Source organism: Peromyscus eremicus, chromosome 22 (assembly GCF_949786415.1).
Source record: "Peromyscus eremicus chromosome 22, PerEre_H2_v1, whole genome shotgun sequence".
Taxonomy (NCBI): domain Eukaryota; kingdom Metazoa; phylum Chordata; class Mammalia; order Rodentia; family Cricetidae; genus Peromyscus; species Peromyscus eremicus.
This window is the reverse complement of record NC_081437.1, coordinates 14,019,575-14,163,753: the sequence shown is the minus strand read 5'-3', so window position 1 is coordinate 14,163,753 and position 144,179 is coordinate 14,019,575. Positions and strand designations below refer to the sequence as shown.

Sequence of the window (144,179 nt, the reverse complement as noted above, 5' to 3'; positions counted from 1 at the left end):
CTGCCAACTTAATCTTTTAGCGAACCACTCATTTCTATCTTGGGAAACAATATTCTTTACGTACATATATGCCATCAGGTCCTATGGAAAGTCATTTATAGAAACAAACTCTTCTCAGATTCTCAATAACCCTGCTATTACTGGAGTTCCCATTTTTCAAATGATCAATTAAACCTCAGAGAGGATTAGTAACTAAGGTTACATAGAAAGGAGCAATAAGATTTTTACCCTAGGGTTGGGGATTTAGCTCAGTGGTAGAATGCTTGCCTAGCAAACGCAAGGCCCTGGGTTCGGTCCTCAGCTCCGGGGGGAAAAAAAAAGATTTTTACCCTAGATAGTCTAAGCCCAGAGCCTGCACCCTGATCACAGAAGCCATCTCTTCCTCTACTTACTCAAAGTTACTATCCCTATCTTTCTTCTTTAATGTATAACCCTTTTCTAAGTCTGAGACAAACACAAATCTTGTAGAGGACAGAACATTGTCTACGCCTGCCTGGCCGCTTACTAATTCTATCAAAGGATTTACTTATTTATGGAATTGCTGAGGAAAGAGCCAGGCGAACCACTCAGGATTTCTAGCAAATAGGAAAATGAACAAACCTCTTCAACTGATGACGGAACACAGAGGAGTTCAGATGCAATGGGAGGTAGACAGGAGGCAACTAAGATTTCAGAAAGAAACCTCTTTTGCTTGGGCGGATAGGCACAAAATTCAAGCTTCATCTAGGGGCTGGAGAGATGGCTCAGCGGTTAAGAGCACTGGCTGTGCTTTCAGAGGACCTGAGTTCAATCCCCAGCACCACATGGCAGCTCACGATTGTCTGTGACTCCAGTTCCAAAGAATCTGATACCGTCTTCTGGCCCCTTCCGGTACCAGGCATACAAATGGCGGCCAGACAGCCAGCAAAACAGCCATATGTTTAAGAAAAAGAGAACAACAAAAACTCATCTTCCTGGGGGGTTGGGGGAGGGGAAGCTGAGGCAGGAGGACTGCAGGGAGTCTGAGGCCAGCCTTGGCTGTATCAGCAAGAACGTGGTAATATTTGCTCTTAGAACAAGTGTCCTGCTTGTTCATACAAGTCTGTAGTTGGAATCTTTGCAATAAAACACTAATAACCCATATTAACAAGGGCCTGGAGAAAAAGAGAAATGAGGCAATCTGTGTTATGCTCAGACTCTAAAACTGTGCCTGGGTAAACAGCTCTTATATTTCTCCCCCCTCACCTTCAGCTAATTGTACCGTCGCTACAGGCTCTACACCAGCAGTTCTCAACCTATGGGTCACAACAGACATCCTGCATATCGAATGTTTACACTAGGATTCATAACGGTAGCAAAATCACAGTTAGGCAGTAGCAATGAAAATGATTCTCTGGTTGGGGGTCGGCACAACCTGAGGAACTGAATGAAAGGGTCGCAGCATTAGGAAGGCTGAGAACCCCTGCACTACACTGATTCAGTACCCAACGCCGACAGGCGTCTGCACTGGCGTCAATGTGTTCTCAATATGAAATGTACTCAAATAAGATACTTTACTCGGATCCCGCGTCCGCACCCTGTTCCTGCAGGTCTCTCAGAAGGGCTTTCACTTTCTCCTGGTTCTCTGACGTCATGTGCAGCGTCTGAAGGGGCACTTTGGTTCTGGGCTTCCATTTGGGCCGTGTCTCTTCTTTGTTTTTGTTACTGTCGCTGGGCCTGAATTAAAAAGCACATGCTCAGGCGCAAAACTTTGATACTGTCATCAGAGTTCCCACGCACCACACACACGGACAGCAGGAGGCATCAAACTGGAGAGAATGCATTTTCTACAGTATCTACTGGATTTCCCTAGCCACCAGCTAGGATTTTTCCCAAACTCCTTTAATTTGAAAAATTCCCAGCCGATTCTCTGACAGTGACATTTTTGAAGAGTGCAGTCCACTATCTTACAGAAATTCTCACAACCTCAAATTTGTCTCATCATTTCTTCAAAATTTGTTTGGGGGGGAGGGAATCTCACATGCTCCTATCTGACAGACCTCTTATCTATATATCCCTATACCTATACTTTACCTTTCTTCCTGATTTTTTTTTTTTTTTAAGACAGGTCTCATGGCATAGGCTGGGGTCAACTAGCTATTTAGCCATGGATCACCTAAGTTGATCCTCTGACCTGCTTCCACCTCCCAAGTGTGGTCCACCGTGTTCTCTCTCCATTCTGGATCTTAAAGTCCACCCCTCTCTTTGGACACGATGTCCCAACCTCTTATTTCCCCTAGTGAGTCATTCAGCAGTTACCCTCATTCAGTCCTCAATTCAGTCCTCATTTATCTTACCTTACCTGACATGGGGCTAAAACGGCCCAAAGAAAAAGGTCCACTCTCCCTACTGTCAGAAAGGCATACATTCAAGAGTAATGGCCTGGCATTTGTGGTGCGCGCCTTTAATCCCAGCACTCGGAAGGCAGAGGCAGGCGGATCTCTGTGAGTTTGAGGCCAGCCTGGGCTACAGAGTGAGTTCCAGGAAAGGTGCCAAAGCTATACAGAGAAACCCTGTCTTGAAAAACCAAAAAAAGAAAAAAAAAAAAAGAAAAAGAAAAGATGCATTACATTCATTTATGTCGTGGAATGTTTGTTTAATGATGCAAAAATGTGTTGCATTCTTTTATGTTGCATTTGTTTAACTCTGTGAAACTGCATTACTTTGCCTGTCTAAAACACCTAATTGGTCTAATAAAGAGCTGAATGGCCAATAGCTAGGCAGGAGAAAGGATAGGCGGGGCTGACAGGCAGAGAGAATAAATAGGAGGAGAAATCTAGACTCCAGAAGAGAACAAAAGAGAAGAGCTAAGTGACAATAGGAGAAAGAGAGGAGGGTGCCAGGGGCCAGCCACCCAGCCACCCAGCCACCCAGCCACCCAGCCAGCCACAGAGTAAGAAAGAAAGAAAGATATATAGACTAAAGAAAGGTAAAAAGCACAGAGACAAAATGTAGTTAAAGAGAAATGGGATAATTTAAGTTAGAAAAGCTGGCTAGAAACAAGCCAAGCTAATGCCGGGCATTTATAAGTAAGAATAAGTCTCTGTGTATCTATTTGGGAGCTGGGTGGTGGACCCCATAGAGTAGAAAAACCAACTACGTTACTCCACACATTACACTCCTTCATTTTTCTTCATTGCACTTACTGCCTCTGTGATAGATACACTTATGGTCCTTCTATCTCAAAATTCTTTTTTTTTTTTTTAAGACTTATTTATTTATTATGTACACAGTGTTCTGCCTGCGTGCCAGATCTCATTACAGATGATTGTGAGCCACCATGTGGTTGCTGGGAATTGAACTCAGGTCCTCTGCAGGAGCAGCCAGTGATCTTAACCAATGAGCCATCTCTGCAGCCCTCAAAATTCTTTTATGGAGATAACTACAATGTTTTACTTATTGCTACAATTCTAGTCTGTGCAACATTACCCAGAACATAGAAGGCACTCAGCAAATAGGTAGTGAACAGTTGAACATTTAATACTCTAGGACCTATCATGTATGTACTTTGAAAAAAAAAAGATCTGCATTTAACTCAGATGTTAGGTTTTAAGCTAGGAGGTAGGATGAAAACACACTTTGAAATTACTCTGAAAAAGCCGAGTGTGGTGCATGCTGGGATTCAAGGTGTGCACCACCACTCCACTACCTGGCTCTTTTTTTTTTTTTTTTTTTTTTTTGAGAATGGAAAAACTTGTAGATTCTTTGGTGGGACACCTGACAACTGGGCAATTTTAGTGATCATATATGAAGAACATATGTTTAAATCCTACAATCACAGACTCATTACAGCAATTAATTTGGTAGCTAGTTTAAGAAACTTATCTTCAGGACTGGAGAGATGGCTCAGCAGTTAAGAGCACTGGCTGCTCTTCCAGAGGTCCTGTGTTCAATTCCCAGCACCTACATGAGAACTCACAACTGTCTACAATGGGATCTGATGCCAACTTCTGGTGTGCAGATGTACATGTAGACAAAACTCTCATAATAAATAAATAAATCTTAAAAACAAAAAGAAACTTATCTCCTATTTGTTTCTCTTTTTCTTCTTTCTGAATGCATACAGTTGAATTCACTTAGGCTAAAAGTACGTATGATCTATGATATCATCAAACCTTGAATCCACTTATATTCCTTACTTACTAATATTCAGATGAGTAATTCCCATGAATACATTTATGTATGTGATGGTTCTAATGAAGTCTGTCCATCTCAAAGAATCCCATATACAACTTAGTACAGTTTAGGAGTCAATGGGAATTTTATATTTATACAGTATAACATGTACTAGGTATACTTACTTTGTTCCTTGGTTTTCTTAGACACGGTTTCTCTGTGTAACCCTGGCTGTCCTGGAACTCACTTTGTAGACCAGGCTAATCTTGAACTAACAGAGATCTGCCTGCCTCAGCCTCCCGAGTGCTGGGATTAAAGGTGTGCACTACCACAGCCTGGCTATATTTACTTTTTATCACCCATTAGACTTACTAGAATTCTGTCTCTTCATTAATTAAAAGCTGGATATGAGAGAAGATTGGCTATGTCATCTGTTACCAGCCACCACATGAAATACCATCAGATAATGACTGATCTAGTTGGGGAGTATGAAACTCATTAACTAGAAAGACACAGTCAGATTGATTGCATTTTGGGCTGTTTAATTTTAACACCGACCCACGAAGTCTACAGAATACTTAAGATTTTAAACTTTGTTGTACTTTATCTCTTCAAGTATTGACTCTCCTATAAACATTTAACTCAATAGTAACATAATATTCAGTTCAGTGTTACAACGTAATTAAGGTCAGAGTTCAACCTACTTAAAAAAAGTTGTCATTTACCATCGTGCTTTAAAAAGGTTAAAAAGAGAGAGACTGCCAGAAATTTAGAAGAGAACAATTAACTGGAAAAGAATTACTCATTCACACCCGCTTCTTGGCCATACCACATATTAGGGATTGAAACTGTTTCCATATCCAAACATTCAAAAAGTAGAACAAAGGTCTGGTAACAAGGCCCTCTGGGTAAAGGTGCCTGAGACCAAGCCTGATGAGCTAAGTTTGGTCCCTGGGACCCACATGGTAGAAGGAGAAATCCAACTCCCACATGCTGTCCTTTGAGCTCCACACGCACCCCACAGCACCCACATACAAACACACACACAAATAAGATGTAGGGAAATGCATAATGACCTGGGTGAGCGCTTTGATGCAGTGAAGACACAAAAGTCATCGCCATCATCCCAAATTCTATTCGATGCCTTTCTACCGCCACCACCGCCGCCACCGCCGCTGCCACAGCTGCCCCCGTGAGATTTATTCGTGTGACCCCTGCCTCCTTTTCCTCCTCTAGAAGACCCCTTTCCGTCCCCTTTGCCTGGCTTGCCTTTCCTTCTTACAGAAGAACTCATTTTCACCTGAAAGACAAAAAATTAATATAGAAACCGTAAACCACATAAAAATAGTAGTCCTTTTTTGATCATATAAGTGGATAAAGCCTGCTTTAAATAAATAAAGAAAAATACACATTTTAAATGGGTGAGGTTGGGGGCAGATTGGCTAAATTGCTTCACATAATTTTTTTTTTGTTGTTACAAATACATATACCTTAGGACTAACATTTAGTAAATTTCTCTGACATAGCTTTCCTAACCCAGAATGTACATCAGAGACACATGGAGGAAGTTAAACACACACACACACACATGCCTTTAATCTCAACATTTAAGAGGAAGAGGCAAGTGGATCTCTGAGTCTGAGGCTAGCCTGGTTTACATAGTGAGTTCCAGGACAACCAGGGTTACACTGAGAAATCTTGTCTCAAAAAACAAAACAAAACAAAAAGATGTATACAATAGACTCTAGAGAAATCATTAAAAATACACTAGAAATATTTAATGACTAATTCAAATAGAAAGCAGGACAGAGTAAACGAGAAACAAAGGAACAGACACAAGATATAGTTAACAACAACTAGAATGTTATGATAGTCATAACTCTCACTATATTAATTATAACAATAAATGTGAATGGAATAAATAATCCAGTCAAAAGATTGTCAGGCTCATCCCTTTTTTATTTTTAAAGGAAAGAACTATAAATTCAAATATACAAACAAAAGGATGGAAAAATGAATTAAATATCTGATAATTTATGTTCCAGATATATTATGTGCCAATAAGAAATTACAGGAAAGGTAGAACAGCTATGTGAATATCAGACAGAATAGACTATATAGAACAAAAAAATGTTACTTGAGATAAGAAAGGTACATTGTAATTATAAAAGGGTCAACTAAGAAGAAAGATATAATTATAAGCATATATGTACCTAACAATAAAGCAGCCAAATTCACAAACAGACATGTGGTAACGACAAGGAAAGAAGCCTTTTTTTTTTTTTTTTTTTTTTTTTTTTTGGAGACAGGGTTTCTCTGTATAGCTCTGGCTGTCCTGGAACTCACTCTGCAGATGAGACTGGCCTCAAACTCAAACTCAGGGATCCGCCTGCCTCTGCCTCTGCGAGCTGGGATTAAAGGCAGGCGCCACCATGCCCAGCTACCTCAATAACTTTTAGAAGACAGAAATAAGACAAAACATGCTCTGCCACTAAAATAAAATGAAATTAGAAATTAAAAGCAGGCACAAATTGATCAACTCACAAATATATGGATATTAAAACGATCTCTTGGTCTTTTTTCTTCAAGATTCTTCCTGGTTTTATATATGTATGTATGTATGTATTGAGTGTTATTTTGTCTTCCTCTCCTACACCTGGAAAGCTCTTTGGAGGCAGTAACTATGTCTATTTTGATCACGAGTGTACCTCTAGGATATGTTACATCTGGCAGAAAGCAGGAATTAAACATGTGCTGGGGTGTGAATGACTGACAGTTAATGAATAATTTCTGTGAGAATGAAGATTCATTCGTGAATTTGTCTATTCTACAAATATGTATTGAACATTTATGTAGTGGATCTTGGGAATTTAACAGCTGAGACAAAAGTCATGCTTTTTGAGGCTTCCTTTCTAGAGGGTCTGGTGGATAATAAACACAGGTACTATCAATCAAGACTTAGTCTGTTTTCCTCTGCTATACCAGAATACTTAAGACTGGGTAATTTACAAAGACCGAAGGTTTATTTGGGCTTACAGTTCTGAGCATTAGGAAGTTCAAAGTACACTGCATCTGAGCAGATGACAGTCAGAGCCTTGCACTAGGTCGGTCTTGGCAGGGCAGAAGAGAATAGGGTCAAGAAGGCTTAAGGAAGAGGCAAAGCACAAGGGACGGCCTTGCTTTATAATCACTATCTTGTGAGACTGATTTCTCTCCCTTGAGGTATTAATCTCTTCTAATTACCTAATCACCCTTAAAGAATCCAACTCCTAATACTGGTTAATCAATATCAAAATAATATTTTTTGTTTGCTTTGCTTTTTTTTTTTGGAGACAGGGTTCCTCTGTGTAACTTCCCTGGCTGGCCTTGAACTCACAGAGATCCACCAGCCTCTGCCTCCTGAGTGCTGGGATTAAAGACATGTACCATCACTGGCTCAATACAAGTTTTTGAGGGGACAGATAATATCCGAACTACAGCAACAGAGAACTGGTTGCTCCCCAGAGGTGGAAGGTGTCCCTCTGCTGAAGACACCATGAACTTCAGACATAGCGCCCAGAGGAGCTGAGCTGGATCTGACGTGAAAGCCTCCTCCCTGAGGAGTAGCTTTCATGGTACCAGAAAGCACCATGCAAGCTTCCATGAGAGAGAAGCAAATCGTCTTGCCCAGCTTCAATATCTATGAAACACAACAACCAGCCAGGCACAATAACAAACCCTAAGGGGGTAATAGTGGCATGCACACCTTGGTAGCAACCAACGGCTGGTAACTCTCTGCCTTCTTTCTCTTTACTCTGAGCTCTGAAATCTGACAGTTCTCACCCCTCATCAAAGAAACCTCTTTTTGCAACAGACAAAGCCGTTACAGAAAATTACAATCGATCCAAATGCAGAGAACGAGAGATGGTGTGGTGCATCATCTGATACACCAATAACAACTCCTGCACCTTAGGTTCAGGGATCACTGCTGAAGGGACAGAAGGAGTGTAAGAGCAAGAGGAACAGGAACTCTGTTGTGAGATTGCGTCTCCTAGAAGTGCCAGAAAGGCTACACCCATGATGTTTCCTCAACACGGCTGCCCGGATAAGACCCGAACAAGGGCACCAATGGAAATGCTAACACAGAAGGGGGAGAAAGCGTTTTCCTCAGGAAAGAGCCCCCCAATTGGTTATTCAAAACCAAGTGGTCAGCTCTGAGGTCATAAACATGCAAGTAACATTATATGGACTGAGCAGGTTGTATTTATTCATATGTGTGTGTGTGTGTCTACATATACATATACACATACACACATATGTACATATGTAACAACAATAAAAGAAAAAGAAGCTATGAATTTAAGGGAAAGCAAGGGAGGCATGAGGGAGAGGTTAGAAGGAGGAAAAGGATGCAGGGTGATGAAATTATAATTTCAAAAACCCTAAAAATTATTAGAGCCGGGCGGTGGTGGCACATACCTTTACTCCCAGCGCTTGAGAGGCAGAGGCAGAGGCAGGCGGATCTTTGTGAGTTCAAGGCCAGCCTGGTCTACAGAGCAAGTTCCAGGACAGCCAGGGCTGTTACACAGAGAAACCCTGTCTTGAAAAACAACAACAACAAAAAAAACCCAAACCAAAACAACAAAAACTTATTAGAAAAACAACAACAACAAAACCAAAAAAACCAACTGAGGCTATCACAGAGTCGTTGATGAATGCCTCTCCAGAGAACCTCTGAGGGGATACATGAACAAATGTTGAGAGTGCGCCATGAAACATTAGTGAAAAGAATACTTTGAGTAGCAACAATGGCAGATGCAAAGGTTTCAAGTCCAGAACATCAACCAGAGGCCCCGGGACTGGATGTCGGGATGGATGTCGGGATAAGACCAGAGTGTGTATGAAGAGAAACCAGTACCTCAATTAGGAAACTAGTATACTTGTTCCGGTTAGAGAAAAACAAAACAAAAACAAACCCCCACAATGGCTTAAAAATTTGGGGGTGAGACATAAGTTGTTTACACTGAAACTCCATTGGCTGTAGACAGGAGGGGCGCGATGAGCAAAAGTATCTGAGGCAGGGAGACTTTGTAGCAGGATAGGATGCTAACTCCTAAGAAGTAAGTGTTGTTTCTGGTTTGGGTTAATAGTGCAGAAAATATATACGTATCAGGGCAATCTGGCCTCGGTGGAATGCTCGCTCTCTCTCTCTCTCTCTCTCTCTCTCTCTCTCTCTCTCTCTCTCTCTCTCTCTCTGTGTGTGTGTGTGTATAAGACAATCTTCTTGATAACTGATTAGTTTAGCTCCCCTACTACATCCTCTCACCTTAGCTGTGGTACCTGACTTCAGGTTGACTTAGGTTATTGATAGGGATTAGCTGGAGTGTAAAAGTCAGATAAAAGTAGTGGTTTGGGATTTGAACCCAAGATTGGTTAGTTTTTATATGAACAGCACCTTCACTGGTGAGTTGTTCATTAGCTAGCTCTGAAAGGACAGTTTCTCCATAGCAGGTAGGACCCCCCCCCCCCAAATGCCCAAACACCATAAATACAGAAACAAAACACAAATGATACCCTCTTTTAATTTAAAATTTAAAACTCGCTGGGCAGTGGTGGCACACGCCTTTAGTCCCAGCACTCCGGAGGCAGAGGCAGATGGATCTTTGAGTTCCAGGCTCGCCTGGTCTACAGAATGAGTTCTAGGACAGCCAGGGCTACATAGAGAAACATTGTTGGGGGGGGGGGTGGTGGTTTAAAATTCAAGTATTTTAATTTCCCTCTAATTCCAGATCCCCCCTAGGTAAGAACATCATAAGTCCAAACTACAAGTTCTCTAAGACAGCAGTAGATTCACATACACTCACACACACACACACACACACACACACACACACACACAAAAGAAATAAATAAAAAAAAAATAAGGGCGTTAAACGCTTAACAGGTGAGTAAAGGAATGACATAAATTGAATTCTCTAATGCTGGACATCAATAATTGCATATCTTTTTTTTTTTTAATTTAGGAAGAAAGGAAAAGATACACACATCAAACATCTCATTACTCAAAACCACCCAGTTCGGGTTAACTCATACACTAAGAAAGGGTCAGAAAAAGGCAAAAGGATTCCGTACCGATTTAAAACAAGTTGCCTCACACCAACACACAAAAGGTTACATTTCCAACTTGCGCTGTGATTTTTTTTTTCACACAAAAATCTGAACCAAGATTTAATGGTTATAGTGGCATCCAATACGACTACATTACCAGATGTTTCCTATAGAATAATACAAATCAGGTTGCATAATCCACTATCTATCGGGTCTGGGAAGATTTCGTCTTTCTTTTTACCATAGACACTGAATCTAAGTTTGGCTCTAAAAGGATCCTTTGTTTCACACCCGAGTTTGGCTCCCACGTTACAGCATCCCCAAGCTGGGGTGATGAAAACCGAACCCACTCCACTCGCCTCCCAGGCAAATCTCTGATTACTTTGCATCGCCGAGCTCCATTCGGACCCCGAGCCATGCAAGCTTCCTTTCTTCAACCTACATCTTTCTCCAACCCCCTTTCCCCCCCAACAGTCCCTCGGGTCGCCACGGAGCCACAGACAGGAAATGGGGCTGGAGCCCCTCCAATCCAACCCTGTTCGGAGCCTCGTGCGTGGACAACCTCGGCTGCAGGTCCCGGGGTCTGCAGGTCCCGGGGTGGGGGCGGGGGTCTCGGGGATCCTGCAGGTCCTGGGTTCACTGGCCCGGGGGCTGACAGGCAGGGACACACTGGGGCAGGACGGTCCTGGGATGTGATCACTGGAGAGGGGAGGCGGGGAGGCGAGCCTGGCAACCCCGGCCCCGCACGGCCCCGCACGGCCCCGCACACGCCACGTCAGGCCGTACCTGGCTTGCAGCGTCGCCGGCCGCGGCACTCAGGAGGCGGCACCCAGGGTCGGGGTCCGAGCTGGGCTCGGCCTCCCTCTCGGACCTCACCCGCAGCCGCCGCCCCGCCCAAGCGTCTTCCGATTGGTTCCCGGCGTGTCCGCTTCCGGGGGAGAGGTCGCCCGGTCGCCCCAGCAACCGAGCCCCGCTCCGTCCTAGCGCCCAGCTCCCTTGCCAGGCCGCAGAGCTGGCGAGCCAGGGGGAATCGCAGAGTCGCGACAGTCTGTCCAACCCGTCTCCGTCAAGTGAGTGCGGCTTCCTCCCAGGCCGCGGGGGGGAAGGGCGCCTTTCCCTGCAGCGGATGGCCCCGGAGCCCCTGGGCTGGAGGGGCTCGACAGCTCCCCCCCGGCCTCCGGGAGTCCGGAGAGATGGCGTGGGCCTCCGAGTCTGTCCCTGGTTCGCTGTGTGTCTGTCTCTCCGGATTTGTTTCCTTTACGGTGCCCGATCCGTAGCAATCACAGAGGTTCCTGCTAGCTCACCTCATCCAGGGAATGTGGAAACGTCATCCCTGTAATTTAGAGAATATTTCATTAGTTTCTGCAATCCAGCGCACATAGATAAAGCCTTCCATATTTAATACACTGAAGTTACCCCCGTACAAGTGGAGAAGAAATTAAGCTCAATGTTTCTAGACTAATATGGCTGCTGATTTCTGCTCATTGCCCACGCAACATGGTAAAAAACGGGGTACTTTTCCCTCCCCCAAAGTTGGTAGCACAGCTAAAGTTTTCAAAAATTCGAATTATACCTGTATATATCTTTATATAAATCTATTTATAAGTATATATAAAGACCAATAATAGCAGAATGTTATGTATCGATAATAACAACAGCTTTTCCAGGTCCCGCAGCCATCTGAACAAAATTGTAGACGTCCAGCATCACCTTAAAAACAGAACAAAACAAACAAAACACCACCAAACAACCAGAAAACAGATTTGTGACGGTTAGGGTACCGGCACCCTATTTTTATTCTTTTATTAGCTTCTCAATCATCATCTGGAAAGAAAACATTCTAAGTAAGATCATCAAAACCACCTTTGACAAAGCTACAGTTGCATATCATAAAGAAGGAATAAGGTATTTCACATTCACAAAATGTGATACCTCGTCGCTGCCTCACCTTTGTGACACTAGAGGACACAAAAGGCATGGGAGACTTGATTCCACTTTTCCAGCAGAGGGCCTAAAAGCAATGTGCTCTCTTAGATGGGATTCCCTTTCAGTGGTGGCCTGGTACAAAGCATTGCTTCCTCACGAATATCAGCCAAAAACCATCATTAAAAGCAAACAAACAAAAAAAAAAAAAAGGAAAATTTCCCCCAAAATAAAAGTGCACAAGACGTGGAAATTTGAAGAGCAGCTGAGGACTGCTTGTTCAGTTTCCTGTATGACTGATTGTGTTTAATAGTGTCCTTCTTAATAGGTGCTTGATGGTTGTGTCCCAAAGGCCATTCATCCCCTAAATAGGCATTTTTTGTTAGTACTCGATATGGAGCGAGGTGGCGGGATGAGAAAAGAGATTTAACTGATCCGTGATCACTGTTTTAGTTGAGATGAGTGTGATAGAGGACCAAGCACAAAAGCGTTGTTTTAGTAGGACCCCGAGTTCTGAGACTAGAGGAGTTTAGGGGTGAAAAGAAAAAATAAAGACTTTGGAGAGAGGCCTTATCTGAGCCAGGGCTACAGAATAACAATAGATAGTGTCTTCAGAATTAGACACTAGCCTTCATGGCTTGTATAGGTTCATCCATTTAGTTAACGTGAGGATGACGAAATTGAGGGGGTAAGCCATTTGCCTTAGGCCAGAGAAAATGAGGGCGTCTAGGTAGCCTGAGGCCAGAGTGTGGAATACTGTATTCTGTTTCCAGCTCCAGAATGAGAGGTAGTTTCTCAGCCAAAGAAGACAGGCGTGTTTCAGGGAGAATACAGCATGAGTCCCATGGGCGCTGCAAGCAGATTTGGTAATCTGATAAGCATTGTTAAACACTTACAAAGCAGTTTTGTGTCTCTGTCCCTTCACAACCTCATATTTTGAAAGTATCTCTGTTTCCAGTTGAGAGCTGGGCTGACCCAAGGCTCTCCCTGAGGCCCTGATGTATACAGACAGAGGACAGCTCCAGGAATATGCTTGGAAGAGCCTGTAATAGCCTGGGGTCAGGGCCTCGGGGGAGCTGTGGCTTTGGAGCAAGAACCCAGCTCTTTCCATCCTAAGGGGCTATGGTCATCAGTCCCAAGGCCATGTTCCTAACAATACCAAAATAATAGTATTTGGGGCTGGAGAGATGGCTCGGTAGTTAAGAGCATTTGTTGCTCTTGCAGAGGACCTGGGTTCAATTCCCAGCACCTACATGGTGGCTCACAACCATCTGTAACTCCAGTTCCAGGAGTTTTTATGCCCTTTTCTGAGTTCTGAGGAACCAGGCATGCCTGTGGTGCATATACATGCATGCAAACAGTATACCCATACACATGAAATAAATAAATCTTTAAGCTGGGCTGTGGTGGTGCACGCCTTTAATCCCAGCACTTGGGAGGCAGAAGCAGGCAGATCTCTGTGAGTTCGAGGCCAGCCTGGTCTACTAAGTGAGTTCTAGGACAGGCTCCAAAGCTACACAGAGAAACCCTGTCTTGAAAAACAAAAAAACAAACAAAACAAAACAAAATGTCTGTACTGCTTTTGCAGAGGATGTGGGTTCAATTCCCAGCACCTACATGGTGACTTCACAACCATCTGTCATCCCAGTTCTAGGAGATCTTTTGCTCTCTTCTGACTTCTGGGGATGCCAGGCATAGATGTGATACACACACATACATTCAGGCAAAACACCCATACACACAAAACAAAACAAATTTTTCTTTCTTTTTTTTTTTTTTTAAAGACAAGGTCTACTTAATGAGTTCCAAGCCAGTTAGGGCTACATTAGTGAGATCCTGTCCTGACCAAAAAGTGAATTTTATACTAATAAAATTTTAAGAAGTAAATAAAAATAGATCATCTAGCGAAATTACTTATTTTTTCAGGACCCTACACCAGACAATGGAAATGCTAGTCAGGAGGTGCTTGCCTGTGTGAAGAGAATTTACCTGAATAGTGCTGAAAAAACATTTATTGTAGGTTTTGTGACATTAAAATATTCAGACTTACCTTTATTTTCTTCACTCTCTTAAAGCATCTTCAGAAGTGTATAAGATAAAGTTTATATTTCCAAATGGCGACAAGTACGGTAAGCATGCATTTTAATTACCCTTTCATACAGAAAATTCAATAGTTTAGGATTTTAAAAACAAGACTAACTCATTTTTTTTTTTTTTTTGGTTTTTCGAGACAGGGTTTCTCTGAGTAGCTTTGCGCCTTTTTCCTGGAACTCACTTGGTAGCCCAGGCTGGCCTCGAACTCACAGAGATCCGCCTGGCTCTGCCTCCCGAGTGCTGGGATTAAAGGCGTGCGCCACCACCGCCCGGCGACTAACTCATTTTATAAAACTGTTATTGGTATATTATCTCACTTAAACGAAATAACAGACATCCTAATAGATGCATAGACCTTTCAATCAAAGCTGTTACATCTAGACAGGATGCCTTAGAAACCCGAGGAATCTGTCTTCCATTCTGGCCCTTAGTCCCAGGGAGCCGGAAAACAAAAGCCCAAGCAAAACCCACACACGGGGTGGGGGTGGGGGCGGTTGTGAATAGGCTTCTACATAACGGTTACATCGACCTAGTCCACGTTGCCCATCTCAAAGCTCCAGGCCCCCTTCCTCGTTAGATGGTGACTGCACCAGAACAGCTTCTGGGATCTACGAGAGGAATGGGACAGGCGTCCACACCACTCCTAACGGAATTGTCTACACGGGAAGCTGGAAAGATGACAAGGTATTGTTCTCGTCGTCGTTCATTCTGCTAGTGGATAAATAATCCTGTGGGTTAAATGAGTAAGCATTTCAGTTATAGTCAGAACTACACTTACTAAGGCTAGTTTAGCAACTCATAGCTGTAATGGTGTTATGTAGGAGGCCAAGGCATGAGGGTCTCGGGTTCCTGGGCTACGTAGCGAGACCTGTGTTTAAACTAGCCTCTATAATGAAGATAAATGGTTTTACTTAGCTTCTGTTTTCTGTACATAATATTAAGCTCATGACGAGAGCTAATATTATTAATATTTTTCCCAGTTCCCATTTAAGCCAAACACATTATTTATTTCCCATTTAATCTTGATGACCTCATGAGATAGCTCCTATTAATACGCCTTTTTTAGAGATGAGACAGATGAGACTCAGGTTTCTTATACAGATGGTAAGTGATAAAGTAGGAATGTGTACCCAGCTCTACTTGAATACAGATTCACATTTGAAAAATCATTACATCTATTTATCTACGTGTGAGTGCCGGCGTACGTGAGATGGTTCTCTCTGTCCACCACGCGAGTGCCTGGGATCAAGTTGGGTTGTCAGGCTTGAGCACCCATGTTAACTCACTGAGCCTTCTCGTCAGCCTCATGCCCAACTTCCCACTCTAGACTCAGGTCCTCATGTTATGTGGTAGGTACCTCTTCCACTGAGCCATGACTCTACCCCAAATTCACGTTATTATTATCATCACCATTTTATTATTATTATTATCATTATTATCATTATCATTATTATTATTATTATTATTATTATTATTATTTTCCAAGACAGGGTTTCTTTTTGTGTAGTCTTGGCTTTCCTGGAACTCGCTCTGTAGACCAGGCTGGCCTCGAACTAACAGAGATCCGTTTACCTCTGCTTCTCTAGTGATGGTATTAAAGGCATGCCTCACCACCACCATCACCACCATCACCACCACCACCACCACCACCACCACTTAGCCAAATTCACATTCTTAACAACTGCTGTGTACTATTTCTCTGAAGTGACGACACCAGGTGCTCTTTAAGACTTCTGAGGTACTTGGGTATCTTGAGGATCCTGTTTATCATCACCATGTGTTCAGATACCCCAGATCCAGAACATTTGAGTTAGCAGGCTTCACAGAAAGACACAGGGGAAGAGTAATGGTAAAAAGGTCTACTTTTGTAGAAACAAGGGGCGATAAAAAGATGACGAAGATAATGTTACTGATAGGCTTGTGTGTAGAGTGAAGGCTGGTTTCTGAGCATTTCTTTTCTTACACACAGATGAATGGCTTTGGAAGACTTGAGCATTTTTCAGGAGCCGTGTATGAAGGACAATTTAAGAACAATATGTTTCATGGACTGGGGACTTACACATTCCCAACTGGGGCAAAGTACACTGGAAATTTCAATGAAAATAGGTAACCTTAAATTTTAAGAACAATTATAGTTCTAAAAGATTCTCTTTAGTTGTGCTTGTTAAATAGTGTATTTAATTAATACTAAATAATCTTTTTTGTTTGTTTGTTTGTTTTTTTTTTTTTGAGACAGGGTTTCTCTGTGTAGCTTTGGTGCCTGTCCTGGAACTCACTCTGTAGCCCAGGCTGGCCTCAAACTCACAGAGATCCGCCTGCCTCTGCCTCCCTAGTGCTGGGATTAAAGGTGTGCACCACCACCACCACCACCACCACCACCACCACCACCACCACCTCCACCGCCCAGCACTAAACAATCTTTGTGGCATATCTGATCTCCACAAAAGGCTGAGTTATTTTAGTGGTTGGGGAATGTAAGAAGGGAAGCTATGACCATATAACCTTCCAAAATGGAACATCATTTTTGTAAAGATTATTAGCCACCCTATGCCCACCCCACCACCCCCACCAGACAGGGTTTCTCTGTATAACCCTGACTGTCCCAGAACTCCCTCTGTAGACCAGGCCGGCCTCAAGCTGAGATCTACCTGCCTCTGCCTCCCAAGTGCTAGGTTTAAAGTAGGATCAAAGGCATGCGCCACCACACCTGGCTGATTATTAGACTTTTTTCTTTTCTTTCTTTTTTCTTTTTCTTTTTCTTTTCTTTTCTTTTTTTTCTTTCTTTCTTTCTTTTTTTTTTTTTTTTTTTTTTTTTTTTTTTTTTTTTTTTTTTTGAGACAGGGTTTCTCTGTGTATCCCTGGCTGTCCTGGAACTCTCTATATAGACCAGGCTGGCCTCAAACTCACAGACATTTTCCTGCCTCTTCCTCCTGAGTGCTGGAATTAAAGGCATGAGTCACTGCCGTCCAGTTTTGATTATTAGACTTTTAACGCAGCCTCTGTGGTCTCTGTTAGTGCCAAGCGAGTGGACAATGTGTGATTCTTGAGCCAATTTAGAAGAATAATTTTCACTTAAAGTATCTCAATTTGCGTTTGTAAAAAAGCAGGCCTGTGGTTAATTTCATGATGATTTATTTCATTCTAACCTGATGTGTGTGAGCATTTTTATTATGCTCATTTAAAGTTTAAGAAAAATTAGACAATGTTAAAACTAGAACTGCACCTACTCTTGTCATTTCTGAGCATATGATTGCAGGGAAAAAGTGAAATAAAGCAGGAGTATAGCTTTATAAGCTTAATGTCACTTAATACCATGCCACCAGAAAGTTCATTATTGGGTGGGGATGCAGCTTGGTGATAGAGTGCTTGTCTAGCGTGTATGAAGCATTAGGTTCAAACCGTAGCACCCCATAAAATCAGGCAAGCAGCCCATGCCGGTAATCCTAGCACCCGAGAACCCCATAAAATCAGGCAACCAATGCCGGTAATCCTAGCACCTGAGAACCCCATAAAATCAGGCAAGCAGCCCATGCCGGTAATCCTAGCACCCGAGCGCTGAAGGTAGAAGCTCAGAAGCTCAGTGAGGCCAACCTGGGCTACATGAGACCCTGTCTCAAAAGAAAATAAAGTTCATTTATAAATATCCCTTTCATATATCTAGAAATGGAAAGCTACCTAATCGTTATGAAGTCAATGTGGATCCGTTTCTAAAAGGACAGAACAGTATTCACCTTGTTGACTCCAGGTTTATAACGAGGACATAAACTGCTTCCTTTGATATTAATAAAGGGAGAAAAAGCCAGTGTGTGGAATGAAGCCTGTTTGCATATATGAGTGTATTTTCACCACTCCAGTGTGGCCAAAAGAACGCCACCCATGTACAGCACTTCGAACATTGCTGAAGATGCAGAAATATTTGTTTAGACCAGGCGGTGATGGCGCATGCGTTTAATCCCAGCACTCGGGAGGCAGAGGCAGGTGGATCTCTGTGAGTTCGAGGCCAGCCTGGGCTACAGAGTGAGTTCCAGGAAAGGCGCAAAGCTACACAGAGAAACCCTGTCTCGAAAAACCAAAAAAACCAAAAAAAAAACAAAAAACAAAAAAAATTGTTAGATAAATGAATATTTGGGTTATTGAGCCAAATAACCAATGCACAATTTTCAAGTTTGAGTCGACTGTTTGGTTTTGTGTAAAGTTAGTTTATCTGACCCTGAAACCATGAGCACCGAAGTGTGCACACAGACAGTGTTTGTTTGAAGTAGTGTGTTTTCCTGGTGTATGGACACAGGGTGCTGGTTCTTGATAGAAATCGGAAGCAGAGAGGTAAAATGCCTTAACAGGTGTGTAGTATGGGAGGCCAGATAGCGTGTGTCTGGACTGTAAATGTCCCGTCCTAATTAATGAGCGAGCTCACTTGTCACTTTTACAGGGTGGAAGGTGAGGGGGAGTACACTGATATCCAAGGCCTGCAGTGGAGTGGCAACTTCCACTTCACAGCGGCTCCCGGCCTGAGACTAAAGCTCTACATGTAGACCTGCTGCCTTAATGCCGCCATGCGGCCACCGCAACTCCCCTGCAGGCAAACGACTAAACCTTCAACTGAAATGCCTCGCACCCTCTGTAAGTTCACCAATAAAACTGTCATTCACTTATGCTTTTCTGAATTTGTGTGTGCATGTGTGTGTGCTCATGTGTGTGTTCCTGTGCATGTGTGTGAATATGTGCATGAGCGCTTGTGTGTGTGTGTGTGTATGTATGTATGTATGTATGTATGTGTGTGTATGTGTGTGTATGTGTGTATGTATGTGTGTGTGTATGTATGTGTGTGTATGTGTGTATGTGTGTGTGTGTGTGTGTGTGTGTGTGTGTGCATTTGTCCATGCAGTTGCATGTGGAAGCCAGAAGTTGATGTCAAAATATACTTTTCAATCACTTCTCACCTAAGGAAAAAAATTATTTTGGAGACAAATTCTCACTATATAACCCTGGCTGGTCTAGAACTCACTATGTAGACCAGGCTGGCCTCAAACTCACAGAGATCCATTGCTTCTTCCTCCTTGAGCTCTGGGATTAAAGGTGTTTGCCACTACACTCAATGTTTTTCACTTCATTTTTGAGACAGTGTCTCACTGAACCTGGAACTCACAGTTTCTGCTGGATTGGCTGGCCAGTGATCCCCAGGATCCTCCTGTCTCTGTACACACCCCCAACTGAGCACTGGTGTTACAGGCGCATGCCACCGTGCCTGGACAGTGAATTCGGGGTCCTCAGGTTTGCAAGGACACCGAATTTTTATTAGCAAATAACTTTAAATAAATTGTGTGAATCAGTTCAAAGTTTATGCATTTTTTTAAAAATGGAGCAGTACTGTTCAGATCATGGCTAAGTCAATTTCTAACTCTGTACTTCAATTTTTGTCAACTCTCCCTCAGTTTGTGCTTTCGGGTTTCTTTTGGAAGAAAAACATTTTTCATGAGTTATACAACCAGTTGGTCCCCACCAAATTGATTTACTGTTGTGGCAAAGCTTAACATGAAATCTGTCTTTTTTTTATTTAAAAATTTTAAAATTCATTTTACATACCAACCACAGATCCCCCTCTCATCCCTCCTTCCGCTCCCTCCCAGAAATCTGTCTTTTAAGCAAGAACCTAGCACAGTGCATTGTTGCTGACGATAACTGCCATGTTGTCCAGCATGTCCCCGGAGCTTGTGCCTGACTGACACTTTATCCCGTAGATGGTCACTCCTGTTTCCTCTTCCTCAGCCCCCAGCAGCCAGCCACATTCTATTCTTTGGTTCTGTGAACTTGAATATCTTACATACCTTATTCGAATGGAGTCATGCAACATTTGACTGGCCGTTATGCTACCCCGAGGAGTCAGCTGTGTTATCACATAATACAAAATCCTCTTCCTCATGAAAATCTGAGCAGTATTCCATTCTCTGTACAGACAGTTCCTTCATCTCTTCCAGAACATTCAAGGTGTTTCTAAGCTTGGCTGTTGTGAATAGTGCTGCAGTGAACGCAGGCGTGGTACCTCCTCTTTGAGATGCTGATTTCAGCTCTTGTGATGAGTACCCAGCAGGATTGCTGGATCGCACAGTAGTTCTCGTTTCTGTCTTTGAGGGATCTCCATGCTGTTTTCTACAGGGGTCACACCATTTTGTGTTCCTACTCACAGTATGTGAGGGTTCAACTTTTTCCATACCCTTAACCGCATTGTCTTTCTTGGTGGTGGTGGTGGTGGCAGTTGGTTGCATTTTTTAAGAGAGGATTTAAAAAAAAATAATTTATTAATTTTTATTTTATGTGCATTGGTATTTGCCTCAATATATGTCTGTATGAGGGTGTGGGAACCCCTGGAACTGGAGTTACAGTTTTGAGCTACCATGTGGGTGCTGGGATTTGAACCTAGGCCCTCTGGAAGAGCAGCCGGTGCTCTTAACCACTAAGCCATCTCTCCAGCCCAAGAGAGGATTTTGTTATATTGTCTAAGATGGCTTGGCACTTACCTCTATAGCCCAGGCTCTCCTCAACTCACGATTGTCCTGCCTCTACCTCCTGCCTGCCAGCTTTACAGGCAGCCCTGCATGTTAGGTTTGCTTTTCATTTTGTTAGCATACAGAAGAGCTTTGTGGTTTCGGTGTCAGCCATCCTGACATGTACGAGGTGGTACCACATTGTGGTTTCGGTGTCAGTCATCCTGACATGTACGAGGTGGTACCACATTGTGGTTTCGGTGTCAGCCATCCTGACATGTACGAGGTGGTACTACATTGTGGTTTCGGTGTCAGCCATCCTGACATGTACGAGGTGGTACCACATTGTGGTTTTGTTGTTAGCCATCCTGACATGTACGAGGTGGTACCACATTATGGTTTCGGTGTCAGCCATCCTGACATGTACGAGGTGGTACTACATTGTGGTTTCGGTGTCAGCCATCCTGACATGTACGAGGTGGTACCACATTGTGGTTTCGGTGTCAGCCATCCTGACATGTACGAGGTGGTACTACATTGTGGTTTCGGTGTCAGCCATCCTGACATGTACGAGGTGGTACCACATTGTGGTTTTGTTGTTAGCCATCCTGACATGTACAAGGTGGTACCACATTGTGGTTTCGGTGTCAGCCATCCTGACATGTACAAGGTGGTACCACATTGTGGTTTTGGTGTCAGCCATCCTGACATGTACAAGGTGGTACCACATTGTGGTTGTGGTCTGAGTCCCCAGTGATCTGTGAACTGAGCATTTTGCATGCTCACAGGACTGTTTGTATCGTGTTTGGAAAAACATCTACTTCAGGTTCCTAGTCCAAGTTTTCATTGAATTATATATTTTTTCTTATTTCTTTCCTTCCCTTACTTTCTCTGCCTTCCTTCTTTATTTTTCTTTTCTTTTTGAGACCAGACATCACATGTAGCCCTGGCTGAACTGGAACTTTCTTCTTTTTCTAAAATTTTTATTATTTTATGTGTATGGATATCTTACCTGTATGTACCTCTGTGCACTATGTGCATGCAGTGCCTGTGGGGGCCAGAAGAGGGCGCTGGATTTCCTGGGACTGGAGTTAAAGATGATGAACCTGAGTCTTCCGGAAGAGCAACCTGTGCTTTTAATCTCTGAACCATCTTTCCATCTACATCTATCATGTAGTCCAGGCTGGCCTCCAGCTCACAGAAATCCACTGCCTGAAGACATATGCCTAGACCCTTGTTTTCTCTTTTACCTCTATTTACTTATGTGTGTGTGCATGAATGTGTGTACTCAAGGTGTGTGTGTGTGTGTGTGTGTGTGTGTGTGTGTGTCCCAGGTCAGCTTGTGGACAATGCCCTGATTTTCTCCTTACCTGCTGGGTCATCTCCTTCCCCTTCTTTCCTTCTGTTTTGTCTTTCTGAGACAGATACTTACTCTTCGGCTTAGGCTGGACTGGAATTTATATAGCTCAGGCTAGTTTCAAACTCACAATCCTTCTACCTCTGTCTTCTGAGTTCTGGGGTTACAGGTAGGCACTGTCTCATCCAGCTTGGTTTTCTTTTTCAGTTCTCAAATTATTAAGAGTTCCCTATATATTTTTCAGATTAACTTTTGTTTGTTTTGAGACAGGGTTTCTCTGTGTAACAGCCCTTACTGCTCTGTAGATCAGGCTGGTCTTGAACTCACAGAGATGCACCTGCCTCTGTCTCCTGAGTGCTGAGATTAAAGGCGTGCACCACCACTGACTGGCTTCAGATGAGCTATTTTTAAGAAAAGACATTCCATTTATTTGTCTGTCTGTCTATCTATCTATCTATCTATCTATCTATCTATCTATCTATCTATCATCTATCATCTATCATCTATCATCTATCTATCATCTATCATCTATCTGGTGTGCGTGTGTGCGTGTGTGTGTGTGTGTGTGTGTGTGTGTGTGTGTGCATGTGTGCATGCAGGTCCCCACCGAGGCCAGAAGAGGAGTCGGATGTGTGGAGTTGGAGTCACAGGCTTTTGTGAGCCCACTGATGTGGTCTGAACTTGGTCTTCATGACTGAGTGCCAAGTGCTCTTTGTTGATGAGACGTCTCTCCAGCCCCAGATTACCTTTTTGAAATATGACCAGTCTGTTGTTTGCTTTGCTGTTCAGAGATTCTGGTTTAGCATATGCTTCTTGTCTAGTTTTATATTGGTTCCCTATGACTTTTGGTGTTGTACATAGGAGATCATCACCAAGACCAAGGTCATCCCATATACCACATGGGATATACCCCTGAGGTGCAAAGATGTTTCAACATATGAAAGTCAGCAGTATGATAGAACGTATGAATGTAACAAAGGATTAAAAAACACAGGCTCGGGGCTGGAGAGATGGCTCAGCAGTTAAGAGCACTGGCTGCTCTTTGAGAGGACCCAGGTTCAAGTCCCAGCACTCACATGACAGTTCACAGCAGTCTGATTCCTGCATACATACTTGCAGGCAAAACACCAATGTGTATAAAACAAAACAAAACAACAACAACAACAAAAAAACAAACCCAAAAAACCCCACATGCTCGGGGCTGGGGAGATGGCTCGGCCTTCAGTGATTCCTTGTCTTGCAGAAGACCCAATTTTGGTTCCCAGCACCCACACTAAGCAGCTCAAAACTGCCTGAAACTCCAGCACCAGAGCTAACGTCTTCTTCTGGCCTCCATGGGAATCTCTCCACACAAACCCCCATAAGATTAAATGTATATATTTTAAAATCACATAATTGTCCGGGCGGTGGTGGCGCACGCCTTTAATCCCAGCACTTGGGAGATAGAGGCAGGTGGGTCTCTGTGAGTTTGAGGCCAGCCTGGGCTACATAGAAAGTTTCAGGCCATCCAGGGCTGGGGACATAGCCCCGTTGGTAAAGTGTTTGCCACACAGGAATGAGAACTAAGCTGCATTCCCAGAAATCACGTTTTAAAAAAAGCCACACGCAGCACTGATGGGACTCAGTAGTGCAGTAGGATTTTTGTTTTTAAAGACATGAAGCTGAGAGGGGTTTTGTTGGGGTGGGGGACGATGGAGGAGGAAAACGGGCATGGGATGGGGGTGGATATGCTCAAAATACAGTGTACATGCACATGGAATTCTTAAGCAATACATTTTAAAGTATTAAAAAAAAAAAAGAGCCAGGCATGATGGAGTGCTCCAGCGCTAGGTGTTGGTCATGCTTACACCGTCTGGTAAGGCAGATGTCTTTAATCCCAACATTTTGGGGGTAGAGGTAGGAGAACCAGGAGTTCAAAGTCATTTTTGGCCAGACTTGGCTACATAAATACCTGTCAAAAATAAAAAAAGTAAAAAATCCCAGCATGGGTTGAGGAGGGGTTCCTGAAGCCCCACCCCTAACTGTGAAGCTATTAGCAATTGGTGGCTCTGTGGACTCAGCTCGCTTCTCCTCAGGGATGCAGCCCCCCCCCCCCCCCCAAAGAGGCCCATTCTCCAGTAGATGGTCCTACACTCAGGCACATCCATGGATTTGGTAGGCTTGAAATAAAAGCACATGAGGGAAAAGTTACAGTGGGAGTCAGTAGGGGAGGAATCGGAGGGGAGGGAACGAGGGGTGAATTTGAGCAAAACACATATGCATGCATGAAAGTCTTAAAGAATAAAATAATCAGGCCGGGCGGTGGTGGCACACGCCTTTAATCCCAGCACTCGGGAGGCAGAGGCAGGCAGATCTCTGTGAGTTCGAGGTCAGCCTGGTTTACAGAGTGAGATCCAGGACAGGCACGAAAACTACACAGAGAAACCCTGTCTCGAAAAACCAAAAAAAAAAAAAAACCCCAATAAAATAATCTTGTCAATATACTAAGATACACTGAATTATTCACTTCCAAGGGACAATTTTATGTACAGTATATGAATTATACCTCAATTTCTAAAATGTAAATCTGTAGTTATATAGCCAATGCCCAGAAATCTTAACTAAGCTACATCCCCAGGACACCAGAAAGCTACTTTTTCCAGATAAAATATGTTTAAAAGCATAAACATTACTGAATTATTTTCACTGTACCTATAAATATGTACAATTAAAAAATGAAATAATTTGAATGGAAAAATTACCAAAATAGTATAAGTCATTCTATAGTTTTAAAATTACATTAAAGGCCGGGTGGTGGTGGTGGCGGCGGCGGCGGCGGTGGTGGCGCACGCCTTTAATCCCAGCACTCGGGAGGCAGAGCCAGGCGGATCTCTGTGAGTTCGAGGCCAGCCTGGGCTACCAAGTGAGTTCCAGGAAAGGCGCAAAGCTACACAGAGAAACCCTGTCTCAAAAAACAAAAAACAAAAAACAAAACAAAACAAAAATTACATTAAAGATTTGATTTATTTATTTATTTTTTGCTGAAACTATTCCAAAACTGACCCAAAAGAAAAAAAGTGTTGAAATGAGCAACTTCTGTGTCATATTTCATTTAAAGTATTGTAAATGTATTTCTCAATGTCACTGACATAAAAATATTTTTTAATTTTTAGTGTACTATTATAAATTTGAGTTAAAATATCTTTTGAAGTGTTAAAAATGATATTTTTATTTTCTCATAATAGCTTTGTTATTCGTTGCAGGAGACTTTAGTGTTCAACATAGAGTAAAAAAAATGAGACATTTTTGGACGTGTTGCTCAGCATTAGCCAGGATTGCTTTCAATTAAATACTGTGACTATTGTACCGTGGTTTGTACGGAGCTGAATGCCGGACAGTTAAGTGAGGTGAGAGGAAGTTGTCAGGGGCCAGGGCACACAATTCCAGTTCAGAACATCTGGGGATACGCTGTAGAAAAGCACGTGCTTTGCAGTGAGCTAAATTTCTCCTTATCCTTTTCTTCAATGTGTTTAAGGTATCAAACTCTCTATCTTACTTTTCAAATACCTAACTTAGTTGTGCGAGCCTTGGGTTTCTGAGGTGCCCAGGTCGTCCCTGAAGCAATGCTCTTCCTCTCGCCCCTGGAAAGCAGACTCGGTTCAGTTATTTGATTAGCTGACCTGGAGCTTATGTAAGTAGAAGAGACACCCGGTCCCCTCATTTAAAAGCCTGTTAGCATATGACAGTCTCCTTTGAAGGGAAGGCGATCCTCTCCACAGCTTCTTTCTGTAATCTTTAAGTTCTCTCAGACTCCAGATAAGCCTTGATCTGAGGAGGAGCTAAGAACAGCAAGCACCATGGGGTAAGTGCGAGCCTCCAGAGCTGTGGACAGGGAAAATATTTTTATAAGAGAACAAAAGATGTCTGTCTTTATCTATGGTGTACTAATTCAAATTCAAAATATAGTAACATTTATTTAAAGCAGACATTCAAATAAGTAGCTTTTACTTCAGGAGTTACAATTTGTAAAACAGTCGTTCATTTCTTGATTAGTGTTTATATTATGTCTTAATCTACTTTTGCAGCCTGTCAGCTCATGAAATGTCTGGGGACTGAAGTGGTTCTGCACATTTACATATTTAGTTGAAGCCGGATTAAATTTTAAGAACAGTTTTAAAGAAAGGATGATAGAATTCTAGATTTACAAGGCAACTTTAAGCCAACACATGCATGCCTCTTTGGGATTAAGAATAATAAAAGCATGAGAAAGATCAGGGGATGGTGGATGGTTACTTTACGCCTCTCTGACAAAGAAGGGTAGAGGAGTTTTTGGTCAGAGCTCAGTATTGTACGTACAGTAACAGATTGAGCATTTATACAGATGAGTCCATTACACAGTGGCAGTTACCTGTGACACATTTCCAAACAGTTCATGGGGGTTTGGGTATGATTTAAAAAAAAAAAAAACCCAAACAAACTAGATTTCACTCAAAAGCTTATTAGCTTTGAAAGCTTGTGCCTTTTATTTTGATTCCATAATTAGATTAGTCCTGCGGTTCCATGCGTTTTAGATGATGAGGGAGTAGCAGCATCTGGATGCACAGACTCGTCTTTGTGTCTTATCTTCCTCGGGTATCTCCTTTCAGTACAGAATCATGTTATGCAGAATACTGATATTTCAGTGAAGGTTGCTTTGGAAGGGTTCAACATAAATGAACAGAAATTTCTATTAGAGAGAAAGGGTTTTGAGACCTTTATCCCAAAACGGTTTCCACTAACTCTAATTAGGATTCGTATTGTGTTGGTACCATGACTCTGAAAATGCTAAACCTGTTTGAAAACTCAGGCTTTTGAAGGGAAGATCATACTGTTGTTAATTGTTTTCAGTGCTGGGGATTAAATTTAGGATGTTATACATGCTGGGCAAACACTCTACCACTGAGCTATATCCCAGCCCCTGTCATCAACTTGGTAAAACATTACTTACTTATTTTTATTTTATGTGCATTGGTGTTCTGCCTGCATATATATGAGGGTGTCGGATCCTGGAGTTACAGACAGGTGTGAGCTGCCATGTGGGTGCTGGGAATTGAACCCGGGTCCCCTGGAAGAGCTGTCAGTGCTCTTAACCGGTGAGCTCTTAACTCTCGAGCCCTGCTATTAACTTTTAAATACAAATAGAAATGAAATATTTTCAAGCTAAGCATTAACAGAGAAGTTCCAAACCAAGACTTCACATTTTTGTGAAGCATTACTTGATTTCTCTGGAGCACAAGTGAGTGCTAAGACTCCTGTGTTCTCGTTCTTCTCTCCTTCTCCACCTCTCCAGAGTCCTGCACCTCAGTGAGGCCAGCCGCTAGGAAATCCTAGACAAAGTCAGGGTCCTCCCTTGCTCATCTCCTTCTGCTGCTTCCTCTAACAACCCCTAACATTTCCTTTAATAACAGTAATTCTTAGCTTTTAAGGGAGCAAAGGGGGGTTTTTAAGGATCTTTGAAAGTAGTCTTCCTACCTTTAAAAAAAACAAGGAAAAATAAAATAAAATATTTTTGTGTGCAATTTCATATTTGTAGGTAGTTTGAAATCCAATTAATAACACACACACACAGACATACGTGCGTACACAAACAGCGAGATGAAGAACATTTGGAATTTCATTTGTTTTTGAGACAGGGTCTCATGTGTTCCAGGCTGGAATACCTCAAGCTGTATAGGTAGCCAGGGTGATCTTGAACTTCTGCCCCTCCTGCACACACCACCTCCCAGTGCTGGGATACAGGTGGAGGATGCCTTGTTCCTTTAAAAGGAACATTTGACTTTGATTTTAGGACAGGCGTATGATTTTCCTAATGTCTTTCTTAGTTTCTGGATTTCTATAAAATGTAAAAATCATTAAGGTAATGATTCTTTCTAGTTTTCTCTCAGGGACAGGGTCGAACTGGGGCTTCTGTCCTCTTTCAGCCCCTCCCCCAGCCACCCAGTGTGCTTAAGACAGAAAGGCGGGTCAACCAGCATCTGGTGCCTTCCTGTGGTCAGGCACCTAGGACTTGATTAATCACTTATGGCTCTCAAGAAAGCGCCAGAATCCACTTTACTGTCACTGAAGAAAAAGAAAACCTTCCTTTTATTTTTAAGGTATGTTCAGTGCCCCAAATAAGATATGCTAAACAGGGCACGCACTGCTCAGTAGCAGAGGGGACTTTCCTCTGCTCAGTAGCTTGGGGAGTTCAGTCTTGCTGGTTCCTGCCGTGTTGATGAAGAGGTGATCTTCCTAGAATAATCAGACAGTAGAGCAGAAAGTGACTGCTGGGCGGTGTTGGAGTCTGTCCATCTGGAGACATCTATGGCATTTCCCCTAAGATGAGGGAGTGCCCGTCTTGAACTTGTCTTCGGGACCTACTTAACCTGAAGCTACTGAAGGGTTCATGCCAAGTCCTTTCCACGGTGCCCCAGGCTCTGCCGGCATGGTTGGAGTGAGCAATACAGAAGCAGCCATTACAAACTGTTCGTGCTCTTTAAAAAGTCCCCTCCCCTGGAATTTCTTACAGAGTGTGAGGTGATTAGTGATGGTCCATAAAGATGTGCACAGGGATAACGTGTGAGATGGAGGAGGAAGGAGGAACTAAAGCAGCATGGTGGTACATGCTTGTAGTCCCAGAACTGAGGGAACCACTGAGGCAGGATTATCATATGCTAAGGCCAGCCTACGCTACACGGTGACTTCTGTTCAGGCCAGCTTGGACTACATAGTAAGACTCTGTTGTGGGGGCGGGAAGTGAGAGGAATCCTGCTGTGTAGAATGTCCTGCCACTATTAAGCTGATGGCCATATTTCTTGGGACCCCCCCCCCCCCAACACCTTTTCCAGTGCTCAAGAATAAACCCAGGGCCCTGCACACACACGGTCAACATTTCACCACTGAGCTATGCCTCCAGCCCTGCTGTATTTCTTTCTTTTGTTCGGGGAAGGTAAGAAAGGCTTTTCCTATGTAGCCCAGGCTGGCCTCTAACTTGTGTAGATCCTCCTGCCTCAGCCTCTTGAGCACCAGAATTTTAGCAGCCCACCCGGCAGTGTTGGTCTTCCTGAAGGTCGTTTGCGGCCACCTTTCCTAAATCCCAGCGTGGTCAGTGCATTTCCAAGTGACATTAGGCAACAATAACGCTACGGCTCTATTAATATTGTGCACACAAGAAGTTTATGATTACAGTCTGTCCAACGAGCTTTAGTTCCTCAGTTCCAGCAGTTTACTTTTGTAAAAATCTGTTACTGTTGTTATGTTTTCTACTGCTGAATCTGTGCTGGAGTCCAACTCAGTTTCTTAAGCAAAGCAGCCGTTCAACAGTCACTTCCATCCGTGCCCTCCTTTTTTAACAGTAGCTTTCAAAATTCAGGCCAGCAGTGTCTTTTCCCTGAGTTATTAAAGGGGCCTCCTCGCTGGCCTCTTTGCTGCTGGCTTCCCCGGGTAGAACTCCCGTCATCCTCCTACCCAAAGCCTGACCTGTTGCTCCTCTGCTTAGAAACCTCAGCGACTCTTTCTTCTCTTCCGCGGCACGCCAGCCTCCAAACAGACATTCCTGGCCCCCCATCGGCCCCCAGTCTGCCCGTCCACACTTACCTCCCACACTACTTCCTGCCCCCCCAGGGTTTCCACAGCTACCCGTGCTCTGCACAGTGGTCTCTTGTGATCCTGGTTTTTTTGTTTTGCATTTTTTTTTACCATTTCCTGCCAAGCTCCGCTCCAAGCCCGTCTTCCTGAAGGTGGAGCGCTCCTTCTCTGTCCTCTGAACTTACTCCGTTTTCCACACTGCATTGTGGGCCCTGGTTATTTGCGTGGCTCATCCTTCCCGTTAGACCGCAGGGTCCTTGGAGCAGGAGGGTCATTTTAAAAAACTTCTCTCACCACCAAGCACACACCTTCTACGCTACATGTGCTTAATAAATACTGTCGAATTCAAGGAACTCTGTTTTTCTATAACCCACAAAGAAACGGAATTTATTTGCTTGTTTGTTTGTTTGTTTAATGGTTTTTCGAGACAAGGTTTCTCTGTGTTGCCCTAGCTGTCCTGGAACTCTGCTTTGTAGACCGGGGTGGCCTTGAACTCACAGAGATCCACCTGCCTCTGCAACCACCTGTCTGGTAGAGGTAGAAATCTTAATTTTGGTCAAGCTTTCTTTCTTTTCCTCAAAGAGTGGCGGAAGTTCCTGGCTGAAGAGCTCAAATGAGTGAGTGGTAAACCATGAGCAATGAACAGGGAAGGGATAAAATGACAGCTGGAGGGACGCACTAGAGTACTGAAGAGTAGATCGCTATCGTCAGTAAGTAGAAATCACAGTCTCAGAGGACGGTGAAAGAATGCTCCAGAATTAAAAATAGCTCCTTTCTAGATAGTAACCTAGGGGACTAGCATATCAGGGAGGATTGGGTTCATCTGCATATGATGGGAAAAGCCAAGATAACAGGGCTTTAAACAAGATATTTCTTTATCATATTACTAAAAACATAAGCAGGCAAAATGGAGACTTAGCCAGTCCAGAGCCGTTGGATCAGTTAGTCCAATGAGGGACTCAGGTCCTTTGTGTCCCTCATGCTTGGCACACTGCTTCCCAGTCCAAAAGATCACCAGGGCTCCACTCAGCCCAACACTCACCAGGTACTCAATCAGGGGGAAGGAGACACGCACGGGAAGAAAAGGTGTGTTTTCTCTCCTAAGAGGAAGCCACACTGCTGCTTCTTCTCCCCGTGGATAAAATCTGGACTGGAGGTTAACACTAACATGAGGGAGCAGGGGAATATAACCATTTAATGGGGTTGTTGACGGGGAACCGGGGCTTGGAGGAAGATGTATCAGTCCTGGGATGGATGCAGTATCCGGCTTGGCACTGCCACTTTCAAGCCTTTAGAATGAAGGACAACACCCTGTATGAAGCCAACATTGTAAGAGAGATTTATAGTAAGGTTAAAGGAAAAATTAAAACAGAGCCAGCCGAGCTGGCAGTAAACACAGGTTCACTCAGAGTGAAGGATGCGAATCTTGACCAAGTGATGACTGTGACTTGTCAGTCACAGTGTCCCTGTCCCCATTTTTCTCCCTCCCTCCAGCCTCTGTGAAGAGGTGAGTGTGGCTGTTCTCCTGCCAACTATTCCCATGGGGGTGGAATAAGCAGTTAAATTGTCCCACAGCTTCAGAGAATAAAATCTTTAAAAAATCTGTTGACTTGGAATCTGCCACACTGCTAACAGAAACATACAAATCACGGAGTGTTTTCCAACTTAATCTGAACTTCATTTTTATGGCAGGTCACCTCAATTAGTCCTCTATGGAAAAACTACTTACATTTCACTTGCCGCTATAAGTAGCTTTTTGAGACTTTAGTCAGTGTCGGATACTGAGGAAGCAACCCTGGATTTGTGACTTTCAGTGTTTTAGGGTCGGACCAACTGCTCTGAACACTTGATGGAGCAAAGCCCCTAATTCATTCTGTGGTAGTCTAGCTAGAGTCATAAGTGCATGGGAATTTATTTGCTTTGCTTATTTACTTCAAAGGGATTAAACTCTGAAGGGAAGGGACACAAGAACTTGATTTTTTTTTTAACTTGACATGAGTTTGAATAATTAGAGAATTTTAACAATGAAATACAGATAGAATAAGATTTCATTACATGGTTATATGGGGCAAGGATGGTATAGACTATAAGGTAGCTGTCATTGTCAACGGCATTTTGTCTTTTATAGACCTTCTAGAGTAATCAGGAAGAAGACTTCCAAAACCTGATGTGATGTCTCCTCCTGGAGACGACGCACGAGGTGAGTGAAAACCGCCAAGACCTTGTTTCTAGTGGGAACACAGATAAATAGACAGTGTGGCGCTGGGCAGCGATCCTTCTGGAAATAGAAGCATGCTATAAAAAATGGAGTGGGGGAAGTTTGTAAGCCTCTGTTTGAAAACCGTCAGCTAAACAAACCACAATTTCCTTAGGTGGCAGCCAGAAATATTAGCCACCCTGTAAACTAGCCATGTTACTTCAGACTCTTACTGTATATGTGAATGCTTGTCTGTAATATTGACAAGGAATGAACTGTTTTAATAGAGTTCTGTTTGGGGTGTCATTGGGGACTGCAGAAACCCCCTGGAGAGATGACACTGAGCTAATATGTTCTGAGCCCCTAATTTATTCTGACTTTGTCACATAATAACCATATGGACTAGACAGCTCATATAATGCACATTTATTGTTGAGGAAGCAGGCTTACCAAAATTAGGGAACTTGCGTTTTGAGTTTTTATTTTGTGTGTGGGGTGTGTGGGTGCACGTGTGCGAGCACGTGAATATGCAGGAGCAGTTGCCTATGTGTAGGACAGAAGTCGACTTTGGACATCTTCCCTGTTGCTCTCCACCTTATTTTTTAAGACAGGGTCTCTCACTGAACCCGGCACTCATGGTTTCAGTTAGGTTGACTGGCCAGCAAACTCCCAGAATCTGCCTGTCTCCATCCCCTTCTTGGTGATAGATGGCTTGTGGGGAGGCAGTCCTGGGCATTTGATGTGCATCATCAGGTTCTCATGCTTAACTAGTGAGTACTGACCTATCTGCCCAGTCCAAAGACTTCTTACCTTTCTCAGGATCACAAACCTAAATAAATAGAAGAGCTAAGATTTGAAGCTAAATGTTGACATACTTAGAAGAAAAGTCCTGCGCGGGTGTAAGCCCAGCAGCACTAAGGAGACTGAGGCAGGAGGATTGCTAAGAGTTCAAGGCTAGACTGGACTACATAGTGAATTCTAGGTCAGCCTGAGCAGTAGAGTAAGGACTTGTCTTAAAAAGTAAGTGGACATAGAACTGGAGAGATGGCTCAGCAGTTAAGAGCACTGGCTGCTTTTCCAGAGGACCCAGGTTTGAGTTCCCAGAACCCACACGCCAGCTCAGAACCATCTGTAACCTAGTTCCAGGAGATCCGACACCCTTTTCTGACCTCTGTGGGCACTGCACACACATGGTGGACAACATATGCAGACAAAACACACATGCACATAAAATAATAAAGTAATTTAAAGTTGGGCGGTGGTGGCGCATGCCTTTAATCCCAGCACTCGGGAGACAGAGGCAGGTGGATCTCTGTGAGTTCCAGGCCAGCCTGGTCTATAGAGCGAGATCCAGGATAGGCACCAAAACTACACAGAGAAACCCTGTCTCGAAAAACAAACAAACAAACAAAAAACCTAAAGTAATTTAAGATAAATAAATAGTTGGAAAAAAAACAGTTTAAAAGCTCATTTTAAAAATTCAAAACTACCAAGTGTCTATTATAAGATAAACAGACTTGTGTCTGTGAGATGCTCGCTGGGTGGAGGCACTTGCCACCAAGTCTGATGACCTGAGTTCAGTCTCCGTGACCCGTGTGGTGGAAGGAGAGAGCCAGTGCCCACAAGCTGCCCTCTGACCTCCATGTGTGTACAGTGGTGTGTACAGTGGTGTGTTTGCACCGCCCCATTAATTAAAAAACGTAGAAGTGAAAACATTTTGAAAAGCAAATAAAGAGACTTAATGAAAAGAGGAGTAACTAAGGCTTGAGGGTCCATCCCACCTCTCACCCCATCTTCTAACACTGTCAGTATTTCCCATAAATCCTTGCCTGTCTTTGCTTTCAGCCAGTGTGGTGGAAACACATGTTGTAATCACAGCGATGGGAATCGAAGGCAGGGGGATTACCATGAGATTGAGGAAAAAGAAAGCCAGGAGTAGAGGAAGTTGATTTACTATGTTTCTTTACTGGAAGAAATGATAAACATTAAACATTTCTCACTCAGCACACATGGGCATCTTCAGACAGAATCTCTGAGAATGGAACACACTGGTTTCCAGGGACCATAATCCATTGCAGGGGATTTTTGAAGGAGTAATTATGGACTCCTCTGAGAGACAGGTATGAGCTCTAAATCCTTTCCCCAGAAGAAATGAATCTACTTACAATTTAACCTATAATTCAGAAGATTTATGGGCACCCTGATTTATATGAAGTCCTGATCTCCTATAAGTGAGGCATTTAAATTAATTATTTGATATAAGCGTCATCCTAAGAATGTGGGCAGATGCCATAACAACAGAAAAGCAGAACTTCCAGGTGTGGTGTTGCCCACCTGTCATCCTGGTACCTGGGAAACGGAAGCAGGAGGCCCAGGAGTTCAAGGCTAGCCTGAGCTACATAAGAGCCTGTCTCAACAACACAAAACAAACAATAAGAGCAACTGTAAAAGTAGGGCTCAGGTCCTTGGGGACAGGTCATGAAAACCAGGGAAGAGTGACACCCGGAATCCTGAAGGACTCCAGAAGCTGGAGAGCTAGCCCAGTCTCAGGGTGCGGGGGTGGGGGGGGTGGGGAGATATCCAGTGTGGAGGAGGCCGAGAGGGGTGTAGCCTCAACAAAGCCCAGAGACCAGAGAAGACAGGGAGCCGAGACACCTGTGCTTTTTAAGAATTACATTTTTGGTGTGTGCACCAAGGTGTATGTGAGGTCAGAGGACAACCTAGTGGAAGCCAGTTCTCCCCGTCTACCATATGAGTCCCGCATCAGACTTGATGGCAAGCATCTTTATCTGCTGAGCCACCTCACTGGCCCTGCCTTTGGGCTTTTGAGATAAGGTCTTAGATATCCCAAACCAGTCTCAAATTTGCGTAGCCAGGAATGACTTTGATCTTCCAATCCTCCTGCCTCCATCTCCAAAGGGCTGGGGTCATAGACATGAGTCACCATGCCTGGCTCTGACTGTCTTTGTTGTAGGGTCCCAGCAGGAGACTGGGAGGACTGAGGCTGTAACTCAGTGGTAGAGTGCTTATCTAGCATGCACAAGACCCTGGGTTCAATCCCCAGCACTATAAAAGATGAAAATAATAAAAATTAAAAGAAGATAAATTTTCTTGGCTCAGGCTGGGAATAATCTGTTCCTTAAAAGACATCACCCAAATCATGTAAGACTAGTTGAAAGGCTCATGCTTTACAAGGGAAACCAAGGTAAGTTCAGAAACCACCTGTAAAAGACTTAAATTTCAGATGACACGTTTTTCTGCGGGCTGCAGGGAGTCTGCGCACAATCAGGTTGGGGTCAGCCCTTCAGGGTGGGTAGCTCACTCCCAAGTCTGCTCCTTCCCTCCTTCTGTATCCAGTAGCTCCCGACGAGTCATTTGCAACCAGCAGGAAAGAGGGTACAGTGGGTCAGGGCCTCAACACTTCAGCGTGAGCTGTGGTCCTTGGGTAATTCTTTCTGTAATTTACTGTGCAGAGCAAGGTTTATGTATAATGGCGTACCTGGTTCGTTTCTGTTTGCCTGTACTTAACCTTACATACCTAATTAAAAACCTAAATGTTGCTTTCATCCTCTACTTCTTTCTGCTGGCTTCATAAGGTCTCAAGGACATTTCACTGGATAAATATTAAAATATTATTATTAAGTTAATTTTTTCTTAGGTGCCATAAAGTCTTCAAGGAGTAAACTTGTATATATTGCACGTTAATATGTGTATATCATGTCTTCCTCCTCTTTTGTTGGGCTTTGTTTGTTGAAGACAGCTTTCATGTTGCCTAGGATGACCTAGAACCCCTGATCCTCTTGCTTCGGCCTCCTGAGGACTAGGATTACAGATGTGTACCCCACACCTGGCTCTACATAATGTGTTTATAATTGTTTTAATACAAAGAAGCATTTGGTCTCTAGCAAACCATAGTTCTATGCAAGATTTCCAGTCTACATATTTGGATAGTGAACATTTTTTTTAAAAACAAAATGTACAATTTCAGTAAAAAGCCATTGATTCCGCCCCCCCCCCAAGTTTTCTCTTTTCCAACTCATTAATTATGAAATAAAAAGAACAGGTCTCCTTGCTATTAATATGAACAAATGAAACTCTGTGTGGCGTTCTTTAGGGAATTAACCATAAGGGTGACATCCATTGAGAGGCGTGCCCAGTGACAGAGGAACATGAATAAAGGGCATGAAGGCATTTATTTTCCACACACAAGTGAATTTTGTATTCTATAGAATGTCTGAACATCCCAGGGTAGGGAGATGGCTCGGTAGGTAGGTAAGGTGCTTGCTGAACAAGCATGAGAGTATGAATTTAGATTCCCAGAAGCCATGGAAAAAGCCAGACAAAACAGTGTTCACCTGTAATCTGGGAGCTGGAGAGTGAACACGGGAGGATCCCCGGGGCTCACTGGCCAGACACTCTTAGCAATCAGTGAGCTCCCGGGTCAGTGATTCCAAAAGTAAAGTGGAAAGCAGCTGAAGTTGACCCGATGTCAACTTTTGCTCTCTATAGGCATATACATATATGTGTGCACACATCCATGTACACATACTCATGTATAACTATGTGCACACACACACACACACACACACACACACACACACACCCCAAATACCAAAGCACCCAAAGTATACGATAATTTAAAACTTTTCTTGAAATTGAGTAAATTGTCTTGAAGGAGATGATTTATCCTCAGGCTTTAAATCTAACACACTAGGATAGTAAGGTGTTGAGTTTTGTGAAATGTGCAAGATTCAGAAAGGTATCTCTTAGGATTGGGATCTAAAAAGTCAAAGTCACAGGACAATGGTCACCAGAGCCTAGGGATGGGTGGTGCGGAGGGAGAATGGGGAGGTGTTGGTGACGTGTACAGGATTCTGACAGGAGGACCAGATGGCTTGTGTGTTGTTGTTGTTTGTCTGTTTGTTTTGTTTTTTAGAAAGATCTATTTCACAGGAAAGTGACCACAGTAAATAATATACTGTGTGTACCAAAATTGTTAAGGATTCATTTCAAACGTTCCCACCATAAACAATAATAGATATAGGAGATGATGAACATGTTAGCTAGCTTGATTTAATCAACCCACATTGTATGCAAATATAACATTACATTGAACCTAAAAGCATATGCAATTATAATACAATTGTAACTGGCCAAATTAAAAATTTTTGAAGGGTAAGAGAGAGTAATGAGGTGAAATAATAAAAAAAATTATAGACATGTATGAGATTGTCAAAGAATAAATAAAAATATTTTAAAAATAAGTAAAAGAAAACATTAAAAGTTTAAGTTCTGTGGTAGCAGGTACCTATAACTAAGAGGCTGAGGAAGGAGCATGTGAGTTCATGGCCAGTAATGGTCACAGCCAGACCTAGTTTCAAAATCAAAACCAAAAGAACCAAGTACCTGATAGGTACAATGGGTGCGTAAAGATTGGTCCTGCCAGCAAGACTGACTTTACTGTACCCATTCTCAGCCTTTCTGACACTGCGACCCTTCAATACAGTTCCTCATGTTATGGTGACTCCAACCACAGAATTATCTCCCTGTTACTTCATAACTGTAATTTTGCTACTGTTATGAATCATAATGTACATATCTGATATGTGACCCCTGTGAAAGGGTCCTTCGACTCCCCAAATGGGTCTCGACTCACAGGTTGAGAAATGCCAACTTACAGTATGGTGACGATTCCCAGCAGGAAGAGACACTAACACCGTAGCATGAGAACACAATGGAAGCCAGCTTGGCTGCTTATGCCTTGGAGGATCAGGCAGGCTTCCCTGAGAAAGAACCGGGTATCTGAGTTGAGCCTGCAAGGATAAGAAGCATCCTTCTGAAGCTGGGCAGTGGTGGCACACACCTTTAATCCCAGCACTCAAGAGGCAGATCTCTGTGAGTTCAAGGCTAGCCTGGTCTACAGAGTGAGATCCAGGACAGCCAAGGCTACACAGAGAAACCCTGTCTTCAAAAACAAAAACAAAAACAAATCCTTTTGTAAAAAAACATATTTGGGCTGGAGAGATGACAGTTAAGAGCACTTGCCATACTTGCCAAGGGCCCAGGTTCAGTTCCCAGCACCCACGTGGTGGCTCACCCTCTGTGATTCCTGTTCCTGGTAAGCTGACACCCTCTTCTGGCCTCCACAGGGAACAGGTGTGCACATTGTGCACATACATGTGTAGGAAAAACACTCATACACATAAAGTAAAAATAGTAACAGTAACAAAATAAAAAAGAACACATGGGGGGGGGGGGAGACAATGGGAGGAGCATCGGTGCCGAGACATGAACGTGTGTGGTGAAACACAAGACGTGAACGTGTGTGGTGAAACGCATGAACTATGATCATTTACACATCTCTATCACATATACCAATAACTATAAAGTTCAGTTTGGATTTCTGTGAACTAGGCAAGTGAAGACATTCAGCTAGTCCCATTACTATCAGAAGCAGTAAGATTGTATCAACTAATGCATGGCTGGCAGCAGTGACGACATGGAGCCTTCCCAGCAGCCTTGGGGGGGGGGACTCTGACTAGAAGAGGGAGTGGCCCCAGAGGGCACAGGGAGCTACTACAGGTCATAGGAGCTGATATCATCATAGGAGCTGATGAGCTGGTAGAAGAGTCCCTGGGCTGGCTAAACGGGGCTCCAGAGACAGCTGGATCACACCACCTAAGGACAAGGAAGGACCTTCCACCACCACAGCCATTGGCAGAGCTCAGCTCCCTTCCTAGGAGCAACTCTCGTTCAGCCCCGGCTTCCCACTGCCTGTACCACAGCACATAACCAAAGTCCTTAGGAAACCGGACTCAGCCTTAGAAGCCTTTTGGTGTCTACCTGTTTCTTTTCAAGCCTATATCTAGTACACCCCTCCAGATCATACTAAACCCTGTCAATCATCCATCTCCCTCATCCCTCAGCCTCCTTCAAGGGATATTTCAGTACCCCTGAGGGGTTGGTACCCAGGCAGTCCCAAGCCAGCCCCAATCTCTTGTGTCGGCCAGTGGTTGCCAAGTACCTGGGTGCTGGTGGCTTCCTGTCCAGTGTCCACTAAACCTTCCCATTCTTGCCTTTGCCGTGGTGACCAGCACCTGAGCGAGACTCATTTCTAAGCTAGGTGCTTTGGACCACAGAAGTATAGTGTCTGATCTTTAGCCCTGAAGGCATCTGTATGTAGTGCCTCAGGAGAATCCAACCTTTACTATCTGCTTTACCTCTGTGGCCTGGGGCTGACATTCAGCCTTGCTCTAGGCAAAATTGCAAAGTCCAGTGATCACCACTGCTGGAGATGTGCACCAAAGCCTGAGCCCACCAGGCCCTTAGAGGGGGTAAACAATTGCCTCAAGGTTGGCCAGCTTTTTAAATCATGGACCTCTGATTTGAAATGATGGAGGACCTGGGATTTTAATCCAGATCTTCTGTATTTGAAGCCTCAGATTCCCCAACCTCACCGAGACTGAAGCAAGGGCATTAGATCCTCTAATTGAAATTGTAGAAGAAATTGGCACTCTGAAATATTTTTTTCTATCAAAACAGGACCTTAGGATTTGGTGAAATCATTTGAACCTTTTTTTTTTTAATTTGGGTTGATCTTTCTGAGTTCATTCATTACCAATTTATTCAGAGTATGTGTAGCAGAATATTATTTTAAGCTGTGTTACTTTTGCTTAAGTTGCATTTGTTTAACTCTGTGAAGCTGTGTTACTGTGCTTGTGTAAAACACCTGATGGTCTAATAAAGAACTGGCCAATAGCAAGGCAAGAGAGAGGATAGGTCGGACTGGCAAGCAGAAAGAATATATAGAGGGAGGAATCTGGGAGGAGAGATCGATCAGCAGAGAAGGAGGAAGATATCGGGGACCAGTCACCCAGCTACACAACCAGCAATGGAGTAAGAGTAAGATTTACAGAGTAGAGCCGGGCGGTGGTGGCGCACGCCTTTATTCCCAACACTCGGGAGGCAGAGGCAGGCAGATCTCTGTGAGTTTGAGGCCAGCCTGGTCTACAGAGCAAGTTCCAGGAAAGGTGCCAAAGCTACACAGAGAAACCCTGTCTCGAAGAAGAAAAAAAGATTTACAGAGTAAGGGAACAGGAAAAGGCCAGAGGCAAAAGGTAGATGTGATAAGTTAAGGAAAACGGGCAAGAAATTAAGCCAAGCTAAGGCCAGGCACTCATAATTAAGTATAAGCTTCTGTGTGTGATTTACTTGGGAGCTGGGTGGCACCTCCCCCGCAAAAGAGAGTAAAAACAACCAACAACAACTGTGTGCTAGATTCTGATTGAAATCTTGCAGAATGCTGAGGAAACAAAATGTTGGAGCCCTCCTGAGGTGGAGCTGGGGGCCAGGGGCCAAGGCGGTCAGCGAGAAGTAGAGGCCATAGGGGAAAGGTTAGTGCAGAAGAGGAGCTATTTCAAATAAAGCGACTTTTAAGCAGAAACTTTTTTTTTTTTATCTTTAATATGTAATGGTTTGGGAACATTCTAAAGTTGTCAAGCGAGGGCACAGCTTTATTGGAGGTGAAGCAGGGCCAGAGCTCACCTTTCCTGATCCTTCGTGCTCCTGAATTGGCAAAGAACATGCTCCTTGTTTCTACAAATGCAAATACTCTTTTTGTTTGTTCGTTTTTGTTTTTTGAGACAGGGTTACTTTGTGAAGCTCTGGCTGTCCTGGACCTGGCTTTGTAGACCAGGCTGGCCTCATACTCATAGAGATCCATCTGTCTCTGCCTCTCGAAGGCTGGGATTAAAAGCATGCACCACCACCGCTCAGTTAAATCCAAATACTCTTTAGCACTGCATGTGTTGCACCTATATGTTTCATTTAATTTTTTTTTTTTTTAATTTAGGGGCTTGGGGAAAGGTTGCAGAGGTCCCCGCTTCTGCTGTTCTCCTCAGGGCAGATCTTGGAGATCTACCCGTTGCTAAGAGTGTGTTTATGAATAGGAATTGCCACACACTTCATAGGTTTCAAAGAGGCAGGTGTGGTGGGCCATACCTGCAATCCCAGGACCAGGTGGTGTGAAAAGGAAGGGCAGGAGTCAAGGGCATCCTGGGCTACCCAGAGAGTTCAGGGCCAGCCTGATCCACAGGAGACCATGCCTCAAAAAAATAGCATTAAAAACCATGATAACCAAATTCACAAGATTTTAGCAAGTAGGAATCTATTTCATGTGACTATCACATCCAAGTTAACCAATAATTCCATCTCTACATAGCAGGGCAGGGGAAGGTCCTAAGCCAAACTATATGCAGGAAGGATTAGAGGATAAAGAAGAGGTAGCTTTCAAATGGCTGGAGTGATTTGGCTTTGTGTGTTTAGTTTACCATGAGACTTTTGGCTTATTCACTGCTTAGAATAGACTTTATTTTGGAGACCAGGAATGGGCCAGAAGCATGGATCCCGCAAGCAGATGGCCAGTAGACACTAGGGGGTCAAAAATAAGTTATCCAGCTGTTAAGAGGAAAGAAATGAGCAAGCACAGTGAGATTTCTAGAGTGCATTCCAGAGAGGCTGAAGGAAGGAAAAGACTGATTGACTTGAAACACTGGACGTTTCTGTATGTACCTAAGAGCTGAACCTTTGCACGTCACCATCACCCTGTTTTATGACTCCATAACTCTGGAAATGGTCTTTGAGGCCAGACAGAATATTACGGCCTTTGTTCTACTGAGCTAATCTGGCCAATTGTTTTTCCTTTAGTTTCTACACCCATGATTGTTGATTACCAGATTTTTAGAGGAAGGGTCACTGAATTAATTGTTAGCAATGAATTAAATTGAAGCAATTGAGTGATAAATACTGTTGACAGTGTTTGGGCAGATTCATTGTCAATACACTTTTATTGAGCTTCTAGTCTGTGTAAGAGCATGGAATGGAGGCTGTGGGAAGTAGGGCGAGGGAAAACAGCCTCTTTATCCAAGAAGTTTATGAGCAACTTAGAAAATGAAATCGTTCCATCAGACAAGGGCAGAAAATCATGCTCTTGATTACAATTGAGTCCCACACCGCTTCAAAAAAGGAAGGATCGGATCCTACTGGATTGAAGGAGAAAGTTCTAGTGTTATGAATGTGGCTTTGGAGAGAGAGTACAGAAATGAGAACTGGAGATAGGTGAGGAGGAGAGACCAGGTAATAGGAAAAGGGAGAGAGAAAATCGGAATGCTGGTGTAAACAGACTGAGGAGGCCTCTGACTAGACTGAGGTGGCCAGGGGTCTCATCCACACTAGAACTGAGATTGGAGATTAGGGGCTGTCTCAGTTACTGTTCTATTGCTGTGAAGAGACACCATGGCTGAGGCAACTTATGAGAGAAAGCACTTAATTTGAGGCTCATGGTTCAAGAGGGTAGTTGAGACTATGACCATCGTGGCAGGGAACATGGCAGCAGGCAAGCAGGTGTGGTGATTAGGTAGTAACTGAGAGCTTACATGTTGAGACAGCAGCTATGAGGCTGAGGGAGAGCCAACTGGAATGGTGTGGGCTTTTGAAAACTCAAAGCCCACCCCAAGAGACACACTCCCTCCAACAAGGCCACACCTCCTAAACCTTCCCAAACAGTTCCAGCAACTGGGGACCAAGCATTCAAATACAATGAGCCTAGAGGGGACATTCTCATTTAAACCACTACAGGAGTGTTGTGTGGGAACTTGGAAGTTTGTGTTTTATAAGTAAGAAAAGACATAGTGAAATGTTTAAGCAGGAGTAAGGGATGATCAAAAGATATTTACACAATGCTAGTAGCAGTAAAGAGAGTGACAGATCCATTAGGATGCTCCAATAGGTAATGGACAGATCCATTAGGATGCTCTAATAGGTAATGGACAGATCCATTAGGATGCTCTAATAGGTAATGGGCAGGTCCATTAGGATGCTCCAATAGATAATGGACAGATCCATTAGGATGCTCTAATAGATAATGGACAGATCCATTAGGATGCTCTAATAGATGCTGGACAGATCCATTAGGATGCTCCAATAGATGCTGGACAGATCCATTAGGATGCTCCAATAGATGCTGGACAGATCCATTAGGATGCTCCAACAGATATTTGGAGTCAGGGCTGAATCCAAGAGGGAACAACAAATGGGAATGGAGATTTTTTTTTTTAAGTCACCAAGGAAGACTTACAAAGATTTCATAACTGGTGGATCGTAAGGTAAGAGGAAGATCATTTCATTGCACTGAGCCTGGGTTTGGTGGCAGTGTTAGTGTCAGAGCTGGAAAGTTCAAAGGTGAAGAGGCTAAAGATGATGAGTCTAATGCCAAGAGGTTGAGTGTGAGGTGACCACAGAAGAGTAAAAACATTCATTGCAAAGAAGTCTAGATATACCTAGGCTATTCAGTTATGGGGGGCGGGGGAGAAGAAAACGGTTTCTCCTTCTTCTTTTATCCGAATGCTAAAAACAAAACAAAGCAGAAACAGCACCAACTAAAAGCAAAACAAAAGAAGAGCAAGAAAAGAGGAACTGTGACCTGCTTGGCGTCACCAGCTCGATACAGTGTCGACAGGAGAGAGAGGAGCCATGGGAGGCATGGGCTGGATGTCACTGGTAGTGCATCACAGAGCGCCATGCCACTGAGGAATGGTTGGAGGTGGCCTGCTCAGTGAGGCTCACCTCAGGATTTTAGAGTCACAGGGGCTGCGAGCATCTCCTCACGTCACAGATGTGGATGTGGAAGACCAGAGAAGGCACTTGGCCTCTCACTGTGCCTCAGGGAGTCAGAAGTCAGGGTCCCACTTCAATCTAGTGCCCTCCCCGTCCCTGACGTCGGGAGTGGGCCATCCATACAACCTTCTGTCGCTCTATTTTGTGAGGCAAGGTCTCCCTGTGTAGCTCACCAGGAACTTACTGTGTAGACCAGGCTGGCCTCGAACTTGCAGCAATCTCTGCCTCTTGAAGTGTTGGTATTACGGGTATGATGCCCACTTCTGTCCCTTTGGGGCACATTTTTCGAAGTCTTCTCAAAAGCAAAGCGTACCCAGCATGAAAGGCAGGAAGTGACGTGGGCAGCCCTGTTAGATTGCGTGCTTTCAGACAAAGGGATCACTTCCAGTGATGTTAAGAACAGGATGAATGAGTACAGTCTCTGAAGGGAGTGATTTCCCTGAGGCGTGTTTGGGCAGCCCTAAGGACACATTCCAAGTGCAGTTGTTCTGCATTTTTCAACATTCTGAAAAGTTATGAAGAATAGGATTTCTACCCAACTATCCGAGAGGCAAGAAATACGTAATTCGGTGTGGAGGAACAGGATGGAACAGTTTATTTTTAAGAGTCAGGGTCTCACTATGTTGCCCAGGCTGGCCTTGAATTCCTGGACTTCGGTAATCCAACAGGTGTGTGCCATCATGCCCAGCTATCCTATTGTTTTGTTAATTTATTTGTGTTCCAAATAAGGAAATCAAAACGAGAGGTTTAGGAATGTGAACATATAGACACAATGTATTATGGCTTTATTTGAGAAAAAGTCTCACTACATAACCTAGGGTAGCCTTGAACTTTCACTTAGCCTCAGCCTCCCAATGTTGAGCTTACAGGCGAGCACTATCACACCTGGTTTAGTATAGTTCTGGACCGCTTTCAGATTTCTTCAATACATTGATTACTTACTTCTGTGGGGCAAGGAGTGAACAGGGCACACACGTGGAGGTCAGAGGACAATCTGTAAGAGTTTTTCTCCTGGTTCTGGACTCTTGATAGAAGGTCCGTCCCTTTCTCTTTGTTCCAAAACCAACCAACTATAAGATACATACATATCAGTTATAGTTTGGTGTGGAGCGCCACATATTCTCACTTATATTCTCAGTACTCAGGAGGCTCAGGCAGTATTCTTTTTTTGTTTTTTGTTTTTTTTCGGTTTTTCGAGACAGGGTTTCTCTGTGTAGCTTTGCGCCTTTCCTGGAACTCACTTGGTAGCCCAGGCTGGCCTCGAACTCACAGAGATCCGCCTGGCTCTGCATCCCGAGTGCTGGGATTAAAGGCGTGCGCCACCACCGCCCAGCTTCAGGCAGTATTCTTGACAGATCAAGACCACCCTGGACTACAGAGTAAGACCTATTCTCTATAAAGGAAAAGGGTGGATCCAGTATGCCTTAGTTTGGGGAGATCATATGTGAAGTAAGGTGATAATATAAAGAAACTAATGAAGAGTGTACACACTGGTCATTGATGAAGAGAAGTTTGTAATCTGGGTGTGGTGGTGCACACCTATAATCTCAGCACTCAGGAAGTGGAGGCAGGAAAACCAGAAGCTCAAGGACATTCTTGGTTAAATAACAAGTTGGAGATTAGACTATGTTAGCTGAGGCTGTCCAAGACAGTGGTTCTCAACCTTCCTAGTGCTGTGACCCTTTAACATAGTTCCTCATGTTGTGCTGACCCCCGACCATAACATTATTCTTGTTGCTTTTTCATAACTGTAATTTTGCTGTTATGAGTCATAATGTAAATATATGTTTTCTTTCTTTTTTTGGTTTTGTTTGCTTTTGTTTTTTGAGACAAGGTTTCTCTGTGTAACAGTCCTGGCTGTCCTGGAACTCTTTTTTTGTAGACCAGGCATGCCTGAAACTCACAGAGATCCACCTGCCTCTGCCTCCCCAGTGCTGGGATTAAAGGTGTGCGCCACCAGCCAATATCTGTGTTTTCTGATGGTCTTAGGTGACCCCTGTGAAAGTCATTTGATTCCCAAAGAGGTCTCAACCCACAGGTTGAGAACCGTGGCTCTAAGATAATAAATAGGACATTTTTCATATTGAAGTTTGTACTGCTGGATTCTAATTATGAGTTAGAAGATGGTCCTTGACTTCGTGAGGAGAGAAAACAGTTAAAAACTGCCAAGACAGGGTTAGGGTCTGATGCCCAGCACTGCCTAAAAAGAGGTGGTAGTGTGTGCCTGTCATCCCAGCACTTAGAAATCAGAGGCAGGAAGATCCGGAGTTCGAGGTCATCTGCAACTGCACAGAGATCTTGGGCTACTGGAGACCCTGTTTCAAAAAACAAACAGAAATAGGCAAGGTACACTTCCTGGAGACCATGAGGCATAACTGTCCTTTGAAGGTAAAGAGGACTTGGGTTGGCAGAGGCTGGAGGTTTCCGGGAGGGACCCGTAAGGACTGAGATCCTCAGGTTGCCCTGCACATGGCTTGTAGATGATTTTGAAGGAGGAGGTTGTAGTATTAGTGACCAGAGAATATCATTGACCCCTCAGGGCACACTGACTCTGTGTGTGTGTGTGTGTGTGTGTGTGTGTGTGTGTGTGTGCACGCGCGCGTGTGTGTGCGCGCGGACACCATATTTCCAAAGTCATAGATCTTCAGAACTTTGTCTGTGACTTCCAACTTCTGGAACCTGCTCACTGGGCAGTGGTGGGAAATGACGATCATGCCGAAGACTGGATTTTACTCTGTTCTTCCTAGCCGTCCTAAAAGTGCCAAAGGCAGATCCAAATTGGATGTCATTTTATCTGAATGATGACAAACATTCTCCCGGGAGAGGCGGCAGTAACCTGGTTTTCCCTCTCACCTAAAATAGACCCTGGTGACTGGCGATCTATTTTACGAGGTGCACTGACTCGGCCACCTCATTTGGGACCTGTGAGTCCTGCAGGTCCTCTGCTCCAGCAGATGGAGTATTTCCCCAGGACCACTAAGTGTCTTCCAAATCGATTCCCACCCGATGGAGGGAACTTTCACTGGAGGCCAGGACTCTCCCTCTGCATATCTCCAGGGGACCTCAGCCATCCCTCTTCCCCTCCGGGTGGCCTCGCCAAGGTGCGGTGAAGTCATTTTTGTTTTCTGTTTAAGTTGATATTTACCTGTCTCACTTCCACTTTGATGAATCCACCTGGACAGCATGTTTGAAAGACAGAGACTGAGGAAAGTCAAGCCAGGGCGGGAAGAGACAGAGAACACCTTCCTTGGGAAACATTCAGACTCCCAAAAGCCACTTTGAAGATGGCAGGGAGCATAGGCCTTTAATCCCAGCACTCAGGGGTAGGATGGGGTGGGGGTGAGTTCAAGGCCAGCCTGTTCTACAGTGTGAGTTCCAGGACAGCCAGGGCTCACAGAGAAACTTGTCTTGAACCCCCGCCCTCCCAAAAAAGCCACATTGACACATTCAAGTCTAGCCATAAACAATAAGAAGCAGAGGAGGCCTTGGAAGTAGAATGTCCTGAATTTTGATAAGTTACGGTATCTCACACGAGGCTTAAACAGGTACTTAAACTCAGTTGCTTCAAGGCAGGCACTGACTGCATGAGAGAGCAGGACACCATGCTTTTCTTCCTGCCCGATTTTGACACGCATTGACTCAACCAAATTACTCCATCTCAACTAAACAAAATAATAATGTATCGGGCGGGCGGTGGTGGCGCACGCCTTTACTCCCAGCACTGGGAGGCAGAGGCAGGCGGATCTCTGTGAGTTCAAGGCCAGCCTGGTCTACAGAGTGAGTTCCATGACAGGCACCAAAACTACACAGAGACACCCTGTCTCGAAATGCACCCCCTCCCCCCACAAAAAAAAAGTATCAATGGAGTAGGATTGGAGGATCAGTGATCTTCCACCTCCCGATGTAAAGAACGTTCTCTGTGTTTCAGAATGAAGGAGCTGTCTGCTCTGTGCACTTGTGTTATTTCCCACTCTCCCCGGACACACCGGGGCTGTGGGCAATGGCAGAGTGTCAAAGATGGTTTGAAACAGAGTATTGCTTAGGAGTCCTGCCAGCTCTTGGTTCTTCAAGGCTGCTACTGGGCACAGGCTTTCTGTTAGGGGAACTTCGCTCTGCTGGATGGAATAAAATAGTTTTGTTTTTCTCATCAATTGACCTGCTAATTTCTTTCCCCTTTCTGGTATTGGGAAATGAACCCAGGATCTGTACTTGACTGCTGAGGGACTCTTTTTTTTTTTTTAATTTTCTGAGACAGGGTTTCTTTGTGTACCTTTGGAGCCTGTCCTGGAACTTGGTCTGTAGACCAGGCTGGCCTCGAACTCACAGAGATCCACCTGTCTCTGCCTCTTGAGTGTTGGGATTAAAGGCATGCCCCACCACCACCCGGCATGCTAAAGGGACTCAACTTCTAATTATCAATTTGAGTCGAGTTTGTGGTAAATACCATGTTTCTCATAGTCTGCTGGGTAAGAATTCAAAGCACTTTCTCAGATCTTATTTGAGAACACCCAAGGACCTTTGTTGGGAGTGTGGTGTTGGAGTTGGGGATGAAGGATGAATACTCATCCCTGTTCTTCAGTTTCTTACAGCCTATGGAGGCAGCCAGTATTCACTCTCCTGACTCAGAGGCAGGAGCACCTTTTTTTTTTTTTCTCAACAGGACCCATAGTTAAGAAAACACTAAATCAGAAGCTGACTTGAAAACACAGACATTTTCAAGATGAGGATGCTATTGTTTGACCTTCGTGGTGGCAGAGCCCTATTTTAATTAATAACTTAGTCTCACACTGTAGCCCAGGCTGGCCTGGAACTCACTATGTATCCAAAGCTGGTTTTGAACTCCTGACCCTCCTGTCTCCACCTCCCAGAGGCTGCGATTGTGAGCATGGCCTACCACACTTGACTTGTATTTCCTTAATTGATTCCATTTGCAGCTTGAAATCGCTATATATTTGATGATGATACATTTTTGGAAGTAGGCATAAAAAAACTACATTGCTATGCCAGGTGGTGGTGGCGCATGCCTTTAATCCCAGCACTTGGGAGGCAAAGGCAGGCTGATCTCTGTGACTTCGGGCCCAGCCTGGTCTACAGAGTGAGTTCTAGGAAAGCCAGGGCCACACAGAGAAACCCGGTTTCAAAAAACCCAAAACCAAAACAAACCAAAACCAAAACCAAAAAAAAGGCTATTTTATCTTTGAAATATCCTCATTTAATTTTTTTTACTTAATTTTTAAAAATTTCATGTGTGTGAATTTTTTGCCTGTATGTATGACTATGTAACATGTTTGTGCCTGATGCTCACAGAAGCCAGTAAAGGGTGTCATATCCCCTGGGTCTGGAGTTACAGATGTTTGTCAGCCACCATGTGGGTGCTGGGAATTGAACCTGGGTCCTCTGAAAGAGCAGCCAGCATGGACCCATCTTTCCAGCCCTGATGATACCAGTGTTTTAAACACTGTGTGCCTACATATTGTGTCTTCTCTTTTTATTATATGACGTCTAGGCGGCACGCTATACCCTTTGTTTTTTTTTTATTATGTTGACTGCTGAATTATGTGAGCAGATTTATAGATGTATTCTAGAACAAATTATATTTATTACAATATTATAGTTTTGTTTATGATGTGGTTTTTTTTTTTTCTCCAGACAGAGTTTCTCTATATAGCCCTAGCTGTCCTGGAACCTACTCTGTAGACCAGGCTGTCCTCGAACTCACAGAGATCTGCCTGCCCCTGCCTCCCAAGGTTTATGGTGTTTTATTTAGAATATGTGAGAATTCATATATTTTAGAGTTGATTTAATACCAGATTCCTAAATGTGCTTTAGTTTTTTATATATATGTATATATATACACACACACATATCTTATTTGCAGTAGATTAAATAACACTCGCTATTTCTAAAATACCATCTTCTGGTGATATTATTTGGACTCATATGTTATCTGAGAGGATAGACAACTGACTGCCCCTCCCCTCCCATCCCTTGTCCTCTCCTTTTCTCTCCTCAGGGTCTTGCTACGTTGCCTGGGCTGACCTTGAACTCAAAAACCCTCTGTCTCAGCCTCCAGAGAGTTGAGATTACAGGCATGCGATCCTAAATGTGGCTTGACCCTCTTTTTCAACCCACCCCCAACACACACAGATAGTTGTTCTGCTTAACTTTTCTTCAGCTTTTGAAAGGACCAATTCTTGAATGCTTCGACAATAGCCCATCTCAGCTAGCCTTTAAAAATGTGTTGATAGTGTCAAGTGTCAGGTGTGGGGGTGTACCCTCGTGATCTCAGCACTTGGCAGGCAGAGGCCAAGTTTGGGGCTAGCCTGGGCTTCTTAATGAGGCTCTGTCTGAGAATATACAAACAAAGAAATCATTGATAAAATTATATTTTACCAGCACTATTCCATATTCTTTGTTTTGTTTTTCGAGTCAGGGTTTCTCTGTGTGGCCCTGGCTGTCCTGCAACTTGCTCTGTAGACCAGGCTGGCCTCAAACTCACAGAGATCCCCCTGCCTTTGCCTCCAGAGTAACTGGGATGAAAGGCATGCACCACCACCGCCTGGCTGTATTCTATATTCTTTGAGCTGGTGGTCACATTCCACTTTAGCATGTGTGGGTGCAGGCACCATGGTGCAGTATGGGAAAGTCAGAGGACAAATTGCTAGACTTAGTCCTCTACTCTCACCGTGTGGGTTTTGTAAGTCAAACTCATCGTCAGACTTGGTAGCAAGCACCATTACCAGCTGACCCCAGTGCCCCCAAAGTCCTCTTCCCTGTTCCTTCTTTTCCCTCACTGTCTTTCACTCATCACCCTTGCCAGACTTTTTTTTTTTTTTAAATCATCCTATTCAATCTGCTTATTCAAAGAGCTAAAAAGTATTTAGGAGGATTGCTCAGAGTTGCTACATGTTGAATTCCAGGGCAGCCAGAGCTACACATCAAGATCAAAATCCAACAACAACAAAACTCAAGTAGCTACAGAGTTCACAAAGGAATCAATGCATCTTTTTTTTTTTTTTTTTCTGGAGCTGAGGACCGAACCCAGGGCCTTGTGATTGCTAGGCAAGCGCTCTACCACTGAGCTAAATCCCCAACCCCGCATCTTTTTTTTTAAAGCTTATTTATTTTGCAGTGCTAGGGCTACATTTTCTTTTTTAATGGCAATCTGGGTGGTCTCCTGTATTCCTGTGCTTCAGAGTGTTGTGACATGAAGCATTTAAACACACAGAAGACTCGAAAACTTAACTCTCGGGCTTGGCACTACTTCCTGTGCGGTTAGGGCAAGCATTCAGTGCTCCGGGGTTGCGTCTCAGTCTGTATAAAGTGAGTGGGCAGGCACTGTGCCCACTGGTGATCAAGGGCAACGTCCCTGACTCTGCTTTGAAAACTATGTTGCAAACACAAGACAGTTACTGTCATCAAGCGATGTTGTTTTAGATGATACAGGAGAAACAAAACAAAAACAAAAACCAGTCACAAGCAGATTCCTCAATTTTTTAGGCAGCTGTTGGACGTCACAAAAGTTCTATAGACTTTGCTTCTTGATCATGTTTGCAGGCTTTGTCTTGATGAATTACTTTGGTTTCAGGGGAAATATTTCCTTGGCACCCTTCCCCCAACACAAAAATTCTCACTCTATTAAATTAGAAATATGCACTAAAGACCCATTCAATAAAGGACACCGAAATGGAAATTAACTGAAGCTGGCTTTCAATTAATTTCAATTCCCTGAAGTGCCAAAATTTCCATTTTGGTCCCAGCAGTAATTGGAAAGTAATAGGCAAGCCTGGGTTTCTGAAATCTTATGTGTTTGTGGGGGAGGAGAGTGTGTATTCTGGGTCACTCTGGGGGAGGCCCAGGAGAGACTCAGTCTTCCTCCGCTCCCTGTCAATTTTACTATGCACTTTTTCAGTTAATTTTATAACAGTATGGCTGTCCCTCTGTAGATGCAAGCTTCCATGTTTCTGTTTCTCTATATTTATAATTTTGGAACCTTTGCTTTTTTTTTTTCCCTTCCAGACAGGGTTTCTCTGTGTAGCCTCGAACTCACTTTGCAGACCAGGCTGGCCTCGAACTCAGAGATCCACCTGCCTCTGCCTCCTGAGTGCTGCGATTAAAGGTGTGCGCCACCGCCGCCCAGCTCAAACCTTTGCTTTTGAACAGCAGAAACAGATTTAAAAAGAAAATGCTTTCCCCAAATTACCATATCTGAATCAAACACACAGAGAGGTGGGGTGGGGAGGCAGAGCCCTACAGCTTCTGCTCAGCCCACACAGCACTCAAGAAAACCCGGTGGATCTGGGCCTGCAGCTCAGCTGGTGCAGTGCCTTGCTTGCAGAAAGGACCTGACTTTAGTGCTCAGCACTACATAAACTGGACGTGGTGGCGCATGCCTATAATCCCAGCACTTGAGAGCTAAAGGCTGGGGGATCAAGAAGTTCAAGGCCACCTCCAGTTACATATGAGTTTGAGGTCATCCTAGAGAGAAGTCAGTTGTTAAGAATGCTTGCTGCCCAACCACAAGGACCGGAGTTCCGATCCCAGCCTCCTTGTAATGAGCTGGGTGCTGTCTCCCAAGCCTGTAACCCAGTATTGTATAGGGTGGAGACAGATCTCTGAGGCTTCCTGGCTGTCAGCCTAGAGTAAAAACAGGAGCTCCAGGTTCAAGGACCGTGATAGAGGAGGAGGACATCTAATGCTTTCTTCCTGCCTCTGTCTCGGCGCTTACACACTCACACATAGACACGGACATCCATACATAGACATGTATATCACATACACACACACACTAACACACACACACTAACACACACACACAGAGAGAGAGAGAGAGAGAGAGAGAGAGAGAGAGAGAGAGAGAGAGACAGACAGACAGACAGACAGAGAGACAGAGAGAGAGACAGAGAGAGAAGCGCAGAGACACACAGAGACAGAGAAATGGACATAGATCAGTGCTGGAGATTTCAGAGTGCAAGGTGGAAGCCATTGTTTTCTATGGAGATCAGCATGTCCAAAGGATCAACAGATGCTTCCTAAAAACCTTGGTAGAATTTCTTCACAGGCCTTCCAAGACCTAGATGTGTGTTTTAAAGGCCAGCACTGCAACTGTGGAGACACAAGGAAAAGAAGTTAAAGGATGTGTGGACCATGCAGACTGGCGAGAGGCATTTATTTCTTTCATGGTAGACAGTAATTCAAAGGCTATCAAAGACAGAGTAAAGAATTCCAGAGGACTGGGGACATAGCTCATTGGTAGAGCACTTGCCTCAGCCTAAACCCAAATTAAATTCAATCCTAACATCACATTCATTAACTAATTAGCCGGGTGGCAGTGGCGCATACCTTTAATCACAGCACTTGGGAGGCAGAGCCAGGCGGATCTCTGTGAGTTCGAGGCCAGCCTGGTCTACAGAGCGAGATCCAGGACAGAAACCAAAACTACACAGAGAAACCCCATCTCGAAAAACAAAAACAAAACAAAACAACTGATTAATTAATTTCTGGGCGCAGAGAGTAAGGGATTCTCAGTACAGAATGGGCAGCTCACTACAAGAAAGATCTCAAAGGAGCTACATAATCCCCACAAGAAAAGTCATGATACTTTCCCAAGTAATCTTGCTGTTATTCAAAATGTGCTTTTCAATCTATAGTCTTCATTAGTAGGAGCATACACTTCAGTGTAGAAATTCCCTTCTGGAGAGTTGGGAGGGCAGAATAGGCTCCATACTAAGTTCCAGGCCATCCTGGGCTACATTGTGAAGTCTCATCTTAAGAAACCAAAAACCTTAAAAAAAAAAAAGTACAGACTTTCAAACAAGAAAGTTATGGAATATTATCGAAAAACCTGAAACATAATCTGTACAAATGAAATGAACTGCAATGCTCTTGGACAGGATTTTGTTTGTTTGTGACAGGGTTTCACTATGTAGCCTCAGCTGGCCTGCAACTTGCAATGTAGATCAGGCTGGCCTTGAACTCATGGAGATCTGCCTCCCTCTGCCTCCTGAATGCTGGGACTAAAGATGTGCCATCACATCCAGCTTGGATAAAATTTGGTAAAAGAATATTCCAATTCTCCCAAATAGCTTAAAAATCTGATATAACCCAATAAAAACTTCCTTTTTTTTTGGTCATGGGTAAATTTTTTGTTTGTTTTTGTTTTTCAAGACAGGGTTTCCCTGTGTAGTTTTGGTGCCTGTCCTGGATCTCACTCTGTAGACCAGGCTGGCCTCGAACTCACAGAGATCCACCTGTCTCTGCTGCCTGAGTGCTGTGATTAAAGGCGTGCGCCACCACCACCACCGCCACCGCCACCCAACTGGGTGAAATGTTTTTGGACTTCACTTGTTTGTATGATAAAAGAAAGACCAGGAAAAGTGAGATATAAAAAAGAATAATAGTTAGCTTATCTCACAAGTAATTTTTAAAGATTTAATTTTTAATTATGCATAACAGTTATAGGTGTGTGTGTGTGTGTGTGTGTGTGTGTGTGTGCGCGTGTGTATGCGTGTGTATGCTCAGATGAATGCTGGTGCCAGCAGAGGCCAAAGACACCAAATTTCCTGGACCTGGAATTACATATGGTGTGAGGCACCTTGTGGTTGCTGGGAACTGAACTCGGGTCTTCTGGAAGAGCAGCCAGTACTTTTAACCTCTGAGCCATTTCTCCGGCCTCTCACCAAATATTTTTAATACACTAAAGAATATCTACAACCTGTTGTTTGGAAGCAGGGATAGACAGACAGACAGACAGGTAGGTAGGCAGGCAGACAGACAGACAGACAGATAATAGATACTCGCATACATATATACATATACAGAAGAAAGAGACCACAGTAGATTCCACTGTATATGGGAATTCAATATGTTACAAAAATTGGAATTCCAGTTCCATGAAGGGACAGGATGGCTCCCTTAACCTGTGCAAGTACAAGCTTTACATCGGGTTTGATTCCCAGCACCTATATGGCTGCTTACAACTGTCTGCAGCTCCAGTTCCAGGGGATTCTTCTTGCTTCCATGAACATGCACACGTGTGATGCCCAGACATATATGCAGGCAAAACATACAGGTGGAATAAAGTAAAAATAATTTAAAAAACAATGGTAACAATTAGCATGTGATCGTCTCTTTTATATATTATGTCTTAGCAGCTTATATGTAAAAAAACAAATGACCAGAGGAATAGATAACTGTCACCTCAGAGGAACAGATAATTTACAGAGCGACAAAGCTAACTCGCCAGTAAACACACACAGATGGTCAGCCGTTGGCAGTCAGCAGAAGTAACTATGAAATAGCACTTGTCACCCATCTGCCTGACTGACAAGAGCTAAAAATTGTTAAGTCTCCTGTTGGCCAGACTAATGTAAAAGAAAAGGCCCCCCGAATCTTCTAAGATTGTTTGCTGCTCTTCCAGAGGACATGAGATGGGTCACAGCCCTCACACCAGACAGCTCCAACTGCCTATAACACCAGCTCCGGGGGATCCGACGCCTTCCTTCGGCCTCCACGTGCACACGGGTGGCTTCCATTCCCACAGACATGAAATGAATCTTAAATCTGCCAGCATGTAACCTCTGGGCCCCGAGGCTTTTCTTGGGGGCACTGTTTGCAGTGGCAAAATGATGGAAATAAGGGGAATGCCTAACCATGTAGGAATGATGAACAGAGTTCACTCAAACCAAGCGACAGCAAGCAGCCAACAGGCATGCTTTCTTAGACATAAACTCGTAAGTCTAGAGATGTCTTTGTGATGCGGTCAGTGAGACAGGTAAAGTACAGGAAGGTGGAAAGTGAGTCTCCAATGGCAGCCTCATCACACACATGCATACTCTGCACATGCGTTTGGAAGTGATCTCGTGAAGACAGAGGAAGGCATGGAAGAACAGCAGAGGTGGATGTCAGCAGGGACTAGGGACGAAAGGAGCACAATAGGGCATAAATAATCCAGTACCGAAGTTGGATAAAATGCCATGCTGCGGGGTAAGAGGAAACAGTAGCTGAAAATCCTAGGCTATTGACGTCATAGATTGTCAGACAATGTAAGCAAAATGATGACAGCTGTTTAAGGAGACACATTGTACGTGTTCCCATTGTCCTTTCCAAGTTGGGTTTGGTTTTTCACCACAGCACAGTTTTATTAGTGAGTCAATTAAGGTTAAATCTCTAGGAATGAGAGAGTCCTAGTTAGAGGGCACACAACCCCACGAAGCCCCCTCAGATCTCATAGTGAACCATCGGCTCCGTTTTTTTGTTTTTTTGTTTTGTTTTTGTTTTTGTTTTTGTTTTTTTTTTTTTGAAGGATTGCCACCTCATTCCAGGCACAGATTGTTATAGAGACATTGCTTCGGCCCCACAGGCATGTAGGAGGAGAAAGTCTCCCCCACCCAGAACATGGAAGTCAGGATGGTCACAAAGCCGAAGAGCTGTTTACACATGACATCCCATGAAACAGGTGTAGGGGACGTGTCCACACGATTCCTGATATACATGTCTATGACCCAGTGCGTCTGTTCCCCCCAGTTCAACTTCAGAGCTATGTGGTCTGGTTCGTGCCATGGATTGGTCAGGGAGCTTCGGGTAGTCACCCTGCCCCATGCCAGCCCTGGGTACGGCTTGTAAGTCTTCCACACGTATATTATACTTCTTGGCAGCTGGGGCCTGTTCTTCTGGGGTCCTAGGATACCACTGCGGCGGCATGCCCTTGGTCAAGTGAAAGGCTGTCCGTGTCCCCAGTGGCACCGTGCCACAGGTTACTCTCTGTAGCCACCGGACTCTCGGGGCTGCGGCCCTGGCCTCTGCCATCTTCCATTTCACCTTCTCCACCTCCAGGTTGTTTTTGTTTTGTTTTGTTGTGTGTGTGTGTGTGTGTAGTTATTTTTGCTTTCGTAATTAACTAAAACAAGATTTCTAACTTCTATTGATCAAACACCTTTTTTTGTGTCTTGAAATCAGTGGCCACACAGATGTGTATCCTTGAGCTTTCTGACACCGTAGCTCTGAAATACACACATTTTCCATTTACTTAGGACATGGAGTTTCTGTTTGCCTGTTTCCAAGTAGTTACAGGTCAGAAAACTAAATCTTCAGAAGTAGATAATCCATAACAATTTGGCTTTACATATCTCAAGACTCCCCCTTGCCCCCAGTAGCAGCAGAATTACACCTAACAATAATTTTAAAAACTTTGTGGCGGGGGTGAGGTTGTAGCTCAGTCAGTAGAGTGCTTTCTTAGCATGCGTGAAGTCCTGGGTTCAATCCCCAGCACCAACAAATAAGCAAACAAAACAAAAAACCCAAACAAACCTGGGTATACTGGCCCATGCCTGCCTAGAATTCAGCATTCAGGAGGTAGAGGCTAGAAAATCAGAACTTCAAGGTCACAGTGTTTGAGGCCAGTCTGAATGCATGAGACCCTATCCATGAAGGAAAAACAAACGTATGCTCAATGTCATGTGTCCATCACGCCTGAGATATGGGAGACTAGGAGAACCTGGCACCTTTAGTCTTTGTCGTGGGAAGCTCATGAGGTGGAGGAATTCATCAAAGACAAGAAAGGGTTAAAATACTGAAAGGGAGGGGGGTGGCTAAGTGAGGTCCCAGGTGCACGGTCTCTCCTCATCTGTGTTAGACAGCATTCTGAACTGCAGCTTCGTGTCCGGGGGTCACAACAGGCAGCCTTCATTTGTTAAGTCTCTTCTGGGCACAAAGGAATCTGCCAGATGCTGAGAATGGTAACTAGAAATAGGCCCGGCTTTCTTGCTCAGCTTTTCCTTCGTAATGTAATTTTCCTAAACAGCAACTTGCTAATAAAGCCAGTAAGTCTGGGGTTGGGGATTCAGCTCATTGGTAGAGCGCTTTCCTAGCAAGCGCAAGGCCCTGGGTTTGGTCCTCAGCTCCGGAAAAAAAAAAAAAAAAAAAAAAAAGCCAGTAAGTCTTAATTAATTGATTGGATCCAAAGGAGAATGTAGCATATTAAAAAAATACCATATTGCCAGGTGGTGGTGGCTCACACCTTTAATCCCAGCACTCAGGAGGCAGAGGCAGGTGGATCTCTGTGAGTTTGAGGCCAGCCTGGTCTACAGAGGGAGATCCAGGACAGCCAGGGCTACACAGAGAAACCCTGTCTCAAAAACAAAACAAAACAAACAAACAAAACCTACCATATTTTTGTGTAATGAGTTTCATAGTCACAAAATAATGCTTGCAGGCCAGTGAGACGACTCTCATCTGGTAAGTGCCTTCACTTGCCTTAGGAGCCCGATGACTTGAGTTTGAACCAGGATCCATACAAAGGTGAAAGGGGAGCCCAACCCCACAGATTGTCCTCTGTGTATTTCATGGTCTGTGCCCTTCCCCAATAATAATCAATTAAAATATCTGACTTTAAGAGGTTTTTGTGTGTGTTTGTTTTTGAGACAAGGTTTCTTTGTGTAGCCCTGGCTGCTTTGGAACTTATTTGTAGACCAAGCTGGCCTCGAACTCACAGAGATCTGTAGGCAGAGTTTTTCTGTCCCACCAGCCTCTCCCCAAATAACCACACAGACTTAATATTAATTATAAATTCTCAGCTGATAGCTTAGGCTTGTTTTTAGCTAGCTCATATAATTTAAATTAACACATATTTCTTATCTACCCTCTGCCATGTGGCGGTATCTTCTTTCCTGCTTCATCTGTGTTTCCTGGCTTCTTCTCAGGCTCCACTCATCTTCTCCCCAGTATTCTCTCTGCCCCCCAAATCCTGCCTAGCCATCAGCCAATCAGCTTTTTATTAACCAATAAGAATAATACATACTTACAATGTACAGATTGTTCCACAGCAGAGATCCACCTGCCTCTGCCCCCTGAGTGCTGAGATTAAAGGTGTGTGTCACCATATCCAGCTAAGTTTTTCTTTTTTAAATTATTTATTTTTATTTTATGTGCATTGGTGTTTTGCCTGCATGTATGTCTGTGTGAGGATGTTGGATCCCCCGGAACTGGAGTTACAGACAGTTGTGAGCTACCATGTGGGTGCTGAGAATTGATCCTGGGTCCACTGGAAGAGCAGCCAGTGCTCTTAACTGCTGAACCATCTCTCCGGCCCCTGACTTTAAAAGTTAAGGTTTACTCAATTTAGTAACTTACTCTTCTGAAATTGTTCAGCTTTAAGCTGTGCTTGGTATTTAAAAGCTAACCCATAAAACTAGTCCAGTATCTTCACGGATTTTACCAGATGTCCTTTATTCTTTGATTGGCAGGTGCAGGGAAGGGGAGGTGGCCTGACCCAGGACGATGATGACGCAATGCTGAAGAGTGAGCTGGAGGAGAGAAGCAACAGGCACCATGGAAAAAACCAAAACAAAGCAAGGTCAGATCTCCAGCTCGCTTTGGAGCTTGGGATTCCAGAAACGCAGGAGTTAATCTGTCTTGCTACCTTTTCCAAATACCGTTTTCTATTATCCCCTTGGAGACCCAGTTAGACAGCTACAAAGTGTCAGATTTAGACCTGAGGTCCTGGTCTGTGGGTCTCAGTCTTAGTTCTTGCCATTTGTTTGGACAGAGTATGAGATGGGCTAAATTGTCCTTACCCAAGCTTGTATGAGGAGGTTTGGTCACCCCCAACCATTGGGATTTTACAGGGACAGCCTCTACCGAGTACAAGTCCTAGGCTGAGGTGTTGTATTAGTTAAGACTTACCGTATGGAGGCTGGCTTCTCTAAGGAGGGCTCTCCATACTCGCATGTCTAAGGAGAACAATACGCATACACGCTCAGCCAAAGGCTTGCAGGCGGGAGTTTCACGAGAGTTGTTCTTCTTGCAATGTGACCTTTGTGCGATGTGACCCTCCACGAGAGTAGCAGCAATGTGGTTGAGCAAACACCCTGCATCAGTGGCCTCATCTTCGTGGCCAACCCTTGTGGTTCTGAAGGATAGTTTCTAAGTCAGCCTGGTTTTCTCCCTAAGTTGTAAGTGATTTTTTATAGCCTGCTCCATCAACCTCGTGTTTCCCCGGGTCTCCAGACTCCAGTGCTGGCGATACTGTTTTCTTCCTGCCTATAATCTTCCGGAGACTTTCCACTGACAATTCTTTCCCATCAGCCCACCTGCCTCGTTGGACGTGAGTCCTCCCACTGGCTGTGGCACCGAGATGAGGGCAGAGAGCAGAAGTTTGGCAATATGATCATAGAGACACAGGAATAGGAACATTTCATGTTTCTTCCTGAGGTCAGCCCGTGACAGCCGGGCGACCACGCGGCTGACTTACTTCCTTTTCCTGTTGCTATTCCATAAGACTCTGACCAAAGCAACTTGAGGGAGATGGGTCTTATTTGCTCACAATTCCAGGTGACAGTTGATCGTGGCAGGGAGGTCACAGCAGGAGGTGCCTGAGAGAACAGGTCACCTTACAGCCACACATAAGAGCAGAGAGCAACACATTAGTGCGTGCCCTCAGCTTGCCCTCTCTATTTTCCTAAAAAATGTTTTTTTTTTATGTGTTTTAGTGTTTTGCCTGCATGTATGTCTGTGCACAACATGTATGCTTGGTGCCTGTAGAGTGTAGAAGAGAGTGTCATATCCCCCAGGACTGGAGTCACAGATGGTTGTGAGCAATATTGTGGGTGCTGGGGACCAAACCTGTGTCCTCTGCAAGAGCGGCAAGGGCTCTTAATCACCGTATGACCCCTCCAGGCCCCTGCACTCTCCATTTCATACAGTCCAGGATGTCCACTCTGCTCAGGGAATGGTCCTGCCCCAAAGTAACTGGAGTCTTTCCGCATGAATTAATTTAACCATGACAATCCCTTGAGGATATTCTCTGAGGCCACCCTAATCTAGACAGTCCCTCATAAGTGTGCTCAGAGGTTTGCCTCTAAGGTGAAGAGTTGACAATTAATACCAACCATATAACCCTGGCAAAGAGCAGATGTCAGCTCAGACAAACTTTAGTCAGCCCTACGGATATGAGGGAGACACCCCCAGGGCATCCCCGTCTAGCCAGTTAATGACCGCCAATCACTGAGTTTGATAGAGAAACTTCCCGTTTGTGGCAAGAACGGGTTTTGGGCTATGATAACTTTGTCAGGTAGGTATAGTTCGGCCGTTAGGGTATAAATACGAGCATCATTGGCACTAGTTTATTTATTTATTTGTTTTGTTCCGGAATCATCTGGTTCTTGCCATTCAGGCACAGTTAGAGGATCCTCTCGTGGGTCTATTACCTCCAAGTATCCAGTGAGAGTAGGAGAGGCACAGGGCGAGTTGTGTCCATTGAATAAAGCTCTTTCTTCCTGCAGGAGAGAATGAACATATGCCGGTGAATAGCCCTTCCACACAGATCTACCAGGTAACGACAAACGCCTTATTGTGGAGACTGTCATGAATAGCGGTGACTGTCCTTTACACACGGCAATTTCTAACACTTAGATACTTCCACGTGTATCCTGACACTTGTTCTCTTAACAAGGCAAAGGGACAGGTAGGGCAGAGGCCACTCACTTTGTACCTTTGGGAGAGCTGGTTGGCAGAGGAAAACACATTACCTATACCCCACCTCGGCTCTGCTTTTCTTACCTATGCCATGGTCACTGTGGTCATCACACCAGCCGACAGGGAGGACACAGGAAGAGCTACCTTTTCTCAGCCAGGTGTGGTGGCGTACACCATAACCCCTAACACTGGGAACCTAAGACACGAGTTTAACAAGGTCAAGGCTAGCCTAGATTACAGAGTGAGACCTTGTGTGAAAACATTTTTTAAAATAGTTTTTTCTTAGTTTTGTTTTTTGTTTTTTGTTTTTTGTTTTTTTTTTTTTTTCAGGGAGAACTGAGAATTAAGAGTGTTAGCATTACAAACGTTCAAGTGTGGTGACAGGGAAAAAAATTAAAACATTTTAAACAATGGCAACAATTAGATTTTTTTGCAAAGCCAATCATGACAAGCATTCTAGCAGGCTGCCCCAACTCTGCAAATAGAATTTATTTGGCTTCTGTCTTCCAACCAGAAATGGAATTAAAGTTCTGTCATTAGCAATCATGGATATTTACACTGCTATATTTTGTCTTGTAAAGTCAGTTTGAGCTTTGTGCTTCTCTCTAGACTTAACACTATTATCAGGGCCTGGGGGGAGGCTCTTTTTAAAAATTATTATTAATATAATTATGGTTATTAATGTATGTCTATGTATGTATGTGTGTGGTGTGTGCGGTAGTCAGTTCTCTCTTTCTACTTTGTGGGTCTCTGATATTGAACTCAAGTTGTCGGGTTTCAGAGGCAAACACCTCCACCTACTGAGCCATCCCACCAGTTCCTTAAGTTGGGTTTTTAGGCCCTTTCATGCAGGAAGACAAGAGCCCAGGAGAGCAGATAGCTGGGGAAATATTATTTATATTAGTTAAGTTTAAATGCTGGTAAAGTCAGCGAAACAGCTAGATCCCAGAAACATCCTGCAAGAGTTCATTGCTGTGGGCCGAACTAGAGCGAGCCCACAACAGGAGAGTAAAGCCGTGTTAACTGTGTGGAAGAAACATCCTCGTTTCAAGTTCATTCATATTTGGCGAACAGTTATCTGCAAATCTGCTGCTTAGCCTGATGGGAAATGAAACAGATGAAACAGACTCTGTTTGAATGTCCACACTTTGAAAATACATCGATGTGTGGCTCGTATGAGGCAGGCTTTTGAAAAGGCTAGGGTGGGGCTGGAGAGATGGCTCAGCGGTTAAGAGCACTGACTGTTCTTCCTGAGGACCTGGGTTCAATTCCCAGCACCCACATGGCAGCTCACAACTGTCTGTAACTCCAGTTCCAGGGGAACTGACACCCTCATACAGACATACATACAGGCAAAAACCCCAAAGTATATTAAATAAAAAAAAAAAAAAGAGAGAAAAGGCTATGGTGAAGGCATTGACATAATTCAGTAGGGTTGTTGACTTGATTTGAGCAGAGTACCAAGGACAAGCGGATCACTGAACAGTGGACTATTAAGAAAGACTATTCCGACAGGGTGGCCAGCTTGAGCAGAGCCTGGGGCGGGGGCAGGTCTCCTCCATGCTGATGTGATGTCTCACTGGTCCAAGGCCTCTAGGTGCTCTCCATGCTCACTCGTGTTCTCCTCTGACCCGCCTCTGCCATTGTGCGAGTGTAAATGCCTCTTTAAAGCCAGGTATGATTTGAAATCTATTATGGATATGTGGGTCACTCCCTTGATGTTGGCTAAATTTAGCTGCGGAGGGGATGGCCTCATTATCTCACTGTGTCACGAATCCAAGTGCATCTTTTCACACTGGAGTGCTTGGCGCCGGGAAAGAGCATTTGGTCTCTATGGTCTCTGCTGCGCCTTGATGACCCCATCTTTGTTTTAAAAGAACACTTCCCAAGTCTGTTAATTCCAAGCAACTTTTAGCCAAACGAAGGAGGGGCCAAGGAAGAGGACAGAGGGCAGGGAGGGTAGGTAACTATCGCAAAATATGATCTGCATTAGAAGGGACAATAGAACTGAAGGAAAATGTGAAATTTCGATCATTTTCTCCATTTTTTTTTTTTTTTGCAGATTCCATCCTTTGCAGATGTTATTATATTAACTTGATTTTTAAAAATTTTCAAGCTGGGTGGTGGTGGTGCAGGTGGATCTCTGAGTTTGAGGCCAGCCTGATCTACAGAGTGAGTTCCAGAACAGCCAGGACTACACAGAGAAACCCTATCTTGAAAAAAAAAAAAAAAAAAAACTAAAAAACTAAAAAAAAAAAAAGAAACAAAGAAACAAATTTGCAAGACAAGACATCGAGGCACAAGCCTCTAACCCAGGACAGAGTCAGGCAGATCTCTGTAAGTTCAAGGCCAGCTTGGTAAGCAGAGTGAGTTACAGGCTAGCCAGGGTTGCATAGTGAGACCCTGTCTCAAAATCTTTTTCCTGTCTCCTAATCCAGAATGGAAACTGTGAAGCAAGGATTTAGTGTGCTTTGCTCTTGGTAGCTCGTATATGACAGTGCTTGTCATATACTACATAGTCAATAAATAGTAGTTGGACAAATGAGTGATGATCTGGAAGATGTACATATTGATTTAAGCTAAAGGATCTAATGCAGTCATTCAGTCTGGTGGGAAACAGTGTTGGGAAAAAGAAAAGTCTTCATTGTTTGCTCTAATCAAAACAAACCCCAAAGTGTTTCTTAAAAGGTGAAGTAGGAAAAAAAATGGTGAATATGGTGGGTGGTGGCACACAGGCTTTTAAATGCCAGCATGTAGAAAGCTGGGGAAGGCAAAGGAGAGGGAAGGCCAAGTTCAAGGCCAGCCTGAGTCACACGAGACCTTGTCTCAACTGAACGGACAATCTAGGAAGGAGTGTAGACAGCAGACCTGTGACTCTGTCTCAAAACCAAAACCCAACCCAAACAGACAAGACTCTAGGAGAGACAAAAGATGGGGGGCAGAAAAGAAAATCTCTGCAGTGTGATCTTGGCCTATAAATATCTTCATCAATGTACTGTGACACAGGCAGAAATACAGATGTTGATGGCGTGTGGAAGCAACGAGAGTTAGGGTAATTCTCATCTTTCAAATTTGCCTATTTTTCTCTGGAATGGAAATGTCAGTGGCAGAGGGACAGAGGCACAGCTCCAACCATCTCCCTCAGACCCCTGAAAAGTTCTTTTTGGGGGCTGCTTCAGGCAAAACTGGATCCTTGGTCGCACCGTGGAAAAGAATTTCAGGAAGAGTCAGTGTGGAGCAGAGCTGGAGTTCAGTGAAAGAGACCGTGATACAGCTTTTAAGCTCAAGTCCTAGGAGAGAGGTGCTCAGGAAGAAAGTATGACAAACCCCAAAGTATGTGTTTTAGTCAGGGTTTCTATGGCTATGAAGAGACACCATGACCAAGGCAACTCTTATAAAGGAAGACATTTAATTGGGGTGGCTTACAGTTCAGAGGTTTAGTCCGTTATCTTCACGGTGGGTAGCATGCGGGCAGACATGGTGCTGGAGAAGGAGCTGAGAGTTCCACATCCAGATCCTCAGGCAACAGGAAGTGAACTGTGACACACTTCCTCCAACAGTGCCACATCTACTCCAACAAAGTCACACCTCCTAATAGTGCCACTCTCCTTAGGGGCCATTTCCTTTCAAACCACCACAGAATGGCTGTGGGCTTCTCACACAGCTACTCTTCCTGGTTTTTGCAATGGTTATATATGTAACCACCAAAATCATGTGATAGGATTTTGGTGACTTTTGAAGTCATTCTCTTCAGAGGGTTGTTAAGGAATTCAAGTGAGATCACGGGGTGTTTCCCAAGGTGCACCTGATAGGGTGACAATTGATAAGGAAGAACTCTAGACCACAGGAACCTAGGAGATGGCTCAGTGGGTAAGTCACCTGTCACAAAAGCCTGACAACCTGCCTTTAGGTCCCCAGAACCCATGTAAAAGCCAGACACGGCACACATCTGTAATTACAGTGCTCCCATGGGGAGTTGGGAGGAGCGGATGAGAGAATCTCCTGAGGCTCAGGTTGGCTAGGCTGGATTTTCCAGGGTGAGAACAATAAGAAAGATTTCTTCAAACACAATAGTGAGGATGGCATCCAAGGTTGTCCCCCGACATGTACCATGACACACACACCCCTGAACCCATACACACAAACGTATGTGTACACATGCATGCCTGTAAAAAAGAAAGCTAATAGCTTTGTTTGTGAGATTCCCAGGAGGAGTGAGGCTCCACCCAAGGTCATACACATCCAGGCCTCTTTTATTTATTTATTTTTATTTTATTATAATTTTTTAAACTTTAAAAAATAAACATAATTTTAAATGTTTTATTTACATATATTGTAAAAAAATTTATTTTTCTCTCATATATTACATCCTGACAACAGTTTTCCCTCCCTCCACCCTACGGAGTCCCCCCACTATTTCCCCCAGATCCACTCTTCCTCCATTTCCCTTCAGAAAAGAGCAGGCCTCTCAGGGATATCAACCAAACACAGTTTAACACGTTACAATAAGACTAGGCACAAACCTTCATATCAAGGCTAGATGAGGCAACCCTGTAGGAGGAAAAGGGTCCCAAGTGCAGGCAAAAGAGTCAGAGACAGCCCCATTCCTACTGTTAGGGGTCCCACAAAACCACCAGGCTACACAACCATAAGGTATATGCAGAGGACCTAGCTCAGACCTGTACAGGTCCTGTGAGCTCCTATGAGCCCTGCTTAGTTGATTCGGTGGGCCATGTTCTTGTGGTATCTTTGACCCCTCTGGCTCCTACAATCCTTCCTCCCCGTCTTCTGTTGGGTTCCCCAAGCCCTGCCTTATGTTTTGGCTGTGGTTCTCTGCATCTGCTCCCACCAGTTGCTGGGTGAAGTCTCTCTGATGACAGTTGGGCTAGGCACCAATCTCTGAGTATAGCAGAGTATTGTTAGGAATCATTTCATCGACTTTTTTTTTTTTTTTTAACTAGTTGTATTTGGTTCTATCCTGGGTCTCTGGGCTATCTGGCCTCAGGCCTCTTTTATTGTTATGAGTATCATCTCTGTGTCAACAACCTTACAGCAAACAGTAATGATACTGGAATGCTTGCTTCTCAGTTGACCATAGACTTCAGACAGACTCTGCAATGGGGGCTCCCTCTCCTTTCCACGTCCCTATGGTTTCCTGTCTTCCTATCTTGCCTCAAAGGAAGTTTAAAGAAATAAGGTGTCTGTCCAAAAGACCTTTAATTGAATAACTATGGGCCAGGTTTATGGTGTTATCCTAGCATGTCTGTTATCCCAGCACCTAAGAGACAGAGACAGGAGGATTGCAGCAATTTTAAGACCAACTTGACCTACACAGTGAGTTTCAGGCTAGCCGAAGCTACAATATAAGGCCATATCTCAAACAAACTATGGGGATTAGTCTTGTATGCAGAACTAGGTTTCATTGTCAAAACTGCCATTGGAAGTCATCTGGGATCTGTAGAACCTTGTTATAACAGAAGGTACAACATCAGTACTTTCTGATATTGAGGAAGCTCCCAACATCAGAGCAGTTAGCTCTCCCAGGCCAGCAGCGACTACAGGGGTCAGTAAGAGAAATTTCTACATAGCACGTTCACCTCACCTTCAGCAGGCCCTGTAAGAAGGACTTTTCAGCCAGGTGGTGGTGGCGCACGCCTTTAATCCCAGCACTCGGGAGGCAGAGGCAGGCGGATCTCTATGAATTCGAGGCCAGCCTGGTCTACAAAGTGAGTTCCAGGAAAGGCGCAAGGCTACACAGAGAAACCCTGTCTCAAAAAACAAAAACAAACAAACAAACAAAATATGTTGGGGAGAAATGAGGAAGGCTGTGTAAAACACAAGTCAGAATTCCTGAAAATTTAGTTTGAGGCCCGAGAGATGTTAGGTGGAAAAGAGGAAGACATGTACTAGACTCATCTTACGAAGAGTTAACAAGCCAAGAAAGAAAGAAGGAAACTGGGAAATGGAAATTCAGAGCAGGAAGTGGGAAGACTTTGGACTTTTCTCCCATTTCTAAGCCTAAGGTGTCCTCCTTGGAACCCTAGACTTTGAAGTTCAAGTCTCCCCTAAACCCGCCTCCATGGGCAGGAGGGAGGGACTGCAACCTCTCTAGGTCAGCTTCATGAAAAAAATCAGCAAGATGTAGGTTCTAAACCTCGGGGTGGGGCGAGGATTGTCAGATGGGAGAGCTGAAGAGAGCGCCCTGTTAAGATCTCCCAAGTCCTTTTATTCACAAGGTCGGGTTGGTATGCAAGGCCAGTCTGCCCACAGCTGAAGATGGCTTGAAGAGCCAGGCATCTCCTGAGTGACTCCTCACCTCCCTCACCTGCCTGTGCTCACAGGGCTTCCCCTCCCTGGCTGGTCTGGGTTGAGAGGCTGCTTATGGGCTGTAAGGCTACTTCACTGGAGCGTGTCGGGAGAAAGAGTGCTGGGAGTCCAAAACAGTTACGGATTTCCCAGAATCCCTAGTGCTCATTAAATAATATGTTTGAGCGGGGCGGTGGTGGCGCACACCTTTAATCCCTGCAGTCAGGAGGCAGAGGCAGGCGGATCTCTGTGAGTTTGAGACCAGCCTGGTCTACAAATCGAGTTCCAGGAAAGGTGCAAGGCTACACAGAGAAACCCTGTCTCAAAAAACCAAAAAAAGAAAAAAGAAAAAAAAAAGAAAAGAAAAGAAAATGTGTTTGATTTTTAACTTTTAACTGAGAGCGGAGGGTCTACAGTTGAGGAAAAGTCCTTTCGACTTTTCTGTTGACTGTGCTGTTGTCAAGGCTTGTGGGAAAAACCACTGTCCACCTGGGGCAGCAGTGGCCAGGGTATCTGTGTCCCCTGGATAGCTCTTCCCTTTCGTACACTTCTTCCCCGCCCAAGGCAGGAACAGGACTATCTCCGGGCACTGTAACGGACCCCAGATTGCCTCCTTCCAGTTTGAAAATCTGCACAGTTTTTGCTTTGACATCACAAAGATGACTTCTAATTAAAACTATTTGGAATGCAGGGCTGGTGAGGTGGCTCAGTGGGTAGGGGCGCTAGCTGCCCCAGCCTGGAGACCTGAGTTTGAGATCTCCAACCCATGTAAAGGTGGAAGGAGAGAACCAGCATTACAGTGTCATTGTCTGGCTTCCACATGTGTGTGTACACACTCCCTCCCACACCACGTGTGCACGCACACGTAATCATAACTAGTGAAAATAATTGGAATGGAAAGTAGATCAGTGGTGGCATTCCCCTGCCTCCAAGCTCCGGCTGCTTCATAGGCTCTACCTTTTCTCCTCAGAACAATTGCTTTCGGCTCCTCCTATTGCTCCTTATTCCCAGTTCTGGAAGAAACCATTTGGGAAAACAATAGAACCCAAACATCTGTATTTAAGAGATGTGGAACAGGACACTAAGCTGTAGTGGGGGGCAACAGGGCAGGTTGGAATCATTTGGATGAACTGGTTTTGGAAATGTCTAGAAGTATGCACATGTAGAGACATGTGGATTGTCGAGGTGTCTACACTTTACCTTTAGCTCCTTACTTGGTAGATACTTAAAAATATTCTTATTTTTAAATCGTGTGTATATGTATATGTCTGTGTGTGCATCAGCACAGTGCCAGAGCAGGCCAGAAGAGGGCTTCGAACTCCTGGAGCTGGAGTTGCAGGCAGTTGTGAGCTGCTTGCTGAGGGTGCTGGCAGCCAAGCTCTGCTCTGCAGGGTGGGCAGCAAGTGCTCTTAAGTACTGAGCCATCTCTTCAGACACGATATTTTAAATTCTAGAATAAGCCTTCTGAATATTTCTGTTTTGAAGAGAGATGTGGACCTAAGAGTTCTATATTCAAGCAGATCATAAAAAATCAAGACAATGTTATCTTACTATTATCTTAATTTGGTGGCTGTGGAAAGGCCTTTTACATTTACTCAGTAAATAAACAGATCTTTAGAAGTGCTGCATTTTCTCCACAGTTCTGTTTAACTTTTTGATTTACTACTTAAAGAGGAAATGAATAAAAAAATTTGGAGTACCTCTGTACCAAATGTGTGTGGGGGAGGCTCTTTTTCTACATCTGTGAAATAGTTGTCATTATTATAATTACTCTATGGGTAAGCAAACTGCTATCCGGAGGTTCGCCAGTTCGCCTACATTCTTCACCCTTGTGTGAGAAAGCTAGGGTGTGGACCCTCCCTGACTCCAAAATTGCTCTCTCAGGGTGTTTAACCAGCAGATGCGCCCTGTGTGCTCTTCCCCCATGCTCTGGCCTGACTACTGAAGGTGACTCACATCGCCACCAACACATGGACCAAAGCCCATTGTTAAAAATGCCATTACCTTTTTTTTCTGTCACCATCCACCCCCCCAAAGAAACTACCTTTTTCTTTTCAAAGAAATTCTTACTAATATTTATTACTCTTATTTTTTAAAAGACGTATATTTTTTTTATTATTTTTGTTGTCTGTGTGTCTGTGTGATTGTATATATGTACACACATGTATGAAACTGCCTTTGAAGGTCAGAAGGTGTCGGATCCCCTGGAGTTGGAGTTACAGACAGTTGTAGGCCTCCTGACGTGGCTGCCGGGAACTGAACCTGGGTCCTCTAGAAGAACGTCAAGTGCTCTTAACCACTGAGCCAGCTCTTCAACCCCGTCTTCTTTTTTTTCACTTCTTTAGGGAAAAAGAGCTGAATTTCTTTATATTCTGGTGATAATTAGAGAGACTGTGGCACATCGTTTCTCTCACAGAATTTAGGTGCTGGATCAGGACTGTCTTTTCACATACATTTGTTATTTTCCAAGCAAGCCTCATTTTTTAATCTTATTGAGGCAGGCTTTCTCTGTGCAGCCCTGTGTGTCCTAAGAACTCTGTAGACCAGGCTAGCCTCGAACTTGGAGATCCCCCTGTTTCTGCCTCCCTGGGATGTGTGCCACCACCACCTGGTTTAAGTAAGCCTCATTCTTATGTCAAGGTCTTTTAAATAACGGCAGTGTTCATGAGTACCTGTGAACCAGCGGCTCATTTTGCTGACTTGTCAAGCTTCAACGCACACTGCATAGACGACCTTTTCCCTAGACAAACAGGGGCAGAGTCACCTAGAAGATTCCAGAGCTGGGTAGACGAGACATCTGAGGTTTTTCAAGAGCTTTGTTTTCTCAAAGAAAGGAAAAGGTCAAGGGGTCAATGGTACCATTTATAATAACTTACAGTGAGTCAGGTTCACTCTTCCCGAATTACTCAGTTGCAGGCCCTGGCCTCAGAACTGAAAACCGGCTTCACAGAAGCAATGCAGGAGCTGACACGGATCCAACATGGAGAATATGCTTTGGAAGAGAAGGTTAAGAGCTGCCGATGTTCCATGGAAGAGAAAGTCACCGAGATGAAGAATTCCTTAAACTACTTCAAGGTGGGAGCCTCCTTGATTTCCTGTGGAAAGAGTATGTCAGTCCCAGTACCACTCTCACTCCCCATTCACTCAAAAGTATGCACCAGGTAAAGGCTTATGAGATACTGACAAATGTTCTCTTAGCCCATTGTCTTAGTTAGGATTTCTATTGCTGTGAAGAGATACCATAACCATAGCAACTCTTATAATGGAAAACACTTAATTGGGCTAGCTTAAAGTTCAGAGGTTTAGTGTTTAGTCCATTATCATCATGTTAGGACATGGCAGTGTGCAGGCAGACATCGTCCTGGAGAAGGAACTGAGAGTGGAGAAGGAGCTACATCTTGATCCTGCAGCAACAGGAAGTGGTCTTGGAAGCATATATGAGACCTCCAAGCCTGCCTCCACAGTGACACACTTCCTCCAACAAGACCACACCTGCTCCAACAAAGCCACACTTCCTAATAGTGCCACTCCCTATGAACTTTTGGGGACCAATTACATTCAAATCACTACACCCATGTACCAGTCTAAAATGTAGCAATTCTTACACTGCAGGAAGAGCTGAGCAATGCGATGTCCATGATTCAGGCCATCACTTCCAAACAAGAAGAAATGCAGCAGAAAATCGAGCAGCTTCAACAGGAGAAGCGGAGAGAATCTCGAAAGGTTAAAGCCAAGTGAGTAGCTTGAAAGTATTTATCCCAGGCAAGCCCATAAGCAACGGCTCTTGCACAGAGGCCCTGAGAAAACTTCCGCCTATTAGCACAGCTATTAGGAGTGGGCTCCTGAGCAGCATAGATCATCAGCCCGTGCCGGAAGAGATGAAGCCATACAAGCTGGTTAATACTGGGGATGGAGAGATGGCCCAGTGGTCAAGAGTACTGGCTGCTCTTGCAGAAGACTGAGTTTCTGTTCCCAGAATCCAAATGGTGGCTCACAACTGCTTGTAACTTCAACTCTGGGGGATCTGACACCTTTTTCTGGCCTCTGCAGGCAAACAGGCGTATACACACACACACACACACACACACACACACACACACACACACAGACAGTATGCACATTTCTCATGCATCCATAAGACCTTTTGAGCACCAGAGCTTGGGTCTCCAGAACCCACATGAACGTTAGGTGGAGGTGTAAGCTAGCTAGTGAGACTAGTCATATCGGTGAGCTTTGGGTTTGATTGAAAGACCCTGCCTCAATGCAGCAAGGTAGAGGGTGATGGAGGACAATTCACAACTTCAAGTTCAAGTCCAGGCCTCCACATGTATGAACACACACTTACATATATGTGCCCGAATGCATGCATGCAGACACATACACACACACACACACACACACACACACACACACACACACACACACCTGTGTGCCCTTTCACACAGATGGGAAAAAATGCTTCTGTTTTCTGGTACTTGGGTTTGAATTGTTAAGTGAGTCAGTCCATCATTCCAAGCAAGTACTCAACACTTCAAAGACCCCACTAGGAGCTGGGCATGGTGACCATGCCTTTAATCCTAGCAGTCAGCAGAGGCAGGGGGATCTGTATAGCAAGGGTCCACATAGCAAGCCCCAGACTAGCCAGGGCTGCATAGTGAGACCTGGTGTCAAAAACGAACATCAAAATGAAATTAAAAGGGGATTGGGGATTTAGCTCAGTGGTAGAGTGCTTGCCTAGCAAGCGCAAGGCCCTGGGTTCGGTCCTCAGCTATGAAAAAAAAAAGACAAAATAACAAAAAAAATGCAATCAAAGATCCTGGTGATAGGAAGCTGGTAATAGAAAAATAAGAATGAAAACATTACAATTAGAAGTGATTTATAGATAGTTGAAGTTGGTGAATTAAGTTGAACCACGTGAACTGTTTGGCTTCAACCATTTATAATTTATAAAAAATATTGATATGGTTCAACCTGTGTATGCCTTGGCAACACATTAAAAAAAAAAACAATTCTCCGGCATTATTCTGAACTGAGCCTCCCCAAGTCTACCATGTATTGAGAACCAAAGCATGCTTCTCTTGTCTCTTCTGCTAGGAAAGCTCAAAAGGAAGAGCATGGCGCACAGGCCGGACCTGCATCTGCGCCTGCGCAAGCGCAAGGAAGCCCCTTCCGCTCCATCAATGTCCCCGAGTCTGGCCACCCCAGTGACGACTTCACCAACATTATGCCTTCTCAAACCTATGAAAAAGGTACTGCTCATAAACCACAGGAAATGGCATGAGTTAACCACACTTCTTTCTCCCTGATTCCTAGGGCTTGAGTGAAGGGTGGGAGTGGGGGGGGGGGGATGGACTCACATCCTCCATCCTCATCAGAGAGAAAACAAAATATGGCCATATTTCCCAGAACTTCCCTGGTATCTAGACTTTGGAAGGCACCAGATGACCTCGGCTTCCTGAGAGACTGCCAATTTTTAAATTTTGTCTTGTGGAAAATACTAATTTGGTTTCTTCTAAGTGTCACTTAGATTAAAAATAATTTAGTGCCATCAATACTATACCAACCATGAGAGAACTAGATTTAAAAAAAAAAGTCGCTCTAAAAAGTTATTTATTGGTGATATATCTCAATACCCATGTTTCCCTGGAAAAGCAAGGCTGGTTCTGTGTGTAGGCCAAAGCAGTCACCAACTGCTTTCTGACTGTAAAGACATGAGAACTATGTCGTCACAAGATGGCATGCTGGCAGCACAAAGGAGTTGGCTTTTCAAGGGTTGTGATTCTGGACCTGTGTTCAAATCAGGAAAAATAAAACAGGACAAACTTTGCTACATCATTATGTTCTCAAGAGTGTCCAACAAAGCACCTACATACAGAAACATGAATGTAGAGATTACCATAGTTTGACGCCCTCCCCACTTCTTGCTTTAGTCTTGTATGGAAAGGCCTCAAAAGTTGTATGACGTATACATGCATACAACTGGTGGTAGCTCATACGAAAATTCAGGATGAAAGGATTAGACCCCCAGAAAATGTTGGTTTATCTACTTTTAATGACACAATGGTATGATTGTTGCCTGTTACTCCCAATCTCAGTAGCTTCAAGCTCAGTGGACCTGGGTGCACAGGTGACCTGGGTACCACTCACGTGAGGCCTGTCATGAGGTAGGTTGCCATCGAGGTGTTGGCTACAGCTGTTGTCATATGAGGGCTGTACTCAGAGGACATCTTCTTCCAGACGTACACACATGGTGTGATAGTCCCTGTGATATGGACCTCCCTCTCCAACATGGCACCTGGCTCCCCCCAGGGTATTGGTCTAACAGAATGCTCATGACAAAAGCTGTAGCTTTTTATAACCTACTCTTGGAAGAAGCAGCTCAGCCTTCCTGCCATATTCTATTCACCAGAAGATAATCACTAAATCCAGCATCACTCACGGGAAGGAATCACAGCATGGGAATACCAAGGGGTAAGGAAAACTGGGGAGCCATCTTAAGACACTGTTTACCACAAATGGCTAACTATTCTTCTTTTCTTTATTTTTAAAAAGATATTTATTTTTAATTATGTCTATGTGACTGTGTATGGGGATGTGTATGTAAGTGCAGCAGAGACATCAGATCCCCCTGGATCTGGAGTTACAGGCACTTATAAAGCACCCAGTGTGAGTGCTGAGAAATGAACACAGGTCTTCTGCAAGAGTAGTATGTGCACTTAACCCCAGAGCCATCTCTCTAGCCCTGCCCTTCATTTAAAAAGATACCTCCTTATGTGTGTCCTCTGATATGGAGCTTCATTCATGTACCTTGGAATTAAAAAGTTTGAAATGTTGCTGGGCGGTGGTGACGCACGCCTTTAATCCCAGCACTTGGGAGGCAGAGCCAGGCGGATCTCTGTGAGTTAGAGGCCAGCCTGGTCTACAAAGGGAGTTCCAGGACAGGCTCCAAAGAAAGCTACACAGAGAAACCCTGTCTTGAAAATCCAAAAACTAAAAAAAAAAAAGTTTGAAATGTCATTTAAAAATGAGATAACACTCTTTTTCAGGCTTATTTATTTTCTTTTATGTGTATGAATGTTTACAGGTGTGTTTACCACGTGTGTGTCTGGTGCACATGGTGGTCAGAAGCAGGAGATGGATACCCTGGAAATGGAGTTTTGGGGGATTGTGCACCACTGTATGGGTGCTGGGAACTGAACCCTTGCCCCTGCAAAGCAACAGGGCTCTTAACTCCCGAGCCATCTCTCCAGCCCCTGAAAATATCATTTTACAGGAGCATTGTGGACTCTTCTAGCCTAAGAAGCTTTCAAGAAGATTTTTTTTTATTAATTACATGAATTGTATTGATTTATTACATTTACGATAGTATATCCTGATACTACTGTCTGTTTGTGGGTCAAGCAGATTTTTAAAAATCCAATTATTCTCTCCAACCCCTGCTCCTTCAGACATCTGAAAGCGAACCCCTTTTCTATGCTGGATCAAACCAGGGCCCTGTGCATTTTAGGCACTGTCCCTGCCACCCGGTTACATTCCCAGGCCTAGAAGTTAACTTTTTTGAATGATGTGGCTCCGCCATCCATTTCTTCTTCCTTATGTCCCATTTATTCAACATTCCCAATATTGGCACCTACCCTTACAGCTCCACTAGAGCTGTTTCCTTACCTGGTCTTGCTCCATAGAATTTTTTAAAAACTAAGAACCCATTTCTTTATTTATTAGGGTAAGTATGTGGGAGTCAGATGGCAGCTTTGTGAGAATCGATTTCCTCTTTGCTGGGACTAGAACTCGGGTCGCTGGGTTTGGTGACAAGTGTCTTTGCCCACTGAGCCATCCCTCTGGCCCTCCTTCCCCTTCTCCTAGGCTTCTGATACCTTCGATGCCCACTGTCTCAACACGTTTTCTTCTGTTGGTCGACACTGTACGTCTTTGTTTCCTTCTACTTTCTGACTACCCATAAATTTCCCTTTTTGGCTTCTTACCGCTATCACAATCAGAGTCTAAGCTTCTCCACATGTTTCCAAGGCCATGTATTAACTATATACACAAAACTCTGCTTTTCTCTTCTCTTTGGTGGTCTCTATTTCTACCTCTATAGTCAAGCTACCCCGATAGTCTTTAGGCCTTGCTGTCCCAATGTATTCTGTGGCCTCTAGACGCTTACATAAACTCATCCCTCTACTTGTCTCGCCCTGTCTCTTCTTTACTAGTTATCCCACATCAGGCTACTTCTTCTCTCAGTGGTCCAATCGGAGATACAAACAGTGGTGAAGTAGGAAAGGGTCTTATTTTAGTGTGGCCGCAAAGATGGGTTATCATCCGAAGCCTTGCTTCTTAGAACCGACACCAGCTCTAGGACAATATGGAGGAAGAACACAAGAGGAAGGGTGGGGGGCACCATGGGTAGCCAAGCAGTCTTGGGTCAAATTGTATTCTGGCTCTGAGAGTCTTGCTGGAGCTAAAGAGATGGTGGACTGTGTGGCTTCTTGTTTCTGGTACTTTCGATAAGCTAGGAAGGCAAAGTTGACTTAGAGAAAGAAAGCCTAGAGGAGAAAAATAATTAGTTGGGGTACTCACTAGACACCCCCTTCAGGTTTATGGCAATGACGAGGGACTTTTAAACTTTTTTTTTTTTTTTTTTTTGGTTTTTCGAGACAGGGTTTCTCTGTGTAGCTTTGCGCCTTTCCTGGAACTCACTTGGTAGCCCAGGCTGGCCTCGAACTCACAGAGATCCGCCTGGCTCTGCCTCCCGAGTGCTGGGATTAAAGGCGTGCGCCACCACCGCCCGGTGGCGGTATTGTGAGTTTTAAACAGGCACTCCTTGAATGATCAACGTGTCTACGTGTAGAGTTGAACAGGAGTCTGACCCGAGTAAGGCAGCAAAGCAGAGAGGTGTAACATGAAGGCAGGGACCCCAGGCCTCCATTATGTTTTCATTCACCCATCGGACACCTGTGGACCCGAGTAAAGAGTCAGCGCTCTTAGCAGAGGCAGCCTCTGCGGCCCTGTTGTCATCCCAATGGGAGCATGGCTAACACACTCAGAAGAGTAAGGAGAAGACCAATGGTCTCAAGCAGCGTGGATGGGGTGGCGTTAGGAGAGGCAATTCAAAAGGAAGGAGCAAGTGCGGGGACAGAGAAATGCTCTAGGACTATGTGCTCATAGAATAATTTGGGCTTTTATACCAAAATGGAAGCCATTGGAAAGGTAAGCGGAGAGAGAGAGCGCCATCGAGCATCATTCTGCTGTTTTCAGTGTCCTCGTCGTCACCACTTCCGTCCCTATCACGGTTAGACAGCAAATTGGCTCTTATAGTGTGCTGGTTACCACTTGAAGAACTTCGTGTATTAACCTATTGGATGCTTACGGTAGTGGCTTGAAGTTGGTATCACTTGTGGGCATCTTTAACAGTTGGGTAACTAGTGTTGCCTCACTGTACTCCATCACCCCCTGCTCTGTCTCTCTCATCTCTCATGGAACTATAAAATCTGTGAGTCTGTCTTTTTCCTGAGTCGTAGGTGCCTAATCCATGTTGGTAGAACAGATGCTGAGTAAAACTTTCCTTTCTCTGCAGCCCAGGAGTCCAGATCTGTTCATGTAGGAGATGGCAATGTGAAGGGAATGATGGGTCCTGGTAAGTGGTTCTTCTTGGCTTATGTTTTTATTATTGTATTCCTGTATAACGTGTGTGTACACATGCTACTGCACAGGTATGGAGGTCAGAGGACAACTGTGTGGAGTCATTCTCTCATTTATGGTTTCTAGGAATTGAACTCAGGTTGTTGGGCTTGCAAGGCGAGCCTTTTACCTGCCGAGTCAATTAAGCGGTCCAGGCACCTTTCCTGCTCTACTGGACCGTCTTGAGCCAAGGAGGAAAGGACTGTGTCAAATGCCTGAGAAAAACCACTGAAGGGAGATAAGGTTTATTTTAGCTCCCGGTTTCCAAGGTTTCAATCCAAGGTCAGCTCACCATGTTGCTACGGACATTAGATGAACAGAACAAACAGCATGATGGGAAGCCTGTGGTTTAAGACATTGCTCACTTCATGGCACCCAGGAAGCAGAGGGAATAATAGGAAGGAACTGGGGACAAGGTACACATTACAAGGGCATGTCCCCAGTGATCAGTTTCTCCCAGATACGCCCTGCCTTTCATGGTTTTATCACTCTAGAAATGGAATACATTGTTGGATTAGTCTACTAGGGAGGTAGAGCCCTCCTTACCCAGTCACTTCCCTGAAGCCCCCACTCTGGCCACTGTTTGCATCAAGGACCACACCTTCAACCCATGACCTTCTGTGCGGACACTTCACATCCAAATCATAGTATAGCATTGTTTTCATTTATATTCCTATACATGTGGTGGAGTAGTGACTCATTTAAATCATAGACAGAGGAGAGCCGGTAAAGTTTAAGAACAAATCAGTATTCTTAATTCTTTCCTGTTCCACTTACTAATAAGCTAACGCTTGCTCAAGAGTCACAGGGGAGTACCCCACGACACCAATTTTTCTTACATCACATACTTTGTACTTTAATCCAAAATTTACTTCGTTGATAATTCACCAGAACTTATGCATTATTTTATCTTCCCTCCATTCTTTCCTTTTCCTGTTTCTTCCAGCTTAGCATCCGTAGGATAAAGGGACTAAATAGCAAACAGGACATCCTCTGCCGCCCAGATGTCTTTGGTACCTGTCCCTTTCTTCTTGCTGTACTTCCGCCTAACAGTGCTGCAGACACCTCCTGTGTTCACCTGAAAGCCAGTAGCTACAGGGAGTCAAGCCTGCTGCTTTAACTCATACTGTATTAGACAGTTTCTAGTCTAGCAGTCTGATCTATTGAGTCACAGTCTCGTGTGTGGAGCCTGACTGGCCCTGAACTTTCTACAAAGCTAAGGACACCATTGAGTTCCTGATCCCCCTGCTTCTATCTCCCACATTATCACAGGCATGTACTACCATGGTGGGATTTTAAAAACTTCCTTATTTTGTGGTGTCTGTGTACAAAACAAACACAAAAACAAAACAGAAGACATATGGACCAGAAAAAGAGAGAGGTGACTGCTTGCAGTTTGGGAAATTTTTAACGCTTCATTGATACATTCACTCTCTTAGGGACGAGGTACATATCCATCTAGCAGTATATTAGTTAAGAGTTAGTAACAAGCACCATTTTCTTTTTCAAAAGAAGAAAGCTCTTTCTAGCAGGCATTGTTTTTCAGGAGGGAACCCAGCAAATCCAGAAGCAGACGAAAGCCTTAAGCCCCCTCTCTCCGCTGAGGTCCAGTCCAAGGGCCACCACACACCGGGCCTGTGGAGACACCCTAAGGATGGCAAAGAGTGGGGCGAGGAGTATGTCACAAAAGATCACCCGGATAAACCCAAGGAGGCTGGCCAGGGCAGACACAGCTCCTTGGAAAACGTTTTATGTGAAACCTCTTTAGCTGGTAAGTTCTTGGGGTGTGTGGGGGGGTGTGAGTGGAAATACGGAAGGATGAAGCGTACGAGGGTTTGGAACAGAAGGACTAGACCCCCACCAAGCAGTGTGGATGGAGTGAACACAGGACACCACCTTGTATCTTTTCGGGGTGAAGCCCCTAGTACCTACAGCGGTGAAGGGACTCAGCAGAGGTCACATACCCTGGTGGAACCACCACCTTGATTCTGGGTATTTGCGACATTCTGTATTGTGGTGCTTCGGCAAAATAGAAAAAAAAAAGCTAAGGTTCTTGGAATATCTATTTAGTCAGAGATACAGAGTTTGTCATATGACAATCATTTATTAATAATCTGCCACCAAGATATCACACACTGCGACAAGCTCTTGTCTTCCTCCTTTTTTTCTCTCTCCTTCCTTTCCTTCATATAGTAAGTGAGCAATGACAATAGCATTCTCCACATCTGGGGGGAGGTCATTTTTCTTAATATTATTTTCAATCACATACATGAAAATTAAATGAACTAAAAGCTTTTAAATTATTATTAACAAGAAACATAAGCCGCCACTTTGAATTCTTTCTGACAGTTTCTCTTGGTACTTGTGTCCTTAATTCCTTAAATTGCTGTATAGAACACCGCAACCAAGGCAACTTATAGAAGAAATCATTTAATTTGGCTTCCAGGTTCAGGGGGTTACAGGTCATGATGGTGGAGCAACCATCTCAACGCTGAGAGCTCACATTCTGACCCACAACCACGAGTCAGAGAGAGGGAGCACTGGGAATCATGGGAGTCCTTTGAAACATCAAAGCCCGCCCCTAGTAACACATCTCCTCCAACAAGACCACACCCCCAATCCTTCCCAAACAGTTCCACCAACACATATGAGCCTATGGGGGCCATTCTCATTCAAACCACCACAACTTGCTTCATATTTTATGCTATTTTGTAAACAATACTTTGTTGAAAGATAATTTACATAGAGTAAAATTCATGGAGCTACATTTAAACTTAAAAAATTTTTAATGTGTATGTGTATATGTATAGTGTATGTGTGTGTGTGTGTGTGTATGTGTGTGTGTGTGCAGTTGTGCATGCTTACAGTGATGCATGCTATGATGTGAGTGTGGAGATTGTGTGGTAAGTGCTCTAACCACTTAGCAATCTTGTGGGCCTCCACTTATGAATTTAAAGAAATATCTTATTAATTCTTTAAGAGTTTATTTTGATCATATTCACCCCTGTCCCACCCTCTAACTCCTCCCAGACCCACCCCTCACAGCTCCATTCCCTGACATTTTCGTGTCCTCATTTTATTTTGTTTTAATAAAACATTCAGTTTGTGCTGCCCGTAAGCTCCAGGCTATGGGGGCCTGTCACTGGAGCATTGTTGATCCACTGGGGGCCATATCTTTAAGGAGAACTGACTCACCCTCTCAGCTTGACTTTTGACCTAGGAATATTGACTGTGATCACTATCAAGATCACCATACATATTTCTGTTATGCTAGGAATTTCTCCCATGCTTCATGTTAGTTAACATCTCTGTAAAGAACCACAGTAACTACTATGTAGTTCCATCTGTTCATATAAATGGAATAGTACTTTGTATTCTTTTTTGCCTGGTATCTTTCTCTTAGTACATGTTTTTGAGATTCATCTACATTGTTGCATGTAATTAATTTAGTAGTTCATTCTTTTTTGTTGTTGTTTTTCGAGACAAGGTTTCCCTGTGTAGCTTTGTGCCTTTCCTGAAGCTTACTCTGTAGCCCAGGCTGGCCACGAACTAGTTCTTTCTTTTTTATTAACCACACTGCATGCCATTATCACATTTTAAAAAAATCCATAATCCAGAGCTGGAGAGATGGCTCAGTGGTTAAGAGCACTGGCTGCTCTTCCAGAGGACCCGAGTTTGATTCCAACACCCACATGGCAGCTCACAACCAATCCCGAGGTTTTTGTTTTTCTTAATGTAACAAAACCTCTATCATTTCTATCTTTTTATCTTGAAAGCATTTTGCTGAGACACCTCAGACACCTCACTCTACCTGTGGCCCATTACACGGCTGTCACCCTGGCTTAGTGGAAAACCATTTTCTCTCATCAGGGTGAAGCAATTCTTCCGTTGTCTTCCAGCTCCTAATGTTCCCATTGGAGAGCCTGACATTGCTCTGTCTTCAGTCTTTGAATGTTACCCAGTGTTTCGGTCTGGTAACATTTTTTAAAACCAGGAATTGAATCTATTATATATATTTATATATATTATACTACTTTATATATACATATATATATATATACACATATATATACACGTATACATATACACACACATGCACACACACCTATTTCTTTGAGCAGGTACACAAATACCATGGGGCATGGGTTGGGGTCCAGAGACGGCTTTTGAGAGGCAGTTCTGTCTTTCTACGTTGTAGGCCCTGGGGATCGAACTCAGGTCGTCAGGCTTAGCAGCAAGTGCCTTTACTCTCTGAACCATCTTGCTGGCCCCTCCATTAACTTTTAGGGTCTTCTCTTTATACCCAGAGGGCTACAGCTTCACACAGCTGTGGTGGTCCTTGTGATGATGTGGGATCTTTTTTGTTACTTATGCAGAGGATAATGGGCCTCTCCTCTGGTAACACCTGTCCTGGGATGCCCCCCTCCCCATTAATTCATTATTTATGCAGGATAACAGGCATCTCCTCTGCTAACACATGTCCTGATAACACATGTCCTGCTAACACATGTCCTGATAACACATGTCCTGATACCACATGTCCTGATAACACATGTCCTGCTAACACATGTCCTGATAACACATGTCCTGCTAACACATGTCCTGATAACACATGTCCTGCTAACACATGTCCTGATAACACATGTCCTGCTAACACATGTCCTGCTAACACATGTCCTGCTAACACATGTCCTGATACCACATGTCCTGCTAACACATGTCCTGATAACACATGTCCTGCTAACACATGTCCTGATAACACATGTCCTGATAACACATGTCCTGATACCACATGTCCTGATAACACATGTCCTGCTAACACATGTCCTGCTAACACATGTCCTGCTAACACATGTCCTGATAACACATGTCCTGATACCACATGTCCTGATAACACATGTCCTGATAACACATGTCCTGATAACACATGTCCTGATAACACATGTCCTGATACCACATGTCCTGATAACACATGTCCTGATAACACATGTCCTGATAACACATGTCCTGATAACACATGTCCTGATACCACATGTCCTGATAACACATGTCCTGATAACACATGTCCTGATAACACATGTCCTGATAACACATGTCCTGATACCACATGTCCCCCCTCCCCATTAATTTTGTAATATCATCTCAGCCATGGTTTTCCTTTTCTTTGAAGCTTCTAATTTAATGTTAGATTCCCTGACTTCATTTTTTCATGGGCCAGATTTTTCTTCAGTGTGCCTTTTCTCTTCTGTGCTTGGCTTTCTTTGGGAGAGAGTGAGGGGAGATGCCTTTGACTCCATCCACCCTTAAGTTTGTCTATGTTTAAAAAAAAAATGTCAAGATGTTTCTTTTTTTAAAATAGCATCCAGTAACTGTTAAATGGCTAGAATATTTTACATATCTTTTTGAGAATATTAATTGTAAGATTTAATTTTCACATACATGTGTATTCGTCTTCTCTCTCCTATGGCATATCCTTATTCAAATGTCTTAGTATCCTTAATTATTGATGTGTTCAAGAAAGATTATCCCCCAAAAGAAAGAAAGAAAAAACACCCCACCCCCCCAAATAACCTGGAATTTTGTATTATCCAAGTTTGTCAATAGTGAGCTTCATTATAAATATGCTTTAATAATATGGTGGCAAATTTACATATTGGTAAGTGTTCTTTCTAGGTTCATGTCTTAGGGTCTCCTGTCCTACTTGGGAAGTTCAGTGTATCAAGTGGCAGGCTGCCCAGTCTCCTGCCAAGAGTGTTTAAGCCTGGCTGCTGGCACTCTGGGACCTGAAGGCGAATGTGGTCAAGGGGTGTCTCTTTCTCTTAGCCACTCACTCTGTCTTCATCTTTAGCTCAGGCTAGGCCTTCTTTATGGTGCTGCTTCTCCCATTTCTCGTGGGATTCTGCAAGTACAATCTGGAGGCTCCTGCAGTTTATGCAGATTTACCTCACTTGCTTCCGGCCACTCATGTCTCCAGTCCCTCGGCCTCTACCGCTTCTTAGCGGGTTCTAAGTCTGCGGACACATGATTCTGTGTCCTTTGCTTTGCTGGATAAATCTCATGTCTCCATTCTGCTTTTCCTCTTGCCCAAATGTGCTGATGCCTTTCTCTCTCTCCTTGCGTCCACCTCCTTCCCTTCACTTTTTTTTTTCTATTTTGTCTCAAGGGGCCCAGGCTGGTTACATATCTGAAGATGACCTTGGATTTCTGATCCTCCTGCCTTCCACTCCTGGATTACAAGTGTGCACCACCAAGCCTGGTTTATGTGGTGCTGGGACGGAAGCCCAAGGCTTCTTATGTGCTAGGGAACAGTGCCAACTGAGTTTTCCATGTTTTTTTTTTTTTTTTAATCTATTTCTTGCCTGGCTTAGTGTTTGGGAGGGAGTTGACTAACAAAAAAATCCCCTTGGGTTTGTTTTCAAGCAAAAAGGCAGACCGTGGCTCTCGAGCTGCTTGAGTCTGAGCGGAAATACGTCATCAACATCTCTCTGATCCTGAAGATAAAGGCGACGTTCCAGGGCTCCGATGGAAAGAGGAATTCCAAGGAGAGAAGGTACCCGTGTGCTCATTGCCTTTGCTTTTCAGATTGACTAGGATTTAAGGTAAGTCATTCTCCGATTCAACCTTGGGAATTCTGGGCCCTAGAGAGTCCCAGAAACAGCCTTTGAAAAGAGAATAGTCAATGACCGCAAGTCTCAAACTTAGGTTCTCAGCAGGTAGAAAGTGAGTACAGTCCGTGGGGCCTTCAGTCTGTGACAAGTCTGTTCAGAAATAAAGAGAGGCGTATGTGTCCTCAGGGATGGTAGACCTCATCGAAGACCCAGGAAATGGACGTGGCGGAGTTCTGAGTACTAGACAATGATACGGGCTGATAGAAAGAACTCCCGTTCAGGTGATCCCATAGCACCAGGCACGGTGGAAGAGTGTGCACCTAGGGGTGTGTGTGTGTGTTGGGGGATGGGGGTGGGGAGTAGTGCTTCCAGCATACTGGCCCTAATGTTACACTATGTACCTGCTTATACTCCCTCTGTTGGGAGAGAACAGGAAAGAGAAAAAAGCAAAGCTTGGAGGAAAGGACTAATGTAATAAAGATGAGCTAATGCAAGGTGAAGTGAAGAAAAGAACAATCCTGTGAACGCGAAGTCTGGATCATGTGGCATTATTACCTTCAGCATTCTTTCCATAAGGCGGTAAACAGTTCATCGATTATGAATCTACAGCATTCATTCCATAAGGCGGTAAACAGTTCATCGGTTATGAATCTACAGCATTCATTCCATAAGGCGGTAAACAGTTCATCCGTTATGAATCTACCTAAGGATGTTCCCATTGTCCTGCTCCTTACGGTTCTTCCCATTTACTTGACTTTACCGCCATGCCACATCCCCTCTGACCCAAGCCCAAACACCCAAATGCCCACCCCAACTAAATGACTGAGGTGAGGAACTGTTCCCCAACTCACAAGGATCTTGACTGATTCCGAGGATTATTTTTACCACAAAATGGAGGTAAACAAAATATAGACACGACATGGCAAACCCTTGACTTATAATGATGACTCTAGACTCTTGCTTCACCTTCCCACAGTGGCCTGATCTTCCTCTTCCTACCCCATCTGACCACTTGATTTCCAGCCCAGAGACCCCAGCACAGCCTGGCTTACTCTTCCACCTGCTCCTCCAGGGCTCTGGGAAGGTTCTGGACTCTAGCATTTTTTGTTCTGCCAAGCACATGCCCAGTATCCATGACTCAAAAGGAAAGGGAATGTACCTTTTGGTGTAGCTTTGCTTCGGTACCTGAGATCCTAAGCAGCAGTGTCTTTTTCTAGTTTCCATAAATTTGAGACTCTTGGATAAAAGCAGGAAAGAAACACATACCCTGGAACAGTGTCCTGTGTCCTATGCTCTACATGTGATCTGGAACTCCATGACTCTTCGCCCGCACTGGCGCATGTAGCCCCAGGGCAGAACACTTACCATCCAGGAGGCCCTGGGTGCAATCTCCACACTGGAAAAAGAATGGCCAGAACCCTGTGATTTCTACATTGTAGAGAAAGACTCTAAGGTCTGGAGATGCTCACAGCCACATGGCCCGTTAGTGCCAGAAGTTAAATGCAGGCCATTTTGGCCCATCCCCTGAGCTTTTTCCAGGCCCATCGGTTTTTCTAAGGGTCTCATGGCCTCTAGGACACCATCCTTACCAACAGTAATGTGTGAGGTTTTTTGAAGAACCAGATGCATGAATGTATCCTTTCCTGTTTCAGAACCCAGGCTGTTCTCTTGAAGAGTCCAGCAAGTCTTACTTCAGGTCTCAGTTGATATGTCAAACCAGGATGCTAAATATGTTCCTATCTCCCTAAATAGTCAAGTCTTTTTTACTTAGTCTAGTCACTTCCTGACTTTCTGGTGTTCTCTCACGACCTATCACTGAGGACTGAGTGGATCTCTAATCTTATGAGATTAAAAAAAAAGACAATTTTATAATCTCCAATACAAGTAAGGTAATCCTTATTCCACCGCATCCATGACAATGCTGTTCGTATTGGTTGTCAAGGTAACCGTCTTTTTGCTCTTCATCGGTCAAGCAGCACAAAGCGTCAACTCGGAGTGTTGTTACTCAAAGTGTAGTGTCTTGTCCTGGCTCTGGCAGTGTCAGCTTTTTCTATCCTACGTCCTGGGTTTCATCATCCTCTTTCTCCCGCTATAGTTCTTTTTTGTAAGCTCTTCTGAGACCCCGATGCACTTTTAAATAGATCTATTGGCAATATCTTCCCTGAGGATTTATTTGCTGACTTCCCTCATCACAAACCACAAGGTGTCAGCGCTTGCCACCCCGCTGGAAACAACCCCGGGGTGAAGATAGCGGTGAGAACCGGACCCTGAAACCTGACGTTGCCACATCTTCTCAGACCTATAAAATACACCCTTAGGATTTCCCTAGGAAACAAGTGAATTGCTCAAGAGAGTCTCGGTCATTTCAAGCCAGCCCTGTGTATTCTGAACGCTGGGAGCTGTAGGGCACCTGCTGCCTGAGGAAGCCTAGGTGGAACCTGGGGGTCATGTGTGAGAACGTTACAGAACTTAGGGTTCTGGGCTTATTCCGGTGTGCCTCATTTTAAGATCGAGCAGTCCTGAGGACACCTGTGGGAAGGACTGCTGTTTCCTCCAGTGAGCTGAACTCAGGGCCATGTCTCCCAAGATGTGACAGCTCTGTACTGCAGATTGCACATGTTTAATTATCGGAATCCATTCGGTGTGGTTGGAAACCGCTGCTCTTCAAGCCAGGCATTATTGGCCCAATGCTGAATTGGCAAAGACAACTTGACTGATTTGAAACTATAACTGGATTTTCCTCGATGCCTTTGATTTTGTTTTCGTCACTATTTAATTACTATATTGGGGAGGGGACAGAGAACTTTGAAGGCTACAGAAGCCATTGATATTGCATAATAAAAAAAATTAGTTAGAACCCCGGAATATTGCATCTGGGAGTCAGGCCTGGAAAAGTGGGGGAGAAGTCTTTTGTATCTGGAGCTTCTGCGGATGAGGCTTTGTTCTGTGGAGTCACTTGGGATTCAGCCAGGCTCAGGTCTTCTCCCAGCCTGCCTGCTCCCTAGCCTCTGCTCCGAATCCCTCTCTGGTCTGAACTGGTTATTTAGACCTTCCAAGAGCACTTTGCTGTGAGCGAGAGCACAGCTCAGGAGGCCTCTCCATTGGTCTTAGGGGCAGCTGGCTTTGTGTCTGCTAGCACTCATGGACCAGGAGACTAAAGTGGATCTCGGCAGTGGCGGGTTTCTTCGTATTTCTCAGAAGAACCTATTCTGGTGTTTGTCTCTTCTCTGAGCCACAGCTCCGTGGAAGTCTTTGCTTTGCCTAGAAAAGGGTGGGGGGAACCTCCTCGGAATCCGACATCCTGTCTAATGACAGAGATCTGCTTGTGGCCAAATCACCTCTCTGGGCCACACACGTGCATCCATCATACCCTTGGGAAATGTTTAAATAAGTTCAGCTGTCAGAGACAAGTAAGCCATCATATGTTTGTTAATGTATTGTGTTGGAAGCATAAGGAAATCTACTGGGAATTTCCCTGAGCCATCAAATAAGAGCTCAGAGCCGTGCTGTTGTGCAGCTAATTCCATAGTCTTCTGCTTCTTCTTGACTTGCTCCTGGAGACACTCTTTATATTATCCTTCTCTAGTCTCGGCTTCCTTTTCCCTTAGAATCTAAGGCTTTGATGATTCTCTTTGTCTCTCTTTTCTCCACCCCAGCCTTTGACTTCTCACTTCTTCATTTCCTCTGGGGTTAAAAATGAGACACACAGCCGGGCGTGGTGGTGCATGCCTTTGATCCCAGCACTTGAGAGGCAGAGACAGGCAGATGTCTGTGAGTTGGAGGCCAGCCTGGTCTACAAAGTGAGGTTCAAGACAGCCAGGCTGTTACGCAGAGAAACCTTGTCTGGAAAAAAATCAAAATTAATCAATCATCAATTGTCAATCAATCAATCAATCAATCAGGTGCACAAGCTGGTAGAGGAAAGAGATTTGAAGTAGGAAAGAGGCCCTATAAAACACGAGGAAGCGGCTGACTAGCCTGTAGTCTGCAGAATACAGACAACAGAGCATCCTTGCCCAGTGTGCCTCTCTGGAGCTGAAGGAAAAATATATGCAAGCTCCTTTATGTCTCAACTCCCTGAACTTCTAGCTGCCAATGTTAACCAGACCTTACCACTGACTCAAGGGGCATTCTTCTAGCCAGTAGCTAAGAATAGATTGTTTGGGTATCAATGTTTTGGAATCGAAAACACTGAAAAGGATTCCTTTAGGATTTCTACAGAGTGTGGCATACATGAAACTGTCCCAGGGTGGTTTTTAGCAGGTCATTCCTGTGATGTAGTCTTTATTGTTTGGTTAATTCATGTTTGCATAAGGGGCCTTATCTATTGTCTGAGGATAGATGCTTTGCTGAAAAGAAATGTAAAATCTAAATACAGATCTGTGAGGGTGTTTTGGGTGATTGAAAATGGCGCCTGCTGTGTTTATTCTTATGGGGTCCTCTCTGTAATTCTTCCTTTGTTCTGTCTCAAGCCTCTTCCCTGGCTCCTTGCGCTACCTTGTCCAGCAGCACTTGGATTTGCTTCATGCCCTGCAGGAGAGGGTCCTGAAATGGCCACGCCAAGGAGTCCTTGGAGATTTATTCCTGAAGTTGACAAACGATGAGGTAAGGTGTCTTCCCCTCTGTACTTTGAATGGAATTGTGTCTCACTCATCTGCTTGTCCTAATGGAGAAGCAAGAATTGCACATTTCACAGTTAGAAGCCCTGATACCAAGTCTAACCTGCTCATGCTACAGTTAATGGGGTAGGTTCCTGGAGATTCAAAGGCTTTGCTGAAATCACCCAGCTTGCAAGGTAGTTGGTTATCTATGACTGGAACCCTGTTACGTCTCCTACCTTCTGACTCATGACTTTGTAGTATACTATTGTGGCCTCTATTGACTATGCATATGTATGTGTATATGGATTTATACATGTGATTTTTATATACATGTGAATATATATATCATATATACAAGTATATACATGCTTGATAATATATATCATATATACTTGTGTATATCATATAAAGTAAACATGAGGTAGAGTATATATATTTTTTCACATATAATTTTCATTCTTTATAGATTTTTAAATAAGATAGGTGGCTGTTTGTCTTAAATGTCTCGTTTCAATTCCTTAAAAAAGTGCTGAATTTTGAACTCTCTTTAATGTTATACCAAGAACATATTCAGACCAGAAGTCGAAAACCCAAATGTCCCCAGGATCAGACAATGGTGTATATAATACAATGAATTGAGTTAAAACAATGTGGATTGATGGGAATTTGATGGAGTAGACAGCAATTGTTTTGATACAAAGAATAGCTACTCAGATCTGTCCAATTATTATTTAGGAAAGACTAGAGTTATTAGATTGTTGTTTTAAAAGAAATGAGATCGAGAATTTCATGTAAAATGTTCTTATTTTTAAATAGTGTGTGAGGCAATTAAAGTTAGCCCATGAATCAGTGCTTGCCTGCGTCTTCATCAACATTTCTTGACAGCAGAAAACAATACAAATTTGCACCTTATTTACTTATGTAGAAGACAGTACGTGTAATGCCACGTCTCTAGTATCACCTTTGCTTGCATTCAGTGTGCTTTTTGGAGCTAGGAGTTATACATATGGGGAAATAACTTTGGAAGCTATGAACTGTTTTCTTGAGGGAAAACTTCGGTGGTGAATATGCATTGGTTAAAATAGGCAACTAGCTGAAAACATTGAGAACTGCTGGGTTGTGTGAAGCTTCTCATATGGATTATAGATGAATACTGTGAAAAGCAATTATATATACAAAATATGTATTTTTATCACTTAACAATTTAAGTGTACTTTGACCTACACAACCCTAAGTTCTTCACTACCCTCTCTCTCTCTTTCTTTCTTTTTTTTTTTTTTAGTTTTTCGAGACAGGGTTTCTCTGTGTAGCTTTAGACCCTGTCCTGGAACTCACGCTGTAGCCCAGGCTGGCCTCGAACTCACAGAGATCCTCCTGCCTCTGCCTCCCGAGTGCTGGGATTAAAGGCGTGCACCACTACCACCTGGACTTCACTACTCTCTTGTTACAAAGGTAGAACTGTTGGATTTTGGCTCCCACACTGTAGTAATGTTTATCTTAAAACCAAAACTATTTTTTTTATAGACATAGTCTCATGAATCACTGGCTGTCCTTGAACTCACTATGTAGTTGAGGATGGCCCTGAACTCCTGGTTCTCTTGCCTCTTCTTCTCAAGTGCTAAGATTATATATGTATACGTTCCATCACACACATCTAAACATCAAGGAAACAGAAGACTCTTTCAAAAAATTAACAAGGGGCTGGGGAGATGGCTCAGAGGTTAAGGGCAACACTTGCTGCTCTTGCTGAGGATCGGGGTTGGTTATGATAACCCACACGGTCACTCACAACCATCTGTAACCCCAATTCCAGGCTATTTGATACCTTTTGGCCTCTGAGGACACCAGGCACTTACATGGGGTACATACATACATGCAGACAAACACTCAACATACATAAAATAAATCTTTATGAAGAAGATGAAGAAAACCTCCAAGAGCAAATAAAGAACATAGTTGATAAGTTATTAAAATATTCTCTGAGCCGGGTGGCGGCGGCGGCGGCGGCGGCGGCGGCGGCGGCGGCGGCGGCGGTGGCGGCGCACGCCTTTAATCCCAGCACTCGGGAGGCAGAGCCAGGCGGATCTCTGTGAGTTCAAGGCCAGCCTGGTCTACAGAGCAAGATCCAGGACAGGCACCAAAACTACACAGAGAAACCCTGTCTCGAAAAAACAATAAATAAATAAATAAATAAATAAATAAATAAATAAATAAATAAATAAATAAAATATTCTCTGAATTCTACTCCCTTTTTATGTTCGTGCTGCTATAAAAATGTTGTCATTCCTGTTTTCGGGTTCTTACCATGCATTTTTGTGTTTGTTTTAAAGAATAATTTCTTGGATTATTATGTTGCCTACCTGAGGGATTTACCGGAATGCATCTCCTTGGTTCATGTTGTGGTCCTGAAGGAGGTAAGTTGACTCTAGGCACATGCTGTCCTTCGTTTACACACCATCTCTGTCACGTTGCCGATCCACTCCACGGTACAGCAGGTGCCCCGCGAGCTTCCTTTCCAGGCTGAGGAGTGCCTTGAACATGTGACAGATGCCCCTCTTCTGGGTTAAAGGAGTCTGATCAAGGATCAGGGCCATTGCTTTCTCTGCTCTGTGCCATGCTTTAGTGGCCCATTGAATGACAAAGCAAATAGGCCGTCCAGAGTTCTTCAGCACGCAGCATGTGCGCTGTTTTCAGGCCCAGAAAATGAGTCTCAGTACTGGATTCCGACCATCCTTTGTCATGTGGCTCCATCACGCTCCTTTAAGCACGGCCCCTTCAATGATATATTAGAGTTTGATATGCATATCTACATGTACGTTGTGGTTTTTTTTTTTTTAAGTCAACAAGCAAATAGTGTATCAGAGCCCTAAAGCGGAGAGTAATTGCATCTCACAGGAGTTGAGAATCCATGTCTTACTTCCTACTTCACCTCCCAACCAAGGCATGCTAGCATTCAGTGAATGTCTGCAAAAAGGAAGAGAAAGGACGTTACAGATGGGGAGACCATTGTATTTTCTGCTTGTAGGCTTACTGACCAATATCTGAGCACTTTCCTGTCTCCACTCTTGAGAGGCTCTGGTGCACTCTTAGCGTCTATTAGTAGGTGACTTGCTGGAAAACCGTCATGCATTCATTAATTCAAGTCCAGCTTACTGAGCGCCTATTGCTATCTAGCAGTGACCTTAGAAGGGCTGGGGAAGGAAGGGGCAGTTTGGAAACGTGGATCTATTTAAAAGAAGTATGTGTTATGTTCCCTGTACGAGAAGAGTTGTCTCTTTGGCCATGACCCTGAACATGCGACCTCTCCGGGGGAGAGAGCAATGTTTCATGACAATCTGGAAAGAAAATGCTTTGGAAATAAGCATTTCCTGCCTGGTGGGAGGGATCTCTGGTGTTGTGTTTGCAGTGCTGAAGAGTCACTCCAACATTTTTTTCATTCAGGGTGATGAGGAGATTAAATCCGACATCTACACCCTGTTCTTTCACATAGTGCAACGCATCCCAGAATATCTGATACATCTCCAGGTGAGCCTGGCTGGAACAAGCCAACAGACTTTTAGACTGAGCTATTGCTTTTGGCTTCCAAATTAGTAAAATACTATAAAGGCTCAAGGACTCATTAGTATTTCTAAGAAATAGTCACATGGCTTAGGTTGTTATGGTTACACCACACCACACCATACTGTGGAATGAGCTAAAATCTATTCTTGAATCTTTTGATTTATAATACCTGTCTTTGAAATTCTATCTTTACGTACCAGCAATCTTCACTTCTGGGGGTCCAGGATCTTTTATAAACATTCTTCATAACATCTAAGAACCTTATTCAATACCCTCCTCTTTGGTTCTACAACCATCTAAATGTCACCTCTGACTTCTTAATTTCTGCTTAACATACCCACTAAACTACTATCCTGATGGCTTCCACTTGACTTGGGTCACGGTTCTAGCATACATTGCTCATGCTTTATGTTACCAAAGAGCCAGGAGGAGCCGATGAACACATTCTTAATATAATTTTCCTATGGAGCCTGTAGCCCTGTAGAGGATGTGGAGTTGAGTTTAACAACCTTTAACTAGTAACACCTCTTCCTCCTGATACCCATCTGCTCTGATTTAAGGGTTGACTGATCTTAAATAGTTCAGTGAAAACATCCTAGAAATGCTTGTAATTAACCTCAGCTAGAAGCGGCGGAGAATCAATATTGAGCTTTTCACCCGGATATGGCTTTATGTCCTAAAAACATTTTCTCACAGTAATTATCTTATGGATCCTTTCAACAGTTTCACCAAACAGATATTATTACCATTTTTCATAAGGACATGGAGGACCAAAGAAGTCCCAGTACTGTGTTCACGATAACACACCTAGTAGGCAAAAACCTCAGCCTGAAGCTCAGGTCTTTCAAACACTAGGTAAAGAGGCCTGAGGGCTGCTCTCTAGTTTGCATTGAAATCCCTCTGTCATTTATTAGATGTGTGACCTAAAGAAGATCACCAAATTCGGTATCTCAGTTTCCTTACTTATTATATAGAGGGAATTACTGTTCCTATCTAACTGGGTTGTGGTAAACACTAAAGAAGATAATGAATATAAAATTGCTTAACTCCTGGCAATCGGAAGTATTCAACAAGTAAATAATATAGTCATTGAATGTTAGCTTTCTCAATCCCACTATAGTAGCTCAGATGGTCTTTTGTTCTATGTAGTGCTACCATAACAAAATACTTGAGGCTGAGTATTTTTCAAAGGGAAGAGGTTTATTTTGGTCCATAGTTTTGGAGACCCAAAAGCATGGTGCTGGCATTGGTGTCTGGTGACCCCTCTCATGGTAAACACAGTGGTAGCACAGGTAACAATGACAGGTCACACAGTGTGAAATAAGGGGGTGGTGCCCAGGCTGACTTTCCTGTAACTATTTTTCCCCCATAAGAACCCACTCTTTAGAACCAGCATTAATTCCTTCATGAGCATGGTCAGCACCCAATCACATTTCACTAGGTCCCACCTCTTAAAGGTCCCACCACCTTTAGAAAAAAATAATCATTACACTGTAGATTAAGCTCCCAGCACTTGAACCTTTGGGAAATAAACCATAGCCAAACCATAACATCAGACAATGTAACAGGAGGGGCCACCATCTACCCTTACCCATACCATAAGCTCACCTGATGCCTATCATTCTCAGTATTGGTCTGACTCCTTTAAGTACTACTTATAGATAGTAGTTGTTAGAATATCTTTATTACTTCATATATCTAATTATTGGGTCTTGCCAACTTTTCAACTCACACAGAACAGAATGCCTTATATTCTTTTGATGTGATGGACAGAGCAGTAAGTTTGAGCTTGCAGCCGATTGGATAGATGGACCATGTGTTTGGGTTGTTTCTATTGATTTGGTTTGAACCCACAGTAGCTCAAAGTGAGGTGCGGAAGAGACGAAGCAACTTTCTCAGCCTAACTGTGCACCACTGATTCCTTTCCCCTTCCATCCAGAATGTTCTGAAGTTCACAGAGCAGGAACACCCTGACTATTATCTACTGCTCGTGTGTGTTCAGCGCCTCCGCGTGTTTATCTCTCATTATACCCTGCTGTTTCAATGCAATGAAGAGTTGCTTATTCAGAAACGGAAGAAGCTCAAAAAGTAAGGTTGTGACGGTGCAGCGCCTGACAAAGGTTTCTGAGAAGAGGGGACAGACCAGGCACTTGAGTGGCTGGAATGGGATGAAGTGAGGCAGAAGGAAAGAGAGGGGGGCGGTTAGGCTGGCCACGGGAGGGAGACACTATGGCCTGGTAGAAGTAACTAGAAGAAAAGCACTTTGGCTCTCTTGTTCCCTCATATGTTGCTTCCCTTAACTTTCCAGGTTCAAAGTTGCAGTTTAAAGGTCTGAATGTAGTTGCCTTCATGAATGTAATAAACGTTCATTGAACACCTGCTGTGTGTTAGGTACTGTTGTGTCCAGTGAATATACCACAGTGAACAAAACTTGTCATGTGGGGCTTAGTCTCAGAGCCGGACAAGGAAGAGTAAGTTAGGTGTTAATGAGTAGTGGGGATAAAAGTGTTGGGGTGTATGTGTCTGAATAGATGTCACAGTTTGAATAGGCAATATCTGGGCCTCAGGGAATAGAAGCAACCCATAGCAGAGCTTCTGGATTTCCTTAAACACCCCGTCCATCTGGAGAACACTATCATTTCTCTAGGGGTTTCCAGCTAGAAAGCCAGCATCTCCTGACCCAGTGTCCTCCCGACAGGTGTGTCTCAGTACCATCCTGTATCCCCAAGCTCTTTTCAGCCACCTGCCAGCTGTTATGTAAGCAACCTGGCTTATAGAGGGCTCCGGGGATAGAGAACCCATCACAGAAAGCTTCATCTGAGAGGCAAATCTATTTTTCGTAGCATAATCTCTGAGTTCAGAGAGCCAGTCTCCTAGAATGTGCAACCTGAGATTTATTACTTCCGTTCTCCTAGGTCGTCTATGGCAAAGCTGTACAAAGGGCTGGCTTCCCAGTGTGCCAATGCTGGCCAAGATGCTTCACCCACCGGGGGGCCGGAGGCCGTCCGTGACAGTGGGATCCACTCAGAAGAAATGCTCCAGCCCTACCCTTCTGCGCCCAGTTCCGCCCCTGCTGTCACGTGAGCATCTGTTGCTATATTAACAGCCGAGCAGCTGATCTGATGCTTGGATCCCAGAGAACGCTAAGAGGCAGAGTTAGAAAGTGCTAACGGGTGGAAAGTAGAAATTCACTTTGTGAGTTCCTTCAGCTCTTGAAGCAGTGTACAGTAAACAGAGGGGGAAAGGTCTGCATTATACCCAGGCAAAACTATGGCTGTTACTACATTCTGTGTAGGGAAAATAAAAGTATCAATATTCCAAAATAAGAGTATTGGTGTAAGGTCACTTTTTTTTTCAGATCTGTAAATGTGAGTCCTAAGTTTCATTGTAAGATTGATGTCTTGCAATCCCTTAAGATACTCAGTGTTAGAGGCTGGAGAGATGGCTCAGAGGTTAAGAGCACTGGCTACTCTTCCAGAGGTCCTGAGTTCAATTCCCAGCAGCCACATGGTGCCTCACAACCATCTAAAATGAGATCTGGTGCCCTCTTCTGGTATGCAGGCATATATGCAGACAGAACACTGTACACATAATAAATAATAAAATCTTTTTTTAAAAAAAGATACTCAGTGTTAGTATCACATACGCGTCCATATACATTTCTGGCGAAGAATTAAAATATAAATAGAATAAAAATTTTGGTCAGTGTACAGTAGTTCATTTATATCTGTCTGTTAAATAAGCAAAACAACAAAAATCCTATTTGATGGGTGTGCTATATTGTTAAACTGTAAACATTGCTGTGTGGTCCCAGACAACAAAACTCTAGAGACCCTGGGTAAATTCAGGTAGCTTTTACATTGTATTAATGTTTTGTGGGTGTTCATTTGAGATCACAATCAAGATGCTTTACAGCCACGAAACTTTTAAAAAGTTTATTATAGAAATGTAAATTTTACACATTTGAGTTTATCCTCAAACAAAACAAAACCCAAACCAAAACAACAAAGTATATAGTGCTTTTGCAGAGGTCCCAAATTTAGCCAGGCGGTGGTAGCACACGCCTTTAATCAGGCCAGTCTGATGTACAGAGTGAGTTCCAGGACAGCCAGGGCTACTCTTGATTATCCTGTTATCCTGTGTTATTACCATCCAGAGTTGAACAGTTTATTTCGGAACACAATTGTTCATGTGGGAAGATCTAGAGGCAGTATCAAGTTCACTTTCCAGTATTCTGTATGTGACGCTGCCACAGCAAAGGGCGAGAAATTGAAAAGGGAGGTCTCGGGAGTTGCCTGGTGGCAGGGAGGCTCGGAGCTTCCACCAGTCCAGTGATAACGTCAGCCTTTGTCTGTCGGCCATGAGATGCCTAAGTGACTTAGCTTGGAAGTCGAGACAGATGCCTTTCCTTGCCGATGTTCCCACTCTTCCAGGCGGATCTAGGGATTCCTGAGAGAGCTCCCTAGTTAGTTAGTGGAGCTTGGTAGGTCACCCAAGACGACGACGGCATTTGGGAGGGGAGGAGAGGAGCTGGCCTCGGGCTGCTTGGCTTGGAGAGAGCTCAGCACTGTTTGATCGTCTGTCTTGTGTTGTTTCCCCCTTTAAAGACATCTGATGCCCACGACGAAGAAAGGCCAACAGCAGCAGAGCCTCATGGAGAGCATGCAGCCCGGCAAGCCGGGGGACTGGGAGATGGAGGGCAGAAAGCACGAGAGGCCCGAGAGCCTGCTGGCCCCGGCGCAGTTCTGCGCGGCCGAGCAGGACGTGAAGGCGCTCGCCGGGCCGTTGCAATCCATCCCGGAGATGGACTTCGAGCCGTCCCCGGCCGAGCCGCTGGGCAACGTGGAGCGCTCGCTGCGCGGGCCGCCCGAGCTCCTGCCGGACGCGCGGGGCTTCGTCCCCGCCGGCTACGAGGAGTTCGAGTACGGGGGCGAGATCTTCGCGCTGCCCGCGCCCTACGACGAGGAGCCCTTCCAGGCGCCGGCGCTCTTCGACAACTGCTCGCCCGCCTCCTCCGAGTCCAGCCTGGACATCTGCTTCCTGAGGCCCGTCAGCTTCGCCATGGAGGCCGAGCGGCCCGAGCACGCGCTGCAGCCGCTGCCCAAGAGCGCCACGTCGCCGGCCAGCAGCAGCAGCGCCTACAAGCTGGAGGCGGCCGCGGCGGCGCAGGCGCAGGCGCAGGCGCAGGCGCACGGCAAGGCCAAGCCGCTGAGCCGCTCGCTCAAGGAGTTCCCGCGCACGCCGCCCGCCGAGGGCGTGGCCCCGCGCCTCTACAGCACGCGCAGCAGCAGCGGCGGCCGCGCGCCGCTCAAGGTCGAGCGCGCCGCCGCCGCCGCCCCCCACGGCCCCACCGCCTCCGCCGCCGCCGCCGCCTCCCGCGGGGCGCCGCGGACCTTCTTCCCCCAACAGAGGTCCCAAAGCGAAAAACAGACCTATTTGGAAGTAAGGAGGGTAAAGTAAAACCGAGCCGAAGCCCCGCCTCGGCGCCCCCCCAACCCCCGGGGGGCCTAGAATCTCAGGGCCACCCCCACCCACCACCCCAACCCCAACCCCAACCCCGGTTCCCTGGGCGGGGAGGGAGGGCCCGGAGGCGGAGCCCGTGCACGCGTGGTGACTTGCTGGGCAAGTCACCTGGGTGGCATTCGAAGGCGAGTGGCGGGGCGGGTACCACACCCAGAGCACGAAGGCAAGGAGAGAGAGAGAGAGAGATGAGACACAGCAAGAGGAAGGGAGAGACGCACACCTAGACAATGACAAAAATGAGTGAATTAATTTCTTCTTTAGGATGCACCGCCTGCTCGGTGCACCTCTTGGTCCAAACGTGCAAAATCCCGAGAGCGGCGTGTGCTAGCCAGCCGCTTCCACCTGTCTTTCTTTTTTATCCGGGGAGGATGCAAGTTGCCCCGTCTCAGTGTCTCGGCTTCGAAGCTGGTTGCAAAGAGAATTCATTTTCCGCATGCTTTCTTAGCAAAGGCTGTATTGACTCCAATGCACCTTTAGCTTCGATGAATGTTGAGGCATGTTGATGGCTGTCCTTGGTGTCTCCAAGCCTTGGAGTACGTAAAAGTGTGTTCCAACCCACAACCACGAGGAGGCAGGCAGTTCCTGGGCAGACACACGGGTTTTCAATGTGACAGAAACCATTGATTAAGTTCATTAACATGATAGCACTCACCTGTGCCGCCACTTTTTCACTCATTTCAAGAGAGTGGGTCAAGTTGATTACAGACTCATCTGATTTCCCAGGCAACACGGTGCCTGCTGTGTACCAGCTCCGTGTGCTAATTACTGGAGCTTCAGAAATAAACAGTCCAGAATGCCCCACAGGCTTAGCACCTGGAATTACGATGAACTGGGGGCATATAGGAGGGATCTCTAAAGCCTCTTGGGGTGATCATGTTAGAGAATGCACTCTAGGTACATTGAATATCTGAGTTAATTTTAAAAGCTGCTTAGAAGCTATGAGGGAACAGCCAGGTAATGAAGCTTAAAAAAAAAAAGACTCGGGCATAGAACAACTGAGTATGCTTTTCCTTTTTGCATGCTGGGAAAGATGGAAAGAAGGCCCCAGAAACAGGAGGGGAATGAATCATGGCAAGCCCTGGAGTTTTGCTGCCCACCTGGGTTCCAGGAATCAAACTGCAGAGGAGAAGGACACCCAATACTGTAGTCTAGCAAAACCGCTCACATTCTTCAGGAGTCTGAGATTTTTCTTCTGTCTCTGGTTTCTTGACTCTAAACCTTAAAAAAATTTCTTGGGTAAAATTTCTGAGACAAATCAATCTTAGGTAATCTGGAGAGTTCATTAAAAGGGGAAATAGAAGGGAATTAATAGTACCAGATTAAACAGGGATGCAGGCACAACCTTACATCAAGCTTAGAAGACTTGTAGTCCGTGCTTTAAGGATGCCTTTATGCCTGGCGGTGGTGGCGCACGCCTTTAATCCCAGCACTCGGGAGGCAGAGCCAGGCGGATCTCTGTGAGTTTGAAGTCAACTTGGTCTGCAGAGCGAGATCCAGGACAGGCACCAAAATGACACAGAGAAACCTTATCTCGGAAAGAAAAGAAAGAAAGAAAGAAAGAAAGAAAGAAAGAAAGAAAGAAAGAAAGAAAGAAAGAAAGAAAGAAAGAAAGAAAGAAAGAAAGAAAGGAAGAAAGAAAGAAAGAAAAAGAAAGAAAGAAAGAAAGCTTTTATTTTACATGTTCATAAAAATGTGAGTTTTTTTGCCCTAATTCATGTGTGAACACATAGCAGTAACAATATGCCAACATTCCCTAACACGTGAAGACCCAAATCAGGTCAAGAGACACCAAGGAAGAATCATGCAGAGTTCATTCGAGAAGGGGCTGTGTGTGTGTGTGTAGATATACATGTTTATGCATGTGTATATGTGTTTATGTGTGTGTATCTGTATTTAAGGTAGGGCTAGGACTGGGACATCAGCTGCACACGATAACCCTGTGAAACTATATCCTTAAAGGGGTCCGTACTCAGCTGTTGGGGTGAGCAAAACCATTGGGCTTCAGTCTGCTGTACCCCACCTGTGACCAGAAGACCTAAAGCCGGTCTTAGGTCTTCATTGAGAGGCAGGAAGAAAGACAGTGTGCTTTAGTGTGAAACGCACCTGACTGGGTAGTAGGAACTCTAGGTTCTAACCCAGGCTCGGATACCAAGTAGTTGCCTGCTTTGGACAGGCTCCCCTGTGCCTCCAGTTTTCTTATCTATGAAAATAAGATATTTAGGGAGCTGGAGAGATGGCTCAACAGTTAAGAGCACTGGCTGCTCTTCCAGAGGACCCAGGTTCAATTCCCAGGACCCTCACTCATGGCAGCTCACAACAGTCTGAAACTGTTGGGATCTGATGTCTACGTTTTGTCTCCTTGGGCATCAGGCATGCACTTGGTGCCAGACATAGATGACAGAACACCAATACAGATAACAATAAGTTGACATGAAAAAGGAGACATTGAGTGGACAGCAAGATGGCTCAGCAGGTAGAGCTGCTAACCTGAAGGCTTGACTTTGGCCCGGATCCTACAAGATGGCAGGGGAGAACCAACTCCTCAGGAGTTGCCTCTGACTTCCACAAAGGCTCCCTGGCGCCTGCGTGCCTGAACTCACACACAGGCAAACAAAAAGCACTGAAATTTTGGCTGGTGAGGTTGCTCAGCAGGCAGAGGCACTTGTCCCCATGCCTGATGACTTGCATCCCACCCCTAGAACCTACATGGTGGAAGGCAAGCTGATTCCTGCACTGTTCTCTACCTCCACATGTGCCCTGGCATGTGGACCCATCCCTCATCCCAAATAATCAATGTGCTCATAATTTCTAGGAAGCAGGTTACCTCACAGTGTCATAAAGATCAGACCCGACAAGGTAGTTTGAGAGTACGCTTTGTAAAGTATGAAATACTGTACCAACTAAAGACAGTAGTAAGACCATGGTTCCACAGACAGATTTTCCTTAAACAATTTATAAACAATAATGAATGGAGAATTTGGTGTGGATCCCAGTTAAAGACTACTTTAATGGAGGTCCACATGACAGGAGGCAAAACCAAGCTCCTTCCTTCTATGGTCTCCTAAATTCTAAGTCGGGATGTTCTATCATTGAGCAGGTGTTTTGGCTAGCAGTATAGCCTTGCGTTAGTCCCCACAGACACCTCCCAAAATGTGGTCTTGGAGGTAGTGGTGGATGCAATAATGAATATATTTTCGAGACAGGGTTTCCACCTGGCTCTGCCTCCCATCTGCTGGCATTAAAGGAGTGCACCACCACGACCCAGCCTAATTTTATATTTTATAAATTTTATCAATCCAGAAATTAGAGCCAGACCTACTGAGTCAGAAACTACTATTTAGGACTCATAGTTAGGTGTTTGCCATAAACAGTAAGTGCATTGGGCAGAAGCTTGCCTGAAACTGGTTTTCATATATAAGTATGTACAGCAATTATGTATACGCTAGAGATTCTGACTCAGAGACTCCAGGCTTAAGAATCTGTGTTTTTAAGGAAAAAGCAAGTGTAGATGGTCCTGGGTGCCAGGAGCATGCTTTGAGAAACATTGCACTAAGCTGCCAGGATGCTGGTCTCCGTGCTTTAGTTATGAAGTTTCAAATCTTAGCAGCATCTCAGACTTTCCAGGTTGGCTGCTACAACCCCAAGTGAAGGTCTCAAAGTCAGATCTAGACGTTTCCTAGGCAGACCTCTTGCCCGTGCTTTGCTCCTCTGTCAGCAGGCAGTCAGCTGTCCTGGTGTGCTTTCTGCTTTGACTTCTTAGAGTCACTCAAGTTGACAGCTGCTTCTAGATTGCTTTGAAATCACCGTCACCTCAAGGAAAATATTCTGTTCATGTGGGGTGTAAGTTTGTGTGCATACCCAACACATACTTATATATGTACTTAAGTATGTGTGCACCTAGCCTGGAGAAATGGCTCAGCAGTAAAGAGCATTGGCTGCTCTTCCAGGGGACCTAGATTCAATCCCCAGCACCCACATGACAGCTCACAATGCCTGTAACTCAGGTTCTAGTTGATCCAACTCCCTCACACAGACGTAACACAGCTCAAATACACAGTAAAAAAAAAAAAAATCAGTATGGGTGCACATGGTAACACATCTCACATTTAAAAATAAGCACATACAAGAAGTGTCTTTATTTTTAATTGTACTCTAACTATGCACTGAGTTACATAAGTAGGATGAAAGCCAAGTTTAGACACACCAGTTAGACATTTCTCAACAGGTCTGACCTCTTAAAAACTACTCTCCACTAAAATACAGAATTAGGAACAGGACTTTAAAATTATGGTTACATTGTTGATAGCATCCTGTTGATCTCTGTGTCCCTCAAAAGTAAAGCAAACAACAACAGTAGCAAAACCCCCTTAATATTAAGTTTTCTTATTTTGTAGAAGGAGAAGCATACCCAGAGATACCAGGGGTCGAGTATTGGCTTACTCAGCAAGACACAAGTGATACCAGTGCAGAGTTTATTTCCTTTATTAATGGTGGCTATAGAGATAGCTCAGTGGTTAAGAGCACCGGCTGCACTTCCAGAGGACCCAGGTTCAATTCCCAGCACCCACATGGTGGCTCACAACTGTTTGTGACTCCAGTTCTGGAAGTCCCAATGCCCTCTTCTAGCCTCCCCTCCCTCAGTACCAGGCATACACCCATGGTACACAGACATACACACAGGCAAAACACCCGTACACATAAAAGAAAAATATATTCATTATTATTGTGTGTGCCAGGGCAAGTATATCAAGGTCAGAAATGTCCTGGTTAGGTTTTTTTTTTTGTCAGCTTGACAGAAACAGGAGTCATCTGGGAAGAGAAGCGTCAGCTGGGAAATGCCTTTATCAGAAGGCTGGAGCCAGGTCCTCAGGGGCGTTTTCATGGACTAGTGATAGAGGAGGGAGGGTCCAGTCCTCTGTGGCGGCGGTGGGGGGCGGGAGGGGTGCTGGGCCCAGGCAGTGTTCTGAATCAGCCTGAGCAAGCCATGGAGAGTAAGCCAGGACGGAAGGTCCGTCCGTGATTAGGCTTCGGTTCTTGTCTCCAGGCCACTGCCCTCCTTGAGCTCTTGCCCTGACTCCCCTCAGTGCTGGACTGTTATCTGCAAGCGTGAGATGAAATAAACCTTTCTTTCCGAAGCTGCTGTCGGATCATGGCTTTATTTATCCCAGCAATAGAAGGCAGAGGAGGACAGAGGGCATTTGAGGGGCCCACTTTCTCCTTCCACCTTTAGGCAGGCTCCAGGGATTGAACCCAGGTCCTCAGGCCTGTGTAGCAAGTGCTTCTGCATGCTGAGCTATCCCATCCGCCGTACAGTCTGTGCCTTTTGTTGTTAGCCAACTTCCTTTATTTTCTTCTCTTCATTGGTGTATTCTGCTGTGGTCGGTTTGCCTCGATTTGTAGAGAGAATTACACTCGGACAGTGTTCCTCTTCCCACCTCCTCACTCCGTCACCCTAGGTGTGCTTTGGCTGGGACTGGAACCCACAGGTAGTCATGGGGGTAGGAGAGGCAGGCAGCAGAGTTAACTGTCCCACAGCCAGGGTAGCGACTTTTTGGAAAAGAGTAAAAAAACGTGCCTCTTTTGTGTTTTCAGGAGATGCACTTAGAGGATGCCACCCGATTCTGCCCAAAGGAGGAAAGAGAGAGTGAGCAGACTTCTTTCAGCGATCAAAACCCCAGGCAAGACCAGAAAGGGGGCTTCCGCAGCTCCTTCCGCAAGCTCTTTAAAAAGAAGTGAGTAGCCCTTAGATAAACAGTGTTGTAACTCTGCCCTTTGGCAGAAGGTGGAGGTTTTTACAGTATTCATTACTGAGTAGCCCGGTCTCAACACAACTGGTTCAAGTTCAGTGTTTGTACCCAGTTTCTGAACAGAAGCAAACTCAGCCCCCCTGCCACTTGTTAAAATCCTTCCTGCTCATTCCCAGAGCTGTGTCCTGAGGGGAGCGAGCAGAGGGTGCCCCCTGGCCAATGGGCTGACACAGAGTACCTCTATGGGAGCTGGGTGTTCAGTTAGACCTTCCACATGTGGAGAAGGCATGCCAGCGTTCTGCCCTCATGGGCCTCAGCATCCCGGCTCTGAGCAATTTGTGTTGGAACTTGTAAGGGTTTTCCCTGAATGAGTGGATTTGCCTCAGGTCCTAGTGAAAACTTTCAGAGTGTCCATAGTAGATGGGAAACAAAAGATGTTTCCTTCCTTGGTCTTTCTGAGTCTTCTTATTGCATGAAGCATTACCTCCCAGACATTTGGCCAGTGCTGTGTTGCAGTTTGGGAGGTGGGGCCAGGCTCCAGCGTAAATGTAAGGAAGAGAGAGATGACCCTTAACCTTTGAGCAGCACGTGACTCAGCAGTCTAGCCCTTGCCTGCCTGGGTGGCTGCTGTGTCTACCTCCACAGGTCCTCAGGCCTGCCTTCCTCCCCGTTAGGGACAGCTCCTCGTTATTTACTTCCTCTTTTTAGAGATCATTGTAAGTCATTTTTCAATCTCAAGTCTATATTTGAATTACTAGAAAAATTAAATGAAGGTGTTATTGTTGCCTTTGGAGACTTACTGGGAAGCCACTTTTTCTAGGAAGGTAGTTACTGGTCTTGATGATAGAGGAAGTAGGGAAAGCCTACAGTTGGCTTTCCTTTTTTTCTTTCTTTTTTTAATGATTTGTCTAATCCTCCAATGGGAGGGTGATGCTGAGATTAGTGGGTATCTGATTGTTGGTCCTTGCCTGTTGTTACTAGAAGAAGGAGGAAGAGGAAAGAAGAACAGCGGTTCTACAGTTAACCACAGCCCTACAGTCTGTCTCCTTCCCTGCAGTTAACCGCAGCCCTACAGTCTCCTTCCAGTTTTGCTAGGCAACCCAGTGCATGCATGCCTGTTGCTGGACCCTCAAGTCACTTTACGTAGGGACTGGGGCTTAAGAACTGTTTATTCCTCTTCTGGATTATGGATTTAGGTTTTTCTTGGTCTATAGCTGCTGATGACATGAGTTGGAAGAAGTAGACAAGTTCCCAGTTCTAAACTGGAGATTTAGGCTCTAGATCTTCGGAAGAACTCCAAACTCCTAAGGATGCACATGGCTTGAGTCTGTTGGATATTTTTTAAAGTCATAAGATTCCCCAAAAGAAATAACGATTTGTTCCTCACTACCATTTATAATGACTGAGCAGTATTTGTTGGAAAACAATCAGCAATAGATCCGCCCTTGGTTCCTTTACAAGTTCCTGTTTATCAAAGAGATGTAACAAAATGGCCTATTAGTTACATGACGCATAGGGGACAGATCTGCCCCTTTGTATTGAGAGGGCAGAACTAGCAGAAGGGAGGAGGAGGAGGAGGAGGAGGAGGAGGAGGAGGAGGAGGAGGAGGAGGAGGAACACTGTAGAAATGCACCTGTCTGGACCTGGCAGACTCACGACAGAGTGAGTTCTCTGAAATAGGAGCTAGATGACTCTGCCTGGGTTCTCTGCAAAGTTTTCCTACGCTGGGTGGGAGATTGCTGGAGAAATCACCAGTCCTTTCCAGTGTGTATATTTGCTTTAGGTGTACTCTGGCTTTATTGTAGCTCAGTCTGAAAAGTCTCCCCAAACTAGATGGATGTGGTGTTGGGCCTGTAGTTTTAAAGGTCCCCCAAAGAGAAGGCCGTGCAATCTTGCTGGAGCTCCCTGCCCCCACAGACCTTGCAGACAACTTAAACCGGGGGCTCTCCAGACTCACACTGGCTAACTGTCTTCAGTCATCCTGCAACTTGGGGCATTTGTCTTAGAGAAAAGGCCAGTAGATCCTCATAGACCAGTCTGCATCTGTCATAGCACTATCAACAATAATGGCACTGTCCTCTCTATTTAAAATGTCAAGGGTTACCTGAGTGGAGGTGAAGGTGGAGCCACTTCGATGATTCTTCCTCTGGCAGGCTTTCCTGGCTTGCAAGGTCTGGTCTAGGACAGTCAACACCACGCAGACCGTCCCACTACAGCTTTGTACTTAGGGAGCTCTTCAGAGTCTTGGCAAGGGTTAAAGCTAGCAGCTTAGCTAGCTTCTTCTGGTTTTTCATCTAAAGACTGTGGAAAGTCTGTTAAGGACCACACTCCTGTATGGTATTACAGAGAGAAAGGGCAGGGAGGCCCCGGGGTAGCAGGAAGGGCCTGTGCCTTTAACTCAAATGTAAATACACCATTCTTGTATCTGTGCATAATTCCAGGCATGCATAAAGGACCATGAGTGACATGGTCCCAGCCATTGCATAGGAACTTGCACTCTGAACTCAGGAATGTATAGGATGAAAGATAAACTCTCTCTTCTAGAAAAATCTATATGGAGAGTGTTAAAGACTTCAACCTGGATTCTTGTGAAAGATGAGGCGCAGGTAGAAACAAAGTCAGCCATTTTGTGTGTCAGGAAGTCAGCTGGCAGCAAGCCCAGTGGCCTTAAGTCACTAACCCTGGGTACCGGCCCCCCCAGAGCCTGGCCGCCCAGGTCCACACGGCAGGCCCTGGAGAGCCGGCTGTGCTCCGTCCGGGGCTTACCGCCTTCCTCCCCTGTAGCCCTCTGGAGGTTCAGTCCTGTCTACACTGACACACTTTTTGTTCCATAGGGGCTTGTTTGGCTGGTGGCCCCACACACCCAGAATGCTGCTTCGGGATGAAGCTAGGCATGGAGCCAGATGCAGCAGAAAACCCGAGAAAGGGTTCTCTTCCCTCTGAGGCTGGGAGGGCCGAAGGACTCCACAGGCAGAGTCAAGTTGACATCATAAAAAATATTCTGAAAAAGTGCCCACGATATTTGAGGATAATAAAAGGGTGACCCTTCTATTGTCTCCATCCCAGGCCCATTTGCCCTGGGTAGACACCAGGTCATAGATCCCCGAAAGCTGTACAGAGTCGGTCAGAATGAGGTCTGCTAGTTCAAATCTGAGCATGTTAAGTGACTGCACATCTTAAATGGGATTCTCAGAAGCTGGGGAAGAGACCTGCTCTGAAAGGCCAATGTCTGACTGAATAAGGTGGAAGGGAGCTGTCCCCTCTAGGAGAATACACATGGACACTGTCAGACCCAAACCCAGACTGTTGTTAGAGCGGAGGCCGATGCTTTTCATGTCTGTGTACAACTAACTCTTACACTTGGGTAACTGAGTATTCTTGGCTGGGGTGTAGCAGTCGGGAAGAGAGCACGTAAGACAGTGTAAGGGTAAGGCCTGTAGACGGTGCTTCCAGCCTTCATCCTCAATTCGGTGGGTACTAGAAGATAAAGAATCCACCATCTACCGTCACCCTTTCTCTTCCCTTTAGTACTTCATAATTTAGACGATTATTTCTATTCCAGCCATCCTAGCCCCTCCACCAATTGCATCAAAATCGATTTTCCTCATCACACGGTCAGGAATAGTTCTGCAGGGCCCACCAATTTGAATGTCAGGGAGTCCTCTTTGTTTGGTGTCTTCTCAGCAGTTCATGTCTGTGCCTCCTTTGCGGAACAGTCCATATAACAGAAGGCAGGACTCTAAGAATCAGTTGATCATTTCATACTCATTTTCTCTTCAGAACCGCCCCCCCAAGCCCCAGCCTCCCTCTTACCCACTTCGCAGTTCCATCCCATCTCATTTAATTTCCTATGTGATTTGCAAATTCAAGAGGGGATGCTTGAAAGGATAAGTAATTGAGGTCACCTAACTCTGGTTGGGAATGCTTCCCAGCAGGTCATCTGAAATCAGTTATTTTTAAGTGTCTTCAGTGTATTTGGTTGTCCCCAGCACACACACACAAAATACACGAAATAGCTCCTACCCATTTGGAGCTTGTAGTTCAAAGTAAGGGTAGCTTAGCTACACGTTATAGTACATGGCATATAATTAGAGTGCTCATTCACCACCCTGTGAATGCCATGGTTGACTGGTTTAGCTAACAAAACAGGTGCTCCTCCACCTCCTCCGACCTCTTCATGTGAATGCCCTAACACTTTCGAGGAGGATAATCTTTCACATGAGAGAACCAACTCTTGCATGTCAGAGACGTCTGTGGTACTGGATTTTTACCTCCCTTCCTCATCTCCGGTTTTTCAGGTTGAGCTGTAGCTAAGCTGTGCTTACTGACCTACCCACCTTGGCTATTTCTTTTCTCTGTCACTTGAAGGATGGTTAACAGGAAGTTCTGTGAGATGTGGGTGACTGTGTGTCACGATACATTGACAGCCACTGTACTCTCCACCGTGGGTTCTCGACTGCCCCTCTAGTATCTGCTCAGATAGGCCCTCAGCTTGCCCTGCAGAGGGCGTAGGGTGTTCAAAAGCCATTTCTGTGTTTTACAAAGAAAAGGAATGAAAAGAAAACACACTATCTCCGTCTAGACTCTGCAGGTTTTCCCCCTACTTACTTACCCCGACACCCTTGGACTAGTCCAGGTATACCTATAGAATGGTGAGCATTATAGAGTCAGCTCAGATTGTCTTGAAAAAAGTGAAAATGAGCTTTGCTGCAGTAGAGTTCCGGATTTGAAAAACGATTAGCAAGTTAGCCACTAGCTACTTAGTAGTTAATATTCAGAAGCACAGACTTTTGTACTGGAAACAAAGAGGAGGTACAGTTTGTAAGAAGAGCAGTTAAAAAAGAACAACCATCTGAGCTGAGTTTGTGGAAACTAGACAGGGCGATTTTGGCATTTGTTTCAGAAATGGGAACGCAACTGGTGAAGATTTCTGTGGTCCTTGGGGCTGGTGGTGACATCAGAGCTTTCCCCTTTCCAGGTAAACTCCAGTTGCATGTGGGAACCTCCAAGTGTGACGTGTTGGGTCTGGAGAGATGAGGTGTAGGGAAGAGGGAAACTGTGAGGTGCAGTCTCACAGTAGATGAATGGGGAGAACAACTGAGAAGACATGTGCAGTTAACTCCTAGTTCCTGCCCTAAAACCAAGGGCTTCTAGGCGTCCAGCTACCGGAAGACAGGGAGACAATGAATAGCCGAGGTGCATCTTACTAATGTCTGGGCCACAACTGTGCCAGCCAGGGATGATCTGAGCTGGAGGGAAGCCTGGAGTTTTAGGGAGAATGTGAGTCTGTTTCCAGGAACTTGAGGCTGGTCCTTGAAAAGAGAAGTTCACCCTACCTAGATACCTTCTTCTTATCTCACAAGTATCCAGATGTACTGGAGCTGAGAGAGAGTAATTCTCCTCCATTTACTGGGATACAGTGGGAAAGTACTCCTTTCTAACCAAGTAAAAGCATGCTGGGTAGCTATGGCTTCTTTTCTGATATTAAATTGAGAAGTAAAACTATCTAGTCCATTCATCACCTTTCCAGACATCTTTAGTCTTTCTGTAGGTCCAGTGTTTTTACTTTATACTAGAAAAGGATGTTTGAATTCTTCCCAATAAGCTCAGTAGATATAGATTCATAATTAGTAAGAATAATTATTAGTATCAAGGACTTGGGCTAGGTATAGATATATAGCAATAGAGAGCACTTGCCTTGTGTGTGAAGGGTGCTGGGGCCAATCCCCAGTACCACCAAAACAGAACAAAGTAAAGCAACCCTCCCAAAAAATAACCAACAAAAACCTCCCGAACAAACAAAGACTCAAACCATGACCGTGAAAGAGCTGGGAGGCCAGTTGTCCTGCATATGTGTTCAGGGAGAGCATTTCTGATGCAGGGTATGGAGACATGGGTCACTTGAACAGGAGCTCTGGAGCATCTCTTTCAGACACAGGGTCTTGGTTAGTGGGCTAGTTTTACCCATTCTAGCTGGAATTAAATAGTGAGAGGGCCCCAGGGGCTAGTTGTATGAGAGGTTATTTCTAGAAAGACTCCTCCCTCTAGGGACTTCTGACATGAACAGACTGGAGAAGGTACAGAGCTGGAATGGATTGCCCAACTGGTTTAACCAAGAGAAAGGAAGAACGCACCCTCAACTGGGGGCTCAAATGGACTGAGTTGACTCCTGACTAGTCGTGGGCTCCTGTGTGGTGCTTGAGATAACTGTATTGATTTCTGCGTTCTACCAAATGTAGCAATATGTGTGGTTGGTTTCAATAAATCTTTCCTTTAAAAATGAAAACAAGCACAAGCAAGAGTTTGTAATGTCATGCCTAGATGAAGCAAGGGCCCGTGATAACCTTTTTCATTTCAGGGCCTTGGTAATCTGCCAAGTAGTTATTGTCTTGAGTCAAAGGTAGATATTTTTGAGCCTTTATTCCTGTTCCAACGCTTTCACATGGTAACTTACACTGACATACACAGTTGTCACAATTGTCCCCATGACGCATTAGAGAGAGATTCTGTGTGTTCACTGCAGACTTGAGATACACAGATCTTAAGTTTTGAAATTCAGGGGAGTGAAAATGATTCCAGATCTAGCAGGCAACTGTTTTACAAATGCAAAACAATTTGGGTAGATAAAATATTTGAAAACAATTAAAACCAAATCAACCTGTACTTTATCTGTGTGCTGAGATTTTAGGTCCAGTGGATCAGAATACAGGGAAAAAAGTAATGAGAACCCCTCAATGGATCCTTCACCCACCAAACAAGATTTCTTCAGAAACCGACTTGCTCTTGCAAATGACCTTGACCAAGGAACAGCTGTGTAAACACACTTACAGTTGTATTGTCAAGTGGTAAGAGGAGGGGAAAGCTTGTCTATATCTCTGCAGGAATATATATACATATATATATATATATATCAATGTATAAATCCCTGAGGAAAACTAATATAAATATTTACATACGAAACTAAATCAGCATACAAGCTATTGAAGAGATGAAGATTAGTCTATGGTTAAGACTTGACTTAATGAACCTCAACACTTGGGAAAAGGGGAACGAAGACTTTTCACATCATTTCAGAAAAACATAAACTTGGAGGAAAATAAATGTTTGTAAGAACAAAACCTTGCACCTTGAAGTCATTCCCCAAGTATAATAATAAGCTTGTTCATTTTTAGCGTGGATGTGAATTTTGTGCTTCCTAGGAATTTGAATTCATAGCTTATGAATTCATCCCACTGTGCTTAGACTAATAAGCCCTATGTGAGGGTCCAGTTGTGTCTTGCTTCGTATCTTTCCAAACCTCAAAACAAAATTCAACACCCTTTAAGGCAAAGGATTAACAGAACTGGATTTTACTTGTGCAAATCAGAGCTCTAGATAATTGGTCCTTACACTATAACTCAGAAGCTTCAAAACTTAAAGATACATTGCTCTCTAGCTTGTTCTATGGTTATGGAAATCAGTTAAGGGAATGATTGGGTGGGAGCAAAAACAACATTCTCCTTGTGTGGGCTGTGTTGAGGATGGCGGCCATCGTAGATCCAGTAGATAATGTGTCAGACCCACTCGTGCCCAGAGAGACCACTCATGACCAGAGAGACCCACTCATGCCCACATAGACCCACTCATACCCAGAGAGACCCACTTGTGCCCAGATAGACCAGGGAAGAATCACTGACTTAGCTGCATTTTCTTTCAGAGACTTTGAACCCAGGGTCTTGTGTGTTCAGGCAATTGCTCAACCACTGAGTTCCATCTCCAGCCTGCAAACCTTTCCTTTGGTCTGGACTGAAGCTGGCCCCAGCACAGTAATGGCCACATTACACAGTGGTTACTACAAACCAGAATGAAAACTCAGGGACCTACCACTCAGCTCTCCTAGGAGGATGTAAAGAATAGACACTTTCATAGCCCAAGTAGAGAACTCACTCTACTGTGGTGAGGCCTGCCTGGTCCTGGGGGAATAAAATGTGCTGTCTCCATCTGGACATGCCCCACAGGGCCAGCATCCTTCTCCTCCATAGGCCCCAAACATCAGATTTGTAACAGAAAGAAACAAAACAAAAGAAGTTTCAGCTGTTTGACTCCATTGTTAGGCAGTTGCGTAAACAGTGTTGCTATTCACACTGACTCCTGCAGACAGGGCATCAGTAGAATGCAGCGTGAGATAGAAGTCTCATTTTAAAGTATTGCAGCCTTTCTCCTTGTCTAATGATTGAGTAGGAACATATCCATTAGCATACAAATAAGTATATGAAATGTGCAAAAGATTACTACTAAGTTTCTAGAGTTTCAGTTTTTAAACGTAAGCTGAGCTTTTCATCTCCCTGACCACTGAAGTCAGATTTTTATCAGGCTAAAATTGCTCTAGGGCAGAGCAACTGGATGTGGAAAGTGAATAGAGACAACTGAACTATGAGTAAAAATAAGACTTCTTTTTCCTTCCATAACCTGTCAGCAAAACAGTGGGGTACTAGAAAGTTTTAAACATTACACACCTCTCTGGTTTTATTTTGATAGCACAGTCCGTCTACATCTGCAAACCACTGTTGTATATTATTAAACTAATAATAATGTTGCCACTCTGGGCCCCTATTTCCTGTTAACCAGACCATGGGTGGGTGCCTTTCTAACCACCCCTAAGCATTCTTGTCTCCCATATATCTGGTTCATTCACATTCCTAAACACAGTCTAGTGAAACTTCACTCTTGTCTGCTATGAGATGCCCAGATCCTCTGCAGGACAGTCTAGGTTTACTCTGTAGAGAGCTTCTGTCTTCCGACTGCCCCTCATACTTCCAAGTTCTGCATGAACTAGCATCACCTACACTGGCCCTTGCTCTAGCTCTTCCAGCTGCGCTGATTGTAAAGATCCAGGTTGAGCCCTCATTTTTTCTGAGATTCCTGACAGTGAGACTAGTTCATCTTTTGTTGTATTTGTCTCCCCGTTAAGAAGGCGAGTCCTCTCAAAGGCAAGACTGTGCTTTTTGTTTTAGGTGTTCCACAGATCGTTTCCACTTTTCATCTGGCAGACCGTTAGCCTTGTCATCTCCGTCTCTCACTTTTCTAAAGGAAAAAATGCCAATCAAAAAGGAAGTAAGAGAGTTGTCTTCAGAATCAGTTAAGGCACCACCAGATACTAAAAAACCTCTCCAGTTACAAGAGAAGTCGGTCACTCTCTTTTCTTTCTTCTGGCTCATAGTATTATTTCTAGGTAGCAGTATAAGTTGATAGGGGAGGCAGGCTCTTTCTTTAGTGACTCATGATATTTGACGTAATGATGGATTAGGGACAGTCAGGGTGGGACAGAATGGGACAGCTGCTCCAGCTCTGGGCTTCAGCCCTCTGAAGTGGACTGTACACACAGATCACTGGTGTCTGCGGGACACGCCTGGGTGATAAGCAGAAAGAAACACTTCCTCAGCAGGGACAGCTTTCTGCACAGGCTAGGAGGTCCCAGTGGTGTCTTTTGCAGCCCTGAAGGATCTACACCCAAGCCCAAGCAAGGAGTGTCTCATTTCTCCGACTTCAGAATTTCACCCTTTGAGAACCAGAGATTTGTGGGTCACAGTGCTAGCCTTCTTCTGGTAGGCTATTTCCTCATGTAACAGTTAAGCTAATCTGAGATTTGAAACTAGATTGGTAGAGAAATTCCTGGAATGCTGTTTTTGTGGTGTCTCATGATTTATTGCTTACCTCCATCAAGTCTAATGTCATCTCAGTGGTGACACTAAAAATTCAGATTCCCAGGCACTGTTTCAGCCCCATTATAGTGGAATATTTGGGGATTGAGTCCACAAATCTGCTTTTTTTTTTTTGGTTTTTCGAGACAGGGTTTCTCTGTGTAGCTTTGTGCCTTTCCTGGAACTCACTTGGTAGCCCAGGCTGGCCTCGAACTCACAGAGATCCGCCTGCCTCTGCCTCCTGAGTGCTGGGATTAAAGGCGTGTGCCACCACCGCCTGGCACAAATCTGCATTTAAGTGTACCTAGGCTGTGGTTTTGTTTACTGAGATTTTGTATTCCTAGATTTATCACCTATGATTTCACAGTAATAAACAATATATATAGTAATATTATTAAATATGTATACATCTGATAAGCACCCTTTATAAACTGGCAAATTGATTGCATATTCAAGAAAACTGATTGCAAGCCCTCAAGAACGACTGTCTTAGATAACACTGAACAGTAAAGCTATCAAGTGTTCAGACTAAACTCTTCCACAAAACATTGCCATTAGTAAGTTTCCTCAAGAGCCCACAACAGCACTGCCTCTAGTACAGTTAGAATTCCCTGTCCTAAATGATGATCTGAAGACCTAAGTGTAGGACTCTAGGCTGCTAAGCGTTCTTGGATTTGTAAGACTCACATGATGGAGGGATTTGGAAAAAGGGGAGACAGGGACATGAGTTAAATAAGGCTGAAAAATTTGATGGAAATATAGACATATATTCTATCTAAATATCATGTATCTCATCCCATGTAGTTTAGGATGCCCCCGAATTCCTGATCCTCCGGCCTCTGCCTCCCATGAGGTAGGACTTCAGGCATGCACCCTCACACCTGGTTTATGTGGTGTCAGGGATGAAGCCAGGGCTTCCTGTGTGCTAGACCAGCACTCTGCTCACTGAACTATACCCTAGCCTGAGAGCTATATATTTTAAGGGGAAAGAGTAGAAAGCAGTATTTAACATTTAAATATTGATTATATAAGAACACATAGATATGAATTTAGGCAATGCTACACATGCCTTGTTCAAAATAGTCAAGATCCTTAAACAAAAGAACCTGTTTTTCAATATCTGTTATTTCCTGAGAGCTCAGCAGAGTCTTTTTTTTTTTTTAAGATTTATTTATTTTTATTTTGTGTGCGTTGGTGTATTGCCTGCATGTGTGTCTGTGTGAGGGTGTCAGATCCCCTTGAACTGCAGTTACAGACAGTGTGAGCCGCCATGTGGGTGCTGGGAATTGAACCTGGTCCTCTGGAAGAGCAGCCAGTGCACTCAACTGCCGAGTTCTCTCTTCAGCCCCTCAGCAAACAGTCTTTAAGTCATCTAAGCTTGTTCTCTATTGTTTCTATAAAACAGGAAACTTAACCATTTTCCTTTCAGATACAGTAACGTGGAATACTCCTTATTCTTGGAAGGAAAACTTCATTGTTTCTTTCTTGTGTATATAAAGTTTTTATTCTGAAGACAGTGGGCTTTATTATAAAGGACTGTTAGCAGATAACATCTGTGCTTGAGTTAACACTGTGCTCGCTAGCCCCCTTGTTATCACAGTTTCTTTTCTTACCAGGGGCAAACCTTTTAGCACCATACAAACATGCTCTTACTTTTCCCCACCCATAAATAAAAAGAAATCTTTCTTGGCCACTCTGTTCTCCAGTTTTCTGCTTCCTTTTACGGTAAAACGTACAAGAGAAAGCTACTCTAGCCCTTTCCTGTAATATTTTTTATTAAACTCATTAGACCCTTCCAGGCCTTTGCCTAATCACTCCCAGAAACTTCTTGTGTGCAGATCACTGAGGCTGGAGGTAATGCTCACATTTATTATTCCAGCAGTTACGAGAGGTGGAGGCAGGAGAATCACCATATTGAGGCAGATTGGAATATATAGTGAGACCCCCCCCACACACACACAAACCAACAAAAACAACAACAAAAAATCAGTAATGATGTCCTCATTGCTAAACATATGGTCCACCTTACTCTGTCAAGTAGCAAGATCACTTCCTCTTTTACTAGGCCTTAAGAACTCAACACAATCCTGCTTTTTAACTTTCTTCCTTGGCAGTTCCTTCACGATTGTATCAGTCTGCTGCTGTGAAAATGCAATCTTCCTGGGCCGGAGATGTAGCTCAGTGATAGAACCCTTGCCTAGAATGCACAAGGGTAAAGGTTCTATCCTCAGCAACACAGAGATCTTTATGAAAATGGCTGCCAGTTTTATATCTTTACTCTGGATCTTTCTCAAACTCCAGACTAGTATCTCTGTCTGTTTCTCTTTGACTTAAGATGTCATATCTACTTTTTGAATGTTCAAAGGCTTATATCTAAGCCTTCTTCCACAGTATCTTTCCCACCTCAGTTAATGGTAGTCTTTATTCTTGTTGCTTTGGCCCCAAACCTTGACAGTTCTGTTTTTTATACCACGTTCAGTCTGTCAGTAAACTGGCTGGCTTCCCCTCACTTCCACTGCCCTTGTCCAAACCATTCCGATTGGACTGGCCTCCCTATTCCTGTTCTTAGTGTTCTCCATACACAACAAATGGATCCTACTACTCTTCTGCTCCAACCTCTGAGGGCTCTCAGGAGTGTTAGAATGGCTTTTAAAGCTGTCAATGACCTACAATGCTTAAACTCCTGATGCACCTCCTTCTAGTCTATCCATATTCATTTCTCTATCCACACTAGCTACCTCTGTATTCTGTATACCAAGTATGCCCTGCCTTCAGACTCTCCAACCAGCTCTTCTCTTAGTTACTTGGATGTCTCATTCATTCCCCTCTTAAAAGTTTTTATTTATCTCTGTAAGGCCGACTGATCGTCACATTTAAATTTCACACTTCCGGTCAACGACCCTTTTTCTCCTCATAGCAGTTACATTTTTAATGTATAATATTCTACTTATAAAATATTGTCTACATCTTCTCACTAGCTTATAAATCCCATGAAATGGATTTCTCTTCATTACTGTTTCTAACATCGGTTCTGTAAAAAGACCAATATTTGTTAATGGCTGAATAGTCAAATGAGCTCTTATCCGATGCTTATGTCAGGTCATTCAGAACCAGTCTGAGCAGTGACAGACAGCACAGGGAGCCATAATGAATCCAATCATAGGGTGTCAGGACCTCTTAAGGGTTTTCTAAAGCAGGCAAACTGCAAACATGTCCTTTATACTTTATTTGTCATATTTAGTGCTTTGTGAAAGGCACTGTGCTGTAGCCACATCACCTTTGGAGTTCCTACAAGCCGGTGTATTAGTGAGCCATTCATTCATGTACTCCGTCGTGGAAGCAGGGTAAACAGGCCTGCCCTCAGCGCCGCCTGCCCTGTCACAGTGACTCTTCCATCTCCAGTTACTAAGGTAGTGGAACCAGCTACGAAACAGTTGGTAGTTTTTCTTGCCTCCACTAATTCTCAGAGGTCCCAGAAGATTAGCATGGCCATAAACTGCTTTTCTGAAATGGTATTCTGTCAAAGGTGGAAAAAGACGGGCTCAGGTGAGGACCTAAGCGCCCTCCTGTGATGATAAAGTAAAAAGGTGAATCTCTTGGTTAACGTTCAGAATTAACATTTGAAGAGCAAAATCAAAATCTCTAATTTCAGTGTTGGTATTACTTACAGTTAGTAAACCTGATTACCTAGAGTACATTCAATAATGCTTGCTAGGAATGAGCATTTTCAGCATCCCTGATAGCATTCCTCCAGAGGAACCGAGTCTTAGTCCCAGCCACAAACTGACATTTTACCCTAATCCTCACTTGCCTTGTTTCTTTCTTTTCTTTTTTTGTGGTTCGGGGGATGAAACTGGGGCCTCACACATGCTAGGCAAGCCCCTACCACTGAGCTACAACCCACCTCTTTTGTATTCTGAGATAGGTGTTAGGATGGCCTTGAACTCACTGTGGCCCAGGTATACCATGAACTCTTAATCATCCTGACTCAGTCTCTTGAGTAGTTGGTATCAAAGACCAGTACCACCAGGTCTGGCTTACCTTTATTTAAAAATAAATGGACTGAATCTAACAATCTTTTAATATTTTTGTTTTACATTATACCTTGAGTAAGCTTATATTTGCACAGTGCTTTAGTTACTGTACGCTCTTTTTGTGCCAAACTGAGAAGGACTTGTAAAGTTGATCTTCCTGACACTAGCTGGTCCCAGCAGGAGCCACCTGACAGGGACCTGCAACACCCAAGCACATTCTTTTAGAAATACAACTGCCCTCTGAAACTTCATCCTGTGAATACTTAAAGGCCACATTACTAATTTCTATCCCAAGCCTCCCTGTTACAATAATAGGATCTGACACTAAACTTACTGTATCCTTTTTAACTTGTTACAGGAGATAGTGTCCTCACAGGAAGACTATGATAAAATGTGAAGTACTTCTATATGAAGGTATACGCTAAATTAGATCACTAACAACTTCAAAATACTGCTCTCTAAAGTGATGCATGCAAAAACAGTACACTGTGGGCTATGTAAGGCATTTTTCTTTATTATTTTTCAATTTATCTTAGTAATGCCAGAAAAATAACAGCCATTATTTTCACTTTTAACACAGACCAAATACTGCTGCACATAGAGTACAAAGATTATCTACAAACATGGTTAGGTACAAAGACCATTGGATGTGTAGACCACACTTGGTTCTTACATCAAAGTAAGACTGACAGCATTTTTGACAATTATTTTAGCGAATAACCGTGCTACTAAACAAAGGCAAATACACATATCTACACAGACACATCTCAACTAAAATTATACATGTCACTTTGACAAACAAATCCTCTGGTGGTTTCACCAGATATTTGCGCCCCCAAGTCCCCTGCCCTAATCCCGCCCCCAAATGCTGACTTGATCTGAAAAAACAAAATTAGAGATGTTCTTAATTAAAGGCACATTCGGCAGCTACTGAACGTGGCATGCATCAGCCATGGGTGCACTCTAAGCCACACCACACAGAACTTGCATCTTTTGTGTGTCTTGGTTTGTTGAGTGTAATCCAATGTGACCCCACCTTTAGCTAACTTGCTTTATAATTTGTCAGCAACTGGCTACTTTAATGCACTATTTTTATTAAAGGCAAAAGGGAAATTTGCTCACAGTTGACAGAAAATGCACTTTATGGTGTTAAAAATGGAAAATAAGGCATGAAACTTGCAAGTTTTTGTTTAGATTTATCATGTAGACTTCATGCTTTTTTTTTTTTTTCTTAATTAGAACACAGAATACCTCACTGGCTCATGTATAAGGGACTATGAAATCATTTTAAAAGTTAGTACTGTTTCAAATGAAAAAAATTGAATAAAGTCATCCCTTTCCTTTGCATTTTACTGCAGAATTCTCTCTCAGCCAAATTGACAGGAACCTCATGATGTGTATTTACTGGAAAAGATTAATGTGCAGTACACAGAACCTGCACCTGCACAAGGGCGACATGATAGAGATGGATAGAGCATGCCAGCCTGCTGAGCAGCAGAATACCAGGAAATAAGTGCTTGCCTTGGTTTTGAATCTGAAGAGAGGATAAGGAAGGTTTTCCTCTGTATGTACGCTAGCTGGGACAACATCCCCATTTATCTTCCTGAGCCACTAAATACCCCTAATTTAGGCCATTATATTAAGATAAGGAAATAACATGTGAGCAGAATTTAATTACATGATCATTATGATAAATACCACTTTGGGTTTGCATTAAGGAAGAATTTGGAATCATAGTATAGCCTCCAACTTAAATAGTACTTTAGGAGACTGTTCCACTGATTGTTTGTTTGGCATACTCTTGGCTCAACTCAGATCCATTCAAACATCCTTGAGTCAGAGAATAGTAGCCTACTAAACTCACAGTTTGATGCCTAACAGCCTTTATTCAAGCAAGAACTTTTAATTAGGCAGGCTTTATTTGTCACTAGTACTCTTCAAACACATTTGAAAGTGTAGAAAGAATAGACAGCCCGTCTTTTAATAAATTTAGAACATGCACTTGTCTGTTCTGTTTTTAAAGTGCTTAGCTGTGAAAAACATCTCTGTTATTGGTGATGAGCCCATCAAGAGAAACTCCCCTCACTTTGTGAGACAAGGATAAGCAAACACTTGCTGACACGTTGTTTTCTGGAGGAAATGTCCCGTATTTGCGGATGGCGTTAAGCGAGTTTTACCGCCCTGGCCGCCTCCTAATGTCCTGGATTCAGATGCAGTTCTGTGCTGGGGCATTTGTCTTCGGCCACATTTGAGTTAAGACTAAGGATACAGCTTTCTCACTTCCACCTTAGGGCATCCAATGAGAACTTTTAAAATCACTTACTGTTACAGAAAATATTTTTGCCCAAATGTCATATTTGAGAATAAAACTATCCTTTATCCGTGATGCATTTAAAATGGCTGCACGGTGAAGTGGTCCCCTAGAACAGCTGGGTAGAGAATAGTTCCCGCTGGGAGAAATAGAATTAACTCCAAATCTTAGAGTTCCCTCCCTTGTGTTGGCTCAAGCAGAGTGGAAGGGGTCATCACCCTGTTGAAGGCAACACTTGCCAGAGAGATACTGAATGGGTTCTAATGTTGCTTTTCTTAGGTTCTCATTTGAAGTAGGGATGGGGTAATCAGTAAGCCATGGGAAATTCTAGGGACAGTTAGGCTGGTCTAATAAGTCATGGGAGATTTGGGGGTGTCATTATAATCGTATGGAGCAGCATTAGTAAGTAGGCCTAGCTAGCTACTTTTGTTGAATGAATGGTCATTTGTTCAATGAATGGTCTTCTGGACACTTTGCATCCAAGAAGGGATTTGAAATGAACTTTTGAGGACACTTTTAAGAGAGAAGACATTTTCCAAAAAGAAATGGCCACCATAATAGGAATGTTACAGACACTAAGTGACAAGAGTCAACTCTAACAAATAAACAAGACACACTAAGGAAGACTGCTGAATGACAATGCAATTAATGTCCGTCCTTCTTAGAAAACTACGCACTGGACTACTGAGATGTCCATTTAATGTTCTAATAAATATCACAAGAAATTATTAATTTACTACGTTTCCACCATGATGCAGCATAGTTAACACAATTACTGAACTGCTGCTTCATTATTTTGAGGACACATGCACATACTGATGAATTGATGACTGTCTAAGAATGGAATACTACACAGTTCACAGACATAGTAGAGATAATACAACTTTTTCTATTCAAGTTGCATGCATTTCAGTCACAGTATTTGTTAGACTCAGAAGAGCAGTACAAGGCTTCATGAATAAAACACGTGATACGAATGATGCAGGTAGATATTCTCTAAGGAGTAGCTCTGATCGAACCAAAGACCTTAAGCAAAGTAGAATGATAAACGTTAACAAATATGGTTGCTCAAGAAATTAAAAAATCTGCAAGGTTCTGCTTCAAAGATGCCCATCCCATTTTAAGCTAGTATTTCCCTATATTCCAAACTCCAACTTCAGATTATTCTGTAAGAACCAGACACCCAGGCGTACCTCATGTGCTTTTATGCTTAGTGTTTGTATATTTTTCAACCCAAAGAAATAAGAATCAATCATTTTCTCCATGTAATAATTTAATATATGCCAGCCAAACAAAGTAGTTTATCTTTATTTAATTAAATAAAAACAGACCTGTCAGGTATATTATATAACATTCACTATACACACATGATTTAGGCAATGCAAGGTAATTCTAAGTATGCTGACGAGTACTCAACTATTAGTAAAACATGAATGGTATCAGTGAGGCCCAGAGAATGCTCCTTTTCACATTGGTTGCCTGTATTTCTGTAGTATGGTTAGAGGGACAGCCACGAGCCAGGACATATGTTACCAGTAAACTCCTGTGGGACAAAGGGGCGGGGGGATGCCAGTCTAGCATAGAGGAACAGTCTCCTAAGTGTAAATAGTATACTTGACAGTTACGTTTTTAAGAAGTTCTTCTTCCGTCATGTTAATGACATGACATTTCCTGTTTGAAGGCAACACCACCACATTTTGTTTGTGAGTGGGGGTAGGTAGGGAATGTTCTTACAATTGGTATAATTATTCTTAAAATAATAACAATAACAAAAAGTACCTCTTTGGTGAAGCCTCGGTACCCATTCAATTCACTGTAATAATCTGTAAACAGGACTGTAGCACAGTGCTGGCCTTGATTTCAACAAGGACAGGTACCACAGCCTTTTCTCACAGTCCTCTGAATGATTTTTACGAAAATATTCTAAAGTAGAAGAATAAAGCAAAGGAAAACAAAGGAGGAGAAGATCCCTGTTGAAGATTTTTTTAAAAGTGCATAATATTTTGAATTACAAAAACTGTCAACATATGGGCCTATTGGACATTAGACTGTTTTCCATCCCTTTAATGATAAAGATTACTTCACAAAGTGAGGACTCTTGCCTATTGGCCAGAAGAGTCCCTTCACGTGATTTCCAGGTGCAATCAGTTGTCCAGTTCCTCTAGATCAGTCTCCACATTCTAAGCTGGACTACTGTCTTATTTTGTAATTACATATAGGTTAAAATTCATTGTCTTATACTACATCTTGAAGTAGTCATTAGTGTTTGGAGTTCTCGTTTGAACTCCTCAGTGCTGGCATGTTCAGTGCATCCATCGCCAGCAATGGATTTGGGGCTAGGAAACTGCATCCCAGGACAGAGCAAGTACTCAGGAAGAATGGGCGTTCTCCAACAGTGGTGGTCCATCTCTGTGCATGGATGGGTGTGTGTGCTCCCTCTTGTAAGTTTTTGGAGGAAGTTTGGGGATCAGTTGAGAAGTGCTTTGTCGTGGAGGAATAGGAGGCCCAGCAATGGAATGGAGGTCCACTTCCTGTGTCAGCGGTGGTGATGGCAGATGCCGTCTCGTGCCATGAGGAGAAGGGGTTTGAGGAGGTGGCGGTGTAAAGGGGGAAGGGCTGTTTGGGAAGAAGGCATTGCCATGATCACTCTTTTTGCCCAAAGGGGGAGGCTGGAGATGTAATGGTGAGCTTGAGAAAACGTCAGGTGTCCTCACAGGTTCTCGTGGTGGTAACAAGGGAGGGCTTTCAGGAGGGTCTGATACAGAGGTCCGATCTGATAGTGAATATCTTGGTGAATAGGCTTTTGATGTGGGTTGCCTAGGAGGAATAGCTGGGGGGCTGTCCAAGTGCTTAGACATAATCTAACAAATGAAAAAGAATAGAACATGTGTTAATAACTTAATCTGAAAAATACTATAAATATATTAAGAATTAACTTGGAATTTTCCGACACATTAGTGGCAGAACACTGTGTACAGAACAGGGAGTTTTATCGTATGTATTGAGATGTTCTACCCATTCTTAGAGGAAAAAACCAACAATCCAATTTTGTCACGATTAAGTAAGAAGTTGGTTGTTTACTACTGGCTGCCTATCATACGATGCACTATGATTTCTGATTTAGCCTAAATTACCCATTAGTTTTTTGGCAGTGTACACATTAGGCAAATGAACTACCATAGCCCTAATTATTAAGTTTTAAATGTACTGTATTAATGTTTCATGAACTCTACAAGGTCTTGACTTATCCTGGTACTTCTGTTCGCTGGGTAGCTTAAGACCAAATAAATTGATAACTGTCAAAATAAAACAAATGATAAAGGGGGGGGCGTGAGATTTAAACCAGTAGGAAATTGAGTTAGCGTGAGTCTTTAAGATCTCCTCTAACCTAGAAGAGGTTAAGTTCCTTCTTATTTGGCTCAGAGAATGGCTTTCAGCAGAGAGTTTCATTTCTCGGAGACCTTCACACAAACTCCATGCTGCACCCCCCCACCCCCACCCCCACCCCCACCCCCACCCCCACCCCGGTCACAAGTTTTAAAAGAAGTGCATGAAGGCTGGAGAGATGTTTTAGCTGTTGAAGACTAGGCTCACAAGCAAAATATAAAAGAATTGCATGAGATCAATCAAGTTACTATTACCTTGTAGATTAAGATTTGTTTTTTTTCCTTATAATGCTCATAGCTATAAACGTACAGGAGTTTCGTGTACATACTCAAAAGCTACCTTTATAAAAAGAAACAAACATCTTGCATGCTAAATTTATACGTAATCCTTAAACTATTAAACCCAGATACTCTGAGATGTGAGCTTATCCCAGTAAGAGTAGACCTGACCTAAACAACTGACCGCAGCTGGTGATTCCAGTTTCTAGGTAACAGGTGTTCCACTTTACCTTAGATGGGGAGGATTCTGCTGGAGCAGACTCTGGCCGCCTTCGAGGGGGAACAGGAGGGGGGACAGGCACTTCATCAGTGCCCTTGGCTAAACTGATAGATGAGACTGAAGCGGATCCTGTAGGGTGTTATTTTAAAAACAAATAAAGAAAACATGATTATAGGACTTTTATTTCACTTATTACTCCTGAAAACTTAGATGGAAACTGCTTGTACTGACTAAAAAAAAAATTGTTGAAGTATCAAAAGCAGTTTAATAAACCAATACCCAATACCATTCCATTTATTAAAATAAACTGCTATAAAAGCATGCAGCAGTTTCCTATCAAATTTTTTTAAAAAGAAAAAGCCACTTAAAATAATTATTTTGCTTCTTAAACAAAATAACATTACCATTGTTAGTCTATAATTGGAATTTTTTATTAGGTCTAATGTTCAGATTTCTGTTGGAAAGGTAATTTGAAAACCTTTGGAGTGGTCATTTTTGTCAAACTGTGGCTGGTTCATCTTTTTCTCTAGCTTTATTGCTCTCAAGGGGCTATGCTGGACCGAACAGTTTCTGATCGGGACAGCTCTATTGAAACATCTTGTACTGGATGTACAGGAGAGAATCCGGTGCCCTCAAAGTCTATTCACATTTTGCTTGGGTCCAGACTCTCCTTAGCATGTAAACAAAATTAGAATCATCACATCTAATCCAAAAACACTTTAACCATGATGAAACTATTCAAGATGCTGCCAGGGGCAGGGAGTGGTAATCAAAACAGGACTGTACTAAGACACAGTCAACCTGATTGAAGAAGAAGTTGATGAAGTGACACAAGAGGTAAATAAAACCAGAACCCATCTCGTGAATAAGTATGCTTTGAAAGACACTGTATCTGTTGTTAGTCTATAAACACTATAAAAAGATAGGAACATATTTAAACATTCAAAACTGTCCTTGGCGCCTCTTTTTACTCCTTTAAGCATCATGTCCGCTCCTGCCATCGAATATTATAACACTACAGAATGTAGAGAGGATTTTGTGCACTTATATTCAAATGGTCGACACTGTGTATCTGCTGGTGTGTGTGTGTGTGTGTGTGTGTGTGTGTGTGTGTGTGCGTGTGCGTGCGCAGGTCAGAAGTCAGTGTTGGGTACCTTCCTCTATTACTATCCTCTTTATTTTTTGAGACAGGGTCTCTCACTCAACCTGGAGCTCACTGATTGGCTAGGCTGGCTGGCCAGTGAGCTCCTGGGATTGGTCTGTCTTTGACCCTCACCCCAACTTTCCAGCACTGGGATTTTAAGTGTGTGACACTATGGCAAGCTTTTGTGTGGATTTAGGGGATCCACAGTCAGGTCCTCATGCTTGCATAGCAAACATTCTGGAAAACCTTTGGAATGGTCATTTTTGTCAAACTGTGGTTAAAAGAACCTATCACGTGAGCAGCTTCCACATTTAACCATCTCCCCAGACCACGACCAAAATTTGGTCACCTACTTTCTTAAGAAAATATATTTAGCTCATAACTGGTATTTTTTATTGTATATATTTTGAAACCGTTTGTACAAAGAGTAAAGCCATTGATTTGTTAGTGTAAAACAACTAAAAATAGTAGAATTTATGGTGAGTTGTTAGTTTAGTTTAGAACTGAAAGCAATTAACTACAATAGTACTTGATTACCTAAATATTTTGAACCTGCAACTAGTTGTAATGGAAGGTCGTCCTTACAGAGTTCAGTGCAGTCATTTGCCTGCACTGTGTGCTGTCGGCAGGCTAAGTGTGCTCTGTGTTGGACAGTGCACGGAGGTGCCAGCTCCCTTCCCCACTGCGCACGCAGACTCTTGCTTCTTTGTTAAAGTTGAGAAGTAGCTTCAGAATTGTACAGTTGGAAAAGAGAAATGGTTAAATGTGGAAGCTGCTCGCTTGATAGGTTCTTTTAAGAACAAAAGGTTTTGTAAAAAGCACGAAAAGTCTATAAATTTAAGCCAATTGTTTATGATGAAAAGACAGCAGCAGTGAAGCCTCACTTCTAAGACGGGGCAGGCAAGGAGAGTCAGCAGGGAGGGGGACCCTCGGCCTGCTTTTAAAGCCAGAGCAGGAGTTAGGTATTTCATCAGATATACTGATGTGGGCCATGGGGCAGTGTAACCTGGGTAAAGACGGTAGCGCCGCCTGTAAAAAGGAAACAGGAAAAAGTTGTTTTCTCCAACGAATATTCTCAACTCATCTCTAAAAATGTATGTATGATGATAATGCTGTTCTTGCTGTGTTAGTTTGAAAGAACATCATAAATATTTTTAGAAAAAACTCATTAATACTTTTGAGAAGAAAAAAAAGGAGTTACTATCATATTGAGAATTTTGATGAGTTTCTTACTACTTAATGTCATAATATAAATGAAAACCATTCATTAGAAAACAGTCTGATGCTCTATTATTAGAAGGCTTTTTCACTTGAAGAGGACAGGACACAGCTCGCAGGAGTCAGTTTCCTCTTCCACCATGAGGACAACAGGGTCTGAATGTAGCTTGTCAGGTTCGGTGGCAAGCATCTCAACCTGCTGAGCTGGCTCACCTGCCCCCCCCAGGTGTGTAAACTGTAAAACTCAATTCAAGTGGTGAAGACTCAAATCATTTACTAGAGATTAAAGGGAGTGTCAGACAAATATTATCATATACCTTTGAAAATATGTTTTTGGAACATATATTTGTCATTATAAAATATTCAGAGTTTTGAATATTAAAACAAGCTTTTATATTCATAAACACTGAAAAAATTCAGTATATGTTTGGTTCTTACATACTTTTTAATTTAGGAAATCCCTTGATAAATTCAGAATACCTAATTTCAAAAATATTAATTTAAGAAAAATTAATGCCTTAATTAATTAATTTATTTAACAATGTTATTAATAATTAAAGTCTTAAATTTTTCTTAAAACATAAACAAAACAAACATTATAACAGTGGTTCTCACCCTTCCTAATGCTGCAGCCCTTTATACAGTTCCTCATGTTGTGGTGACCCCCAACCATACAATTTTTGTTGCTACTTCATAACTGTAATTTTGCTACTGTTATGAATTGTAATGTAAATAATTATTTTGGAGATGGAGGTTTGTGAAAGGGGTCTTGATCCACAAGTTGAGAAGCACTGCATTAAAATGTAGGAAAATAGGGCTAGAATACTGAGGCTAGTTCTAAATCATCGCTGCTACACTACTTCATTACCAACACATGGAAGAGAAAATAATCCAGTGGCTAAAATAATACTTACAGTACTACACTGAGCTGATTATTAAAAAAAAAATTCAGATTTCCCCTTTACTTCTTTATTTTTAATTCTGTAGTTTCTTTTATTATTATTATTATTATTATTATTATTATTACTGTTCATGGGTATTTTGCCTGCATGTATGTCTCTGTGAGGGTGTAGGATCCCCTGGAACTGGGGTTACAGACAGGTGTTAGCTGTCATGTGGGTGCTGGGAATCACACCCAGGTCCTCTGGAAGAGCAAACAGTGCTCTTAAACACTGAGCCGTCTCTCCAGCCCCGCCTTTCACTTATTTTTATACACTATGCAATAACTCAGCTGATCTGGGAGATTGTTCCAGTTTTTGGTCAGGAGGAGGGTAACCGTACACTCCAAGTTCAGTTAGCCTGATGATGACTCTTGCTAACTTGATTGCCTTCATAAGCCAGTGTCATATCACATTATTTCCTTTTTATGTGTGTAAGTAAGTAGCAAGTTAGCATCTTCTAGTAAGTAGATGAAACTGCTGTTTTTCTGATTTTCTTTCAGTACTTCTGAGGAACTAGAGAAGTCAAGGGAAGTGTGTGGCTTTAGTATCGATCTACTTTCATACTTCTCACTTTAGTTTTCTTTTCAATACTTACTTGAATTGTGTATGTGTGTGCACACCGTGTATGTGCATGTTGGAGCCTGTAGAGGCCAGAAGAGGGCATTAGGTTCCTTGGGACTAGAGTTTCAGGATTATGAGCTGCCTTGTGGGTACTGGGAACTGAATACAGGTTCTCTAGCCAGAGTAGTAAGTGCTCTTAAACCATGAGCCAGGTCTGCAGCCTCTTAATTTTCTTAAAAAAGAAATAGAGATAAGCCTCAAGAAGCTGACAGTCGATAAATTCTAGTCCACTTTTGCCTTTTGGGAGGGTCAGTCATGGGGCTGACGGTCTCAGGTGACGCACAGCAGGCTGCAGGCACAGCAGCCCTTTCCTCTGGGACCCCAGTGGGGGCAACTCAAGGTTCTACAACCCCACAGCTTTAGCTTCAGTGTGTTTGTCCAAAGCAGGTAGGTACCTCTAAGACAAATAGGCTACAGATGAAATATGAGAACAGTTCTATAGTAACCTAAGTTATTTTATTTCAAAATGAGTTCTTTTCAGTTCTTACTAAGGGAAAAGGGAAGAGTAACAGTTTCTTTTTGATAAGAAATCGAGATCCTGAAGTTTAGGATTACAAAGCTTTATCATTCCTTGAACAGTCTCCCCACTTCGTCTAGAACCTTGAGTTTCTGATCCATGCCACTGAACAGAATACAGCATGCCAGAACGATGACCTTTCCTTTGACTAATCACTTAGATTGAACACTACTAGAGAAAATGTGTTTATCTGTTTTCTCTCCTCTTCCAGTTTTAGTGACTTAAATTAAGAAAAACAGAATTCACAACTGATAGTTTTCATGTGCCTCCAATAATTCAATTGTTTGGGGATCCTTATTATATGGAGATAAAGGTATCTCCTCTAGGGAGAAAAACCATGCAAATAGCTAAGTTTTTTTTTTTTGTTTTTTTGTTTTTTTTTTTGTTTTTTTTTTTTATTTATTATGTACACAGAAGAGGTTGCCAGATCTTATTACAGATGGTTGTAAGCCACCATGTGGGTGCTGGGAATTGAACTCAGGACCTCTTGAAGAGTAATTGGTGCTCTTAACCTCTGAGCCATCTCTCCATCCCATAGCTAAGTTTTTAATAATGAATTTCAGTCATTTATTATTAATTTAATAATGAATTTTAGTCATACAGACAGGAAAATGGTGGGTTTTGTTTTAGTAGTTAAGAGCAGAGTCCAGTTGGGTAAAATATATTTTTTACTCTGTGTCTATTTGATCTTATCTGACAGCTTCCTATGTGTACACTGTAACTTCATGGTCCTGTGTGTACACTGTAACTTCATGGTCCTCTGTGTACAATGTAACTTCATGGTCCTGTGTGTACACTGTAACTTCATGGTCCTCTGTGTGTACACTGTAACTTCATGGTCCTCTGTGTGTACAATGTAACTTCATGGTCCTCTGTGTGTACAATGTAACTTCATGGTCCTCTGTGTGTACACTGTAACTTCATGGTCCTCTGTGTGTACAATGTAACTTCATGGTCCTGTGTGTATAATGTAACTTCATTGTCCTGTATGTGATATAACTTCATGGTCCTATGTGTGTGATGTAACTTCATGGTCCTGTGTGTCATATAACTTCATGGTCCTCGGTGTACAATGTAACTTCATGGTCCTATGTATGTACAATGTAACTTCATGGTCCTCAGCCTCTAAATAAAGCCAAGTAAACTCTCAATAAACACATTTTATGTGGTATAAAGACAAGATCTGCCACTGGCTGACTACAGATGCATGCATACTAGGAATCATTACACAGGATTCTGGGACAAATCTCAAAATAATGTACCTGCAAAGATTTATAGATTTTTAGTTAGTTTCTCTGGGTTAAAAGAAACCTAAAGTTCCACAAGGCATGCAAAAAGTATTTTATCAAGGACCAGGAAGGTTATGAGACTTGGGGTGATAAACCAGGATTCCTAAAGCAAAAGTTGGTGCTTTGCAGTTCTGCCTCAATTGTGATGTGATGCTGCCCTGATGCTGGCCTGATGCTGGCCCCATGAATGCCAAGGGGAAGAACAGGTGCAAACACTCATCAGAGGAGTAAAGTTGAATTGATTCAAAGATTGATCTAGCAATAAACAGATGTAAAAAGGTGACGTGTTATTAGGGGAGCTGCAAAGTTCTTGATGAAATACCTAAGAGAATGGCATTTCATAGAGGGTCAGTTGGATAAGCCCGTGACTACTGAGTATCCTTGGGCTTGTTTGAATTGAGATGTGCTATAAATAGGAAATGCACACTGGATTTTAAATATTCTGAACAAGAATATAAGATGTCTTGAAATAAGTTTTTATATGATTTCATGCTGAAATCAATTTTTACAAACTAGGTTAAATAAAACATTAAGTTATGTTTGCTTTTTCTAATGTGGCACTAGACATTTACAGTCACACATATGGCTCTTATACTTCTGTTGGACACTGATGACATAGCAGTAACTATGTGAGCTGTGTGGCTCTGCTTTTCATAGTACCAACAAGATATAGATATTATCAGGATACTACAGGAAGTTTGAGGAAGGGTCTTCTAGGAATTTGAATTTTACATACTGTAAAATCAGAAACTAATGCAGAATTTGGTGGGGAGAGGATGATGTACCTTATATTCAAATTAATCATTTTGTGGGCTGGAGATATGGCTCAATGGTTAAGTGTACTTGCTGTTCTTCTATAGGACTGGGGTTCACTTTCTAGCATCGACGTGATAGCTCACAACCATCTTCAACTCCTGCTTCAGGGGACCTAATGCCCTTTTCTGGTCCCTGTAGGCACACACATAGTGCATAGACATTCACACAGGCAAAACACACATACACATAAAATAATAAAATTAAAAAACAAACCACAGAGTTGATAGGCTTCATAGGAGAGGTGCATTTGGGTAAATGTAGAGTGTTGTTTCAACAGCTTTGAAAAACCCCAAGTGGCTGGAGTTTAGATTTAAAGAATTATAATATCTTTTGAAACGGTATCGGGGTGTGTATACTTTCACATGCATACGAACATACACAATCACAGATGATTTTTCACTGCTCTGAAGCACTTCAAGTTTGAGCACTTACTTGAGTGGAAAGGGCTTGCTGAGTGTTCAGAGTCGAACACACTGCACACATCTGTGGTACTGGACGCGCAGGACGAAGGAGGGGGTGTCAGCGGCGTCCTTGGAGAATTGGGTGCAGATGCTGTACTTTCAGTCTCACTCTCCGGGATCCTACTGTAGCTAATTTTTCTTGGCTCCTGCTGCAGAGGTGTGGGGTGCCTCATGGTTCCTGGTCTTGGGTTTGAGGGACGAACACCGGGGGATTTGAGAGGATAGCTGTATTTTTTTGGCTGTAGACATCAGAAACAAAAACAAACCACAATACTTAAAACATCATGGGTAAAAGGAAGGTTTTTCTCTGTTCAACTAATAGTTAGAAAAACTATAAATTATCAATATGAAAATTTCCCAATGATTCAGATCAGAGTATCCCAGGTTCCAGCACTATCACTTCATTCTGCTGAACATTTGGCTCTGTGAATCATTAGAAACTGAATATATTTAACTGAGTTTAGTATAAATACCAGAATGTTTGTTAATGTAGCATCTTGGGGGATGGAAATTTTTCTGAAATACATTGTATAATTCCCTGGCTTTTTGTTGTTGTTGTTTCGTTTTTTTGAGACAGGGTTTCTCTGTGTAACAGTCCTGGCTGTCCTAGAACTCACTTTGTAGACCAGGCTAGCCTCAGCCTTCCAAGTGCTGGGATTAAAGGTGCGCACCACAGCCCCCTTCCCCGCAAATTCCATTTTTTAAAATATACTATTTGGGGCAATTAAATCTTGTTGGAAAAGCCAGGATCCTCATCATGAATTGTGTGTTGTAATACAGTGATGCTATCAGCCCGTTTGGACATGGGCTACTTACAGATGGACTGAGTTGCCTGCGTTTTCTTTAACCTCTGTATATTTTAACTTTAGGGCTCTTTCCCTGCAGAACGACCACTTCACAGTGATGTCAGAATGTCTCACTAGAGTTGGCATACATATTAGGTTTATATTTAGAAGCTGTTTTAGAGTTTAAAAAATCTGGCTGTGAGTCACAAACATTATACAGTTTATTGTGACCACTTAGAAACAATTTATATTTACTTTTTGACTCTATAGTGAGTGAACATATTCAGATCAGTGAGAAGTAATACCAAGCATAAACTTGGCCAGGCACTAGCAAATTACTACAAAATAAAAGAACCATTAAAAGTATCATTGTACAAACTTTGCATTACTAAGGCTAATGGCTCATGGTTAAAATTTCTAATAAATAATTGCTTTAAAAAAATCCCAAGTAAATATATTTATTGTTAAGTAAATTAGTATAAATTTCTTAAATTCCATGCCTTTGAAAAACAACTTTTGTTAAAACTAAAAGTAGCAAACTATAAATTTGCTTACACTTATTACATCATATGAAAATTTATTGAAATTAATATTAATGTTCATTTATTTGAAACCAAGTGGGGCATTCCTGATTATTCTTATTAATTACCTTTAACCATCACATTTATACCTCATCCCTAAATGCTTTTACAAAAAACTGATCTACACAATACATGGTATGGACCCACAATGGTATTGAAGATACCCCCAGATGTAGACAACAACTGTAAAAAGTTATAAAGCTGCGAATATATGAATGCTTACAAATCTTGGGAGAGGCTTAGGGTTTCGTGGTTCTATTTCAAGGGATTTGTTGAAAAGATAGTCTGTGAATTCTTTCTCCATGCTATTTCCCATTGGATTCAAGTTTTCAAAGAACCTCTAAAATAAATACAAAAAAACAATTATTAGTATTAAATACTCTTAATCAGATTTCAAATTCATGAAAATAACTTAGTCAATAATTCAAAATTTCTTATATCCTAAGTTTTATTTTCCCTTTTCTTCTCTACAAAATAAAGTTGGCCTTTCTGAGGCATTGTGTGAAGTTGCTCAGAGCTAGGGATCCTCACATGCTTAAACTTACTTTGATATCTGCCTCGACCCGTAAACAGTAAGGCTGGTTTTGGTACTGCTGGATCTCCCCTGTTATCTCCGCCACTTTCCTCCTTTTGCTGAAGTTGATAAGCTCTTTCCCGTGTCTTTTCAGAACTTCAGGGTTGCCTTCTTCTGTTTTCAAGATATTAGTGAGATAAATTCCTACAAGAGACCATGAAATTACTTCACGGGTAAAGAAGGAAGAAGTTTTTTTTTGCTTCCTCATTAACTGCAGGGATTTATGCAGACAGTCATAAGAACCAAAGAACCAAGGCCTAGATTTCTAGTCTGTGAAAAACAACTTGCTCAGTGACTGTTTTAAATCCTTTTGTAAAAAACTTACATTTTATAAACATTCAAGGAAAAGGAGATCAAGTTTCAGAAATAGATTTCTTGTTTAAAGAAAGAATGACCAGCCTTCCATACTCTTCAGACCACCATTACATGACGTGTAAAAGGACACTTTTAGTGAAGAAACTTAACAGTGTTGTCACTGATGCATAGTGTTGCCAAAGGGGGGAAACCCTCAACTCAGAAGATTACATTTTCTGCCTATTCAATTCTTAGTCTCACTATTTGGAGGTGATCACGTTTGAACAGGCTTTCTTGTGGAAATGTCTAAAGGGCTTCAAGTCTCTTAAGCACAGGGTGACATATAATTTGTGCATATTTTAGATTTAGAGCACCAGGTGATATGGCTGGCCTCAAACCTGTTAGGTAGCTGAGGATGACTCTGAACTTACCCTTCTGGCTTCAACTCTTGAGCCCTGGGATTACAGGCACACATCACCATACTTGGTTTATGCGGTGCCGGGGATTGAACCCAACTGAGCTACCCCCAGTCCCACTTGAGCTCTTCGCCGGCCCTCTGTTCCGTTTCTAGAGCCAGCCCTGTACTTTCTACCTGTGCTATCTTCCATCACTGCCTTAGTCTCTGCACCTGCTCTTCATCTCCAAAAGGAGACACAGAGGAGTTTCTGTGTCAATTTACACTAGGCTTGACCAAAAACAAAGTGTCCGTTAGTGACGGCTGAGCTGCCAATGTTGACATCTGAATAACTTCCCTCCCAGATTACACACTGCTCTTCTGAGGGGAGGGGCAGAGCACAATGTGTGGGACCCCGAGTTCATTCACTGAGTATCAATGGACAGCCTTTCTGCTGTGTGTTAGTTACGACATTAGGTACTGCAGATAAAAACACAGCACCGGGAGTGGGCTGATCGCAGAGAACTCAGAGCTTTGAAGACGGGCACTATGGTACGGTTTTGCAGGTACTGTACTATAGGAAATGCTGTGCTAGTAGTGATGTTTACGACGCTGTGAGAGCACAACGGGGGTGCCTTATCCTGTCTTGAGTTGTTGGAATTAGAAAAAAAGATCATTAATTGAAGGAGTGAGTTAAGAGTTTAGGGGCTGGAGAGATGGCTCAGAGGTTAAGAGCACTGACTGCTCTTCCAGAGGTCCTGAGTTCAATTCCCAGCAACCACATGGTGGCTCACAACCATCTGTAATGAGATCTGGTGCCTTCTTCTGGCCTGCAGGGATACATGCTGTATACGTAATAAATAAATAAATCTTTAAAAAAAAAAAAAAGAGTTTAGTGGGTAGAACTAAGGGAGGACAGCAACGTGACACTCGTGTGATGAAGCGTGGAAGGCATCCTCAGAGGGGTTGTTCATGGTTAGAGCCTAAGGGTGTATGTACTGATTGTGTGGAGTTAAAGAAGACGGGAAGGATGTTAGACAGACAAGGTCACTAGTTCTAATGCTTGGAGGAGTACTTCTAAATAATGTCATTTTTTCTTTTCTTTTTAAAGTGTGTGTGTGTGTGTGTGTGTGTGTGTGTGTGTGTGTGTGTGTTGATGGTTCTCTTCCATGTGAGTCCCAGGATTGAACTCAGGTTGTCAGGATTAGCAGCAGGAACCACAGCCAGCTCACCAGCCCTAAATACTGCAAGTTTTTTGGGTCACGTTCTTTAAAAGATGAAATGACTCAAGCCAGTAAATAAAAAGTCAGCAATAATAAGGTAAGACTGACATCAATGTCTGTTCAGTTTGGGCAGATGATTTATTTGTCTGTTCTCGGCACCAAGGCCACTCTTCAAGGTATGTTCATAAAATAGTTACTGTGTATTTTAGTAAGCATAAGTTCTTGTGCTTTCTAACAAACGTGCCCTTAAGAGTGTGCATATTCAATGACAGCCAAAATCAATTCTCCAGATTAGTCTCCAGTTGAAATGTTTATACTCAGATTGTGAATGTCTTCTGTTAAGTTTAACTTTCATTCTGGGCATGTGATGCAGGAATATCAGGCCATCTTAGATGACACAAGGAGTCTGTCTTGAAGAAGGAAAAAAGGCTAACTTTTATCTCGGGGTAATGAGTAGAAACATTTTTGCATTCTAGGATTGCTAGCTGCAGTGAATGCCAAAGAAGAACAATACACAGGCTATAACACTTTGTGTGGTTGGAGATAGTAGAGGGCATACAAATTTAAGAGGTAAACTCTTTAAGAATTTAGTAGACTGGGACTGGAGAGATGGCTCAGTGGTTATGTGGTCTTGCTTTTCTTTGACAAGACTCAAGTCTGGTTCCCAGTACCCATGTCAGATGACTCCTGACCACCTTTAACTACAGTCTCAAGGAATCTGACACCCTTTCTTGGCCTCTGAGAACACACACACACGGTGTACACACACACACACACACACACACACACACACACACACACACACACACGTACGTGCGCCTGCACAGCCCCCGCCCATAAAATTTTAAAACAACTTCTCTGATTTAGACAGGGGCAGGGCATAGCAGGAAGGCTCTGAGCTCTGAGCTTAGGTGACTGAAGAAGTGGTACAGGGACCAAATGGGAAAACAGGATGTTCACAGGTGTCATAAACAAACAAACCAAACACTTGGATGAAGCCATAAAAATACAAGTAGCACTTTGGAAAATCTCAGGATAAAAGTTGGAAAAGTTTTTTTTTTTTTTTTGTTTTTTGGTTTTTGTTTTTTGTTTTTTCGAGACAGGGTTTCTCTGTGTAGCTTTGCGCCTTTCCGGGAACTCACTTGGTAGCCCAGGCCGGCCTCGAACTCACAGAGATCCGCCTGGCTCTGCCTCCCGAGTGCTGGGATTAAAGGCGTGCGCCACCACCGCCCGGCCAAAAGTTGGAAAAGTATTTTATGCCTGATAAATGCCAAATGAATATAGTCATGGTAGTACTGTCCAAATTCTGTATCTATATAAATGTTTAAGCATGTGACTTTTTAATTATAAGGAACATTTGTATATGTGCACATACGATAGAGACCTCAATATTCTTTTTATTTTATTTTATTTAATGTGTATTTTGCCTACATGTATGTCTGTGCACCAAGTGCATGCCTGGTACCTGTTGGTGCCAGAGGGAGTTACAGACAGTTAGAACCATCATGTGGGTACTAGGACTTGAACCTGTGTCCTCTGGAAGAACAGTCAGTGCTCTTAACTGTTGAACCATCTCTCCAGCCCCAATTTGATTCTTTAAGAAAGAAACATATGTTTGTGTATGTGTGTATGCCATGTGTAGATCTAAATGTGACTGCATGTCTATCAAATAGTGGTCTAAGTGGCCAAATGATCTTTTGTTCTGAATAATATGGTTCTTTCATTCACTAAAAAAACATCTGTTGAATGCCTCCGCGTGTCAGGCCCATGGTTAGGTGCGAAGAATAGACAAGATACTCTCCCAGAGTTTTGCTCATTTGAAAGAGCAAAAAACTAAGCTACTGTGCTGTAAGCAGAACATTATATTGCAGAGGTGTGTGCATCAAAGTATGAGCAAACTGCCAGGGGCACAGACTCCTGAGTCGCCTTTTACTGCTAGGAAGGTAAGGAAAGGCAGTGGCCAAAAGTTAAGCCCACCCTTCTTGGTTATTATGTCACAGTGTTGTTTTCCTTATCCCTACATCACTCCAGAGTATATAAATGGATCTGTTGACTTTACTAGAAATAATACATTGAGTCACAGGGTAATGATGAAATAGTCACATTAACTTTATGGACAGCATGCAGCCACTGTAAATGATTATGTAAGAAGATTATTTAAAGTATAAAATATACTTTAGATGGATATGGCAAAAAAGTAACATATATAGCATGCAATTACATACCATCTACACATCAAAAAGACCACAAGCAGGCCAGGCATGGTGGCACACACTTTTAATCTCAGCACTCAGGAGGCAGATAACAGCGGATCTCTATGAGTTCGAGGCCAGCCTGGTCTATAGAGTGAGTTCCAGGGCAGCCAAGACTATAGAGAGAAACTTTTGTTTCGAAAAACCAAACATACAAAAAACAACAACGAAAACCAAGCAAATATAAAAATATTTAGTTATAAAGCTGCAACAATAAAATATGAGAGACTAGATACATTGAAGAAAATATCAGGATTACCATTGTTCTATGTACTACAACTTAAAACTCTATAGGAAAAAACCATAGATAAAGATAACGTTAGGAGAAAATTTGCCAAATACTGAAGAAGTCAAACATAAGAGAGATTAATTTCTACTAACCTTCAGAAGAAGGCTTACCAGAGCATGTATGTGGGCAGGGGAGAGGCTGATTCAAGAGCTGGGGTGTAAAGAGCCCCAGCAGAAAGAGCATTTACCTGAGTACAAGCTCTGAGGTCCATCCCTAGCTCTGAAGTGGGGGAAAGTACGGGGGTAGGGGCGAGGCATGAAAAAAATACTGAGAATATATAATGTGGGGAATAAGTAACTGTGGAAGAAAAAGGAATCTCCAAGAAGGCAACAGACTGAAGATACAGTCTGCAGTCTCTACCCAAGAGAAGCAATAAATTCAGATGGGAGAGTCAGTCTTGAAAGGAAGAAAGGCATTCATCCTCCAGTGCAACGGAGGTAGATAAGGGGCTGGTAAAAATAAAATCCTAATGTGCTGGGTTACCGTCTCAAAGGCACATACAGTGACCATCAAGACGTGTGTTTTGTTAAATGATTAAATACAAATGAATGACACGGTCATGTTTCTTCTACTTTATCAAGATTAACTACAAGGCGAATCACAGTGGTGCACATCTGTTATGCTAACCACCAGGAGTGCAAACAGGGCTGCAACAGTCACAAAAATAACCCAGGGTTCCGAGGAGACTACAAAGACAGGAGACAGGATTGCTGTAACAGCGCCTGCCTGTCGGGGGGTGGGGGAACAGGGGTGGGGGGAGTCGGCCTTGCTCTCCACCTGGAGTGCTCATGGCTATCATCCTGGGGGTGAGTTCCAGGTCTAAAGAGAAAATTCATTTACTGACTTGCCTTACATCTATGGCCTCATGTTGGATGTATTTTGTTTGTTTTCAGATAGGGACTTGCTTTGTAGCCCAGGCTGGCCTCACACTCATGTGTGCTACCACGTCTGTCAGCTGAAGGTTATCTGACAGGGTCTGTAGTGAACTGATGTTCTGGCTGTGACCCCTGAAACAAGGCCAGATACAGGATTTTCCACTTGTGGTATTACTGAAACAAGTTTCCATTTTTTTGAACACTGTAGACTTTTACATTTAGGATACTCAATCTATAATAGATTTGATTTTTTTAAAGTCCCAACAGAAAAATTCTGAATGGATTCAGGTGCTATTTTCTATACTCATTTAATAAAATATCATGTTTTATCCAGAAGCACAATAAAAATTAGGAAGAATACTTACCAAAGAAAGGCACACATGGTGGATTAATAGACCTGAGTTTTGCCAAATATTTCTTATAATGATCTTCACTCAACTCATGAGCTTCCTCTAAAATTTTCTTTTGTCTACTTGGTATTTGCTATAATAAAAAAAAAAAAAAATTAGGAGGCCTCAGTTGTACAATGGATTGCAAATCTTGCCAAAAAATACCCACCTAACCATTGTGGCCCATTCCTATCAGTTTGACTCCAAGAATGCTAGTACTGTTTTTATTTTTTAAGTTATATTTTTTGAGACAAGCTCTCACTGTGTATTCCTGGCTAGGTTGGAACTCACTATGTGGGTCAGGCTGGCCTCAAACTCATGGAGATCCACCTGCCTCTCCCTCTCAAGTGGTGGGATTAAAGGCCTGGTTAATGCTGTTTTTCTTTTTTCTTCTTTTAAAGCCTTTTTCATACACTTTAGTACAAACTTAGAAATGTGCATGCGACAGTGTATCTTGCCACACCTCACATCATATATGTGACAGTTACTGAGTGTGACAAATCAAGGACTGAGTGTAGGTCAGCAAGCTCTCGGCAGATAAAGACACTTGCTGCACAAGCCTGGTGATCTGAGTCCTATCCCAGAACACCACCAAGATGGTAGGAGGGAGTACACTCCACAAAATCCTTTTGACCTCCACATGTGCCCATGGTAGACACTTGAGTGTGTGCACACACAAAAGTAAGAAAATAAATGGTGAATGTTTTTTCTTCTAACAAGTTGGAACCTATGACTGAATGGAAACACATTTTAAAAGAGAAACCATTCACTATGAAATTTAGGTAAGTCCATATTTTAACCTATTACTGGAAAAACAAATGAGGCATTTAAATATTAAGTATCATAATTGTTATCATAATTATATCATAATTATACAAAATGGCAGACTTAATTATGGTGTTTTCATACATGTCTACAATGCATTTTGATCCCATTCACCCACAGCCCTTCTGGCCAGTCCTCCTCCCCTGGAGCCCTTCTGCTTCCCAACCAGTCTTCCCTTCCGCTGTCATGTCCCCTCAGTGATCTGCTGAGTTCAGTAGGGGAGCTTACAGGAGCATGGGCGAGACTGTTTATGGAACACGGACCTCACCACTGAAAGGTGTCTCTCGCTCTCTCAGCACCCACTAACTAGTTATACCCCGTGGAAGAGATGGGGCCTTAGAATCCCCTCCTCAGCTTCCGGGACACCATGCTGATGGCCCGCTTTAGTACAGTCTTATGCTGATCATCACAGATGCTCAGAGTACAGAGGCCATGCCATGCAGAATCCTACTGTTATACTAAGCAGTGCAAGTTCATTTGAAAACACAGGTACAACCTACCTCAAATGTGTGGTCTAGCCTGTAGACAGGTGATGAGTTCATGGCGCTGACCACTTCAAGGACACCATTGAAATTGTTTAGCTCTTGAAAGACTTGTAGAATCTCAATTATTCGACTCACTACAGCTACTCTTTCTTCTAAATTTTCTGTTTCTACAATACATCTAGAAATTGAAAAGAATTAAAAATTTGAATTTTCCCAAAAAAGCTATGATTCAAAAAGTTTTAATGAAAACAGTGATCTAGAGAGTGCCTGTGTGGCTTCCGTGTGACTGCAGAAAAGACATTTACAGTGATGCACTGGACTGACAGGAGACTGCGGAGAAGGCAGGCAGGTTTCTGGTGGAGCATGGTCCTCTTTTTCCTGACATCCAGGCTACTACAGTCAGACAACCATCCCCAATATTTTAACACATCCTCTATTTACCAGTATTAGAATAACTAAGATCTTACTGAATGTGTGTGAATCTTCGTCATTTAGGTGTGCTCTAGCAATGTGTGTTCTAGAACTTTGCTTCCTTTGTATGTGTGTATACGCAGTCCTATTTCAGTGATTCACTTCTGTGTTTACCTGAACAAAGCCTTGTTATGTAGCCCAAGTTGGCCTGGAACTGGTAATATTTGTCTCAGCCTTCTGAGTGATGGCTGAGTGATAGCTTATAAGTGTACATCACCATATCCAGCTTAATTTTGATGTCTAACATATAGAAATAATTGGCAATGTTTGTAGAAATAGCTCTTGAGATAACCATTGGTATATTGCAAAGTCAGTTGAAATATTTTACTAAAATAAAAAAAAAATGGCAAGAGAGGTAGCTCAATGGTATAGTGTATACTATGCATTAGGCTCTGGGTTCAATTCCCCAGAACAAGAAGCAAACAAAACATACTACTTAGAAACAATTTTTTTAAAAGGGCATTTTGTTTTTAACATATTGAGAATCTATATATTAGTTTATTATACAGAGTAAGATAAAATATATATGTTATATTGTTATTTTCCCATCAAATAGTTAAAAAACCCAGCTAAGTATGGTTGATCAACAGTGCAAACCCTAGCACTAGGGTGACTAAGGCAGGACTGCTATCACATCAGCCTGCAGGACACAGGGACTTCCAGGACTGCCTGGGCTACAAAGTGAGACCTCGTCTCAAACACACACACACACACAAAATTGTTTGATCAGCATTTACTCTCTGTTTCTGTTTGAGAGAACTTATTACTATACAAGTATATTCTGACTAGCTGATTAGGGAAAGGCCCAGGGACAGTGCTCTACATCTCATTAGTTAGTTATATTTCTCTTTCCCAGTGTGACATGTTACAGTTACTATGGTAAAAAAAGAGCTTCTGTAAATGACAATATATCAACTTTAAAATAATATCAGAGAGCAACATTTTAGGAGAAAATTCTAGTTTTACTTCCTAGAGGTATACTGTCTCTGACAATATAAACGAATCCTCCTTTCGTGTGACTTGGACTACTTCAGGCCTTCATCCAGTCTGTTTTATATGCTGCCTGTTCTACTCCCTGTACTGTGGGAATCACATCTGTACAAAATACATTGCCTTTACTCAGAAAAATAATAGCCAGTATACGAAGCTAAGGTCTCTCTCTTGTCCCTAGTTATAAAAATATAAATATATATAAATTATAATATTTAAATAAATATACATATAAATATAAAAACCACTTCTTGGTTCTATAATACTCTAGTGAAAATGATTAAAACAAACCGCACCTACCCACCCCAACTCATAGTACTCCAACATCTCTGGAGATGGCCCTAAGAACAAGCTGCCAATGAGAGATTGTCTGTTTGGGAAAAGCTATAAAATAATTCCGTGAAGAAGAGAGTGGACTATTTCAACTAAGACTGTTCCTCTTCGCCTCCCTTTCTCTGGAGAATCCATTCCAGATGTTGTAGTTAAGGGCATCTAGTTACAGCTCGGGATTTTTAGGGAGAGGTAGTTGTTAGGTTCCTACCCTGAGGAGCAGGACTTCATTATCTGAGTGCAGTTTAGTGGGTTTTTTCGAGACAAGATTTCTCTGTGTAGTTTTGGTGCCTGTCCTGGATCTCGCTCTGTAAACCAGGCTGGCCTCAAACTCACAGAGATCCGCCTGGCTCTGCCTCCTGAGTGCTGGGACTAAAGGCGTGTGCCACCACCGCCTGGAGCAGTTTAGTATTTATTTTACTTTATAATATTTAATATTTCACCTGTGAAGACCCCTTCCTTTTGCCAACTTATGGGCTGAAGCTGTAGGTAATTAGAACTTTGAGAAAATAGCTCTTTGTCTGGCTCCTGATATAGTGGTTCCATGCCAAAAGTTGGACCTGAAGAGGACCTGAAGCCACAGTACGATTCCCGACTCTTCACCTTTAAGCTCTTACATTAGAAAGAGCTTGTCATGCTCTCCTCTCCAGAACTATTTCACACAGATAGCTCCTAATCTTTTACCATTTACAACAAAGGGTGGACGCTTTAAACCTAAAGATGTGTTCAGGAGCAATGGAGTTGTCATGAAAGGCACCTGAGAAGAAATCTGGAGAAACAAGGACGATATAGAGCCTCAACTGTGTATTACCTAGTTTGCTCAAGAGAGCCAGGAAGACAGTTGAAGAGGGAACCTCCTGGGATTAGAGCAAGTATCAGTTGATTAAGGACCTTAGAAACTTTACCTTCCAGGAAGCCAGAATTTCAGTGGCTTTTTCTGCACAGCAGTTTGTGCTACCAGGGAACTGTTCACAACAAAAGAGTGAACATGGCAATTAGCAGTTCAACCTTTAACAGCTTGGGTGCGCAGTCTGGGAGGCGTGGATGTGAGCCATCCTGGAACCTGCCGCCTTCCCCAAGTGACTATGGCATCCCCAGCTCTAACCTGCTTAGTTCACTTCACATTCAAGTAGCAATGAAACAAGCGGTCGAAGGCAGAGAGGGCAGAACTGAACATTGCCGTATCCGCTATGAAGTCTATAAAGAAACCACAAGTACTACCTACACACCAGAATAAAAGCAGGGAGCGGACACTGCCTGTGGGAGTGACCAGCTGTCAGATTAACAGAAGGATTTCAAGTTACTATCAGAGAACATGATCACAGAACCACAGGAGAGCAGTAAAGATGACAAGGAAGTGTCATGACAACATGTATCTAGAAAGAGGATCATGAATGCAGTACAAATGACAGAAAGAACCAAATGGAATCTTGGAAATGGAAAACTGGAAAGCTCAATAGTAGATATGAACTGACAGAATGAAAATGAGCTCATTTGAAGATCGAGCTAGTGTTCAAAACTAAAGGCAGAGTATTTCAGCCCTGCATATTTGTTGTTACTGAGCCACTGCATAAGAACACTAAAGGAAGTTCTCTTCAGGCTGAAAACCAGTGGTCCCAGATGGTAATGTGAATCTACACCAAGAACATCAGGAAAGGTAATTATAGAATAATAAAAACACTCTAAATGCCCATTTTTTTCCTCATTTTTTTCTCTTACCTGGTTTAAAAAGCAACTGATTTAATGGGTATGGATGTACTTTTGGGTCTATAGTACAAAAACGTAATACCCTGCCCACAGCAGAACAAAAAGAGGATGAAAGCACCATTCAGGGTTAAGGTGGTGATAGCAGACGGCAAAGTAGTTATTGGAAGGATGCACTGCTGAACTTGCACCATTAATAAGGTGTATCCAACTGCAGAAAGGGGAGGAGCGAGACACACGGGGGAAGGCATCTGTCTGCTGGAATGAAGCTGCGCCAATCTGCAGCCCCTCTGCTCAAGGAGATGCATGTGGTCAGCTGCAGGCAACCATTAGAAACTCAAATATTAACGAGACTAAGATGCACACCAGGAAAATATTCCGTGCACTTTAAGAAAAGGAATGAAAGGACAAAAGACATGTGACATAGAGAAACAAAACAGCCCCGGAATTCATCCCCTAACCATTGCTACAAACAAAAATGTCAACAGCACTTACTTTTCAAACCACAGAGTGAGGTTGGTAGTGTGCCGAATCATCTTCAGAAGGTTGGGAGAATTAATTTCTTTATCTTCTTTTGTCCACACACTTCCAACTAATTCTGATGGCTGCACAGCTCTAAAATTATCAACATAAAATGCCACATCACATCTCCCCTTCAGTGTATCTATTATGTAAAAAAAACTAAACTACTGTTATGAGCGTTCCTCTTCCACCAACAGAAAGCTGGTGAAAACAAGATATTTACAATTGTTTTCTTTTATGTTTTCAGATTTAAAATATTTTGGTAGATACTCTTGCATAATGCATTTATTGCTTGCTCATTTATTTATTTTTAAAGACAGTGTCTTCCTATGTAGCCCTGGCTAGGTTCTTACTATCTAGCCCAGCTGGCCTGGAACCCATGGCAATCCTCTGCCTCCTGAGTGTCGGCATTACAGCATATCACCACGGTGGTTCTCTATTTACTGCATCCTTTCACATAATGTCTTTCCTAGCACTTATAAATATTATTTACGGGGGGCTGGAGAGATGGCTCAGAGGTTAAAAGCACTGGCTGTTTTTGCAGAGGTCCTGGTACTGTCTTCTGGCCTGCAGGCATACATGCAGGCAGAACACTGTATGCATAATAAATAAATCTTTAAAAAAATATAGTATTTACTAACTTAGGATGGTAGGTGGTTATTTAAATAGTATCTAATAAGTAACCAATGAGGGTATAGCAAATACTAAAATTCATTTCTGGTTTGTTTTGTTCGTGTTTTTGGTTTTGCTCTTAAGGTGGGTAGAAAAGAAAAACCATCCTGCAAAATAGTCTCTGAAAATGAAATTTAAAATTCTAATCAACATTTGGAGACCATGACAAACTTAGGTGGAAGAATTTATAAATTTAGCTCCTTTTCTCATTTAGTGATAATACTTTTGAGATTTTAAGTCGAATTTAAAACCAGAACCATATTTTTCAGACAGTTTCACCGATGAACAACATTCAACTGTAAAGGGCTATAACTGGCCGTGACTTAACTTTAATACGGCAGTAGCTGTGTGTGGTACTATAGCGTAACTACAGCAGTAGTTCCTATGTTCCTGCGTTGTGCTCAGCCCGTGCTATGCCTCGGGCATACACTGGAACCTCAGTCCTACAAGTTAGTACAGTCTCTGGCCTCACTTTCCTTGCAGGAACCAAGCAGAAGACCAAAGTTACACAAAGAAACTTAGGTCAACAATTGGTACTGCCCGGATTTGAACCGAGCTTACCAAGCAGGGGTAACTGCAG

At 43.4% G+C, this 144,179-nt stretch overlaps 4 protein-coding genes and 1 pseudogene across 5 annotated transcripts in view; 2 read left to right on the top strand and 3 right to left on the bottom strand.

Moving 5' to 3' along the window:
- Positions 1-11,133, bottom strand: part of Dhx57 (DExH-box helicase 57) — a 51,494-nt gene extending 40,361 nt beyond the window's left edge. The window contains exons 1-3 of the mRNA XM_059248217.1: positions 11,008-11,133; positions 5,211-5,434; positions 1,537-1,695 (exon numbers count right to left, since the gene is read on the bottom strand). Of these exons, the coding sequence (XP_059104200.1) occupies positions 1,537-1,695; positions 5,211-5,428 (377 nt within the window). The 5' untranslated portion in view covers positions 5,429-5,434; positions 11,008-11,133. The remainder of the gene's footprint in view (positions 1-1,536; positions 1,696-5,210; positions 5,435-11,007) is intronic.
- A 98-nt stretch (positions 11,134-11,231) lies between these two features.
- On the top strand, positions 11,232-18,890 carry Morn2 (MORN repeat containing 2). 2 transcript variants are annotated; one of them, XM_059248218.1, is made up of 5 exons: positions 11,232-11,291; positions 14,220-14,273; positions 14,793-14,922; positions 16,208-16,344; positions 18,668-18,890. In XM_059248218.1, exons 4-5 carry the CDS (start codon positions 16,208-16,210, stop codon positions 18,768-18,770), a joined length of 240 nt encoding a protein of 79 aa, XP_059104201.1. In that variant the 5' UTR covers positions 11,232-11,291; positions 14,220-14,273; positions 14,793-14,922; the 3' UTR covers positions 18,771-18,890. The 2 variants fall into 2 exon arrangements, with proteins under 2 accessions (XP_059104201.1, XP_059104203.1); XM_059248220.1 differs by lacking the exon at positions 11,232-11,291 and having other exon boundaries at positions 14,238-14,273; positions 14,799-14,922.
- A 9,999-nt stretch (positions 18,891-28,889) lies between these two features.
- Arhgef33 (Rho guanine nucleotide exchange factor 33) lies at positions 28,890-110,145 on the top strand. The gene is made up of 18 exons (XM_059248289.1): positions 28,890-29,023; positions 31,790-31,861; positions 58,774-58,883; positions 60,811-60,860; positions 70,220-70,384; positions 70,922-71,043; positions 72,404-72,558; positions 76,884-76,943; positions 78,534-78,758; positions 83,408-83,537; positions 88,068-88,200; positions 90,527-90,610; positions 91,638-91,721; positions 93,697-93,845; positions 94,673-94,837; positions 96,365-97,208; positions 102,873-103,012; positions 109,716-110,145. Exons 3-18 carry the CDS (start codon positions 58,859-58,861, stop codon positions 109,843-109,845), a joined length of 2,661 nt encoding a protein of 886 aa, XP_059104272.1. The 5' UTR covers positions 28,890-29,023; positions 31,790-31,861; positions 58,774-58,858; the 3' UTR covers positions 109,846-110,145.
- LOC131897388 (NADH dehydrogenase [ubiquinone] 1 beta subcomplex subunit 8, mitochondrial-like) lies at positions 55,751-56,338 on the bottom strand (annotated as a pseudogene).
- A 10,176-nt stretch (positions 110,146-120,321) lies between the features above and the next one.
- The window catches only part of Sos1 (SOS Ras/Rac guanine nucleotide exchange factor 1), a 91,491-nt gene continuing 67,633 nt past the window's right edge, over positions 120,322-144,179 (bottom strand). The window contains exons 15-22 of the mRNA XM_059248288.1: positions 142,901-143,020; positions 138,926-139,088; positions 137,577-137,694; positions 131,856-132,028; positions 131,534-131,650; positions 129,916-130,183; positions 122,948-123,066; positions 120,322-121,913 (exon numbers count right to left, since the gene is read on the bottom strand). Of these exons, the coding sequence (XP_059104271.1) occupies positions 121,422-121,913; positions 122,948-123,066; positions 129,916-130,183; positions 131,534-131,650; positions 131,856-132,028; positions 137,577-137,694; positions 138,926-139,088; positions 142,901-143,020 (1,570 nt within the window). The 3' untranslated portion in view covers positions 120,322-121,421. The remainder of the gene's footprint in view (positions 121,914-122,947; positions 123,067-129,915; positions 130,184-131,533; positions 131,651-131,855; positions 132,029-137,576; positions 137,695-138,925; positions 139,089-142,900; positions 143,021-144,179) is intronic.

What these genes read in the sequence shown, in the direction of transcription:
- Morn2 (XM_059248218.1), top strand. Translation starts at nt 16,208, where the DNA reads ATGAATGGCTTTGGAAGACTTGAGCATTTTTCAGGAGCCGTGTATGAA. An exon ending in GGAAATTTCAATGAAAATAG is followed by an intron (nt 16,345 to 18,667) that starts GTAACCTTAAAT and finishes TCACTTTTACAG; the next exon opens with GGTGGAAGGTGAGGGGGAGT.
- Arhgef33 (XM_059248289.1), top strand. Translation starts at nt 58,859, where the DNA reads ATGGAAAAAACCAAAACAAAGCAAG. An exon ending in CTTCCACACAGATCTACCAG is followed by an intron (nt 60,861 to 70,219) that starts GTAACGACAAAC and finishes CGAATTACTCAG; the next exon opens with TTGCAGGCCCTGGCCTCAGA. An exon ending in CGCAAGCTCTTTAAAAAGAA is followed by an intron (nt 103,013 to 109,715) that starts GTGAGTAGCCCT and finishes CTGAGATTTTAG; the next exon opens with GTCCAGTGGATCAGAATACA.